Below are 140,786 nucleotides of genomic sequence, written 5' to 3'. Positions count from 1 at the left end.
AAATGAACTACATATGAGGAAGATAAGTGATCTACAGCTTTTACAGGTTTTTATCAGGCTGCAAGACAAGAACATTTTTCTTCTTCTATGCAAATGGAAGCAGCTTCCTATAGCATTTATGGAAACATCTTTTATATGGATACATATATCATCTACATATAACACAATTCCTGGACTCTTAGATATGCTGTAAGAGTCATCATCAGGATTTAAGCGCAGTGAGCCAGAGCAGGTAGAGGGTTCAACAGCTGATTAATCCTTCTTGCTTGACTAGCAAGGTTCTAACCCTGAAGGTTCTAACTCAGACAAGGAGACAAGTACCTTGAGGGTGTCATCCCATAGCATCTCCCCCCAGACATGGATGAGCAGTTCTATGACGCAGTCATAGCTTTGTGTCTGTTCAGCCACTTCTTGCAGAAGACTGTCATCAAAAACAGAGATATTTTTTTCTGCTATTTCTTTTTGGAGATTGTTTGGAATATTGAGCACTCCTGATTTAATGACAGGGCTTTTGCCCTGTGTGGGGCCAGATGTCCCACCTGCCATTACGTCTCTGAAATGTCAAAGTAAAAACAAATGTCTTAAAATCACAAGTTGGTTAAGGAAAAGAAGGGATTTTTCTTTTCCTTAAAAAACATTTGAAGAAAGACTTCATTAGAAATGGAGCCAGGTCAGTCTGACAGTCTATGTCAGTGAAAAACGAATTCAATAATAACCTGTGAAATGATCACTCCTTGGCACAGCTACTCTTCTGCTCCCACCACAGCTAGTGCACTTGCCTATACCACGGCCGGAGGGACCTCCTGAGACCAGTTCTGGCAAAGACAAGCAGACGGGCAAATTGCTGCTCCAGATGGAGGCTGGCTGGATGTCAGAAAGGTTTCATATTGTGGAACATAAAGTGAACTATCCTTATCTTTAGTAGGAGACTTGTTCACTGCTCTGTGTCATGGGGAAATACATATTTGGAGAATTAATGATTGTCTCTATCTATAGCCTCTAAGGCAGATACCTTCATGTTTTAATTGTTGCTACTGAAATCCTCCTGTCTTTGTAGTCTCTCTGCTCTCTCTTGTTAGCAGAACTGGTAATTGTATTTTAAAATAATTATAACATTTCCTCTGTTGAGCTTAGCTCATTTAGCCATTGAGCAAAGGTTAGAGGGGATGTAATATCTTTTAATAAACATGTTGGGTGGTAAATACTGAAGAGAGGAAAGAGCTCTTTGAGTTGAAGGATAATATCTGCTGAGGAGCAAATGGCTACATATTGCTCATGAATAAATTCATATGGTAAATTAGAAGACATTTCTTATTATCTGAAAATGCAAGTTCTGAAAAAACATTTGGTCAGGAAAAGGGGGAACTTGGACTTGTTTCAAGACGGAGTTTCATGTCCCCACATGAGGGGCAGGATAGGTGAAGGAGAAATTGCTGGAGAAAAGGAGTGAGTTTTGTTCTGTGAGACCTGTGAGGGTGCAAGAAATTAAACCCAAAATGTTTTTGAAGAGACACTGGATTCCTCTGCTAACACCGTGCTTCTACTGCCATTGCCTAGTGTTTCAGCTGTCTTGGGTGACAAACACATCTCGGTCCCCCTCAGCACTGGTGACTGGTGACCCAGAGTGGTGATGACACTCATAGTTGCTGCTGGGGCGTTCACTTCAAAAGGAGTCTCAGTGCACATCCCCTTTCCTTCTCTGCTTAAACTCATCACCAGAATTCAGTCTAGACAGAAGGGATAACTGAGGGCTTCTCATGTCTGCTCTGGTGCCATGATCTTCGCCTGCTTTGTTGATCCATCCAGGTGAGGGGTCTTTAGTTATTTTTTTGCAATATCACATCAATCTGCAGTTACAGGAGAGCCATTGGTATGAGCGATGTCCCTGATTTCTCCTGTTCTCTTCCTGTGGGTGGACCTCAGCTTATTACTGTGGGTTTTGAGTTTCTTGCAAGCAAGGGTACTCTGTGACTCGCAGCATATCCTGGCAGATGGGTGGATGTCCAGGCTTCCTCTACACTTGACACTGGCTGCCTGGCACCTTCTGATCACGGCAGTCCCCTAAGCTTTGCATTCCTGTATGTACTGCATACCACTACCCACTGCCCTGCAAATAGTTCTGGAAAACCAGGGATGCTGCTTTGTAAGGTTCTTAGTCCAGGGTGAGTTTTTACAATGTATGTATTATCATATCGTATTATCATAAGGTAATTATTAAAATTACCTTACAGTATCTTCTGTACACTTTTTTTCTTCAATCATACATGAAATCACAAAGTTCTATTTAAATGAAGGTATTTTTGCTTAGAATAAACTGGGTCTATGGTAGCTTGAAATATAATGTTCACAGAGGGGGAACTGTTCGCAAAAAAAAGCTGCTTGTTTGACTGTGCAGTGTCTCTCTGACCATAAGCAGTGTGGTGCCTTTGAGCCACAACTGCAGAGTTGAACCTTCTCCCATAGCAGGTCATATGACCCCCTGAGTGCAGCACTGGTAGCACTAATAGTTGAAGCTCAGTTTTTACGGACAGAAAAAAAACACAGTTTTACCTATCATCTTTTGTTATAGTCTTAAAATGTTGGAAAATGCCTTTGGATGCACAAATCTGGTAAGTTTGAAAGCAAAAAAAATCTGGTAGTTTTGGCAGTACAGTGTGCACACTTAAACAATGTAAGTTTTCTGAGAATTGAGTTTTTCTGTAAGAATGTGGTGTGACATCTCCTCTCTCTGCTCCGTACCTGTAAGACCCCACCTACAGTACTGTGTTCAGCTCTGGGGCCACCAATAGAAGAAGGACATGGAGCGGTTTGAGTAGGTACAGAGGAGGCCATGAAGATACTCAGAGGGCTAAAGCAGCACTGCCATGGAGACAGGCTGAGAGAAATGAGGTTGTTCAGCCTGGAGAGAAAGTTCAGTAGAGGCCTTATAGCAGCTGTTTATATGGAAGTGATAAGACATTGGAACAGGTTGCTCAGAGAAGCTATGAATGCCCCATCCCTAGAAGTGTTCAAAGACAGGTTGAATGGGGCTTTGAATGGAAGTTGTGCATGCCCATGGCAAGGGGGGTTGGAATGAGATGATCTTTAAGGTCCTTTCCAACTCAAATCATACTATGATTCTATGACATAATCTGAGAGTGTGGTTTATCCTAAAAAAGCAAGTTCTTTTCATATCCTTCTGCACTCACTTTTTGGGTTTCTCTTTTGAAAACTTCATAAATGAACTACAATGGATTGAGAGCCCAATCTACCCTAGAATAAAGCACCTACAACTTCTGGGACCATGAAGAAATGTAAATCAGGCAGTATGTCTATTTTCCTAACACTTGTGCTGCTGTTGCATATGTTTTGCCCACTCTGTGTGGAAGACTGTTCCTCTGCATGTAGGAAAGCTGTGAAACTTTCTATGTGGCATCACCAACATGCAGCCACACTTAGCCTGGTAACACTCCCAGTCAATATTTTCTTTTCTTTTTTTTTTTTTTTTTTTCTCTTTTGGGGGGGAGATGTTCTGTTTTGCTTTGTTTTGTTTGCCTGTGTGTGGTTTTTTCTGTTTGATTTGTTTGTTTGTTTGCTAGGTTGGTTGGTTGGCTTTTTTTCTGTTTTTTTTTTTTGTTGTTTGTTTGTTTGTACGTATATTTTCTGTTTGGTGAGTAGGCTCTTATTCCTCCTCTTTCAGAGTAGGGTACAGTAGGAGTATTAAACTCTAGTGGTAAGTTTTGGTTAATAAAAGATGAAAGACCAAGCTAGCTAACCTATAAAGGAGATTTCTTTTGGAAATGCCAGCAAAGAGAAAAAGAGAGTGACTGGTCCAGCAAGGAGACAACTCTGAGGAAGTTGGTCCTTGGGCAATTCCACTATTCCAAAACCTGGAGAAGTACAGATGTGTTTGAGCACATGCATGCGGTGGACGTGTTTCAATGGCAGTATTTGTATTTTTTTTTCTCAGAACAGCATTTTATACTAATATTTTTATCTTTCAGTAGGGAAGAATTTTTTGTTTGGAAAACACAGTCTGGAAATAATTAACCTTACTTAAGGTTATGCTTTTAATTTTAAGCACTTTATCATGGACAAGCTAATGAATTAATCATGGATATCTCAGTAAAGAAATCCAGTAGGTCAATAAATTGTTCATAATCATGACTACTAATTATACAATCATAGAATAGTTAGGGTTGGAAAGGACCTTAAAACCATCTAGTTCCAACCCCCCTGCTGTGAGCAGGGACACCTCACACTAAACCATGCCACCCAAGGCTCTGTCCAACCTGGCCTTGAACACTGCCAGGGATGGAGCATTCACAACTTCCCTGAGCAACCCATTTCAGTGCCTCACCACCCTTACAATTGTCTACAATCATAGATGTGCATAAGTCCGTCTCTAATGCTAGCCATGGGAGCCTGGCACATGGTTTAGGAACTCTTTACAGGTAAGAATCTGCATAGAAATTGTGACCATGGATTGTTAAAAACCACCTGTTTCATAATCTGCTGCCTGTCTAAGAAGCATGCGGGTCTGTTACATCAGTGTCCCCTGTGAGGGCATACAGTCATTTCCAAGTATGCATGGGGCTTTCGTGTCTTAAAATACTAGAACTTGCTGTGCCAGGTAAGGTTTTTCTGGAGAGCTTTGCCATTGTCCATAAACAAAATCAAATCAGTCTGGATTGTTGCGAATATTTTTCTCACTCTTCCCAGTTTTACAGGATCCTGCAAATTCACTCCCTGCACGGAGGGTAACGGCCTTGTCCTTTGAGGATAGCCTTTCACTACATGGGAGCTAAGATGTGCATCCTTGCAACTCTTAAGCCACAACTCGTTTTTTCTACCCAGAACATGTAGGAGTCATACTGTGAAGAATAAGATCAGTGCCATCACTCAAAGACTTTAGAGTCACTAGAGTAGAATGAAGGGTTTTCTCAACTATCCAGGCAGTGCATGCAGTCTGATGTTGCTAGATTATTCTTTGCAAATCACCTAGTGTTCATGGCTGCTTAGTCTCTCATACACAAGTCATGCACAAAGGCACTCAAATACCTGGGGTTTTTGGTCCCATTGAACAGCCTCATTTTTTGTGAACTTAGCAAAAACCACATGGTACCCACTGCCAGGCCAAAGCAGGCTGTGAAGATGGTGCTGTGAGAGGCCTATGGGCTGTCTGAATGATATGGCTGCAAGCATATTTCAAAAAGCCCTTGAGTCTACAGAGTTTATCTGTTTTATGCAAGAAACAGTGGGCTTGTAATTCATTCTTACACAATATTAATGACATTAAACAATCTTTTCCCAGATGATCTGAACAGAGATTGCTATTTGCTTCATTACATTCAGATTTACAACAGAGAATAAACAAGCCACAACATAAAGCAGTTCATAGTGTGCCTCTGCAGAGGTGTTAATTTTACTTCTCCCTTCTGTGTACACATATCTAATCAGGTTTTCACAGATTTTATATAGGTTTTTACACAATCCCTGTGTAGCATCTGAAGGGTTTCCATGCTAGTTCAGCGAGGCATGTGCCATTCTGTAGTACGTCTTCAGAGGGAAACACAGTTGAAGAAGAGCATGTTACTTTATAAATATTTTTATTGAGAATAGAATCTTTCTCAGTTCCAGCTCCTATTAATGTTACACTGCTACTGTTCTGGTGACAATAATAACAAGCTGTGAAACCAAGGCTGGGTCATGCATGACAATGGGAATGAACTTCTTGCAGAGGTATCAAAGTTGAAAGCACTGTTCATAGATGCTATCTGGCATCAGGACTGTGAAAAAAAACGTAAATTTCAGACTGAAATTTTCTGCCTGCAGATATGAAAATAGGATCCAAGCCTTCCTGAGCCATCAAGTCTAGTCTCATAGAATGGTTTTATTTGGAAAGGACTTTAAGATCATCTAGTTCCAACCCCCTGCCATGAGCAGGGATGCCTCACACTAGACCATGTCATCCAAAGCTCTATCCAGCCTGGTCTTGCCAGGGATGGAGCATTTATCACTTTTTGGGTAACCTGTTCCAGTGCCTCACCATCCTCACAGTAAAGAGCGTCTTCCTTATATCTAAACTGAACTTCCCCTCTTTACCTTTAAACCCACTACACCTTCTCCTAACCTTGCAGTCCCTGAGGAAAGTCCTTCTTCAACACCCCTGTAGGTCCCCTTCAGATATTGGAAGGCTGCTATGAGGTCTCCCACTATCCGTGTCTGTCACTTCTTGTTTTCTCAGTCATATGTCTGTCAAGCCCCACTTCAGCACGTCATCTTGCCCACCTTAGAAGCTGAGGTTCTGCTCCAGAGCCTCTAGTGCCTAGGCTAAGGCCTTTTGGCCTTAATAATTCTTCTTTCTGGTATTCACTTTATCCATACTGAGAAAAATCCCACCACTCTTTGCCATGGCTAACTCTTCCAGGATGTTTCATGCCCTTGCAAGGACTGGCCAGCCACTTTTACCATCTCACTATGTGCTTCTCTAGTTCTCATCCATTCATACTACAGATAAATAGTTTTCAACATATGCCATTGTATTTAGAAATCAGATTATGTTAGCAATTCATTTTCTGTATTTTATAATAATATCATTTAATGTTAGTCACTGGGTGAGGTAAGCTTATAGCCTGATGGATGGGAGCTCTGACCACACTTCTGTATACAGTCATGTTCACCCCCTCTCCATCCTCAGGAGAATTCATTATCCCTTGCAAAGTGGTGCTTACAGGGTTTTGCTCCAGGAGAGCCCATAGTTGGTGGTTTGCGCACTCAGGAAGGTGCCTGTGGGCTCAGACCCTTTTTGATGAGGTTTTCTTGTGGAAACCCTTCCTATGGGGATCTGGACACACCCTTTGGGTCCACAGAGTCTTTCCAAGTGACAGGAGGGACACAGGATGCTGATGAACTACTGTGGTAGATAAGTAAGGAGTCACAGGGTCTAAACTGGTGACTCTACATCTTGAAATAGAATGAGCCAGTGATTCAGTGTTACCTGGAATATTTTTGTAGAAACCATGGTAACAGTCTTCCTCAAGATAATAGCGGCTTTGCTGTCTGGGAGCTTATCCTGCACCTGCCTAAGCTGTTACTTGTGGCTAATCCCTTTCCTGTACTAGGGTTTCCTGAGCAGGCGAAGCCAAGCACCTGAGTAATTGCTTGAGAGTTTGGTCATTCAACCATTATGGCTTCAGAGGAACAGCTTGAGAGTAATTTTCTTAGTGAAATCTCTGCACATGCATATGAGTGTGCATGTCTGTGTATAATTTCCACCTAGACAATTTTGATTTATTGATGTATAAAAGATTTTGCTGTTTGCAGTTCACCCTGCATTGCACTTGTAGAGACAAACCACTCTTCAGTGCTGTGTTAGAAAAACATTATTTATGGCCTAAGGAAGGTCTAATTTTTCATTATATTTTATCATTCTGTTTTATACTAATTACAAACTGGAACTCTGTTTATTTACTCAAAACATGGTGATTCAACAGTATTTTTAGGTACCTTGCAAGGCAATGTGAAATGCAGAGAAAAAAGTTGCTCTTCAAAAGGGCTCATTTTCCCCATGCACAGGGATATCAGCATTATGGATGCATGGAGGCACTTGCATTTTGCTCATTCTGCCAACTTATGTGTATTTCTGCTATTTAATGTTCACCGGGAGAAGGGTATTTTGGGGGACCAGTTTGGTCTCTGAGCTGTTTTATTTCCTGAGGTCTGTAAAAAGCATCTTCTCAGCAGCTCTTGCAAGAGCATCTTCTGTTGCACCAAATGGGTCACGCTCTGCCTTGCCGGGGCTGTTTTGTACCTTTGGAGCTATGGCAGAGTGTATGCTTCTGCATGTGGGGAGCTGGTCAGTGCTATGGCAACTCCTGTGTTTGTCACCAAGCTCTTGCAGCAGGACAAAACACAAAGAGAAGCCACTGGGGAATAGCGTATGAGCCCTTGTGCTTCCTTCCTATTTTGCTGCAACCTCTCAGGCAGCTCATCTCTCCTGTTAGCTTCAGTTTGAATAATAGCTAAAGTAATCATATGTTTTTTTCCCCACAGATTTCTGAACTCTACAGCCATATTCAAATGGGAGAATAATTCATAACAATAAATAAAATAAAAATCCAAGTATTACAGGCCTATGTTTCTTGAGGACTTTTTATTAACATGAGTCACTGAACATTGTTATTAAAATGAAAACTATTGTCCTAATTGCTACAATCAGAGCTAATGTTTTGTAGCTGAAGTTCCTTCAGCTGCAGCTGCATAGAGCCTGGTGCTTTTTATTGAGTCCAAGAGAGCCAGGATTTGAACAATATATTAAGGGAAAAGAAAAATCTCATAATTTTGTTGCTTGGTATGATGATCCATCTGTAATTCAATATCATCATTCTTAGTTGGTAATAAAATAATTTTGAGCCAAGGTACAAATCTGATGGTAATTTTTTTTAACTGAATGGAGACCTTTTCAGCTATTTTTAAGGATCTCTCCATGCTAAGAGTACAAAAATTGCTTTTACTTGATCCAATTTCACATTAGGACTAAAAGTAAATTTCATGCTACATTTCATTTTCAGATGTAGGATATAAAATCATGAGCTACAAGAGAAAGTCATGTACTCTTTCTGTCCTTTGTCTCATGAAAAAACAAGAACAATAAAAGCATGGAGGGAACTAGAAATTTTACCCTAGGGAAAAAAGCTCCACCACATAAGGGTGAAATCAAGAAGCTATGCGCCTTCCTATAGAATACGTTGTGGCTTGCTTTAAGGAGAAATTATTTGCCCACTGGAAGGTCAGGAAGTTGTATCTCCTGCCTATCTTAGCTCCTGCCTGTGGTTCTTACTGAATGCACAATCTTTCATCCACTGCTCTGATCACTTGAATAATAGATATTAAGACTGAAAGATATCTCTAGTTATTTCTTCTGACCAACATGCCATGTGCTATAAAGATTCATCCTGGTCCATTGATCTATGATTTATTTTCCAGAAAGATACCCATTTTTGACACGGAGAGACCAAGTGATGGCTGAACATCAGTGTCTCTTGGTGCTTTGTTCCACCTGTCAGCATCCTCACCTGCCAGACTTAGTGTCATCATATCTCTTAGGAGGAGATGTCTGCCATCCATTCTTATTATTCTTAGCTATGACAAAGATGGCTTGTGTTTACTGATGGTTGTATTTCAGCAAGCAGTTCTTTTGTTTCTAAGGAGAAATAAGAGTGATTTTCGCTTAAAGGTAACAAAATGTAAGAAATGGCTTTACTGAAATTTAGACTTGCCCTCTCAAACAGAAACCCAGGAGGCTATTCATGATGTACTGAATCTCAGTTTACCCATAGCAAGAAGGTCATATGGCCGAGGTGACCAAGGCTACCAACACCTCCGTGGAAAGCTGCAACTGGCCCACTGTCTTCAAACCTGTGATTGTCACGGTATACAGCTGCTGCAAATGACCTCCTGCCACTGCCTAGAGCCAGGCTGTCATCCCTGCTGTAGTGACAGCTTGGTCTGCAGGAGTGCTCATCTTTAGGGTCCTCGCCCTGTCTTTGGATGAGGGTTTGCTGGTGTCACAGGCAACTTGCTGCTGGCCTTAAACTGCAGGCATCATAAGCAGATGCTTTGAGAGGCTTCTGGCAGGACTTTGATATCAAGGGTTGTTAAAGACCTTATACAAAGAACTGTAGAACTCTTTGAATATATGTTTTTGGATCTTGGTTAGGCAGATACTTTTGGCTATGTACACCTGTATATTAGTGAGTCACACAACTCTATTTTTTCCCCTTTGTTCCCTTCCTCACATTGTTCGTCCTCAGGGAGCTTGAGAGAAAAGACTTTCATGCCATACTTCTGTAGAGACAGCAATGGTTTTCCTTCCTTTCCTTCTTTTTGCAGAAACTCCAAAACTTGGAAAATCTAAGCTGCCTGGCAGAAAGCAATTGATGGAAGTTTTACCCAGCCAAGAAATACATGAGCTTTAAGAGTTCTGTATCAGTATTAGGAAACATTTCAAAGTTCAACTTCTCTCATCAACACTGAGCACCCTGATGCTATAGCATTGTGCTCACGTTTTGTGTTTTGGTCAAGAAGCTTGTAGGTGGTCCAGTGGTCCAGACACATTTTTTTTTTCTTTTCCCAGCAAGGAGATATCTCTACTGATCCACACTCCTGTAACTTCTACTATAGACTCTCACAACTCCTTTTTTTCCTCTGTCTTAGTATGAGTGCTATAGGAATCCTGAAATTATACAGCATGCAGCTACATGCCTCATAAACAATGACAGCCAATGCAAGCAATTCACGTCTGTGCTTTGCTAACCGTGTTTCATCCTCCTTGGTTTCAAAACAGTTAAAAATCCTCCTCATCATTTTCAAAGTCATTGCTGGCATAATGATGAACACTCTGCTTTAGGGACTTTTTCATCCTCCAGAAAGCTCCATGTTCAAGGGAGAATAATATTTCTGGCACAGTTTTTTGGTTGCAAGGGTCATCTTCAGTTGAGTATCCTTATAGAAAGAGGAGAGTGAGCTGAGCATGAGCCTGACTGTGAAATAAAGAGCACATTCTTCTTTCAGATCAGAGATTGGTACTAAAGCATATACAGTGGCAGGGAGAGTGGTACTAGATGGTCTTTAAGGTCCTTTCCAACCCAAATCATTCTATGATTCTAATGCATGCTAAAAAAAAGAAGAAGAACAAGACACCTATCCTCTTCCAAAATGTATTTATTCACACCCCACAGCAGGGCAAGAGAATGGTCTAAGCAAGCAGGAAGATGGGGTGAGCTGTGATCAAGGTGTTATCCCCAGGCTTTACCTCTAGGCCACTTCTGCCCAATTTTCAAATCTTTCTAGACCTTACTATTTCACCTATAAAATGATGGCTTTAAATACTACTATTGTCTTTTATCCAGATAAAATGAGATTATGTTAATCGTAAGGGACTGGGATAATATGATGATGGCAAAAATACCATTTGCTTTTGAATTTAGGGTCTTACTTCAACAAAATCAAACTTAACATATAAATATAAAAGATTGTTTTCTAAAATTACAAATGGTGGACAAACAAAGAATTAAAGATAAGCTTAATCAAAGCCCTTGGAGCAGGTTGGGTGAAAGTGACCATAAAATTGCTCATTATCGTATTTCTAGTCTGAGGTGAAAAGTTTGAGCTTTCCCTTCTTTTTCAGTCAACCTCACTCTCTTTAGAAGGCATATTTGAGGGTTTGATACTGCTTCTTGCTTAAATAATAAGACCATTTTTTCTACATAATAACACAAGTCCAGAGCGCATGTTCCACTTGTGCTTTTCTGAAAAGTTACCACAGTGGTGTCATGCCATGCTTTACAAATGTGATCAAACCAGCTATGCCAGTAACAGTCCATGTCCTGGTTAAACCTCAAATAGCTAATGCCGAAGAAACTGCTGAGGTGACAAAGCCAGCCCTTCACCCTGTTTATCAGAAAACAAACCAGTTAGATCTAATTTGCAGTTAGATCTAGTGTAGCAGCCCTAGCAGTGTGGCTCAAGTCTGGGGAGATGTTCAGGTCCTTTTATTTTGTCTTATGAGATCATACTGTAAGAAATTACTTAGTCTAGCTGGGATTTAATAAAGCAGTTATATTTTATGTTGTGGAAAATTATGTTGAAGGAAGAACATATTCTATGAGAAATAAGCTGTGCCCTCTCCTAATGGTTGTCTCCCTCAGGAAAGAGGGCTGTTGGCTGTGAGGACTTGCCATTGCACTGCTTTGGGGTCATGGTTCTCACTGCTATTAATTAACAGGAGTCATCAAACCCTGCTTGAAGTGGGAAAAAAATCAACTCACTCCTTTCCTTCCCTTCTGCAAAGCTTTTGTAATTTTGTGAATACTGCAATTACTATTTTGAAATCAGTAACCTCCAAAATTGTCAAATTACATATATACTTATGTTAAAAAAAAAATAAAATTGTGGTAATGTGAATGCGTTGGTACTGGTAGGAAGTACAGTGGTGCGACATGAAATCAGCCACGTTGCTACTGAAAAATCTGTGGTGATTATCAAGCTACTAGAAGGTTCAGGGATTATTCCCAATTAATTTGATATACATGATATTCATTCCCTTTGCTGTACATACTAGCTATTCATATACTAGCCTATAAAATTAAGTTATCCATAAGCCTGAAGGCTCTACTTTCATATGCAGTTTAATATGCCAATAAGGACAATGCAATTTCCTGAGGATGAATAACTAGGGGCTTGCTGGGAGCTAATGTGCCAAGGTGTGCACAGAAACAATCACAACCTTCTGGTCATTAATCCCTGGGATCAGCATGTTCTGTTTATTACTATGTAATTAGTTAATAAAGCTCCTTTCAAAGTGGAAGAGAACTGATTTCTCTGAGAACAATGTGCATTGCATCATCATGGTTTATTCATTCTGGATGAATCTGATTCTTGCTTAAGAGGATGTATTCTGGGAATTTAACATCTTTACTGACATGTTTCTGTTGTTTCCAGCACTGCAAAACAAAACATGGTGATGATTATTGATTATTTTAATCTTAAGCAAATTTCTAAGAAGCAATTTACAGTGGGAACAGTGTTTGGATTGGGTATAAAAAATAGAGATGAATGAGCGAAACTGATATTTCAGAGAAAGACATTTGCATCTGTGACTTGGTGAAGATGACATGTAATGTGAACAACAAATATTTTCACTTTCTGATGTCCAGAAATGGAGTGATATTTGATTTAATATGTACTATTAAATTACTATTTGCAATCAATTTTTTTTTAAATAACTGCTTTGAAGAGTAGCTAGTTTTAAAAAAAACCCGACAAACCCAAACCATCAATATTGGTCTGTTTTTATTTAATGCATATGTTGCATGACATTTAAATGTTAAGTTGCCAAGTCAACGAATTTGGAACTCAATATTAGTGCTTTTCATGTCAGCTCACAGAGTAAATTCATTGAATAGAATAGTCACAGAAGCAAATACAAATGAACCTCATTGTTGTCAGGTTAAATTATTGTAAAATATTAAATGAATACTCACAGATAGGATCTTGGCTTTGTTTTGGTTTGTTTTGGTTTAGTGTTCTGTTTTGTGTTTGGTTTTGGTGTGGTTTGTGTTTTTTTCCCAGCAGTACTTGGCCCAGGTTAACTGATTAACTTCTGAAGCTAGAAAACAGATCCTTTCTATTCCTCTGTGGAAGTTTGATGAGTCCAGAAGAAGCAGTTGAGAACTAAATCCATCCAAAAATTGTCTCAATCCCCAATCAGTAGCAGCCTGATCTTTTTCATCATTAAAGGGTCCTTTTTAAGATACAGGTCACTGAATCACAGAACGGTTGAGTTTGGAAGGGACCTCTGGAGATCTAGTCCAACCACAGTATAAAGCTTGCCACAATGGAGCTGATATGGATTTGTATAAGTAATGAACAAAAATGTATTTCTCCTAATACCATTAAATCAGTAGTTTATTTTAATTACAAATCTCTGCGGAATATTAATGGAAGCACCTTTGTAGGCTTTTATTGTATAGGAAAACCTGAGGAAAAGATTGATTAGGTAGAGGGAGTCCAGCGTAGGGCAGTCAGGGTACTTAGGGGCTGGAGCATCTGCCCTGCAAGGGTAGCGGGGTAGCCTTAGAGACAGGGCTACTTCTGCCTGAAGAAGGGAAAGCTCTGGGAACACCTCAGAGAAGCCTTCTGCCTACAGACAGGTCACTAAGAAGATGAAGCCAGGCTCTCCACAGGAGTGCAAGGCAGCAGACAAGAGACTGAGGATCTAAGATGAAACAGAAGCAGTCCACAATATATATAAAGGGAAACCTTTTTCCATGTGGGAACAGTCCAGGGTGAAGCAGACTGTGAAGAGAAGCATAGGGTCTGTGTTCTCGGAGCTTTTCAAGATGGGGCTGGAGAAAGTGCCAAGCCATGTGGACTAACATTCTTGTAGCTGCTGTTACAAGCAGGTAGTTGCTCTGGGATTTATCTTGGAGAGGATTCTGTTGTGTATATCTGATCTCTACTGACTTCTCAGATTCATTGGCCCTTATTTACAGTCTTCTGCTATTAACATGCACACTTTCTACATAATTGAGTTTTTTTTTCATGTTTTAGCTCATTGCTTAGGTTATAAGCAAGCTGCTGTGCACTGGAGTTCTAGAAACTAGCTGATGATGGTTTTTCATATTTCAAGCAACATTTTCCCCTATTATCTTGTAAGAAACATTCCAACTCATTAGCCAGTTCATGTGCTTTGAAAATATTTTAGAGCACTCATTTTTCAATCATGACTTTGTGAAGAACAATGTCAACACCATTCAAGACTTCAAGTCTGTCACCTTCAACCACTTAATAAATTTTAATCAACAGTCTGGCAAGACTTGTTTTCCATAAAATCACATTGACTCAAGTTGATTATTGTCTTCCTCTAATTCTTTATCAATGAAATCCTATGACAGATTAGATAGGTTCTGCCTAACAGCAGCCAACAAAGGTTTACTGAGTAAGATGTTTCTCCAGCTACAACTAAAGAACATTGAATCAGGAGAAAGGGAGAAGGATAACAAGGATCACAGAAAAGGCAGAAAGCTGGGGATTAGGTCAAAAAGTCCTTAACCTTTGAGATTAGCTGTATCTTCCTGCTTACAGAGCAAAAACCATCAATAAATGTTTGGGCAGAATAAAGAGCAGTGGTGGCAAATGTGTTGCCATGGCAGATGTAGGATGGCTCATTTTCTGTGGGTTGAATCTCCTACAATTGATTGTTTGGTTTCACACTATTTTGTCTGAGATTGCTATCAAATTAAGCCACCATCTGTCATTCTGTTTATTCCTACTGAAGTGTGGACAAAGTTGCAACTCTTCCAACAGGTATTTTCTCTTGCTTCTCCTAAAATTTATTTTAATAGAGGAAATCAGCTGTCTAGACTCCTTAGAAAATTTTCTTCATGACTTGTGACAAAGTTATCTGGCCCTTCTGACTCAAGAGTTTGTCCCCTACCAATAGCTTGGTGTGCTTCTTTGGTTACTGCTGGCCTGGGAATCATTTCACTGTTGTCATGAAAATACTTCATCTAGTACCTCATCTTACCTTTTGCCGGACGTAAAGCAGTAGATGATTATAGAAAAGCTGTTACTAATGAGGTAGAAAGAGTTGTTCAAAAACTGGGTGCCCATCTTTCTTTCCTCTTTTTTTTCTTAAAACACTTAAAAGGAATTTGCTTTGTTCTTTGCCCTGCCTGCCATGGATTTTTATCTAACATCATTAACTTGTCTTATTACACCTTCCTATTACAATCTGAGCTAGACATCATATTCATTTTACCTGTTCCTCCTTGTTTCCTTATTAGATATCTATTGTCCAGCTGGCCTTCGTTTATCCAATAGGAACTTTTGCTCAAAAAAGTTCTCTGCCTTGACTGTAGATTTTTGACCACCTAAAACTTTTCTTAAAGAACTAATTTATTCTTATTCCTTCTCTTTTGTCTGATCTTTTCTCTCAGATGAAGTTGTCTAAAACTTTCCTCACATACAAGAAAAGAACTATCTCCTTTTTATCAGCATTGATGCTAATCCATGAATCTTACAGGACTTAAGAAGAACTGGAGGACGTGGAACATTTAGACCTCAACAGAATACTAAGTGGAAATGTAAATAATGAAATTTTTAGAATAAAATCAACTTGTTCAATTATGTTTTAATGTTAAGTTAAAATTTGTGAATGTTAAAAGAAAGTTTAAAAAGACCCCACAGAAACAGCAGTTAGCAGTCTGAAGGGATGAGCAGGATATGAATTAGCAGTGTGCCAGGCAGCATCCATGTCAAAGATGCAAATTTCAGAGCAGCAGACTGACTCAGACCAGTCTTATTGTCCACATACATAATCTTCTAATTTGTCTGTTGTGTTCAAGATACTTGTATGTGTCAAATATGGAAAAAAGGAGCTAAAAACCAGAAAAGCAAAACCAACTCATAGATGGTATAACCAGCTTTCAAGTTACTGTCCAGTCCAGTTATTATTGCTGTTATTGTTATTATTATTATTACTCTGGACTTCAAGCCCCTAGGTTCAGCAATGTTGCCTGTGATACGTTGTAATTCTCCTACCTACATTATACCTGCTTTATTCCTCTTAACCTGGTTAAAAGCAATGTTTTGAACATTCCAGATACGCAATTCCTCCCACTAGATTTCTGTAATGCCAATTATATTAAATGTCATCTTGTAAATGAGAAATTTCCAATGCTTTTTGCTTCTTATTGCAAGATCTAGCAATTTGGATGATACTTCTTTTCACTTTTTCTGTCATTTTGGGTCAATTTGTTCATGATTTGCTGAGTTAATGTCTGTGTTATATTTATCTCCTTTGCATAATTCCTTGTATTTTTTAAAGTACTACTTTCTTTACTGCTGTGCTTGCCTCCACTCCCAATAATTCTTGCTGTGATACAGAATATACTGGTCACCTCGTCTTTCAAAAAACTCTTCTGTTTAAGAATGTGCAAAAAGAAAACCCATTTCTCTCCACTAATATGAATAATGATGTGTCTCCACTATTTTTACCCTTTTCCCTTCTATTCTTGAGGACAGAAGAAATTGATAAAAGCTTTTTTCTTGCATCTGTCTAGCTTTGTTTGATATGATATTTGTTCCAGGGTGTATCATCATTAGTAGCAGTTTTCTGGATGTCTTCATAATTCTATCTGATTACTGCAGTTCAAGTAAAAAAGTGAGGATTTGTGCTTTTCTCCTCCCAAAAAGATAGCACAAACTATCCTTTTGTTCTTGTGCCACTGAAAGGAATGGGAATGGTGTATACTCATGACATTGACAACTGTTATTTATAATCTTGATATAGGTGAAGAACTTCTCTTGTTGATACTTGCTTCATGCTACAAGGAGGACTATCAGGTTATGTCCTGTTAAGCTGAGTTTAACTTCTTCAAAGATAGATTTCTTGGCATGTGACTTGCCAACAACCCAGTAACCATCTGTTGTCCCCAGCCACATTGAAAAATGTTTCTATTTCTCACCTTTGGAGAGCAGTCTCCAGTCTGCACTGTACATGAGGACAATACCGGGGTTTGTAGGAAGATAGTGGTTTTGTCCAGTCTTGTGGGAAGTCCTGAATATCACCAACAACTTGAAGTGACTTTATTTTGACATTTCAATTACTTGTTTATTGGAAGGGTCATTTGATCTGGACTAACACTGATATCTGCCTAGTTTTGTAAAGGACACTTTCAAACTGATAAAGGCCTTGGCTGAAGTTTCCTCGGTGGTATGGCTGAGAACAACAAGGTCATGTTTTTTTCTTACAGCTTGAGAAACATAAGGTACCAGTGGGGTTACCACAAAACTGCAGAGCATATCATTGTTATCTATGCATAAGCAAACACAGAGATGCTAGCAGAGTTGAAAGTCAAACCATACAAGACTATAGTGATACTTTGTTATTATTTTGCTCTTGCCAGTGGATAAACCAGTCCAATCATAGGGATGAGAAATATTGGAAGTTCCTATATTTGGTCAATGACTGTTAAATACCATCCAGAGAAAATGTTTCCTTCAGAGGGAGGGACTTGAATAACTGCTTCTTTTAAGTAAACACAATACCACTTGCATTGAATTCTGAGCTGCAACTGGGTGTATGAGAAAAGCTTAGACCTGTGGTTACTTTGTAAGCAGTGATATTGCAGCATTAACTGTGAGGCATGGTCTTGACCAGCATAGAAGAGAAAGGGAAAGAATTGTGCATAAATGAGTATAAACTATCAAGGGCCAAAATTACTCTGCAGGAACAAAATTATATTTCAATAATGCAAGACTCTGCTATGTATTTTAAGTGACAGCCTGCATTTCTTTTCATGGAAAGGAATCACATACACCTGACGCTGTTACTCCTCTAAACTCTAGAGCATCTTCCTTCTGAGCCATGCTGCTGTCCTGCCAGCTTCAGACAAAGATATTGAAGAAAAGAAAAAATGAAAGGAAAGAAAAATGAAAAGCTCAGGAACTCTTTAGGAGCTTGAAGTTTATCCCTACATGCTGGTGTGAAGATTTCCTTAGGTGCTTACTTACAAAGGGAGCAAGAGGCAACCTCTGTCCAGTCTAGGGTTCCTCAAGGACTGCGAAACTGATCTGACATCCCTGTGCCCCAGTGCATAAAGGCAACAGTAGATCTCTTTCCTTGATGCCTGAAAATCTCATGCCTCATGTATTCCTTGGGCAAATCAACCATAAAAGCAACTATACCGTGAGCAAAACAATGAAATCAGTGAGTTTCTGACTGTTTTACCAGGACATGGTAAACAGCAAGCCGGAGGCAGCATACTTTGGCTTAGCGATGTGGCTGACTGGATATTGATATGAATGAGAGAAAGGAAAGATTAAGAGAAGTTGCTAAGCAACCAGGGGAAATTATTCTTGGAAATGACATTTGGACTGAAAAGGGCCAATGTCTGACCTAAGTCTTCCTGCTGCAGAGGGCTTAACCTAATAAGAGTGCTATGCACAGTTATCTGCAATGGGCTATTCACTGTCTTAAATGGAAGTTACTTAATAGCAAGAGAACTAATCTGAAGATGGAGGAGCTGTAACTTGCAGAAGTGAAATGGGCTAAGATAAAACTAAAGGGGAAAAGCAGAATAATAACTGCTTGCAGCAAGAGAGCTAAAGTCCTGTCGTTGCTACAGCTGGAGCACAGGCAGCAGTGGTAGAAAGAGCACGTAACTGTTCAGCGCATCAACTCACATTGCTGTATTTGCAATTGGCACGTTCAGTATTTTTTGTTTAAGAATACAACGGAATAACACAGTAATATATTGGGAAACATAACACCATGCAAAAAGGAACAGTCACTTTTGCATTGGCCTCCCAAATTCAAGAATGAATGGCTATTGCTTGTTCACAGTAACAGAATCACAGAATCCCAAGGGTTGCAAGGGACCTCAAAAGATCGTCTAGTCCAACCCCCCTGCAAGAGCAGGGTAACCTAGGGTACATCACACAGGAACTTGTCCAGATGGGCCTTGAATATCTCCAACATAGGAGACTCCACAACCCCCTGGGCAACCTCTGCCAGTGCTCTGTCACTCTCACAGTAAAGTTTTTCCTGATGTTCACATGGAACCTCCTATGCTCCAGTTTACACCCATTGCCCTTTGTCCTATCACTGGATATCACTGAAAAAAAACCTAGCTCCATCATCCTGACACTCACCCTTTACATATTTGTAAACATTGATGAGGTCACCCCTCAGTCTCCTCCAAGATAAAGAGACCCAGCTCCCTCAGCCTCTCCTCATAAGGGAGATGTTCCACTCCCTTAATCATCTTCGTGGCTCTGTGCTGGACTCTTTCAAGCAGTTCCCTGTCCTTTTTAAACTGAGGGGCCCAGAACTGGATGCAATATTCCAGATGCGGCCTCACCAAGGCAGAACAGAGGGGGAGGAGAACCTCTCTTGACCTACTAACCACACCCTTTCTAATACACCCTAGGATGCCATTGGCCTTCTTGGCCACAAAGGCACATTGCTGGCTCGTGGTCATCCTCCTATCCACCAGGACCCCCAGGTCCCTTTCCCTTTCACTACTTTCCAGCAGGTCAGCCCCAACCTGTACTGATACATGGGGTTGTTCTTCCCCAGATGCAAGACTCTACACTTGCCTTTGTTGAATTTCATCAAGTTTCTCCCTGCCCAACTCTCCAGCCTATCCAGGTCTCGCTGAATGGCAGCACAGGCTTCTGGTGTGTCAGCCACTCCTCCCAGTTTAGTATCATCAGCAAACTTGCTGAGGGTACACTGAGTTCCCTTATCCAGGTCGTTGATGAAAATATTAAACAGCGCTGGTCCCAGCACTGACCCCTGAGGTACTCCACTAGTCACAGACCTCTAGCTAGATTCTGCCCCATTGACTACAACCCTCTGCCTTCTTCCCTTCAACCAGCTCTTGATCCACCTCACTACCTGATCATCAAGACCACACTTCTTTAGCTTATCTATGAGGATGCTGTGGGAGACAGTATCAAATGCCCTACTGAAATCAAGAAAAACCACATTTACTGCTCTACCATCATCCATCCACCCAGTTACTTCCTCATACAAGGCTATAAGGTTGGTCAGACATGACTTCCCCTTGGTAAAACCATGTTGGCTGCTCTTAATGACCCCCTCATCCTTGATATGTCTAGAGATTTTGTCAATAATAAGTTGTTCCATCACATTTCCAAGGATGGAGGTAAGGCTGACCGGTCTATAATTACCCTATATTACCTATAACTAGGTTCTGAATGACTTCTTTGCCTCGGTCTTCTCTAGCAAAGGCTTTGACCGCACCACCCAAGTCTTGGAAGGCAGACGCAGGGACTGTGAGAATGGAGACCTTGGGCTCACTGTGGGAGAGGAATTGGTTCGAGACCATCTTAAAAATCTGAACGTGCACAAGTCCATGGGTCCTGATGAAATCCATCCAAGGGTCCTGAAGGAGCTGCCGAATGAAGTTGCTAAGCCACTGCCCATCATATTTGAAAAATCATGGCAGTCTGGTGAAGTTCCCAACGACTGGAAAAGGGGAAATATAACCCCCATTTTCAAGAAGGGAAAAATGGATGACCCGGGCAATCACAGACCAGTCAGTCTCACCTCTGTGCCTGGCAAAATCTTGGAGCAGATTCTCCTGGAAGGCATGCTAAGGCACATGAAAAACAACAAGGTGCTTGGTGACAGCCAGCATGGCTTCACTAAGGGGAAATCCTGCCTGACCAATTTGGTGGCCTTCGATGTTGGGGCTACAGAACTGATGGACAGCGGTAAAGCAGTTGATGTCATCTACCTGGATTTGTGTAAAGCGTTCGACACTGTCCCAGACGACATTCTTGTCTCTAAATTGGAGACACATCAATTTGATGAATGGACCACTTGGTGGATAATGAACTGGCTGGATGGCCGCATACAAAGAGTTGTGGTCAATGGCTCAATGTCCGGATGGAGACCAGTTATGAGTGGTGTCCCTCAGGGATCGGTGTTGGAACTGGTCTTGTTTAACATCTTCGTCGCTGACATGGACAGTGGGATTGAGTGCTCCCTCAGCAAGTTTGCCGATGACACCAAGCTGTGTGATTCGGTTGATACGCTGGAGGGAAGGAATGCCATCCAGAGTGACCTTCACACACTTGTGAGGTGGGCTGATGCCAACCTCATGAAGTTTAACCATGCCAAGTGCAAGGTCCTACACCTGGGTTGGAGCAATCCCAGGCACAGCTACAGGCTGGGCAGAGAAGAGATTCAGAGCAGCCCTGCGGAGAAGGACTTGGGGGTGCTGGTCGATGAGAAAATGGACATGAGCTGGCTTCAGTGTGTGCTTGCAGCCCAGAAAACCAACTGTATCCTGGGCTGCATCAAAAGGAGTGTGACCAGCAGGTCGAAGGAGGTGATCCTGCCCCTGTACTCTGCTCTTGTGAGAGCTCACTTGGAGTATTGTGTACAGTTCTGGTGTCCTCAACATAAAAAGGACATGGATCTGTTGGAACAAGTCCAGAGGAGGGCCACGGGAATGATCAGGGGACTGGAACACCTCCCATATGAAGATCGGCTGAGAAAGTTGGGGTTGTTCAGCCTGGAGAAGAGAAGGCCGCGTGGAGACCTCATAGCAGCCTTCCAGTATCTGAAAGGGGCCTATACGGATGCTGGGGATGGACTCTTCATTAGGGACTGTAGTGGTAGGGAGAGGGGTAATGGGTTAAAACTTAATCAGGGGAAGTTTGGATTGGATATAAGGAGGAAATTCTTTCCTGTTAGGGCGGTGAGGCACTGGAATAAGTTGTCCAGGGAAGTTGTGAATGCTTCATCCCTGGCAGTGTTTAAGGCCAGGTTGGACGAGGCCTTGGGTAATATGGTTTAGAGCGAGGTGTCCCTGCCCATGGCAGGGGGGTTGGAACTTCATGGTCTTAAGGTCCTTTCCAACCCTAACTATTCTATGATTCTATGATTCTACCCGGATCCTCTTTCTTGCCCTTCTTACAGACTGGCGTGACATTTGCCATCCTCCAATCCTCAGGCCCCTCTCCTGTTTCCCACGACTTACCAAAGATGATGGGAGAGTGGCCGAGCAATGACCTCTGCCAGCTCCCTCAGCACCCGTGGGTGTATTCCATCCGGACCCATCGATTTATAGATGTCCAGACTGCTTAACTGGTCCCTAACCCAATCCTCATCTACCAAAGCAAACTCGTCCTTTGTCCTGACTCCTTCTGGGGCTACAGGAATTTTGGGCCTCCGGGGAGAGTCTGCAGAAGTAAAGACAGAGGCAAAGAAGTCATTCAGAACCTCTGCCTTCTTTAAATCCTCTGTCTCCAGAGCACCCACCTCGTTCAGCAGTGGGCCTATATTGCCTCCTGTGTTAGTTTTATCTGCTATGTATTTGAAAAAGCCCTTTCAATTGTCCTTAACCCGACTTGCAAGATTAAGTTCCAAGGAGGCCTTAGCTGTCCTAATTGCCTCCCTACATCCTCTAACAACTGTCCTATATTCCTCCCAAGTGGTCAGCCCCTCATTCCATAATCCATAGATTCTCTTTTTCCACATGAGTTTGCCCAGCAATTCCTTGTTTAACCATGCTGGTCTCCTAGCTCCCTTACTTGATTTCCTACCCATTGGGACACTCTGATCCTGAGCTTGGAAGAAGTGGTCCTTAAATGCTGACCAACTCTCTTGAGCCCCTTTGCCACCTAATGCGCTTTCCCATGAAACTTCCCTTAGCAATTGATTGAAGAGGCCAAAGTTGGCCCTTCGGAAATCCAGAACTATGGCCTTGCTATGTATTTTATTCCTCCCACCATCTCATGGTCACTGCAGCCAAGGCTGCCATTGGCCATCACCATTTCAACCAGACCCTCCTTGTTGGTGAGTACTAGATCTAGCAGCGCTCCTCTCCTAGTTGGTTTGTCCACCGTTTGCATTAAGAAGTTATCATCGATGCACTGGAGGAACCTCCTAGACTGTGAATGATTGGCTGTGTAAGTCTTCCAGCAACTATCAGGGTAGTTAAAATCCCTCATGAGGACCAAGGCATGTAGTCGTGAGGCTCCCTTCAGCTGCCTGTAGAAAGGCTCATCCACTCCTTCGTCCTGTATCACCCGTACCAGCCTGTCCCTTAATTCGTACCCACAGACTTTCCACTTGCTCCTCATCTGCCCCTGGACAGAACTCAACACATTCTGGTCGCTCTGTCACATAAAGAGCAACTCCACCACCTCTCTTTGCTGACCTATCTTTCCTAAAAAGGACATAGCCATCCATGACCACATTCCAGTCATGTGAGCTGTCCCACCATGTCTCTGTAATTGCCACCAGACCATAACCTTTAGATTGCACACAGACTTCTAACTCCTTCTGCTTATTCCCCATGCTGCATGCATTGGTGTACAGGCATTTCAGGGAGTGAGCGGAGCATGCTAGTGGCACCCCTGGGAGGCGGGAGGCCTTCTGGTCTTCATTAATACTAGAACAATGCCCCACTAGTTCAAACCCAGCTACAACCCCTTTGTACTTTGAGTCTAACCTAAAGCTCTGTGAGTGAGCTCTGTTAACTCTCGCCCTGATACCCTTTTTCGCCTGTGGGACAGGGTCTAAACAACTATCCTTTCCCTCAAATGAAGCAATAGATTGAGAGTCCTAACAATAGATTGAGAGTCCTGCAATAGATTGAGAGTCCTGTGGTGAAGAAGAGTGGGATTAATCCCCGGACAGCGCTGCATAGTTAACCTGATAGCACACCCATATACGCTTGTGTGTATGTATGCCACACACAGAAATGTATTATGCAGTGTTTCACTGGCAAGACCAAGATCTTTAAAGGAAGCTGGGGAACAGCTGGGGAACAGATTTGATCAACAGCAGTGGCAAAGCACCTAATCAACCACTAATTTCAGTGGGAAATTGAGTATTTGGTACCTCAGGGATTTGGCCACAGTTCCTACCAAATGACTTAGACTCTCACCTCCAATTCTAGACAAAGTCAAGAGTACAGGAATGGAGCTTTTATTTCAAATAGCTCTAATGATCAAAATGTCTTATGGACAATTGTCTGAGCTGATAAAGTCTTTTATACTACTGTAAATTGCCTTATGGCATTGAGGTGATAGAATTAGTGCATTCTGGTGAAAGAAGTCTGAAAGAGCTGAACCAAGCTCTTGGTTTCACCTGGTCAGAAGGTAGCTGTGAGCAGCCCCACAAAGCAAAGAACAGGATCACACTAAGATGGTGAAAAATCCTTTATGTGGTCCTAACTTTTACATTTCCGGTTTAATCATATTGTCTTGCATGAGTCCTTTAATCTAGCTCCATGTTTTCAGCTAAGTAATGTTAAATTTTTTACTAACTGGAACCAAGAAGCTAATTTTGCACACTTCTCTAGTTTGGACGTTTGCACTTGTATGAAAAGACCATATCATACAGATGTTCTTGTAAAACTCACTGAAAGGGTAACGGTTTTTCTGTTACAAAATCAGCACATCAGCATGAGGAAGGAAAAACAGTTTTAAAAGCAAAGAATATATTTGTGGTTTAACTTCGAGGCTGATCTCATGAAATGTTGAGGTCTAAATGGCCTATCATCATCCTATCCCATTGCTATCCCTGTAGCTTCAGAGATAGACAAAGAGAGATGGCATCTCTTAATCTTGAATCGCTTACCTGTCTTCTACTTTGGCATATATTATATGCTTACATGTCTGCTCCATGAAGAAAAAATAATGCCAAGCTGTGCATACTGTCAACATTTTAAAACACGTCAAAATCCTGAAATGCTATGCACTGACTATGCATCAGAAAAAAATAATGCTTGAAATGATGAACAAACTTTTGACTGAAATATCCTGTTTTGTGTCCACAGAGATCTTGGATAAGAGACTAGTCTATTTTTCTCAAGTAGTTCTACCAAAGATGGTTTCCTTCAAAAATGAAAATCCAGTTGGGAGTAAAAAAGTAACCAAGCTTGTTTTCCATTTCACAAGTAAAAATGATGTCTGGAAATGAAATTTATTTGTTCAAAAATCTTGAAGGGCACGGTCACCAGGAACAATCTCTTCAGTTCATTATATATTTTTTAATAAATAACCTTTTACATTAGAATATGATTTGGTAAGCTAATTTTTTATTACATGTCCAGGAAATTTAAGGCAATTTAACAGATAATACTACTTTTAAATTCTGCTGCATGTAATGTAGCTGACCTCTAATTTTCTTCTAAGTGTTGCTTTGACATATCACAAATGCAAAGTTCTTAGAGAGAGGGCAGTTGCTATTTACATTTATGTAAGCAGCTATTGAAATGTAAATGGTTATATAACCTAACACAATTATTGTCTTACTTAATCTCCTGAAGACACTGTATACATCATGGTTTTATGAAGAGTTATGAAATCTAATGAAAGAACTAGAGAAGCTAAGACAAGTACAGCAATTGAAAATTTGCATATAATTATAGCTTCACAACAGAAATCAACTTTTCTTTAGGAAAATAAAAAGAGAACAAGACTAAAATGCACAACAACAGGAATGAGGACATCTTTTGTGGTGCTGATATGGTATTTTACATCAATTCATCCCCAAAACACAGTGTAGGTCAGGCTTTTGAGTCATGATTTGAGCATTATGAAATGTTAGGTATGCTAAAGCCAGCACAGATGGTTGAAGTTTTGCCTTTGCTAAGTATCAGTGAAATGCACCTATTGCTGCTAAGGAGCCAGAAAAACCAATGCAGCATGAAAAACAGGTGTTGGAAGTTGCTGGAATAAAGGTGCTAGTTGAGCTTGAGCACATGTCCGTTTTCACCTGCACAACCCAGTGCGGGGAGCTGCATTTCCCAGCCCACATCACAGCAAGCACACAGCTTGTGCTGCAGCACATGAGTTGTCTTGCGTTAACGGCTCTGCTGGAAACCATTGCAGGTCTGAGTCTACGATGATACAAGATTGCTAGAAGCAAGTAGTACCACGACTGGAGAACTAACCCTAATCCTTCTCTGACTAAACCAGTTCCGAGAAACTGTGGATATCAAGTACCTCTAGCCTTGAATGGGGCCAATGTCCTTGCAGTCCCAGGCAGTGATGCAGAAGGCAAGCTGGCAGCAATACTGCCTTTGCTTCCCCCTGAGTTTAACACTGAAAAGGGTGATTTGGGCCACGGAGCAGTATTGAGATTGCTTTAATACATACAGCTACCAATTTTTACAACAGTGTGCTCTGACTGCTCCTCTTCTGGACAGGGAGTTGATGTAAGTGGCTTGATTCTGGGGTCATGCAGTCTCTGGCATTAAGGTTGTCTCTCACCCCAGGGAAATCTCCTCCTTCCTGAAGGGTGGCTTTCTGGCCTCTGCTAACATTAAAACAGTGCCCCCACTGTAATGGGACTGACCTAATTTTGATTGGGTGTTGTAGTAATATCTACAGTCATGAAAACAAAATAAAATGTAGGGGAGGAAAGGAAAAGGTAGAAAACTTATCAAAAGTTTCTGCCATACATTTTTTTTCCTATCTCTATCCATTTACAGCACTATGTCTTTTCAGGAAGGTTAGCAGGTGAAAGCAGGAGTTTGGCACTTGGTGTCTTTGCTAACACTAAACGCTGTGCCTAGCAGGCACATGGCTCAACACCATGCAGCCACCTTGTTTACCCCTGCCATGTAGCTCAAGGAACTGGCAGGTCATGGGCCATGTGTAGGGGGTAGTGAATACCTCCACTCAGACTCCCTGTGGCCATGGCAGCAGATACTCACAGGTATAAGGTCACCACTTGAGTCTCTCCATCATTGCAATGTTGTAGCATCAAAATATTAAAAATAATGCACTTCAATCTTAACTCTATAACAAAAATCCTCAGCAAATTAATCTGCTCAGGTTTAAGACAAGCAGAAATGTACAGTGAACAAACAGTGCTTTAAAGAGTTACAGGAAAAATTTTTAAAATATCTTTGCACACATCGGGTTTCCATACTGTTATGGCTTCTAAATAGTCTAGGAAAAATGTTGACAGCAAAATTAGGCTTTCACACACAACAGCATGAAAACTCAGAATACCCTGACTGGTTTCACAGGAGGCTGCAGCCTGTAAGCTATGCTGCTCAGGGACTGCAGCCACCAGCAGCCCAAATTGTTTTTCAACTGCAGTATCTGTCTGTCTTCAGAGACCTGCTGTGATGTTTGTGTCCCAGGGTCACACAAAGATGGAGCCCCCTGAGGAAGGTGAAGGGTGGTAGATGCTGGCCGTGCAGTCTAGTGGCCAGGAAAGAGGACATGCTCAAACAGGTTGTTTGCTTTTGGAGGACCCTGAAGGATGCTCAGGTATGGGCAGAAAAGACTCATTTGAGGGATGCACCAAAATGGGGTAAAGGCTGGGACTCTGGGCAATACCTGGGTGTTAGATGGTAACATCCTGTTGTTTCTTGGAATTTTCCTTTTCATTAGGCAGTTGCTAACCTGGTTCTGACTGCAATTTCAGTGGTTGCTGTAATTTCAGAACGCTTAAAATCTTCTTAAAAATCAGGATCAATGAAAACTTGAAAATTAACATTATATAAGGCTTTGCTAATGTGTCAATAAGGGGAGTTTAAACTTCTTGTCATTGCAGTTGCATTAGAAGATTGTGTGTGACTATTTTGGTCTGATACCACCCATAGGTTCACAAATTGAAAAACATAAAGAAATAAAGTGTGGTTTAGCTTATTTCCTACATACTGTGTCCAGATTTCCAGTGCTACAGCCACAATACTGGGGCCTTTTGAAATAAGGATACTAAACAGATTTAAATCTGGCAATACAAGTAATATTTGCTTCCTCTTATTTATGTTTTCATGCTGGCATAAAATAAACAGCATAACTAGGTACACACAAACACCTGCTGCTTATTTGTTTATGTGTTGGCAATGGCACTCAAGCCTGGTTTTGACTGCTTTTTCCCCCTGTTGAGCAGCCTAAACACTTAGAAAAGCTGGCTGCTGCTGCCCTTCTCCAGCATGCAAGTTTCTGCACCTTTGCTCAAGATGGACCATGGAGCTGCTACTGTTCTGCAGAGACTTTCCTTCTCCATACACATCCTTCAGGGCAGAGATGCTGGAGATCTTGCCTTCCCACTTGCTAACACTTGCCTCGATCTTGTTGAGATTTTAACCATTATATGTGACCATTTTAAATTACCAAACAGGGTAATTTTTACTTAATATTAAAAAGTTTAAATTGCCAACCCAGGGAGTGCCTCTCCCTTGGGATTGATTTTCCCACTTGTGAGGGCTCATGTCTGTGATTCCAAGAGTGAAGTGCTGCCCATGAGCACACAGACACAGCTTGTCCACATTTTCCCCAATTTCTGCTCCTTGTTCAGTGATCTTCTGGTGTGCTTTTTCAGTGCATGTTCTTAGTAGTAAAGTGTAGCTCCAGAGCCACCTGGGAAGTAATTGTGCTCCTCATGAAACATAATAACTCTATGTACCAGGTTGTGAGGCAAATCTTACACTTTTCAGTTCCAACCTCAGAGTGAAAAGAACGTTTTCCCTATATTATGAAAACACAACACCCCCACACTGAGATGCAAACAGTGCTGGGGCACTATTGGATATGGTTACTGTAGTAATGCTTTTGCCTCTGTTTTCAGGAGGAATGCAGAAGAGTTTCTCGAGGCAGGTGTCGAGTGCATGTGTTGGGGCTGGGGGTGAAGTTTGTAGACAGGAAACAGGGACAATGCAAACAGGAACATCTTTAGGTGAGTTTTGCAGAGAACAAAGTCTCTCACTTCCTTTTAGTTTTTGTGACAGAAGCACATAAAGAAGTTTCTTACTTTGTAATATGGGTAGGGGTGAATGTGTCTGAATGTGTGTATATATATATGTTTTTATATATTTTTAAATATATATATATTTAAAAATCTTGAATAATTCTTAAAAGCTCTCCTCATGGAGGAAAGACATATAAAAATAAAGCAGCTGGAAATTAAGAGGAAGGAAAGTAATCCAGGCTGTTTAAAATCCTAAATCTCATTTATGGTCTCTTTTAAAAGAGGACGATTGAATATGTGAATGTTACTTGTAATAAATAGATGTATTTTATTGTGCTGTCAGATTATCTCATGGGAAAGATACCAGCATCTTAAAAGCAATCATAATCTGGTTATCAGTTACAAACTCTATTGATTTATTTTTTAAATGAAAACGAGAAGTACAATATTTGCTTTTAAAAGATGACAATTTTACTGACTTGTGTGGGTTGAGAATAAGAGAAGCAGCTGACGAAAAGTCTGCAGATCTGATTGAAGATCAAAAAAAAAAATAAATATTCCTGCATAAGATGAAGCATAGACAAATAGCCCAGTTTGCTCTGTTTATGATTACTGTTAGAGATTTGGGACCAGAGAGGAGGCAGGGATTAATAATATTTTATTGCTGTTTAGGGAAATTTTAAACAGAGCCATTGTGCTACTTTAGTGGTTAAAGCTTCATCAGGGAATGAGAAATGACTCTCCTATACAGTTCGTAAAGATGCAGGAACTTCTTGCAGATGGGTTTTGCATGTCAATTGGGAATTGGTACTTTTAAGGCTAATGTGTGTGTTTATGATGTGGAGTAGAGGCAAGGAAGACTACTTCATTAGGCATTTTTTCAAGTCACATAGGCCGGAGAAAAATGTTCAGAGAGAATATACAAGTCATTGAGAGAAATTTGCAAATCTGAAACACAGTTCAATGGGAAACAAAACCAAACACCAAACCCAAATCAAAATTAATAAACCCCCAGACACAACTGTTGCTGGAAGAGGTGTAACAGGGCTGAAAATTAATCTCAGAAGTGTCAAGCATAGACATTTCACAGATGATTTTCTTTTTCTATGGAAATAAGGAAGGAAAAGCAGAAAGTCTGGAATTCAAGACATGGGTCAAGCAGCACAGCCTGTTCGCTCTTTCCTTCCTGAGGTGTGGCAAGTCGTTTTGGGAGTGTTAGTCTGCTATCATTCCATCTGACATTTTTGGTTCAACAAAGAGAGGGGACATAGCTATGTGCTTTTCTCTTGGCCTCTTTCCTTGTGACACACTGTTGCTTTGTGGATTTCTGGGGACAGAAGGGTGCCCGGTGGACCTCAGATTTATTTCAGGAGTTTTGAGGAGAGGGGAGGCTACAGAGAACATGCAGCTCTGCAGTGGGCATCCACCCACCTGCAGTCACGGGCTGGTACTCAGATCCCGGGATGCTGCAGTCCAGCCCTTCATGTCCCCATTTCCATAAAGAACCCGTGGCTGTGTCTGGGTTTCTTTGAAGTCATCTTCCTCCCAGGCTTCTCCAATGATGAATTTAGTCACTACTATTTTGCATTCACTTACTCCTAGTACTGGGGTGGTATTGCAGTTATGGATGAAAAAGGGAACAGCAACATGCAGACCCGCTGACAGCCTGGTTTGCCTCTGAATTTAATTAGTTTTACTAGGACTGATGCAAGGCAGTGCCTAAATCAGTCTTCTATTATCCCATAGTCTGTCTGTTTCTCTGTGCAGCACTAAATATACCCTGAGAAACTATGAGCAGCCTCAGTGGGATACTGAGGAAATTGGTATTTGTGACTAACCTAAAGGGTAAAAGATCAAGGCAAAAACTTCTAACAATCACAGGCTGTTTATTTTTATTAAAATAACAAACTGAAATAAAGTTTTGTCTTTTAAAATTAGTTTGCCAGAAGCAAACAAGTACACATAAGGTATAATGGCTAATAAAAAAGATAAGAGTGCTGATGGATAATAAAATTTTTGACACTTCTAACTCATCCTTTAAATACTCATAAGGAAGTGGTATCATGTAAAAAAAAAAAAAGTTCCTTGAACAATTTTTTTACTCTTTCAAGTATAAAACCCCTGCAATCCAGGGAAAGCATAAAATACAGAAGTTTATTTCCATTGTGATCCTTTCAAACTTCATACTATAATGATATAAAAGTTTGTGAAAATACGTATACGAAGAATAAGCATGTGAGCACTAAACCAACTGAAATGGCTTTGTATTTTCCACAGTTTTTTTTTCTCATTTTGCAATGGTTTTATACCAGAAAAGCCATGTCTGCATATTTACATATTCATGAGAGACTTTCGTGTTTTTCATTTTTCCAGAAGGACCTAAAATTCCTTTGGCTGCCCAGATGAGAAGGACCCAGGCAGCCTTTCCTTTTGTTTTGAAGGTTATCTGCTCCTTGATTTTAGAAACTTGTGCTACTTCACAAGGGAAAGCAGAGTGCCTCTGTTTAACTATTTTGTAATGACTGGGGCAGCTAGCATTTCCTGAACCTCTGAGAAATTGCTCTTTAGTGTAATAATCTGTGTTTGGTTATTCTGGGTTAAAAAGGGCAATAGGAGAACAAGCTTGATTTTGGTACTGCATTAGGTCTCAAAGATCAATTTTATTTTCTTTTTAAATACTCAAAATTTCAGTGAGACCTGATCTGAAGAATCAATGTCAACAGGAGTGAGTATCTGCAGCTCAGATAAGAAATCCCAAAATCTTTTTTAACTCAATCCTTAAGTTAAATACGAGCTTATGCTACTGCAAGAATTTACCATTTAAGGGCAAAATGTTATAAAAAAAAATCAACATTATGCCTTACAGTTTTATGCTCTCTCAAAACTGAGGAACAGCTGCCAGCTGATGAGAATTTTAGTAGATTATAAAAATTTTCACGTAAGAGCTTTCCTAGAGAAGCTCCACAAAAAGATAACTTTTAAAATCAGAACAAAAATATGAGGTAAAAGGGGATGTCCTAAGAAGTATGTTGGGGACCCTCAACATAAGAAGGATGTGGGCCTGTTGGAATGAGTCCAGAGGAGGCCATGAAGATGATCGAGGAGCTGGAGCATCTCTCAGATGGAGACAGGCTGAGAGAGTTGGGCTTTTTCAGCCTGGAGAAGCAAAGACTCTGGGAAGACCTAATAGCAGCCTTCCAACACCTACAGGGGGGTTACAGAAAATCTGCATAGGGACTTTATACAAGGACATGTAGGGATAGGGCAAGGAGGAATGGCTTTTAACTGACAAAGAGTAGATTTAGTTCTTTGAGGATGGTGAGGCCCTGGCACAGGTTGTTCAGAGAAGCTGTGGCTGCCCCATCCCTGGCAATGTTCAAGGCCTGGATGGGGTTTTGAGCAGGGGGTTTGAACTTTAAGGTCACTTCCAACCTAAACCATTTATGATTCTATTGTATGAAGTGGGAAATGCTGTGCAGTAAGTGCAAATAACCACGATCAGTTTAGAAACTTTTCCAAGTACAAGGCAAGACAGCTATTACCTAATGTGCTGAAATTAATCAGATTGGTTTCAGAGTACAACCACTCAGGTAGCACACCAAGAAGTGAAAAGTTGAAAGCTTGAAGGACCATGCTGAATTAATTCCTTCCTTGAAAAGGCAGGAACTCTGGCTAACCAGGCTGAAGTATAATGTGACTGGTGTAAGCCTGATCCCAGCCAGCCAGCCCTCTGGACACCAGCAGACAACCCATGTTGTAATTTCAGAGATGATTCCTAAAAGTGAGGGATGCTCTGGTGTTCTTTGTTATGTCTTTCCACTCTGCTTATAGAGTGGCTGTATTACAGAACGGCTGTATTTCCAGGCTGTAGATGCTAGCATTGCACCCAAGACATACAGGTGGCCTTGGGATATTTTCTATGCTGCAAAGCACTGAAAGAAAAAATATTTCATAGGGCAGAAAGGCCAGGGAGAGCCAGAATTTTCTGCCTGCTCTGCCTCTTCATCAAGCCTGGCATGGGCAGCATGTGCTCAGGGATGTGAAACACACTGGAGCATTGCTTCCAGCACCAGTGGGTGGTGACCCCTGGAAAGATCACAGCATTTCCATGCTCCATCCTCACCATGTTTGTTAGCAGGTCTCCCCTGATTACAGCATCCAGCAATTCATACACAATTGCTGAATTTTCAGCAGTAGAATGAACACTGTTATTTCAGAGGTTTTATGGATTTACAGTAAGAGTAAACTAGGGGTAGGAATAAAAAGTTGGCAGGAGGGACTGCAAACTTGCTTGTTTTTTGTAGCCCACGGGTATTAGCTCTATAGCTGAAAAGCACCTAGAAAACATCAGTGCAGGCAGACTGATGCTTGCAAAAGCTCAGCTTCCAGAGAAAATTTCACCTTAACTAAAACAATAATTTTTTCAGGAAAACAGAGCTATCTGTCATGACTGCAGTTGGCAAGCCTCGCTAGCTTTACAGTTGTTATTTAGAAGCACAGTGTTTGCCAACATAATACAATCATAGAGGTAAGTCTCTTCAAAGAGGAAACAGCTTTGAAATGGCAAATGAAGTTGGTCAAATTTTGGCAACTACTTTAAGAGTGAATTATTACTGAAAATATATATTTTTTTGCTACACAAATACTCTTGTTTTCCATCAGAACTGCTCAGGAGCAGCAGACGCAGTGGTACCACTTTCATAAGCTAAGGCAAAGCCTTGGTAAAGTATTAACACACATCTACAGCTGCCACCTAGGCGCTGACTGATTTAAAATAGATTATTCTTTGCATGCTGAGCATTTGGCAGGCTGAACTAAGATGCTTAGATTATTTGATTGATTTCCATTTCTATGATAATCCCATGTTTGTTCAGTCTTCCCTCCTGCTCAATGCCAGGGATAGGTATTTGCACTCTCAGCCCCCTCCGTATACTTTGCGTACAACAGTTGGCATTGCAGTTTGGTTTGTTGCTTGGAGACAGCTGCAGGGACGCGCGGTGGCATAAATCACACCTGACTGTTGCTAAGGAAATAAGACCGTCTCCTGCTTTTCCTTCAGGCTTTGTAATAAGAGAGGCAAACAAGATTCGTATTCAGGATATTTAAAATATTGCTTTAATTTACCAAAAGTGAAAAGGAAACTATGTAACACACATCTGTAACAGCTTTCCTGGAGAACAAATACTGAATTTTCTTTCTTCCGAAGGTGATTACTGCAGGTGCAAGATCCAAACTCATTGTGTGATGGAGGAGAATAACTGGACAAAATCAGGATTTGGGACATAAAAACTCAACAAACTTTCTGGAGGTTTTTTTTTTAAGTTCCAGGGTGGTGCCTGCTGCTCACCCTAATGTGAGCTTCAAATAAAAATTAAAAAAAAAAAAAAAAAAGCAAACCCACCAAAATTTTTCTGCTAAAAGCTTGACCGTAAAAGTGAAAATCTGACTTGAAAAACTAGTTTTTCTTCAGGAAGAACACAAAATAAACAAATTTGTCAAGCTAATAAAGAACCACAGATGTATACTCCAGTTGTCCTTGACAAAATGCTTGATAAAGAGTTAACCAAAACAATTCATTTTGGGAATAACATAGAATCTGTGAGCACATTTCTCAGCCTCTCCCACCTTTCCCTTAGGCTTCTTTCCTTAGAGGAAAGTGGGAAGTGGTGCAAGTACAAAAGCTGGCTGCATGGACCTTTTGCTGCTGTTGATCTCTCAGTGCAACAACAAGGCATTGGACATACCTGGCTCTAAATTATTCTCTGCCCTTGGTGAAAATGGTGTGCAATTAGCTCTCTTTTTATAAACATGACTTCCCAGTGTGTGGTGTGTGTGTGTGGTGTGTGTTATTCTGACTTTTTCCAATACAGACAAACTTTCTCATCTTTTGTCCTTTGCAAAACCTATGTAAGTTCCTTATCATCACAGCATAACAAATTTATATGTTGCATCGTGTTGAAAATAAAATTCTTCACTACAGGGAAACACATCCCTGGAAATTTTACTCTTGAGAGGTATTAAGAGGTTTATACGTACCTGAACACCTAGAGTCTGTTACCATTACCAGCACTGATTTGCAGGTCTCATAATTATTTCTTTGTATCTCATTGTTTATTTTGATTTATACAACCAATAAAGGAAAAACCTGTCCCTGTCCCTAAGCATTCCTCTCAACTTTTGAGATGCATCTGAAACTTCCCAAGCTTTATCAAATGAACCACAAGCAACATTTATTCCCTCTTATGAATCTTTCAAAGACCCCAGATAAAATGCCCACCATTTATCCTCCTGAGAAATTTTGCTTTCAAAATTCAGTAAACAGAGCTGGCTTTGAAGGCTTGGCCGGAATACCTTTCTTTAGGCAAAATAAAAATGTCAAGCAATACAAATCTTTCCCAGTAATACCTCCCCTCTGATGCAGAGTACGGCTGATGACATGAATGTCCCTGGTGATGGACACCAGAGGGTCAGGTGGGTAGTGGGTCCTGCAGCTTCCCTCACCACGGGGAAATTTATAGCTGTGGGAGCCATGGAGGGGAGCTGTGGGAATGACAAAGCAAAAATCCACCCAGGCTTTCACATGCACATTTATCCACTTGAATGCTTGTATGCTACCTAGTCCTGCAGCTTATTAATTTGTATTGCATCAGTGAGTAGAGGTCCCTATTAGCATGCACCTGTGAACAACCCCTGAGCTGAAGAATTTACTGCTACAATAAAGAAAATGAATCACAAGGAGACAGAAAAATGAGGAAATAGTTAGGGTCAGGGTAGCACATATTGCTGCCACAGCTGTCTGCCTAACCATTGCAAGGTGTTCTGTAGGTGTTATGCTGTAAGTGGATTACAAGAAGAATTTTAAAGAAATTACTGTTCTTTCTGCTTTTTCCTGACCTCTTATCTTCCACAGACACAGGCAGTTTCAGCTGGAGATTCATTGCCTTTTCATGCTTACATTTAAAAATATTTTCTTTGTGTGTGTATATAAAATGCCAGAAATTCCTCCTGTATCTAGCAAGACTTCCTTTTTTGCAAGTTCTGGTGGCGCATTAAAATAACATTCAGATTATACCAACGTACTTTCATGAGGACTGTTTTTTTCTGAAGGTATTATTCCTTCATTGGCAAACCATTTATTCCCTGATGGCACACACACAGTGTTTGAAATCCTTTACTCTCATGTTTTTCTTAATTACTCTCCTCCATTGTCCTACAGCTCCTCTCCATGCAGAAGAAAAAAGTGGCACTTCAACCTGAGCTGAACTTCTCTAGCTTCCTGAAAGTTGCTCAGATGGCTTCTAACAATAAAGAGAACTTTTACATTATTTTATAGTAAGAAGTATTAGGGAAGAGAGTTGTAGTGGTGACTAATAGGTATTCTTCTCTCAGAGTGTTGAAATATCTCTAGTGTGGGTGATGAACCATGTCCCAGCCAGACTTCCAACTTCAAGCACGCATGAAGCACGTTTCACAAAACAGCTTTGCTCTTCCAGGAGGCAACAGGGTTTCAAAGTATTTCATTTCCCCTCTGGTATGCCTTGAGGTTGGGTTTTAAGGACATCTGCCTCCAGACAGGTGAAGGGAATTTTCATCCAGTTTCCAGGAAAGTAGAATGATTCAGGGAATCCGTGTGTATTTCTCAGGAATTTGCAATAGAGAAAGTAGTTAATGCTTTTTCAGTCCTTCCACAACACTCTCTCTGTTTAGCCAACTGTAACTTGCAAAGCTCTTGCAACGTCCCAGGGAAAGCCAAAACAGTGCTCCTGAAGGCTGTCTCTCTTCTGTGCCGTGCCAAGCCTAACATTGACTTCAAAGGGGCGTGAATTTTTCTCACTGTGTTTCCCCAGTCTGTGTGTGATTTAAGTTGTTTATCACGCAGACAATTCACTGCTGCCACTTCCCTTTCAGCAGTAGAGAACTAAAAAATGAAATTGTAAAAATGGGACAGTTTTTCTCGCTTTTTCACTTCACATGGTTAGTGGAATCAATGCTGCTGTTTCTCAGGTGGCATATACTTAATTTAATGGTTAGGAGACATTATCAGCTGGTATTTACAATTCAGCTGCTGCTGAATATTGATATCATTTCCACACAGAGATTTTCAACAAAAATACTTATGTGCTAATTAATGTTTATTTTCTTCCATTCAAAAATGCATAATGTCTGCTTCTGATATGCTTACATATGCTTACAGTTGCATAGGTCTGTTGATTTATGTAGAACTGCATTTTACCACACTTCAACTCAGAAAGAATCTTGTTAATAAGGAAGGCTACTTAAAGTTACACTAATTAAGTGTAAGAGTAAATACTTTGTTGTGTACTGCCATTGTGCTCTCCTGAGCAAGGTCTTTTCATTTGTCCAGGGAGTGATGAAACTAATCATCAGGCCTTTTCCTCTCCAGCTTTTTCTCTTCTCCAAGTCTATCAGTGCCTCCTTCATTTCCCAGTGCCTCTGCTAGTGCTGAGGACTGTAGACAGTCTACAGCAGCTGAGCAGCTGTAGACATAACCCAGCCATTCCCTGGCTCTCCAGACCAGGCTCCATGTTAGCCCCAGTACCAGAGGAGCTTTCTCTCCATGACAGCCCACTAATGATGACATTTGCAGCACCCCTCCTGCCAGCCTCGTCCCATGTCTATTTTAGCTTCATCCTCAGGTATGTGGTTTGCAAAGCTGTAATTACCAGAAGGAAAACACCCTCTATATCTCCTTAGGTGAAAGAAAATAGCATGTGTGCTCTCTGGATTAAGTTTCCGTTTTCCACAGCAGCAGGAACTGGAAATCTGTTGCTTTGCACAAACCAAGTTATTTCAGTGAAGGTGGTATATCTGTGTGCAGATTATAGTCATGCTCTAACTTACTTAGCCCTTGCAAAAACACATGTTCAAAGCAGCTGGTTTGCAGAAAGAGAATATTTATTGCTGTGAAGAATTGCTTTTCCCTATTGTCCTCAAAAATTGTAATGAGAAGACCAAGTATCTGAAAAAAAAGCAAAAGAGCTAAAAGATCAGATGTATATTCAGGCAAAGTGATGATATGCTGAATTCAGGCTGCAGGTCAAGGATAAGAGCTGCTCAGTGCTATTGTGGAAAGCACTGGAGCTTTGTTTTGCTGTCCTGGATCTGAAAAGAACACTTTGAATTCAGACTCTACTTTAGATGAGACATCCTTCTCACCTTAAAAAAAAACCCAGCAAAATAGATGACCTCTAGGGCTCTCAGAGGACCTCATGAGGTTAAGGCATGAACAGTGGTGCTCACAGCCCCAACACTGGTCCTGCTGGCAAGGGTGTGAACGCTGCCTTTTCCCCCAGCTGCTCATCCTGAATGGCACATCCCAAATGGCACATCCCTCCCACCACTGTCCTACTTGCATGTGTTTTCCCTGCCCACTGTTTGATTCAGTTGATGGCAAAAGACAACTTTTGAAGGATGATTTTAATTTGGCCAATGTGTATTTTTCAACAGGACTCTGGATATACCTGTAAAACATGATCGCACTTCAAGGTCTTGAATCCAAAATGCAGGTGCTGATACCCTTTTTCGCCAGACTACGATTAGATATAGGTGCTTCAGTGGATCATGGCCTTATTCTGATTTTCAAGCTACTGCCTCCAACGAAAAATAGCTAAAAACGGGTAAAATGGGAAACCACTTCTAAGTACTGGCTCCTACAGTAATGAGCACTGCATTAAAGCTGCAATCTGCACATCCTGCAGTGCTCACAGCACAGTGAAGTTTGCAATTCTTTCTGGTAGACAGCAGTGAGAGGATGCTTGTTGGAGGAAGACGGTACCTTTGTGTTGGATTATGGTGCTTGTGGGTCATATGCAGGAGCCTCTGATGGTCTTTTAAACCCTGGTCTTTCCCAATAGAATTAGTCAAACATTTTAAAGCCATAGGGACTAAAATGTGTGACTTTATGTTAAAAAAAAAAAAAGTTTTTATCTAAAGGGATTGCATTTTTATTAGGAATTCCTCATGATTCATTTGAATGGTGTCATATGGATCATTACATTTTCAAACTTAATTATCTTTCTAATCCAGAGCTGCAGAGCATTTAATAAAACTGTTTGTAACAACTTTTCATTCTGGCAGCAAGTCGTGATGCACAGCAATTAGAGCCCAATCCTGTGTGCAGAAAATTCTTTTGGAAACTGATGCTTGACTTCCAAGCTCTAGCTAGAAATATTTACAGCCTTTTGAAATGGTTCATTAGGTACAGCACTCTCAGACAATTAAGGTGTTAGGTGCATAATTTACTTTGCCATATATGTCAAGACTGAGGCAGCAATTCAAAGCAGAGAGAAACAGAGCTGAATCCACAGGAATCGGGAGGATCTGGATGGGAGAGGGACAGATGCTCTCTGAAGGAAAAGCAAGACCAGCTCTTTCCCCTGTGTTTCCCCAGAGGATGGAGGTCCAGGGGTACAGAAAAGCATCAGAATTTGGTCTCTAATCTTGTGGGGATACCACCACCTTTGGATATCCACTTTCTCCATGCCCTCAGGGTGTTCTTCCCCTTCTCTTTATTACCACCCATGTTTTCCGTTCTCTTGTCATATCCCTCTTTCTCTCACACAGAATTTTCTTGGCTTGGAAGAAGAAATATCCCTGGTTTCAAGTAAGGAGCTTTATGTTGTTGGATAGGATATTACCTTTGAGCAATGACCACATAACAGATGTACACATCTGTCCTGGGTTTAGCAGTGGCAGTCATTTTTGTCTTTCTTGGTAGCTGGTGCAGGGCTGTGTTTTGACTTTCAGCTGGGAACAGAGCTGAAAAACAATGATGTTTTGGTTTGGCCAAGGACTTTGTGGGCCTCATGCTCTGCCAGGGAGGAGGGGAGCCGGGAGGAAGCAGAGACAGGACACCTGACCCAAACTGACCAAAGAGGTATTCCATACCACAGCACGTCATGCCCAGGCTGTAATTGGGAGTTACCCGGAAGGGCGAGTTGGACTGCAGGGTTGGAGGAGGTATGGGTTGGTGCTTGATCGGGCTGGGGGGGGGCAAGTTATCGGTCACCTGGTGATGGGGTGTTGTATTCTCTTCCCTTGTTATTTCCTTTATCATTACTATTATTGGTGGCAGCAGCAGTGATTTGTGTTATACCTTAGTTACTAAACTGTTCTTATCTCAACCCGTGGGAGTTGCATTTCTTTTTGATTCTCCTCTCCGTTCCCCCAGGAGTAGGGGGAGCGCAAGAAGGGGGGGAGTGGGTAACAAGCTGTCTGGCTGTGGGTTAAACCACGACAACATCACAAGTTAGAGTGGGGCACACCATGGAAATACCTTTATCATCTCTGTTTGTCTAGTGTCCATGCTGACCTCCTCCTGCTTTTTCCTCTAGAAAATCCAGATGTACCACCCCTTTCTTTGTGGTTGAGACACTACCCTGCATCACGTACTACCCAACCTGCAAATGCCAAGCTGCAACAACTTCACTGGTCTCACCTATCACAGGCTGTGCATAACTGAAAAGGAATATTACCTCTTATCCCTCCAGCCCGCACTGACTGCAGCCTGTGAAATGTGGCTAGCATACAAATTCGAATAGTGTGCTAAAATCTCATTAGTCCTGATCACCATTTTCAACACCTTTTGGGAGTGCTTCATTACCATGCAAAAAAAACAAGGGCCTGTTTGGAAAACCTCATCCAGGAGGCAGAAATGCAAATTTCATGAAACATGGTTCCAGTTACCAAGAGTGGAACTGATCACTGTTAATACTCTGCAGCTCCTGTTGGAAAGTCTGTGTCATCCATCACCCTTTCTATTTAAAAATAGAAAAGACTTTTCATCTTCAGTGACTTAGGGTATGAGCACAGTAGATGCATCAACTATTAACCAACTGATACTAGTTTTCCATCCAGGGGGTTCAAATCCCACTGAATTCAGTGGAGTATTTTAATTATCTTCATTGATTTTGGACTATTCTCTAGCAAGCACACAAATAAAAATAGTTTATATATTGTTACTAATATTCATTCATTAAGCAGACATTGTGCATTTGTTTTCATAATTTTCCTGTTTAATGCAGTTCTCATTCCTTTTAGCTTCTTTTAAATAACAATTACTGCAGAACATGAATTGTTTGACCTATGTTCACTATTTTTATAAAGCAAAGATATGGGAACTACATAATTGTGCCTCTCAGTCATAGCCAAAATCAATCATAAGATGTCATGTTTAATATCTTGATTGTAAAGAAAGTTGCAAAACCTGAGTCCCTTTATATAGCATTTAATTTTCATGTTTTAACAAATTTAAAAGTACTTCACTACCTACTTAGAAATACTATTTTCCTCTTCTCCTTTGGCTGCTAAATAACCTGCCTAGTAAGTCTGAACTACATCCTAAATTTCTGACACATACAAACTGATTTCATCTTCTGTTTCTGGTGGTCTACTGTAAAATCCTGTAAGCAATATTCACTTCTGATCATCCATTTTATTTCTACTACCTTCATTGATTTTTATGCATATGGGTTCTTTTCTCACCTCTATGTGGTAGCATAATAAATATTGTCAATAAAAATGGCCTTTTTTTCTTTACTTGGTTCTGTCTTGAATTTTTTTGCAGGTTTTACCCTGATTCGAGCATTCACAATTTGTCGATGCTAGCTACAAACCTGAAAGTAAGATCTCAGCGTCTATATGAACATCCATCCATGAACATGAGCTGGCAGTGTGCGTTCGCAGGCCACAAAGCCAACCATATCCTTGGCTGCACCAAAAGGAGCGTGACCAGCAGGTCAAAGGAGGCGATCCTGCCCATCTACTCTGCTCTCATGAGACCTCACTTGGAGCATTGTGTGCAGTTCTGGTGTAGGAGATGGAACTGTTGGAACAAGTCCAAAGGAGGGCTATGAGGGTGATCAGGGGACCTCCTGTATGAAGATAGGCTGAGAAAGTTGAGGCTCTTAAGCCTGGAGAAGAGAAGGCTGTGCTTCCAGTATCTGAAGGATGGATATAGGGATGCTGGGGATGGACTCTTCATTAGGGACTGTAGTGATAGGACAAGGGGTAACAGGTGCAAATTTAAACAGAGGAAGTTTAGATTGGGTATAAGGAAGAAGCTCTTTACTGTAAGGGTGGTGAGGCACTGGAACGGGTTGCCCAGGGAAGCTGTGAATGCTCCATCCCTGGCGGTGTTCAAGGCCAGGTTGGACAGAGCCTTGGGTGATGTGGTTTAGTGTGAGGTTTCCCTGCCCATGGCAAGGGGGCTGGAACTAGATGATCTTAAGGTCCTTTCCAACCCTAACTATTCTATGATTCTATGGTTCTATATAATCCGAATTCTTCTGGAATGTGTTGTATATTATTATATTACTTTTTAGTGAGGACTTTTTGTAGATTGGTCAGAATCTTCTATTTATTCAAAGGGCTCTGTTTTATGACAAAACTGAGTCATGGGGTTATCTGACTGCCTTTAAAACTTTTCATCCTTTTTTGCTGTTGCTGGAAAGCTTAAAAATTAGGACAGAGCTTGGTTTGGGGCATTCAGCTCTGGGTTGGTTGTTTTTTTCTTTTTGGTTTTTTTTTTAAACTAAAGTAGATATATTAATAAAGTCTTTTGTGACCACATCCACAGTGCATTGGCTGGCTACACAGATTATGGTCAGTACTGGAGCTTGCTTTTGAACTGCCTGCAGTAACTTCACCACTAAAGTAACTCATTTAGCTCTTGTTTTTGTTAATTTTTTTTTTCTACCTTGAGAATGTGCTGAAATTTGGATGCTTGAATCAAGCTTTCTCTACAAGTTCTTTTCCAAGCTAAACTTGGGGCCTTCAAGCCACAGAGATGCTTGTTCATGACAAAATTTTCCTGGATTCTACAGAAAATTTTTAAACATTGCCAGGTCTGTTTAGAAATAAAAAGCAATCTCTCATTCTCCCCTGTACCAAAGTTGCATACTTTGCTGTGTTCTTATAGCACTGGCTAGAATATAGGGATTTTCATATTCTGCCATCACTGTTCTCTGTAATGCCCTTAGAGTATCTGCCAACATAATCAAAACTGTCTATTTTTAACGAGGTAAAAAAGTAACCACTTGTTTTTAAGAAATCATCTTAGGTTGTGCATGACTTTGCACAACAAACTTCAAAAATCAGAAGACAAACCAAACCTTCTTCTATAAACAAAACAATACTAACCTTCTTCTAGAAACCTGAAAAACACTCTTCAGAGAGAAGGTGAGATTGATTCCCTCTCACGGACTAGGTACAAATATTATCATTCACATTTTAGCCTCTTTATTTCAAGTTTCCAGAATTTGGTTAACTAAAAGTGTCTTGCCATACACTTTAGTAATTTCATTTTGTTCTAGTAGATGTACTATATGCATTTTGGACTTTTATTTGCATTAAGACACATATGCTCACTTGAGTCCTCTGTATATTATTGTAATGTCTCTGCTTTGGTTATAAAGTATGCAAGCAAAAAAAAAAAAATAATAAAATTAACTCATCATGTTCACAGTCTCTTTAGTTCACAGCAACAAAGAGTAGTGATAACATTAATACCCTGACATTTGTCAGCTGCCTAGAATAAATACAGCTCCTTCTCCATTTCAGTATCAGCACCAGTAAAGGATGCTCAGATTTTCTTAGCAGAGAGTAACAAATCTGAGAGCAGAATAAACAACATTTTCTGTTCCTTGAAAAGCAGAAACAGACATATTCTTTCCCATAAAATGAAGAAAAGACATTTAACTTGTTTCTACATGGCTTTGTTTCTGTCTACTAAATTTATAAGTTGCTTTTGACAGGAAAAATACTGCTCAATAGAGATTGCTTAATAAATGCAAGGTGAGATTGTTAAAGTAACAAGATGAACTGGCAACAAATATACTTGTTACCTCTTCCATTCACCCATAAAATCATTTTAAAAAATTATCTTTTTTTTGTTCCATTAATCTACTTACTTTGACCCTCTAGGGATTAATGTGCTTGTCTTACAGGTAAAAATTACTTTTTACACCTGTTAGCAGTAAGGAGTAATGAAGTTGAGAATACTGTGGATCCACTGCATTCTAAAGTAACAAGAAGATAATTGGAAACTCAGCTGAAAGCAACTGGTAGGGCTTTGCCAGCCAGATGTGACTGATGGAGTCATTTAAAGCTGTGAGAGCTGTGAACATGGGATAGGAGCCAGGATCTGTTCTGAAAAAAATGCTATTAATAGAAGTGGGCAGTAAGAAAGAGGATGAGACCAAACCCCAGAAACAGAATCCACTGAAAACTTCAAATATTTAAACAATAGTAATTCTTCTGTTCAAAGCCTCATTTTGAATTCATTAACAGATTTAGAGTACCTTCTAAATAAATCAGACATAATAGAAAAATTACAGAGAGAGACAATATCCTATTAAGCCATTTTTTCTTTCACCAGAGAGGAAAATGTACTTTATGTAATTTAGAGAAAAAGATCTTGTTACTCTTTTGTTATTCACATGATTAAAATAGATGCCAAGGACATACGAAAAGGCAAAGTGTCTGTTAAAATGATGAAGTGTAACAGTGAATATTTATCATAAAAATGCTAATTTTTAAGAGAACAAAAACTATGGAAAGTCTTTTTTTAACAATGAAATTCATTCTGAGTGCTGAAGCGACAATCCTACTGGTGAAATTAGGCTGTTTTTCTGTTCCATAGAAGCAGAGATGTCACTATTCATCCATGCTGTTATAGCTGCAGACTGGAAAGAATACAATACATGATGAACAGATAGTACGATTTCAATTTTCCTTCTCTTGATGGCTTCTTCAGTGAGTTGAGCATAGCTGTGAATCAAAGCAAAGATGGTCTTTTTCAGTATCTTGGTGCTGCCTTTCATTTTAGATGTACCTGGTCTCTCTTGAGCTTTTAAGGTGTTTGATTCCTGAAATTCACTTTCTTTGACAGCTCAGACTTATGTGTAGGGATTTCAGTAATTTGGCCAAAAATGTTATTTTGCTTTTTATTATTATTATTATTATTATTAAACAGGAACAAAAGGTTGTACAGATACAGAGATTTTGATTTACAAGCTTCCATTGTTTATAAATCAGTTAAAGTTAGTAAAATGGCAGGTTCAAACTAAACCACATTAATCTGCTCTTCAATTCAGATACACAAAGAGTTTTTTATTAAATTCTTCTAAAGCAGATACACAGACAAATGCTGAAGCTTCACACCACTGAAAAGCTCCAAGAAGCTACCTTTTTGTTTTACATCAAATCTTCCTCTTCAATGTTTCTTCAGGTTGCTGTACAAATGTTTCCTATTTTCTATTCCATAAAAGCTTTGTCTCCTATCCCACTTCTCTCCAAATTATTTAAGCCTACATTCCAAAAAGTTCACAGAGACATACTGGCAGCTTTTAAGCCTGATATCTTAGCAATTACGGTGAATTAGAAACAGAGGCAAACCTGTTCAAACAGAATTAGTGTGAGACATATTAGAGGAGACTGTTTTTTTCAAAGGAGAGTAGCCATGGTTTGAAAATCCAGACTATGAAAAACCTTACTTTGGGCATTAAGGAAAAAAAAAAAAAAAAGAAAAAGAAAAGTCAGTTGTGGAAGCAAGTGACAAATCAAAGGCCAAAATAATCAGTTGTGGTAGCAGAGTTTCTAGCCAGTGCAGAAAAAGACGTTTGAATTGTCCAGTAAAGTGGAAAACATTACTGAGAGACCTAGAATGACCAGAGTGTTCAGGGGTTATTATACATAATAATACATTTTAAAATGACATGATTTTGCAGCTATATATTTTGCTCTGAGCTACACCCAAAGCTTTAGAGATTGGAGGAGGTCAACAACAGTATTAACAACATGTTTAATCTGTCAAAAAGCTGTATACTTCAGTTTTATCTCATGAAAGGTAGAGCAAATAGTGGAGCAGGTAAAAGTTCAACAGCAGTTTTCCAGGTAACCAGTGCAATCCATTAATTATTTTGCCACTCAGATGCTGGCAATCATGTTGATAAAAACATTATTTGCTCCTTACTTAAGTGCTCTTTAAAATGTTGACATTTTTTGCTATAATTTCTACCTGTCCTTTGAAGGTGATGTAAAGTAACATCTTTCATCATTCGGTTATTAGTGGGTTTTATGTTTCTGCGTATAACGCATGGGTTAGTCTTTTTTTTTTCTTCCCACATTCACTAGTAGTAGTGATTTTGGAAATGAACAGATGAGCACCCTAATAGCCAGGAAGTAACACTGTAAAAATTAAACTTCTCCAGTGTCTGTCAGCTTAATCCTCCTCCTTTTTAATTTACTACTTGATTCAGATTCAGTAATCCCCCTGAGGCCAACCATCTGTTCATGTTTCCCCACTCAAAAGCCACCCTAAGAGTTATTTCTATAGCAAAAAGTGAGTCAGCAAAATTTCATTTATTCAAATACCTCAGAAATGTTCATTCATTTTCAAAAAAAATATTCCTTTATTTTGTGGCTGAAGGAACAGCTTTTCTTCATGCTTGCTCTGGCAACTTGGACAGAAAGAATAAAGTGGGTTGTTATTAGTTGTTCCGTGTGTTTTTATTCCCAAACCCAGGTGTTAAAGATGATGTTGAGTGAGAACAGAAGCAATAGGACCATAGCTGACCCTTCTGAAGATACAAGATGAGCTGGTAACTGGTCCCAGCTCAGGTGTGGCTCTCTCCAGGTGGTTTTTTTTGTCAGATCTACCAAGTGAACTTCCATGTGTCGCAACTCTGACAAGAAAACAAACAGTTATATCGAAATTAAAAAAAACAAACAAACAAACAGACAAAAAAACAAGCAAACAAAAAAAAAAAAAAAAAAACCCAGGCCATCAAGATGGCTCACAAGGCTTTATCAAGTTCATTCCTTCATTGATCTGGAGGCAGTAACATAAATGTTTTGTTAATGCCAACATTTAAAATGCTTCCCCAAAAACGAGTAGGTGGAATATGAGAATGAAAGATACTAGAATCGTAGAATCCCAGGTTGGAAGGGATCTTAAGGATATCTGGTCCAAACTTTCTTGGCCTAGACTAGCTGTCCCAGCACCCTGTCCAGCTGAATCTTAGAAGTATCCAATGCTGGGAAATCAGCCACTTCCCTGGGGAGATTTTTCCAATGGCTGATTGTTCTCATTGTGAGAAATTTTCCTTGTGTCCGACAGGAATGTCCTCAGGATTAACTTGTGCCTATTGCCCCTGTTTTGTTTTCCAGATGACTCCTCCTGAAAAGGGAGTTGTCACCCTTTGAAAACTGCAACAATACTGTCTGGATTATCCTCAGGAGACAATGAAAAATAATCACCCCAAAATTTACAGACGTCCATGAAGTGTTCAAGTAAGGAACAGTGTTATTTCAATGTGAGTAACGCCACTGTAAAACGAGAGGTTTGTCTTGGAGGGGGCTGGAGGCGTCGGCTGCGAAGCGTACCCATGTCCCAGCGCAGAGGCATTCCACATTCAGTCAACCGCCAAGGGCAGGAAGGGCACTGCGGGGCCTCAGGGCGATAGGGGAGCAAAATTCAGCCAGGGCCCCGCAACGCCGTCCCAGGAGAGGTCGTCTACAGCGCCGTGGCCACAGCAGAGCTCTCAGGCGGGAGCTGCAGCCTCCCCCGGAGCCGGGGTGAGGCGGTGGGGCAGATGCAGAGAGGCCCATGCTGCAGGTACGCGGGGCCGGTGCTAATGCGGAGCTCGCCGAGGGCCTGGGCCGGATCCTGTTCCCTCCCGCAACACGCGGTGTTATCTGAGGCGGGTTCACCCTCCCGAGCACCGGCGCAGTCGGCCCCACTGGCACCCGCCGCTGAGGGGAAACGAGGCGACATCGGCAATTTTGAGGGGGTCTCAAGGGGCCCGGCACCGCAGGCGAGCGGCGGAGGACAGCGGGCGGGCTCGGGGAGGCGGGGAGAGTGGGCGTGGGGCGGTGCAGCGGGGCGGAGCTGAACAGGATTTAATGCTGGGACGGGGACTGGGTCTGGGCGGCTTGAAGCGGGTGGCTGTGACAGCAACAACGGGAGAGAGGTGGGGGTACGGAGGTGGCATGGCTTCGTCACAAGGCAAGTACGATGTGAGGTTTTCCGACTGGATGGCAGCTCTGCCCAGCAGCATCCACCGCATTCCACTCACCAACCTAGCCATCCCTGGTACGTACTCCCAATTCCCCTCCCTGGCTGTGATGCGCCGAGGGGAGGGGAGCGGAGAGGAGTGTTCGACGCGTTTCACTGCCAGTGCTGCTGAAAAGGTAGCGGGCGATCCCCGCGCTGCTTGAGGTGGCTCTGCTCTCCCCTCGAAGTGCCATGTCCCCTGCGCTGTTCCCAGGCCGGGGGGGGAGGGGGGAATGGAGAGGCGCATGGGGTGCCTGGACGCGGTTGTGGCGGCCCCGGGCTGTCACCAGGTCGGAGACGTTGGCGTGCACAATCGACGCTAGCTGCTTCTGAGGGAAGGTAGCGTGTTTCTGTACCGCTTTGCTGGGGTAGCAGTCCTTGTACAGGACCTCACCCACGACCACAACGCCGTGTACTGCCTGTTTCCTCTTAAGCTCGTACGGTGGGGCCGGCGGGGAGCGGGGCTGCCGTGCGATCACACGCGTAGATGCGGTTTCACTACTTACAGCCCTCGGAAAACATTCGGACACGACACTAGTTTAAGTCAGGTGAGAAACAGCAGTTCACGGTACTCTATGAACTCTTTCTTTACCCTGCTGTCTGCATTCTTTTGGAAGGTGTTAACTACACCTGTAGACTTACACAAAATGCAAGTCAGAATCCAAACCAGTGATCGATTCAGATGATCCCTAGTTTGAGGAAGCATCTCATTTTGCAAGACCTCTTTACCAACACCCTGTACCCTCTGAGTAGTCTGACGGCAGTAAAGGAGGTTTCAGAGATGCTTAAACTGCCATGTCTCTTAATAAGCTCCTTTTGAGAAGTGCTCGTTTCTTGCAAGTTGTGTGTAGCAGTTGCTTGTGTAGCAACAGTTCTTATAGCACTAGTTAAAAATAACTTTTTAAGACAATGTAAATGCAGCAGCTGTTTGCTCGAATGTGTTTTCCATAGTTTTGTTTAAAGAAAATGCCCTTTTAAAGTCATGTCTCAGTCTCTTACAATTTACGCAAACTATGTCTAGTATTTCTATTGGGTTTTGATATTGGTTGAATATATTGGGTATAAAATTGCATGCCTCTGAGGCATAGAGTATAACATCCATAACTGTTATGTCAAATTATATTGGAGCTGTAAAAGCTTTTGGTTTGTTAATAACTTTTCATTAACCCAAAAAACTGCAGAATATTCTTGAACACAGGCTACAATGAGAAGTGAGTCAATGATTCACTGGGGCCTTACAAGTTAAATGTATTGTGTTAGATACTTTTTCTTGGTTTTGAGGAGACCATGATCAAACTTACTTACTTTCAGATGCAAAAAATTACCTTTGATATGCATTACCTTTAACTGGCTTCCTTGACTGAAGCATCATAAAGCTGTTATTGGGGCATCTATCTCACCAAGATCTCTTAGTTACTTTCTTATAGACTCTTTGTAAAATATAGGGGAGTTTTTCACAATGGATTTTTTATTTTTATTTTTTTTTTCCCAGAGCTTTGGCAGTAATAATATAAACTTTCATACTTCATTAACATTTTTAAGTAAAAAATCCAAACAACAACAACCAAAAAACCACAAACCAACCAACCAGAAAACAACAAAAAACCACAATACAGCATTAAGCAACAGGCAAGTTCTGCAGCCTGTAAGTGCGAAACCTGACCCCGTATATTGGCAGAAGGGTTTTGTTCAGGTAACAGCCATGCACAGTCTTGCTTTTTGTGAAATTAGCAGCAAAACTTCCATGAGGTGAGTGGCACAGTGTTCAGACCTTTGAAATTTGCTGTTCTACTGGTGTAAATTGACACATACCTCTTATCTGCATTTCTAACTTTTAAAATGCCAGCTTTGGCAAATAGAACCCTATGGGGAAGGAGGCAATATGTTAAGTATGAATTTATCAGTTAAGAGAGCCTGGCACACAGACTGTAGGTCTGTGAAGTTTATATATGTTATATTCTAACAGTAGATTTATTATTATATTCAACATACAATGTGGAAATATACAGTATTAATACTAAGGCAAACATGGGATTGTTTTCTTCTTTTAAGAAGAAAAAAACTTTAATACATTCTTAATGCTTATTTGGAGGCTCCTTCCCATATGACCAGAGCTGAACATATATGTTGTGTGTGTGTGTGTGTGTGTGTGTGTGTGTGTGTGTGTGATAACTGTTAACATACAACTGCTATTCAAGTAGTTAATGAAAGGAATGTGTAGAATCCAAAACCTCATCTGTCAAATCTTCATAGTTTCAACTTGTGTTTTTCTGTTTTGCAAACTAACATATAATTGCTAATGTGTTCATAGAATTACTGATATATCTTGTGAATTGCATTGTGTTTCCATTGCTGTCTTTTTGTGGTTTTTTTTCTTAAGAAAAAAAAAATCCAAAAAACCAGTACATCTTTATATTTTTCCAGCAGGATGTAATCTTCCCTTGCTCTGTAGGAATACCGATTTTGACCTTAATTCAGTAGGATAGAAATCAGTTCTGGAGCCAGAGTAACAGTTCAATGAATAAATTCATTGTTGAATAAAGCAAACTATTAGGTTGAAAACATTAGAATGTATTTTTCCAAATGAATGTATTTTCATTTATCCAATACAGAGAATGCTCCATTGTATTAAGGGGGAAATGTTCTTTTATTAGAAATCATCAGTACATTTCCAATTTTCTAAAAGGTGTGTTGGAACTGAAATTATACATTGTGTCATTTTGCACAGACATGCAGGTAATATTTTAACTGTTGCAATGAGAAGCACAAATCCCATAATATTCTGTCACTATGGTACTTCAGACAATACTGTTGAAGTTATGTTATGCTCCTATTATGTTTAAAAACATGACTGATCACACTTTTTTTTTTTTTTTTTAAGGTCACTTGTTCAGCTCATGCAGACACAGATTCATACTGTTTATCACTGCTTATAATTCCATAGCCAGTACTGGATTTTTTTTTAGTATTTCAGTAAATTTATTTATTTGTTTCATTCTCTGCAGTTCAAGCCATGTTTCCTTGTTTTCATGAGACCAGGAATCCAGTAGATGAGGCAGAGATGCCTAATATAACTTGTGCCAACTTTATCAAACTTTTCCATTTGGATTCCTTCCAAACATGAGGATGATGTGTTATACTATGGTATTTTCTTCTTTCATTGTGCTATTTTGGTTTTCCTGTGAACTGCAAATGGCAGATTTTCCCCAAGTGAAATACCAGTAGCAAATTATAGTATATGCTATTTGAAAATAAAATAATCTCTTTGCTTCCAGAAAATATTATGCATATGTAATTTTCTATTTCTATGAGAATTACAGCAATGAAATGAAATACCATTAGGATTTTGGCTCCAGGTATGTCTCCTAGTGTCTGTACACTGCCTCTTATATTTAAAGGTCTGCCTGCTAAACTCACAACAGTCTGGCTATGAAGAAGAGAACTGTGGGTTTTTTGGTTATTTTTGTTGCTGGGAGAGTGGTCTTTTGGTAGTTGGTAAAGTATGATTTTGTTCAATACCTGCATTCCTTTGACCAGGATAAGAAATAGGGTCTTTTGTACATAATGTATACTTCAATAACTGAAATCTTTGTGCCCCCAAGTTGAGGCTAGAAGGTGAGGTGTAAAAAGCCTGTGTATTCTTCTGTGTTAATGCCCTCCTCAGTCTAGGTTGAGGGTACGAGCTACATGCAATGCTGTACAAGAGACATCAGTAGGCAGTATTTCCTTATGAATTGTCCCATGTACTGATCAATTTACTTTCTTAATAATCCATAAATATGTACCTCATTTTATATCAGTCTGAGTTTTGGGCAGATAATGTGTAATTCATGTTGCCTTTTCCCCTGGTGTAATATTCCAAACCTCTGAGAAGTCTGTACAAATGATTTGTGATGGGGAAAAAAGTGTTTTCAAGAAACTAATCCCCCCACCCTAACTGGTGCTAAGATCTGCCATATGAGTAGTCTTGATGAAGGACATGTTTGTCCTTGATATAGTTCAGATTAAAATCTTCTGAATGAATTTGCCTTGAGAACATAATTTTGAGAGCTGGGACTCTTCAGCTTTAGTTTTACAGGGGAATTTTTCTCTGAGGAGACAAAATGTTTGGCCTCAGTATGTGCTCTTGTTTGCCATGAGCAATACAATTCTCTGTGAAAATTATTTTCACAGTGATGTCATCTTGGCAGATATGTTTCCTTAAGAGGAATAGACACGACCTGACAGGCTTCTTTGTTTCTCAGAAGAAATACTTTTACCTATAAAGTTATTTGTCCATCAGCCAGAAAGCAATTACTAGACACAGCAGAGCTAACAATGGCTCATTTTAAATGATAAGCTGTTGGCAGGTGGAATTTTATAGTACCTGTCCTTAGAAAGAGGCTCTAAGACCTGAAATGTGTGCTTCCCACTGTCCCATGCTTTGAAAAGAAAGAGCAAGATCTCATAGAGAATTAGTTTACAAAAAGGGAGTATGTATGTTAAGGGCAAAGATTTATTAACAGATTGAGGTGGTATGAGGAGACTTGGGGGAAAGCATGCATGCTATTGTAGCTGGAATATTTTGGCCATTTTGTGAATGACAGCACTGCTGAGGTAACATAACAGTGCTGTTTCGAATATTTTCAGTCTTTGTCTTCTGTTGTAATACCTTGTAGATGTTCAGATGGTTACTTCTTGAGTGGACACTTGTCATTCTCACCCTTACAGTGAAATTCTTTCATCTTACAAATGGCTAGTTATAATTCCTTGTTGGTTGTATAGACATGCAACTTTTTCACTGTTTAAATGTTATGAGGCAGCTCTTTAATTTTGATCTTGAGTAGCTCATAAATTGGGTGTTTTTAAAGTGAAAAGTGATTGCCTTTAGGAAGCACTTGAGACTGGTTTCTGTCCATCAGCAATTTACAGAGTAACTCTGCTTCACTTGCTGGGGTCTGATTCAGAAAAACTAGCTCAGCCTAGAATCATAAACTGATGATGCAGGTAAACTTATAAATAAACCTATAATGCAGGTTGACTATTAGCTTTTCAAAATGCATGTGAATATCTGGAAGAATTGCTTCCGTTTCCAGCACACCCTGTACTCTATTTCAGCATTCTTCTACCTGAAATAGATACTTTGTTCTTTATTTTCTGCTCAGGAAATGAGCAAAGATCTGACCCTAACTTTTTAGAATAGCTCTTTTCCTTATTGACGGCTGTCTCATTACATCACTTTTATCCACAAAACAGTGCCTCACTGCCCTTGCACATGCTAACGTGTTCTTTCCAACCCTTCAGAAATATTTGTTTTATACTGTTTTCCATGACATTCATAATTTCTCCTGCTGTGACATGTTTTTAACATGCACAAAATGAAGCTGTTTCGCTCCTCACACTGCTGTAAAGTTCAAACAGTTCAAACTTTTCAGTTACTTGTCCACATGTTATACAGAGTAACTTGAAACTGGTTTTGCTTGGTTTTCCAATAGAAGCTATTTATTTAGTCTAGCAACCTCTGTCCACTCTGTCTCCTGCAGCTCAGCTCCATCAGAGCTGGCTTCTCTGACCTGCCTTGCATCCCACCACCATGGCAGGTGCGGCACAGGGAACCGGTTTATTACCATCTCTAATTATTCCCCTCCACCTCACTGAATTGCTGCTTCACATAATCTCCTGTCTGAAAACTTGTTAACTGTTCTGTGTATCCACCCTGCTCTTACCTTCTGATGGTTTTTAACTTTGTGTCTGAAGTTTGCTTTATGTTTGGTAACTTTCTAGCATTCTTACTAAAGCACAACTTGTACTGTGTCTTTCACACAAGATGATATACTTGCTTTGAAGATGCTCAGACGCACCTGACTGCGTAAGTAATTAAAAATGCAGGTGTAAAGTTAAAGACAAAGTTATGAAGACTATAACTTGTAAGCCCCCTAAGAGGGATATGCAATTTTTTCTACTACTTAGCACAGATATTAAAATTTTAGCTGCTAAATTAGAAATGGATGATATATTTTTTAAAAATACTATTAAGATTTAGGAAACAGATTTGTGTTTAACACAAATGCTCTTTAAAGAGCAGTTAATTTAAGGGAGAATAACCTCCATGCCCATCTTGTCCTTTTTCCAAAGTAGGTACAAATTATAGGTATTTAATTTGTGAATGGATCTGCTTGTGCAGTCCTTGCAGTAAAGCCCATGAGACACTGCAAAGAATATAATTTGCAAGAAAGATGATTTGAAATCTGAAAGTGTTTATTTTAATCTAAACTTTTGCAAAGTTGAATGTTTGGGGGTTTTGTGGGTTTTTGTGGTTTTAGTGTGTTTTTTTTTTTTTTTTTTTTTTTGTTGGTTGGGTTGTTTTTTTTTTTTTGTTTTTTGTTTGACTTACTGGAGCATAGCTTGGTTTCATCTTATCCATTAGTTTCAATAACTGTGTAGTATCAACTAGTAACTGTACAGAAATGCTAGGGTAAATCAGTGTAAACAAACACAGTGAAACACTTATTTTCCCTTCTCTATCAGCCTGCCAGAAATGGAAATCACTAGTGATTTCCTCTGGGGGATGCCCATCTGCAAGAAGGGCCAGAAGGAGGATCTGGGGAACTACAAACCTGTCAGTCTGACCTTTGTGCCATCAAAGGTTATGGAGCAAATCATTCTGAGTGCAATCACTGTCTGCAGATGGTGTCTACCTAGTCTTTACCACAGTGTCCTACAACATTCTCCTGGAGAAACTGGCTGCTCATGTCTTGAAAGTGTGTACAGTTTACTGGGTAAAAGACTGCCTCAATGGCAGGCTCTAAACCGTGGTGATGAATGGAGTTAAATCCAGTTGAAGGCTGGTCACAAGTGTTGCTCACAAGGCTCAGGAATGGGGCCATTTCCGTGTAATATCTTTAGCAATGATCTGGATGAGAGGATCAAGTGCACCCTCAGTAGGTTTGCAGATGACACCAAACTAGGCAGGAGTTGCTCTGATGGAGGGTAGGAAGGCCCTGCAGAGGGATCTGAACAGACTGGATCAATGGGTTGTGGCCAACTATATGAGGTTAAAGGCAAAATGTCAAGTCCTGCATTTGGGCCATAACAACCCCATGCAATATTACAGTCTTGGGGCAGAGTGGCTGGAAAGCTGCTCTGTGGAAAAGGACATGGGAGTGCTGATTGATGGAGCTGAACATGATCCAGATTGTGCTCAGGCAGCCAAGAAGGTCAACAGCATCCTGGCCTGTATCAGCAAGAGTGTAGCCAGCAGGGTCAGGGAAGTGATCATCCCACTGTACTGTTCACTGGTAAGGCTGCACCTCGAATCCTGTGTTCAGTTCTGGGCCTCTCAGTACAAGAGAGACATTGAGGTGCTGGAGCGGGTCCAGAGAAGGGCACTGAAGCTAGTGAAGGGTCTGGAGCACAAGTCTGAGGAGTGGTCAAGGACACTGTGGGGTGTTTAGTCTGGAGAAGAAAGTCTTGGAGGGGATCTTATCACTCTCTACAGCTACCTGTGGGGTGGGGGTCAGTCTCTTCTCCCAAGTAACAAGTGATAGAATGAGAGGAAATAGCCTCAAGTTACACCAGGAGAGGTTTAGATTGGATATTAGGAAAAAATTCTTCACAGAAGGGATTGTCAAGCATTAGAACAGGTTGCCCAGGGACGTGGTGGAGTCACCATCCCTGGAGGTATTTAGAAGACAAGTAGGTGTGGCTTTTAGGGACATGGTTTAGTGGTGAGCTTGGCAGTGTTGGGGAATGGTGGGACTCAATGACCTTAAAGGTGTTTTCCATCCTAAATGATTCTACAATTCTGTGGTTTCAGTGATGAATAGTTTGTGTTCTTATTCTCATGTATTTATGCTTCTGATAAAAAACTGTATGAGTGCCGCATATGTTTGCGCAGCTAGACCACTTGAGGTAGTATTTCACATTTTTTTATAGTAAGGATTCAGTTTCTTTGTTGGATATAGATAGGCAGTAAAGGAATAGTTTGTGCTGAGTTGTTAGTCCCTGCTTCTGGGACTCCTTAGGAGTTGCCTGGAGTACAGTGCTTAGTTCTGGGCTCCCCAGTACAAGAGAGACAAGAAGCTCCTGGAGAAAGTTCGGCAAAGGGCTACTAGAAACAATTTGAGGGTTTTTTAGCTATTTGCTACATGGAAGAACAGATGAATGACAAAAATATAAATTGTAGTTTATAATACCAATAGTAACCTCTCCTTATTGTCATCTGTCTAAGATGCTTCAGGCAGAGCTAAAGATTTTTCTTCCTTTGTAATTTAGTGCTCGGTAGATGGGGACTAAATACAAAAATGTGCTGAGTGCTGCCAGCTCCCTTGGAAGCTTAGGGTTCTCAGCCTTCTGTTAGCTCAGGTCCAAGTATCTAAAGAGAATATTCAATATATTCTATTCACATATTGCTACTGTTTCTACTGTAGCAATATGTCAAAGCCACTTAAAAGAATGGGTTTCTTTTTTGAGGTGAAACGAATATATTTTCTCTGTTTGGAAGTATAAACTTGGGTTTTTTTTTTGTTTTTTTTTTTGTTTTTTTTGTCTATATTAAAACCACTTGGTTTTCACTGATCTAAGTTAAAACAGATCACTAAAAATGTTTTCAGGTGCTTTATCATGTTTCAAAACATCTCTGTTCATATAAAATTAAGCTTAATCTTTGCTTCATTTTGTTTCTTATCTGATTAGGTTGTATACCTCATGCTTAAATACTTCATCTCAATGTTTTAGCTATGAAATAAAATCTTGTAGAACAGCTACGAGAAGGGGGGGGTGGGGGGGGGAGAGTTTTCTCAATTGTGGTCCCAGGCTTCGCTCCCCTTGGTGTGTGACACTTTAGGATGTTTCATACGATTTGAGAGGTGACATATGCTGCTACTATGAAAGTGAAAACCTATCCATGAATTTTATTGGCTTATAAATATTTCTTATAATTTTAAAAGCCAGGATAAAGGCCACTGAACTAACCTGGCCTTTTAATAAATTCTGCAGTTTTTTGTTTTCTTTTGTTTTCTTTTTTTTTTTCCAAAACCCAGTAAGATGGATAGTATACTTTATGCATTACCTTATTTTCATGTTATCATCCACAGTTTATTTGAGTTTTAATAGATTTTTATTCTTTTTTTAATCTTAAATGTTTGGCATGTATTTATAGTTTGGCACCTATGTAACTTGGTTTTATAATTATGAAAGGCTGCTAAACTGGGACTTCAGGGAGAGTAGGAAGGATGTACAATAGATGAGTTATGTGTAGTGCTATGCAATCAAACTGATGGCTTAGGACCTCGAAATATATTAGTTTAAAATAAGTTCTTTTTGCTAAATCCTTCTGTTAAATTTGTATCCTTAAAAATGCGTGCTTCCAACTAGACGGGATGTTCATACCAAAGCCAAATGAGCCAGGATGTGACTGGTCTTATGTCTCACTCAGATGTTTGCTGTTATCTGTGAAGCTGCTGTATGACTATGAGGAATAACCCCTGCCATGTATTCCTCTTTGTAGACTGGGCTTGGTAATCTTAAGAAGACCACTGATACTGAAGCTGGCCTTGTTCTTGGGAGAAGAGCTGCATTAGGAAGCGTGCTGCATGGATTGCGGAATGTTTCATTGACTCCTAGGTGGTAGTTTGGGAGAAAGGCTGCAAAGATCACGTGAGCTTTTGGTGGAGTGCTGCTTTCCAGCCATGTGAATGCTATCCAGAAGTTGCTTTGTCAGCAGAGATGTTTGAGTAGGTACTGATTCTAGTTGCTAGCAGGGGAATCTTAACTGTACTGTCTACACTAAGCTCTTGGTTTCCTTTGAGGTTGTATCTTTAACGAACCCAGGATTATTCTTTGCTATTGTAAAGTGACTTTAGTTTTGTAGCAGAGACCTGTTGGTACATGGACAAATAAACATAGGATTATATGGATCCAGGGTTACACATTGTGTGCGGGGCAATGGTGGAAATTTAAGGATAGGATGAGAAGTGCTGTGCTGAGGGACGTGAAATGTGTAATTTAGTTTTGTGCACTTGGCTCTGCTGTCTACTTTGGCCTGTGTCATGGTAAAGGCTTAAAGATAAAGGAATATTCCCTCCCACAAGTACCCTTTTATTCTGGTCTCTGGATTTCTTGAGCCAAAAGGTTGCATTCAGATTATTACATTGTATAAAACCTGATGGACTGCTTTTCCAGACTCTCATGGGAGAGCTGTGTTCCTTAGTCTGTAAATGAGGCTGGAGTGGGGACTTTCTCTATCCTTCTTGGCTGCTAGAGAATGCCAGGTTTGTGTGGCATGGGGAGAGGGCACAAGAGGGTTTGCTACACTGGCTCAGTAATGGGAGAATGTGACTAAGTTCAGTTTCCTGCTTCTGGGACTGCTTAGGTGTTTGTCACTGACTAGATACTAGTTAGCGCAACAAAATTTGCTCTGTGGGCAATGGGTGCAGCCTGAACACATCCTTCCCAGCCAAGCATGAATGTCTGGGGTGGTTTTTTTTTTTTTTTTTTGTGGCCTTCTGGGGCCTGTGAATCATGCCCACCACTTCAGGGATGTAATAGCATGGCTGGAGGATGTCCTGTTCATTCTCCCAGTGCTTAGTAGTTTCTGTCTGTTTACAATCCATGTAAATAAACTTTTTTTTTTTTTTTTTCTGGAAGAAACGTACATCTTTCTGAATTACATATGTTGTGCCAGCTGCTCTAGAAGAACTAATAATTTGTGGAGGTCACTTTCCAGCCCCTCATGTTTTTTTAAGTAAGTCTTCAGGCAACAATAATCCAGCAGTGTAGTTTTTAGAATTGGAATTCATCTTTCTTTGGCATTGCTTTCCCAGCAGTTTCCAGTGCCGAGAGAGAAGGCTTCTTAACCTTTAAACCACCTTTCTAGGCTGTCAATTTTATCAAAATAGTAGGAGGTTAAACAGGGGAAGTTTAGGTTGGATATAAGCAGGAAATTCTTTCCTGTTAGGGTGGTGAGGCACTGGAATAGGTTGCCCAGGGAGGCTGTGAATGCTCCATCCCTGGCAATGTTCAAGGCCAGGTTGGACGAAGCCTTGGGTGATATGATTTAGTGTGAGGTGTCCCTCCCCATGGCAGGGGTGTTGGAACTATATGATCTTAAGGTCCTTTCCAACCTTAACTGTTCTATAATTTTATGATTCTAGGTGATGGTGTTTTATTGTCATTTTAAGGTTTGTTTTTTTTTTCATATTTAAATGGTATTCAAAAATGCCAATAAATAAACTTAGTGCCTTGAAAGCAATCTCAGCCTGGAGTAGGGTGACTAGTTCTGGGCTCTCCAGTACAAGAGAGACAAGGAGCTCCTGGAGTAAGTCCAGTAGAGAGCTACTACAAATGTTAAGAATCTGGAGCACCTCTCATAGGAGAAAAGGCGGAGGTAGCTAGGCCTCTTCAGCCTATAAAAGAAAAGGCTCAGGTGGGATCTGATCAATTTATATAAGTATCTGAAGCAAGGGCATCAAGAGAATGTAGCAAGTCTCTTCTCAGTGGTGCCATGTGATAGGACAAGATGCAACAGGCATAAACTTAACCGCAGGAAGTTCAACCTGAACCTGAGAAAGAACTTTTTCACTATGAGAGTATCTGCAAATTTGAATAGGATGCCCAGAGAGGCTGTGGAGTCTCCTTCCCTGGAGATGTTCAAGACCTCTCTGGACACAATCTTGAGTAACATGGTCTAAATGACCTTGCTTGAGCAAGGCATTGTTGCTTGCTTGGACTAAATGACCCCTCGTGGTCCCTTCCAGCCTCAACTGTTCTCCAAGTGAAAGATATCACCCTTTTCTTTCAAAATTGCTATTGTCTGCAAGAGCATCCTGCTCCTAGAACACAGAAGACAAGAAGCTGAATGTAATCTCTTCCATCTCTCACTTTCCTTCAGGTGTGATTTCAACTCTGTCTTAAGTGTGAGGTACCAGACAGAAATATAAATAGAGAATATGCAAAGCCAATAGAATATAAAGAAGTATCCTTTTAACGTGGAAATCACATTAAAAAGTGCAGATAGGCTAGTGATCATGTCTTTGATAATAACTTGTGAGCACTGTTTTAATCTAAGAGGCAAAGCTATGTGTTTTAAAAACACCCAGCAACTTCTAGAGAAACCTGGAAAGATCCAAGAGGGAGGAAATATTATGCTTCAAGTAAGCTTTTTGCATGAGTTTAACCCAGTTCACAGTTAAATTTGGGTGGGTTTTTTTATTTGGATTGATTTTAAACAGTTTATTTTTTCACTTTGAAGATATTTTTTTGTTTCACGTAGCTATGTAGTGGAAGCAATGTAAGCTTGCACTCGTCGTTCTGACAAATGGGTTGCATTGGGTATTTTGGAGGGCCACATTTAAGTCCATCATTCTATCATCATTGTTTTCTTCAGCTGATCAGAGCAATTTATTCATCAAGACCTAACCCAAGGCAGACTCAATTCCAAAATCGCAAGATTTACAATTTAGCTTTATCAAAAAAATCCACTGTGTTTGATATAAATTAGGGAAAAACTAGAGAAAAATGTGATTTTGGATTTCACCTATTACAGGTTGAAGTCAGTTGACACTGTGATGACTCATAGTGATGGATCAGGCCTTTAGTTTGTTATTGCAGTGAGCTAAGGAACATACAAAAGAGAAGGAAATAGCATATAATCTTTTTTTGAGGCAGTGCACTACTGAAATACCACTGAGTAATACTTTGATTTTGGGCTGCATTCTAATGATATTGAAGCCAGCTGGCTGTTCACAGACTTGCTCTTTTTTACTGTAAAATTAAGAAAATAGGAGTCTTTCAAATGTGTTAACATCTATTTATAATAATATGGTTTAATATTTAGGCAGAAGTATTTCAAAACCAAGATAGCTTATTTTCAGGGTCTTATATTTAAGATGTTCTGAAGATCTCTTCAGAACAAACTGAAGTCTGGAGAACTCATGGGACAAGTGAAGGTTGTAACTTCTGCTTTTAATCTCCCAGCTCAAATGTAGCAATCTGTTCCTGGAATTACTATGGAATTGAGCTACGCATAGAATCAGAAAACACTCTTAAAGAAAAGGCTTAAACATGTGTGGTTTTTATTTGATGCCATTAATAGTTGTTTCATTACAGCAGTATCAGTCCATTTTCTGAATAACTGTTGAATAGCTTCTCACAGAAGACCAGTCCTCTTGCTTTGGTCTCTGTTCTTGTCTGGATTTTCATGTCATGTTACTAACTGTGGGGTAGTTTGAAAACAAGTAGTTCAAATAATACTGAGGTGAAAGGGGAGAACAGAAAAGCAGCTGTCAGAAACACTGCATGGACTAGTGTATCACATTAAAGGTTAGGATTTATAGAATTTTTTATGCCTGGCCTAGGTGCTGAGAAGAGTAGTACAGCTGGAGATCCTTGAGAGATCATGCAAATAACCAGATAGGGTGACTTTGATATTAGCTCAGACCACATGCAGAAGATACATCTCCTTATCAGTGTGTAAAATGGTCAGTGATATGGATGTTTTATGACAGGCCTCCTGGCTTTTGCTGGTGCTTGCAGAGGGATACGTGACGTCAGATTCAGTAAAGTGAGTTAGAGTCAAAGACATGTACGTAAAGCTTGTCTAAGAGAAGTACTTAGAGTATGGAAAGTAGTGCATCATTTAACCACCTCCATAGCCTCTGTCCTAAACACAAATTGTAAACAAGTCATATTCCTTATTATGACAGGATGCTTTCCATGTTTCATGGACCAGAAAACTAAATAGTTTGCTTAAAATGGGGGAGGCAGAGACAGGAGTAGGAAGTAAACCCATACTTTATAGATCTTAATTTAGTGACAAAGAACCAGACTGTGGGGTTTGTTTCCTGAAGTGAAGATCGTTGAGCCAGTTCCATACCACCATAATCTTTAATATATGCTAGTTGGCAGCAGGGACAAAGTGTGAGACCCAGAAGTCTCCTTTAGCACAGTCTGAAAGCTTGAAGGCGCTGGTAGTTTCATGCAGTGGCCCAAAATCATGCAAGACAGAGAATACAGTAAGTTAAAAGGGGAATAATATATACACTGAAGTATGGAGAGGTGAGTACAAGCCGTTTAGGATACTACCCTAAATTTTTGCCTGTGGAATAGGGTGGTGAGTGTTGCCAGATTTAGCTCCATCTCTTTGCAAAACATTGCTTCAGAAAGCATCTAGAGTGCAGCCCAAGAGTGGTTTTCTGACATATTTCACTTCTAAGGCTTGAGCAAAAGTGAAGGAATATGTGTGTGCAGAAGAAGTGGGCATAAGCATTACACTGCTTTTAGGAAAATAAGTTAAAATAGCAAACCCCACATTTTTCTATTAAATAAGAGGATATATGCACACACTTTACCAGCTGCTAATTTTATCTGTAGGCTCTGAAAAGACTGCTTTACTTCTGTTGTTCTGATGTAAGTTCTGAAAATATGTATCTCTGTGGTACCCCTATCTATTAAATTTTGAACTCAAGACCTCTTGAAGAGGGAAATAACTCCTCAAAGGAAAGAGGAAAGAATTGTCTTCATACCACTGCAGCCCTGGTGTTCTTTAAAAAAATAGTGAAAGTAACAGAATTTGCTGTGGAGAAGTTTAAACAAAAGGGATGATAAATGATGCAGAAAAAAATGTTTCTTTGAGCTCCCAGCAGAATGGGGCTGTGTTGTGACTATTCAGCGCTGAGCTATTTTGCAGTATTGAAATTTTCCATGAGTGCCAAGCTAGAGTATTTAAAGTGAAAACTGTTGATGAAAGACTTTTAGGGTGCCAAATTTAAATCAAGATAAGGAATTGTTGAGGGCCTAAAATGATGTTTGCTGGTAAGCCTGTGCCTGCTGCTGCATGTTTCTTGCTGCTCTCCTTCATGGTGAATTAAAGTAGACTTCAGAGAAATAAGCTGATGAATGACTTTGGCAAAACCACAGGTTAAAATTAGTTTACTATTGTCCTGTTGTGTACGGTACTTGCTAGAAAGAAAATAAGATCTTGGTAGTACTGCTTGCATCCAATCAATCTCAATTGATATCAGGTGAAGACAACATTGAATTGGTAAAACTGGATTCTTGGCAGGGTGTTTTTTCACTTCTGCAGTGTTTGGGTCCTGTTTCAGTTAATGTTTTTCATTAACAACCTAGATGAGAACCAGCTCATTATGGAAATAAGTGAGTAATGACAACTGAAAGAAACACATGAGGAAAACAGCAGCTCATATTGCACCACAGTGAAATGAACTTCATTTGGATAAAAATAAACTGATAGGCTGGGACTGAATTGTAGAAATATTCAACAGGCAGCTGTTTTTTTTAGAAGGAAGGTTTAAAATATGATAATTCAGTAGGAGCCCTGGAGGGTAACAGTGGCTAGAATTTTGACAGATAAGGCAGCTGGGAAGAAAACACCACTGCATGCTTCAGCCACATGCTCTGACGCACAGTGTGTAGCATGGATATGGTAGTCTGATGTGGGTGTAAATGAGGTATGGTATTCATTGTTACTGGAAATATAGGCAAAAATGGAAGCCCTTTGAGGTAATATGTCAGTGTGAGGAGTAGTAAAGCAGGAAATCAGGCTGAGACCAGCACGAGGTGATAGCAACTGGAAAAATGTATTGATCACTTTACATGTGATTCAAAAAAAAAAAAAAAAAAAAAACAGAAAGAAATAAGGTATGATCCCTTTGAGCTCCTTTAATCATGGACTGAAAAGAGTGCCTCAGTGTAAAAAAAAAGCACATTACCAGGTGGGTGTCCTGCCTGACCTCAGAAGCCTTCTCTTTCCATCCTTTACTCATCTTTGGTAAGCCTAAGTTGAAATGTATTTTCAACCAGACTTAGTTGTAGTCATGAGTGATAAATCTCATTAGCTCATGTGTAAAAACTTGACTGCTTCTGGGGGGATGAAGCTTATGCAGTCTTCTTGAAGCTGCAGCTTGGCACATCTTCACCATCACCTATAACTATCTTCTAATCTTCCTTCTCTTCCAGCAGCTTTATCGATCAGGCCTCTTGAAGAAGTTACTCTGCATGTGGATAACATCAGATGGATTACATGGTCATCAGCTGTGTAGGTGACTTTCTGCTTCAGGTTAACAGCATGTCAGTGTTGGCTTACTCATGAGGGAACCTTACATGAACACTTCCAGAAACACAAGAAAATTAAGAGATGAAAAATGTTTATCCATGTCTTGTTGATTTCTCTTCAATTGAGACCACCTTCTATCAAGAAATATTTGGGAGAAGTAGCGTAGAGAGTAACAATTAGGATGCTTTTATAGTTCTTTACTAGACAGCAAATCCAGAGACTTTGCTGCTAGGGCAAACTGTGGGTGAATTACTGGAACAGTTGCTCTGTAAAAATTGACACTGCTAATATCTAGGTAAGGTTGTTTTTGCCATGCTGTATAAAAAGTCTGGGCAAGTACTGGAGGAGTGGATTTTCCTGCATGGCTCAACCTGCTCTCTGAGCTCTTCTCTGCAGGGGCTTCTTAAACTCAGCTGAAATGCAGTGCTCCTTTTCAGTGACTTTTCAGTTTTGTGCTGAGAAGCTCCATCTGAGTAAAGAAATGGAGCTGAGAGCCCCGTCTGTGACCTTGGAGCCTCTCTCTAGACAGTTGTGTGTGGCAGAGCCTAGCCAGTTGAATTATAGCATGGTAATTATGCAGAGATCACTCCTTATAAAGGAGTAAGTTCTGGATAATTTTCTCTTGCCAGTGAGTTGGTTTTTTTTTTTATGTGAACAAACCCACTGGTAGGACTGCTTACACCTTAAGGAACCTTTTACAAGCTGGAGGATGACAACCACAGTTTAGCCTTAACTAGTCATGTGTGTAATTCAGAGGGTAATGAAATTCATGCCTTAATGCTTTGAGTCAAAGCATATTCTGTCTTAGAAGAAAATCTAAAGCAGAAAGCTGTGATAAAATATATTAGCAATTAAATACAATATTACTTTCCAAGGTACAGCAATAGTTTGAAGTTAGCTTTCCCTGAGCCATGGGAACAGACCTGAACAAATACTGTACCAGGGCAGTTCCTTGACAGCAATGTTGCCTTCAGCTTGTTTCCTATCAGTCTTGAGCTAGGTAGACTGAACCATTATTTTTGGCTTGTGCCTACACTGTCCTTACTGCTCTACCAGCATTTCAGCCTTAACCATATGGAAGAATATCTTTAAGATCCAGGCACAGCGAAAAGTTGGCTTCTCCGTGTGTGGTTCTGGGGCACTTGTCATGTCCCATGTTGAAGAAATACTTCCATAAAATGAAGGCAAACTGGACGTTTGGTGATGTGGAAAAAAAATGAGTAGTGTCTCTTTTATGAAGATTATCTTGTAGACATATATACTTCAAAAGAATTCCTGTTAGTTTTAATTTACATAGTTCCTGAATGTATGTGTTCAGATGCTGTGATGCCTAGCAAGGAGCCCACATTATATCAAATTACCTTCTTCTCCTTTAGAGAGTAAAGCTAATTTTCTGAGCTGTCCCTGTATCTGCAAAGGAAAGAAAGAACTAAGCCAAACCCAACTCAATTACTACAGTATCTATTACTCTGTTCATACTATTTGAACAGTCCTTCCTAATACACTTTGAGGTACCCTATGAAGATTCTCTTTTTATCTTCATAAAGACATTATGCCTTTCAAAGAGTATTTGAGGCTCAGGTATGCAGCAGTGTTGTTCTGTATAGAAGTGTGTTTCTGTCTGTGCTGTGCTACATAATCATAATTCTCTGGTTGCCTAAGAAAAGGGTATTGCTATATAATATATTGGAGTGGGAGATAAAAGTCTCAAGAAAAGTACATAGTGAAGAATTCCTTACCTCACCCAAAGTGAGGACAGGGAAGCTGGCGATATCAGGAGAAGAGGCTGAAATCATTGCTGCTTCTGTACATTTCAGTCTCAGTATCCTTGGGGGTCATTTGAAGATGATGTGCCATAGATCATCCCATGAGCTGCCCTTTTAAAGCTTTTAATGATGCATTTTATTCTGACACTAGAAGTTACAAAATCCTGAGGAGACCATTTGCTACATCAACGCCATGAAGAAGGTTGGTGTTAGAGACCTGTGAGATTCATATTTCTGATGGAACTGTCTCTTAATACATGGTATGAAAATGTTTCTGATTAAATGCTTCTGAGTCTGGTTAAAGAATATGAGCAATGTTTTTTCAGGGTGACTGTCTGGTAGCAATATAGCTATCACAGCATGCTCTAGGGGTAGTTGGAAATGTGATATAAGTGTAATTTTTATGCCATGTATATTCAGCTTGGAATTAAACCGTGCATTTTTACCAGAGACTGCTAGCACAACTGATAGATTGAGAACTGGAATCTGTTAAAGTGAGATTAGAGTTCTTTCCAGAAAAAAGCACTCCATCTCAGCAGGAGGTTTCAGGTTTGCTGTAAAGTCTGTCGCATGGAATTATTCTGTGGCTTGAGCTGGTTTCTTCTTCAGTGTTATGCAACAGTCCAGCATAAATAACCATTGCTTATTCTGAACTTTGAGGTCTGTAAAAAGACCATGATCTGAAATTCCACAAGACTGTCATTGCCTATTTTCCAGTAAATTCTATATTATCAGGACAGAAGTTGGAAAGTAACACATGCTTTTCTTCATTAGCAGTTGACAAAAGCCAACAAAACCCCAATACTTTATTTGGGATGGTAAAATAGGCATTTCGTCTTTCAAAATGAAAGTTTTATTTCCGTCATGAGCCAACTTAAATTTATAAACACAGCACTGAAAAGATACCTAAATCCCAAATGATTTATTTCAAACCGAGATATTATTTCTAAAGCACCATATAAATACCTGTACTGAATTCTCCCCATTGTCCTGCTCTCCATCAGTGTCTGTATGCAGAGTTGTAAGGAAGAGCAAGAACAGGGGCAAACAGATCTGATACTTCCTTTGTAAACTTTTGCAGTTTCCAGCTACTAAAAGTGACAAACTTTCATTTCACTGAAATACTTGTGAATCTTCTAAATCTTTTAGTGATGCTGGATGGAGAGGTGCATGCTTTTTCAAGACCATGAAAAATGTTCAGCTAGTTCTGTTCTGAAAGCCTCTAAGGTCAAGGTAGCTTCATATTCTGTGAGGTTTTGAAGATCTTGATGGTTTCCTAACTTGTGTCTGGGTCATTTTACAACTGGGACATTTCTTGTAAAGGATCCATTTGCAGGGAGCTGAATGCCCCTGTACAGAATGCAGTACTTAACCAAAACTGCACATATTAAGTTCCTATTTTAAAGCCATTGTAAGAAATTGAACAGATTTCTTGTTGAAAGCTTCCCTTTCTATAAAATCTGTTATCTAGGTGGTTTGGGGTTTTTTGTTTGTTTGTTTGTTTTGTTTTTGTTTGGTTTTGTTTGTTTGTTTTGTTTTTGTTTGTTTTTTCTGTGTGTGTGGGGGGGGTGGGATGGGGTTTGTTTTTTTTTTGGTGGGTTGTTTTTTTTTTTAAGCCACTTATGTCAGATATTTCAGGTTTTGGTGAGTGTGGACTTAGATCAGAAGTAGGACTTGTAGGATGGAAAAACTTGGCAAAGAGTCAAGATGAGCAGAAACTCAAGAACTAAATAAGTTTCTGCCTCCAGTGTCTTAAATCCACTTCTCTTGTGGAGCTGGCTGTTGTAGGCTGTTTTTTGTTAAACAGCCGATGTCTAGTTCTAGTATGATTTTGGTGTGAATCTGTAGATATTGTCTGTTAATCCCCTTAGGTATTTCTGTTCTGTAAAGCATCTATGTAAGATTACTTTCTTCTAAAACAATACCTTGCAGGCATTTTTGAACAATAAAATGTGTCAGTCTGGATTGATTGGTGATCACACATAAAAGATTAGTGTTATGTCTTATAGATTTAAGTAAGAGGAAATATGAAATTGACGTGTCCATCTAAGTCTAACAGAAATAATTCTTTTCCTATTACTTGCAAGACCTGGGAAATGTGGTCATATTACCACTTTGCACAGTCTTAGAATCACACAATCATAGAATAGTTAGGTTTGGAAAGGACCTTAAGATCATCAAGTTTCAGCCCCCCTGCCATGGGCGGGGACACCTCACTCTGAACGATATCATCCAAGGCCTTGTCCAAGCGAACCTTGAATGCTGCCAGGGGTGGAGCATTCACAACTTCCCTGGGAAACCCATTCCAGTGCCTCACCACCCTAACAGGAAAGAATTTCCTCCTTATATCCAATCTAAACTTTCCCTGTTTAAGTTTTAACCCATTACCCCTTGTACTATCACTACAGTCCCTAATGAAGAGTCCCTCCCCAGCATCCCTATAGGCCCCCTTCAGATGCTGGAAGGCTGCTATGAGGTCTCCATGCAGCCTTCTCTTCTCCAGGCTGAGCAGCCTCAACTTTCTCAGCCTGTCTTCCTACGGGAGGTGCTCCAGTCCCCTGATCATTCTCATGGCCCTCCTCTGGACTTGTTGCAACAGTTCCATGTCCTTTTTATGTTGAGGACACCAGAACTGTACACAATACTCCAAGTGAGCTCTCACAAGAGCAGAGTACAGGGGCAGGATCACCTCCTTCGACCTGCTGGTCACACTCCTTTTGATGCAGCCCAGGATACAGTTGGTTTTCTGGGCTGCAAGCACACACTGAAGCCAGCTCATGTCCATTTTCTCATCGACCAGCACCCCCAAGTCCTTCTCCGCAGGGCTGCTCTGAATCTCTTCTCTGCCCAGCCTGTAGCTGTGCCTGGGATTGCTCCAACCCAGGTGTAGGACCTTGCACTTGGCATGGTTAAACTTCATGAGGTTGGCATCAGCCCACCTCACAAGAGTGTCAAGGTCCCTGTGGATGGCATTTCTTCCCTCCAGCGTATCAACCAAACCACACAGTTTGGTGTCATCAGCAAACTTGCTGAGGGCACACTCAATCCCACTGTCCATGTCAGCGACGAAGATGTTGAACAAGACTGGTCCCAACACCGATCCCTGAGGGACACCACTCGTTACTGGTCTCCAGCTGGGCATTAAGCCATTGACCACAACTCTTTGTGTGCGGCCATCCAGCCAGTTCTTTATCCACCGAGTGGTCCATTCATTGATTGTCTGTCCAATTTAGAGACAAGGATGTCATGTGGGACAGTGTCGAATGTTTTACACAAATCCAGGTAGATGACATCAACTGCTCTACCACTGTCCATGTCTTCTGAGAACTCTGTAAGAAACCAAACCATTATCCACTTAAAAAAAAAAAAAAAACAAAACCCACAATCAATATCAAAAACATTCTAGAGGCAGAGGCTACTTCTGACAAGGTTATGGAACAATATTTCACTGCAACACCAATTTTGCTGTCTGTTTCAGGTGCGAATTTACCTGGATAGCTAAATGACTGATCTACTTGTATCTGCCTTGAAGCAGTCTTTTTTAGTCTTTTAGGAGCAGAAATGTGGGTTTTAAGAGCCAGAAGCAGGCAGCAATATCTGAAAAGACACAGATATGCAGACAATACATGGGCTGACAGAATATTGCTCTCCAGATTGAACAAGGATTGATAATTGTGGTACTGTTAATCAAGGACATTTAATCATGGATACAACAAATTCTTATTACTAGATTTTTTTCTCACTTTAATTCTTTCTTCCTAGTCATAAGTTAATTGACTTAACAGATAGTGCAATACCATTGACTAGTAGGATTATTGTTTTCCTTACCCTTAATGTCTCTTGACATTACACAATTTTATGAAGTGTTTCAACTTCAATCCTTTAAAAATCAAACCATTATTTTGTAGTATTGGAATAAGGTGGTTTCTTTTGTCTTCATCCTTTTTTTTTTTTTTTGCAGAAAAAGCAATGTTTAGAAAGAGTTTTCCTTTGGATGTTTATTTTCCCTGCAGTAGAATAAGATCTCAAGTATGAACAGTTAAGAATGAATTTATAAGCACAGTCTGTCTTGGGGTGGATTGAGGTAGACAGAGCAGGGTGTAGCAATGAAAAACATGTTTTCAGCTATAACTTGTATTTATTCAGCTTTTCTCACTAAAGTATAACCCTATCAGAACAAGATTTGCTTAGGTCGAGCTTTGTACTCAGGATGTTTTACAAAAGCTCATATTCTAATAAAGCCTACTCATATCCTCAAAACAGAATGTGAATAGTCAGAATCTGATCCCGGTTCAGCTGGTTAAAAGCGTTAAGAATATAGTGAATAAAAAGTATGAAAAGGTACTACAGTGGACTTTCCTGAACAACACTCGCATAACCTTTCTTACAAGCAGAAATTATGCCTGGGAAACTAATTTGAGGAAGTTTTCTCAGTGATGAATCTGACTGATAAATAAGCTGCAAAACACAGACACTATTAATAGTTCCAGTTAAACAGATGGTTTCAAAGCGATCTGTGGACTAAGCTACATGATATAAAGAGTGAATCTGTATGCTGGGAATGTGTAAGGACTAGAAGCATGAACAGCTGAGCTACAAGATATTGGGGGGAAAGTCTGTAAGCTACACAAAGGCAGTGAACCTTCTCAACAGGAGATCAACCAAAGGTCGAGGTAATGTGCATGAAAACACTTTTTAATTACTTGGTTTTGACAGAAGCACTGGACTCCCAAGAAGCAAATTATATCTTAAAACATTTTTTAGGCTTCCAGGTATTTAATTCAGGTGGTGATTTACAGAATGCAAATATTTTTCTGTGGTATTTAACTTACTTAACACTGCATACCTGCCAGTTTTGGATTCTTGCTGACACTTGCTAAGGTGACATGCGTGTATGAGTCTACTCTCATGGTAACTGGTAAAAGTTGGACTGTGAATTTTCAAATGCACCTGGAATTTATGAAACCATGCTCTCAAAGTCAGAATTAGGCCAGTGCTAAGGTCCGTATATGTGTTGCCCTAAGATGGCCCATTTGAACCTTTAGTAAATGCATGTGTGTTTCCCTGAGGACAGAAAGGTTTTTTAAACATTTTCAAGGCATTTTGACAGTATCCCTTTTATGTTACCATGTTTCCTAACATTCCCTACTGTCTGTCACTGTCTGGGTGTGCTGTTTTCACCACATGTTCTTGAATTTCTTGGAAAGCACAGTGAGTAGGATTAGGATGTAACAAATGATTGCAAGGATCTACCACAGCCTTTTAAAGGTGGCTGTACATGTAATAACTCTTTAGGCTCTCATTCAAATAATTCATGGACACTTTTATTCATTTGTATGTGTATATAGATATATATGAATAAAAACTTATCTTTGTGTATATGTATGTGTGTATATATATGTATATTTATATATGTGTGTATATATATATATATAGAATTTATCCATTCATGTGTTTTTCAGCTGGTGAGCTAGGCTTTCACCTATAGCGATCTTCTCAATAATCTTCTCTTTCTTCAGGGTAAAGAGCTAAAATCACAGTATGACTTCTCTGCTTAAAATTTATCAGTACTTAATTGGTATGTTAGAGCTGGCAACATTCAGTGTCCTTACCTCTGCGCTAGACACCAGCTGTGCCACTGATTTGAGAGGTGTTTATTAAATGTACATGAAAGACTACCTTCTCTTCATCAGATATTGTAACCAGCTGAACACAGGGCTTTGTAGGTAGATTACCTCATCAAAGCTGAATGAAAGTGGTAGAATCACTTCTATCTGGACTTGAAGACTAAGCTCTAACTTTTCCTCCAGAAACATGCTGTAGTGACAGGGGTTTCTTAGTTTCTGGGAGTTAGCTCTTTGAAACACACTGTTAAAAATGGGCTTCCAGGGGCAGGTGTGACCAACCTGTCCCTCTCCCTGCTGTGCATACTCAAAGGGCTTGAAGAATAAAGAGCCTGGGCTTTCTCTGCGCTGGACTTGGGCACAGGCCTTATAAGCTGAAAAGAATAGTTATGATGCATGTTATTCTAAATCTGTTTGAATTTGTACAGTTATATAGAATCACAGATTAGTTTGAGTTAGAAGGGACCTTTACAGGTCATCTTGTCTAACCCTTCTGCAATGAGTAGGGACAGCTTCATGAGCATACGCTTCCTAGTGACAAGTGCAGTGTTTTGCCTTTGTCAAACATCTGTCTGTGTGTGGATGGCAGCATAGAGTGTACTCCTTCAGGTCTCTAGCTAGTAACAGCAACTTCAGACAGAAGCTTGCCTGAACACTTTTATATGAGGACTGAAGTACAGGGCATCTGAAGCAAAATAACGAATGCTCATACACAAAACCTCCTCTACAGTTCCTTAGCTTTGCTGAAAATCTGTACTGTGGGCAAGGTTATTATGACTCTGTTTCTATTTCTGTTCCATTGCAGTTTTTTCATCTGTTCTTCTCTGTTCTGTTCTGATATAGATGATCCATTGTATTGCATTGTCCTTTCCTGTCTTTTCTTTGAGGTTTTTCCATTTTCTATTTAAGAGTTGTGATTTTTTTCAACATCTTCTTTTACCATCCACCCCTTTCCCTTCCCCCAGCTGCTGAATGTTTGTGTTTGGTACAATGGTTAGGAACCACTAGCAAGGTAGTCATCTTTGGCAAGGAGCTGTCATTGTCAGTGATCAGTATTTACTTTCTCTAGACAGACACAGAGATATTTCAACTTGTCTTAAGGAAAAGAGGCATGGAGTAAAAGTTAAAAGCAATTCAGAGAGCTGCTACAGTGAGATGGAATTTGTAAAATGATGCAGTCAGGTTAACTATGTTCACCTGATGCCAAAGTTTGTTTCCAGTTTTAGTGTTCTGGTGGGTTTAAAGGGCTTCAGAAATGGGATGGTTATGAACAAAGAAGTCACCTCTCCAGGGACAATATCATGAATGATGTGTGCCAGTCAGAAGTCTGCAAAGGATATATGTACCACAATTTCAAGCTGAAATAGATGCTATCTCTGTAACTGCACATGTCATCAGTTGGATTGAAGGAAGAGTCCTAATTAATTTCACTATGATTTTGCTTTTGAAATTAAATTCTTACATCTGTAGACTGAATAAGATGGACACAGGAACCTTGTTTTCTAGGATTCATTAGAGGTAAGGCTGTTTTTCAAACTGTGGAATACAGATGTAGAATCAAACTTGACAGTGAAATGGGCACTGCCTTCATAGGCTTTAGGCAAATTCTGTGTCCTTCTACTTTCTTCAATTAAGTGTTTGTCATCCCCCCCAGCTTTGCTGTGACAGTGGGATGCTGCTACAGACATTCTCTACTGAATGGAATCTAAAATGGCTTTGAAATATTGATGAATAAAAGGTTAATTTTTAATTCTCCGTCAATCTGAACTAATTGAAATTCAGTGTACTTTTGTCCAAGAGACTTTGACATTATGTGGTTTAATACGTCTGCATATTTAAATAAGCATGGAGCTCAAGGATTTTACTTTGCCAAAGGCCAACGTGTTAGGTTTAATAGAAGAAAATCATAGAATCAATTAGGTTGGAAAAGACCTTTAAGGTCATTGAATCCAATAATTAATCTAGCTGCCAAGGTCACCACTAAGCCATGTCCCTAAGTGCCAAATCTACACACCTTTTAAATACACACAGGGACAGTGACTCCACCACTTCCCTGGGAAACCTGTTCTAATGCTTGACTACTTCTGTGAAGGAATCCTAATATTTAATCCAAACCTCTCCTGGTGCAGTTTGAAGCTCTAACCTCTTGTCCTATTGCTTGTTTCTTGGGAGAAAAGACTGATTTCCACTTCACTACAATCTCCTTTCAGGTAGCTGTAAGGAGTCATAAGGTGTCTCCTCAGGCTCCTTTTCTCCAGACTAAACATCCCCAGTTCCCTCAGCCATTCCTCCATAAGACTGTGTTCCAGACCCTTCATCAACTTTGGTGCCCTTCTTTGAAACCACTCCAGCACTTCAATGTCTTTCTTTCTTGTCATGGGCTTCTGTTTATAGTTATGCCAGTGTTCCAAATTTTGCTGTTGCATATTCTTTGACTATGGTCCGATAATGCTGCTTCCATTGAGCTAATCCAGACATAATATCTTATAGAGCTTGTGGCTCAGGCCATATAATATTAATAAATAAATACTGAGTCCATCTGAACAACCACATCCTGTAAACAGAGATGTGAAACTTGTTGGTGTGTATTTGTGTTCCTCTCTTATCCTGGATTACTGATCCGCTATGGCTTCAGCCTTGAACACTTGCTTTTGTGCTTGTGGCTTGGAAGACCTGAGCCAGCTAGAGTGATTGTCATCTCGCTTCTGCTCTCATTTGTCCTTTGATTGTCTGATGGTTTTGCCTAATTAAAATACATGAATTTCTCTTATGTCTGTGTTTGGAAATAAAGAATGATAGTCACAGATCCTGATTGTCTTTAGTGGGATAAAACTTAACAAAGTACAATGGAAAAGAAATGTTAATCCTTGTTTTTTGCAGTCAAACGTTGTTTCATTTCAAATGAGTGAAAACAACTAACATATAACCTCTTTAGGCTACCAGGATAAAGGAGCACAAGAAGTAGTGGCAGAGGACTGAAGGACATACAGAAATATTTCTTTCTGCCTCAGGACAATACATTATTCAGCGATTGCCCTCTGATATGTGCCTGACTGAGCCAAACCCCGACATAGTCAGTGCTCCTCAGATTACATTTCTGCTAGAGTGAGCACCGACTATGTTTGCATAAGCAGCAGCCACCCAATAGGAATGGCTCCAAGGAGAAGCTGCTAATGGTAGGTCACCAAAATATCTGCTTCCCTGGTGGTTGTCCAAAAGATTGGTTCCAACTGTGTATGTGCCATCAAAGCATCTATGTGAGGCTATCTCTGGCACTATGGATTTAGCCATTCCACTGCCAGAGAAGATAAACTTGGACTCTCTTGCTCTTGCCTTCTTAATGTTTTTTTTGCCTGCAAAATTGGGTAGATGATTGCTGGTATGTGCACAGTAATAAAGCTTGTCAGAGACAGCCAGCCAAAATTCTTCTGAATTCACATTTAATTTATTCACAGCACAGCATGCAGCAAAGCTGATGGCTGCAAGTTAATGTGCTGCACTTTAATGAGATAACTGTTTGCCTCCTAGGTTTTGAGGTTTATGCTAGTTTTGTTTGTCAACCTGGCCAAAGCCAGAGCCATAAGGAATCACAGCTCTACACTGAAATATTTTATTTACTTAGCAGATGCTTTTGCCAGAAGAGAAAACAGTGAAGTAATTAAATAGTGCTGCTTCCATTTTAGAACTGGATTTTTTATTTATTTTTTTTTTAAATCCAGTTTATAATATGTCCTTGTCAGTGTTCTGGCTTACAAATATTACCTAGATAAAAATACTCACAATTCCTCTGTACTTGTAGAATTCAATTTCCACCTGTCTTTGAAACGAACCCCTCTTCTTGTTTCCTTTAGAGGTGCGTATTACTGGGGAGGAGGGGCAGGTGAAGAAATGTAAGAACTCTGTAACAGCAAATACAAATGCAGAAATTTCAGTGTGACAAGAGCTGTAAAGTCTCCTGTTAAACAACAGATTATATGGTTCCACTTACATTCATGCCAGTTGAGTTCTTGTGTTACAACTCAGTCTTTTTAACAGTGCCAGTTCTTCCTCATTAACTGATTACTGCATCCATACTGAAAAGATGAGCCTTAGTCAAGAAAAATGAGGTTATGATGCGTCACTAATGAGACCATTTCTGTGCACGGTGGGAAGATGCAGGGGTTGGGAGGCACCTGGGAGCACCCTGACAGACGGCAGTCCAGTGCCAGCCCCTGCAGCTCTGCTGTTTGAGACAGCCTCCTCGGGGCTGGCAGGGAGGAGTCAGTGTGTGGATACGGTGTCTCCTACAACAATCTTGCAGTCAGAACTGCTTCAATGTAAGTGTCCTCCGAGACGCTTGCATTAATTTAAAGCCAGACGGTACTCATGCCAGTCTTTGGTAGACTTGGCAGTGCTAAATTACCAGGTGGGGTTGATAATTTTAAGGGTCTTTTCCAACCTAAATGATTCTATGCAGACACATTGTTTCTTTACAAAAAAGAAAGCAGCATTTGAGATGGAGCTAGCACCTTTTGTGTGTATCAACCTTTAATGTCTAAAACCTGTCAAAGGTTAACATCAGATTGATCTTTCACTTCAGTGTACCCTTCCGCAAAACCAGAGTCGGTTAGACTTGACACCTTTTGCAGGTCTCTCTCATTTTTCTTCACCATTTGTGACACAAGCTCTTCTCTGTTTGGATGCAAACACATGAATAATTGTTAGAAAATAACTGATAGATTCATGGCAAAATGCTATAACAAGCTTCAGTTGAAAAACGCCTAATGTTAGTTATCGTCTCCACTTCTCTTGTTTCTTTGCTGCTAACAGAAGGCTGGGGGAGTGGAGAGGGGTGGCAAGGGAATGTATAGGAAGGGATGTGCCACTGAACATAATTGGCTTTGGGAACAGGGACAACCAAATTTGTGTCCATCACTTCACTGAGAGACTTCAGAAAAAGACATACAGGGGCTATATTTAGAACTATTAAACTGTGTTTGGCAATGGAGTTAGGTAACATAATCTACAGAAAGCAGGATATTAGTTCTGACCTTGTAGGCATTTCTTCAACCAAATAAAAAAATATGCTGATTTCTAATGCTGTGCAGGTGGAAAGGAGCACAATAGACAAATGTGCTGGTATTTTGTCTATGTGTAATGTGTTTTATTTATAGGCATCTCTCTTTTCTCTTAGAAAAGCTGCCTGTTAATGTGTGTCTTCCCTGGATGCCAATAGGGTATGAAAAGTCATGTACGTGTGCAGGGAGGGATTGTGGAGGTGGCTGGGGCAGAGGGGCTTTGCCTTTGAGCAAGTGCCACCTCTGCAACAAGACAGTTCACACAGCTTCTGGGGCTTCTTTTTCATCTTAATGATAGAGCCTTACATACTAGATCAGTCTGAGATTAATAGTTATTTACTTGGCAGAAGAAAAGGTAAATTACTGCCACAGGTTGCCAAATGCTGTTTCCTGTATCAAAAGCTGGCAGCTGTGTTAGTTACCTGTTGATCATGAGCTAGTGGGATTAACTTAATGAAAATCTTAGGGTTCACAAAAATATTGAAAGTTGAAAAGGCCTGAGATTTTATTATCAGCCTACTGTTCAAGAAATGGCCTTTTTATGGACTTTGCTCCAAATTTGTGTCCAATCTGATGCTGCTTTAGTAATGTTTCCAGGTGAATTTGTTGCTGGCAGTAGGTGTTTTTATCATGTTAATTAGACTTTTTTTCCTTGTTTTGTTTGTTATCAGATGATTTTGACAGTGTTTTAGGGTTTTGTGTATAGTGGTTTTTTCTGTATCAGGATTTTTATTTTTTTTTTAGTGTACTGGAGCATATTTCTTGTTTCACTTTAATTCCTGTGAAGTTGAGTAGTGGAGTGAGAGAGATGATTTCTCGGTGTTCAAAATTCTCTACCTAGTTGTATATAGTAGTTAAAATGAGTAATACTTAGAGGTTTGCAGATACAGGTCTTCTGGTTATGATGTGTAAATCTAAGAACTAAATGGTACTGTAGCTTCATTTTTCTTCATTTTGGGCAATCTCAAAATGAAGACACAACATTCAGCATCTTCCCATATTGCGTAGTTTCCTTATGGCTGTAATAGTTCCAGACACTTGGAAACAAATATTTTGTGGACTGGCATCTGTAACTAGAAACAATTAGATAAACTTCTAGGTATATAAACCTTTTTCCTCTCCTGAAGTGGAAGCAGCAGACTTCAAGCTAAGTACAAAAATACAACCTGACAGTAACGCTAGTTCCATCTAAGAATAAACACAGTCTAAGTAGCTCAATCTGTGAAACACGGAAGTGTTCGTGTCTGGATATTGAATGGAGTATAGCCTGGGTTGTGCCAAGCATATCCCAAAAGATGTTTTCCCTCAGACTGCCAAGAACTGATGATCTGTGCACTGTTCTCATGTCATAGAGAGAGAAATATCAAGATGGCTTGTGCAATTTCAGTTTGTCCAACACAGTGTTACGGGGTGATGTGCTGTTACTCCCCATGGGGTGTCTATCTCCTGCCTTACAGAGAGCACTTAGGTAGGATTTTGTGATGGTTCTCTCTTGGCTGTGACCTTCCTCTCTACATTGTTTGTGTGGAGCAAATGCGCAGAGAGAATGGTACGTTTCCCCATGAGTGTTTCCGCATGACCTGTAACAGCGGTTCTGGTGTTGGAGGCTCTCCTTCTTTATGTCCTTGCCCACATCTGCCTATCCATCATCACATCAAACACAGGGTGCTCACGCCTGGTTTCAGATCCCAGCTTGCCTCAGCCTAGCCAGTGAGTCCTGGGAGCTCTAGAGAGCTGGCTCTTGCCTGCCTTCCTGTAGTGATGTCCCCTTCTTTTGATCTTGAGTCAGCATTTCCTACAAGCACCATCACCTTTGCTGTTACGCTTTTCAATGTTATTTCTGCATGGGAGAAACACGCTTTCAGAACGAAACTCTTATTGCATTGTTTCCCTAAGAATGAGCTGTTCTGTGATGTAAAAGCATGAAGCACTTAACAAGTAATTGAAGAGCTGTGATCTTTTTTTTTGCTGTTTGTTACTATCTTAGTGTTTCTTTCAGTTCTTCTCTTTTGATATTTATTTCTACTCTATGCATTTCTTTTTATCCTTAGATGGCCAGATCCTTGTAGAGATACAGGCTGTCTATGATGTTTCTGTAGATGTTACTCTAATTCGTATTACGTGCAAGGCAGTCATGCTCCTTAATGAGGACTTCTGCAAGCTATCCTGATGCAGATGTCACTGCAATAATTGTACCTGATGAGACAGAAATTGAGATATCAATGAATATGGGAGAGTACATTTAAGAATTAAATAAACAAAACTGGACATTTTCGGTGCTCAGTTTGAAATATTGTGGGCCTGTATTTTGCAGACTTCTTGCAATCTCAGCTATTTTTCACCACTCTGCAACACACACCCTTTATCCGTTAACCATACTCCTTCTTCTAGACGATGTGGCATTAAGTCTGGAGATCCTGAGCACCTTCAAGTCTTTCTGATTATTTTTTTTTTTCGTATGTGTGCTCACAGCTTAATTTCTAAATAGGGATTTAGAGCAAGGACGCCTTAGGTTTGTGCATTCAAACAGAGATTATATACTGTTTGGGCACTGAACTGCTCATCCATGAGACTGACTCATTTCTGGACACTTCTCATTGCTGGGGAAATGCTGTGGTAAGAAGTAAGACCTTCTACTCTTTGTGTGTCTGCCACAGAGGTTTTTCAGGGCCATAGTTTTAGTTTAAACTTCTAAATTGCATACAGATAGACTTCAAATTCCTTTAAGGTATAACCTTCGATCTCTTAAGAACCAACCTACTCACCTATTAGTAAAACAGGGATACTATTTCCCTTACCTTAAAGATACATTCATTAATAGCAGAGACATGTATGCTGAGATTTTATCACCTACTTTTAGCTGCCTTAAGTGATTTGTTTGTCTCATTTTAAGAGTAGAGAAAAAGAATTACCTCCACTAGTGAATTATTCTAACTTACATTAGACACTTATACCTGGACAAGGTAAGGACCCATCGGAGGTCCCTCTATTTGTCTCTTATCTCTGCAGGACTTAGATGACCACTACCAATTTAAATGAGAGGCTTAATTTTAAGCAGCTACAACTGGGTGAGGTGGTCAGGGTGATAGACATGGACCAGCTAAGTGGATGTTAGTCTATGTGATGAAATCAAATACCTGACCCATTGCTGCTTCTGCAGACAGCACAGCACATGTTCATCTGAGACAGTTTTGCTGCTATGATTTTGTAGGGATTTCCTACAATTTTTAATGTTTAATTCTGAGGAAATAAATCCACCCATACTGAGTTCCTGGAAATCTCTGTGTTTAGATATCACTGTTGAGTTGCAGGAGCAAAATCATAAAAACAATTCTTTCATTTGGCTTGGTTTCAAAGAGGGTGACATCGTTTTTATCAAACTGCCTCTATTAGTGCTTTAATTCAGCAAACAGAGGTTGCTGAATAATGTTCCTTTTCTTGCCAAAATGCCAATCAGAACTGCATGATACATGGAGTACTGTACAAATTAACTTTTAACATTGCTATTTTAGTAATTATTCTGAGCATCTTTCTTTTATGACACTCACAAGAAAAGGGATGACCTATCACTGAGTTTCCAGACTCTGATTTTTTTCCTTATGTAAGTAACAGTGCACTGGTGACATCTCGTTCCCCGCTGGCTGTGCAGTGTTTCTCTGCTGCTCATACCCAGCTGGGAGCTCTCTGTATTAGTTATTGAGCTACCACAATAGAGGGCAGGAGGAATTCAAACAGCCTTTGTGTCTGTGAACAGGTGCTTTGAATGTGATGAATAGAGAAACATATGATTTGACTGCTAGGGAGATGATTTGATGGCAAACAAAAGGTCGCATACTGGTGAAACTTAACTGGTGGCATGAGGGTGGGGACTGCTTTTCTGCTCACTATTCATTTTCCTCCTACACTGAGGGACACGTTCTGCCTCCATTGCAGCTGCTCTTGCTGCACAGGATGAGCGAGGGTTTTGGGTGCTGTGCCTGTGCACAACCACTAAATAGAGCATGCAGCAGACAGGCATAGAGTTCAGCACAGATCAGTTGCTGTTTGTCTCCCTGTTCCTTCTTATGGGCCTTTTATGTGTGGCATCACACACAAAGCTGTGCCTGGCACCTGCATTTGCACTTGTCATCCTTGAACATGTCAGTTCTTGTCCAGGCTGCAGTGCTCTTGTGTGCATTTTTGTTGATGCTTGACTGGTGAAAATCAATCATTGCCATGAAATCTGGCTTCCTGTAAACAAATAATTGAAATATCTTTTTTATGGAGTTCTTCAAATGAGGCTTACTTGTGGAAGAGGAAACAACTAGGGCATAATGTGGATTTATGCCTCTGCACAAAAAGGCATGTTAGTGAAATAAGGCCAAAGATGGATTATATCTTTTGCTTAGGGATCAAGTGCAATTCTGACTGTTTTATTACCATTATTTTTTTGACAGCTAAGCACCTGGAGTGAGCAGCACCTGTGTTTGAACTGCACTGCAGCAAATAAAGCCGTTGTAGTGTCATTCTGTTCAGACAAAATAGGTTGCGATACAAAAATTTTCTTCTTAAGTTTTTGTGCTGATTATTCCTTTCACTTTCATTCACCTGCACCAGGCTTGCTTTTTATTCTTAGTACTTAAGGGAAATTATGGTTCACCTGTGTCCTGGGTTCAGCAGTAGCAGTCATTTTTCTCCTTCTTAGTAGCTGGTGCAGTGCTGTGTTTTTTGACTGTCAGCCTGGGAACAGCACTGATAACACCGATGTTTTTAGTTGTTGCTAAGTAACGTTTACTCTGACCAAGGACTTTCTGAGTCTCATCCTCTGCCAGGGAGGAGGAGAAGCCAGAAGGAAACAGAGACAGGACCCCTGATCCAAACTAACCAAAGGGGTATTCTGTACCACAGCATGTCATGCCCAATATATAAATGGGGGGAAGTTACCCCGAAGGGTTAGGTCACTGCTCAGATCAGGCTGGGTATCAGTCGGTGGGTGGTGAGCGGCTGTATTCTCTCCCCTTGTTATTTCCCTTATCATTATTATTGGTGGCAGCAGTAGTGGTTTGTGTTATACCTTAGTTACTGACTGTCTTATCTCAACCCATGGGAGTTACATTCTTTCGATTCTCCTCCCATTCCTCTGGGAGTGGGGGAAGGAAGAAGAGGGGTGGAGGTGGGGAGTGAGCAAGCTGCTGTGTGGTTCTGAGTGACAGGCTGGGCTTAAACCACAACAGTACTTTGTGGTGCCCAACATGGGGGTACGGAAGTTGGAGATAACAACAGATCTGGCCAGAGTGTGTCTAATCGTAGCTGTGATAAGCATTCATTGTTTTGGATAATAGTTTCTTGTCATAATGCTGATTTATTGGCTCTCAAAGTTGTTGCTCTTGATCTCAGAGTTTCAGCACGTTGTACCTTACTTACAGTCAGTATTTGTTGTTTTAGTGCATATTGGCTGGGGGGCTTGGGCTAAGGTTCTTATTTCATTGTACTTTATGATAATGACTTGTAATACAACAGTCTCATTGATCATGAAACTGTTCTGGCTTGCATTCCCAGTATGGTCATCACCTCTATACTTTGAGAGGTATATAATGGAATTGTTTAGCAATTACACATCTTCTTTTCTCTCCTTGGATGGTCAACCTATGAAGAAGACATTCCCTTACACTCCCAGATCCCCCACCAGGCTATTTACAGCATCATTTGAGAGTCCTGAAGGTTTTGAATGGCCTTTGGGTACCCTTGAGACCTGCCTGCTGATTGTGATGGGGATCACCATGTTGGCACTCATACGGAGTGTATTTTATCTGTGACCATCTCATCTGATCTTGGAAGTCAAGCAGAGTTGGGTTTGGGTCTTGTGTAGGGTTAGACAACAATATAGGAGGATCAAGAGGCTGGACAGTCATGAGTAGCAGGGTGTGGGGGATAGTATGGGCAAGTATCTAGTCCAGTGGGTCCCTCTAGTGTTTTGGAAGCATCGGAGGTGGAAGGCAGCTGTAAGCAGTCCCCTATGACAGGTTGCAGAATCTGCTGAAGGAGTCAGTTTGCTGAGGTGAAAGCCATCCAGCTGGCCTTGGACGTTGCTGAATGAGAAAAATGGCCAGTAATTTATCTGTATACTGACTCATTTATGGAACAACCTTATAGACACTTGGACCAAAGAATATGGCACCGAGTGGGTATATCACATCCCCTACCATGCACCAGCCTCTGGGAAAATTTAATGGCACAATGGGCTATTAAAAACTACACTGAAAGCAATGGGTGGTGGGGCTTTCAAACATTGGGATACACATTTACCAAAAGCCACCTGGTTGGTCAGTACCAGAGGTTCTACCAACAGGGCTTGCCTAGCCCAGTCAGAACTTTTATGTACTGTAGAAGGGGACAAAGTTCCTGTGGCGTGCATAAAGAATTTGCTGGGGAAGACAGTCTGGGTTATTCCTGCTTCAGGTAAAGGCAAACCCACTTGTGGGATTGCTTTTGCTCAGGGAGCTGAATATGCTTGGTGGATAATGTGGGAAGATGAGGAATTCCAATGTCTACCTCAAAAGGATTTGATTTTAGGAGAAAACAGCCAATGAACCCAATTGTATGCTATTGCCTGCTATGTAGCACTTTCATAGCCCACCAACTAGATGTCTTCAGGTCACCAGTGACTGGCCCTGACTTCCCTCCAATCATCATCCCAAGGAAGAATGAACTTTGATGAAACCAGATGAGCTCAGCAGTAACCAGATGAGTTCTGAGATGTCATCAGCAGGCAATGATCCAACACTGCACACCCTCTCTCTGTGCTCTGAAAGACTGTTGCAAGAGATGGAGCCCAACATCATGGACCAGATGAACTCAGCAGCTTTATAGGGGTTGATCCATGCACTAAGAAATGATATCTCTCTTTATGCGTGTGTGGATGTGTGTGTGTGTGTGTGTGTGTGTATATATATATATACGTATGAGACGAGTGATGGTATATTGAAAAATGTGGGATCTGATCATGACATGAATGGTATGGAATAAGGGGTGGATTTGTCCTGAGTTCAGCAGTAGCAGTCATTTTTCTCCTTAGTAGCTAGCACAGTGCTGTGTTTTTGACTTTCAGCCTGGGAACAACACTGATAACACTGATGTTTTTAGTTGTTGCTAAGTCATGTTTAGTCTGACCAAGGACTTTCTGAGTTTCATGCTCTGCCAGAGAGGAGAAGAAGCCAGAAAGAAGCAGAGACAGGACACCTGACTCAAACTAACCAAAGGGGTATTCTATGCCACAGCATGTCATGCCCAGTATATAAATGGGGGGAAGTTACCTGGAAGGGATAGATTGCTGCTCGGGTCGAGCTGGGTATCGGTCGGTGGGTGGTGAGCAGCTGTATTCTCTTCCCTTGTTATTTCCCTTATTATATCATTATTGGTGGCAGCAGTAGTGGTTTGTGTTATACCTTAGTTACTGGACTGTTCTTATCTCAACTCGTGCAAGTTACATTCTTTCTATTCTCCTCCCCACCCCTCCGGGAGCTGGGGGGAAGAACGGGGTGGGGAGTGAGTGAGCTGCTGTGTGGCTCTGAGTTACCAGCTGGGCTTAAACCACGGCACCTATCAGATGCAACAAATTCATAAAACTCCACGTATTATAACTCGGCTGTAGTAAATCTGCCTGGAACAATGCTAAGAAATCAGCGATGGATGTTGAAAAATGTATAGTAATGAGATCTGAAATTTAATAATACCAATACCTGTGTCACTATTGTAAAGGGTATTAATCTTTAATTTCAATTTTAAATTCCTGTTTCAGAATCAGTGATACTGTGTATTGTAGTTAAGCACTCCCAGGCTGTCTGCCTGATGTGGAAGAGCCTAGATATCACTGACTCCCAGCAACAGACTCCTGCAAGTCAGAGTTTCAAATGTCTTTGGGAACAGAAAGATGGAAGTGTATGCTCAGAGGATTTTTCAAAAGAACTGAGAAGATTAGTTGCTGAGTCCTGTTGAAGTGTATTTTAAAAAAAAAATAAATACCAGTCCTTATAGTAAATGTATTATTTCTTCACTTTTTCTTTATTGTATTCGATGAAGAGAGATTTTAATACTTCAGCTATTGGCTACTAGTTTGCAGGTGGTTTTCAAAAAACCCAAGTGCTCAGCTGGAAGACCGATATGCCATAATTGATGATGTGAGATATTTTTTGTTGTATTAGTGAATTCTGCAAGATTAAAGCAACTGCTTTTTGATAAAGATGCAAAGCTCTGTCATAACAAGTGCATCACAAATTATTTAGACTGTGATTATAATGTGTGAATTAGACCTAATTAAAGTATGTCAGTAACATAATGTATGAAATGGCTGATTGCCAGTTGTGGGAACAGATTTTGGAGCTTCCTGCAAATTTTAATTTTTGATGAATATGTTTAGATTTCAAAACATGCCCTCTAATAGGAGGTTTTTATTCTTTGTTATATATCAGTGTGGTTGCTAATAACAGAAGATTATGGACTAGGTATTTGTCACAGGTGAGAAATAATTTGCCATGCAATTATTTTGATCCTTTCTTTTTAAAATACTGAACATCTTTACTGTGATTGTGAAGCACAGCACAAAATCAAACTTCTGCAAAAAGACCTCTTGTGTTGTACATGGGACCTGTCTGATCAGTGATAAAGTTACTGGGGTGGGAGAGGAGAATGAATTCCTCCTTGCAACACCATCTGGAGCCACCGTCTGCCTGCAAGGCAGTACAGGCTCTGCAGCTGCCATGTGGCTGTGTCCAGCTTGCTGATCTGGCAGTAGTAATGCGGGGCTGCCTGGCTGGACATGGCATGCGGGTTTGTGGGGTGAAGGGTGGCAATGCAGCAAGATGGCTCTAGTGGGGGAGAGATAATCTTCTTTTGTGACAGGCATCAATTAACAAGGATATTGTTAAGCTGTTGGCCTAGTATTTACTTACACCAGATACTACCTCACCTAAAAATTCATAGATGCTTAGATTCTTATGTGTTACTTTTCTACTTGGGGACTTTTAATGGGAGAAAGTGTATTAATATCATCCTTTTTGCAGAATTGATAGTTGAGTGATGAAGTGATTTCCACTAAAGCTTAGCACTCAATTTGTCTTCCACAACACTCTCTGGGTTACAACTGTGTGTTGGAGGGATGGGGGGCCTGAGAACTTTCCCTCCATGTGCTCCACAGCTTCAATGATGTCCTAGGAGGGTGGCAGTTCATCATCTAACAGGGAGGCTAAGGTTGTGAAAAAGCTCTTTAAACAAAGTTAAATATGAAAATCTAGGTCTTTTATCTAATTCAATCTGCTTTGAGATAATTGCAGGCATCTTTCTGGCTTTATATTTTCTTTTTTTTTTTTTTTTTTCCTAGTGCAGCCACTCCTAAAAGAAGTAGCAGGGATTTCATGTTTTGAAAGTTTTCAGTTACGCAAAATTTGACAAATTCTTGAATTAATGTATATGTCTATAACTGTAAGAATGGCAGAAAGGAGAAAAAAAGAAAGACACTGATAAAGGCAGAGCTTTGACAGTCTTCTTGAACAACTGCAATAATAGCAGAATGGAACAGCTTCCATTGTTTGGCTGTGGAGTGAAACTGTTGAACTGAGGTGCTGTCTATCAATGATGTTTTCTCAAAGAATTGCTTAATGGCCTAAAGCAAAGAGTCTCCTTTCATACAAGCCACTCATGTCCTCTCACAGCTGGATCAAAAATGGGCGGTCTTGAGCAAGTCCTTGCAAAAGTCTTGAATTAATAAATGTTCAGGCTAGCATACAGCTAGAGAGTGGAGGGCAAGAGGATGTGAAGGCAATCTGGTCTGCTATATTCCTGCCTAAGTACTTAGGGCAATCTCTACCCAGAACAAAAAGGTGGCATGGAAGTAAAAAGAGAACTCAGAAAAAGCATGACAGGATTTGGGCTGGCAACATCAACGCACTGTGTCAGCTTTACCAATATACACTAGCTTAGTTAGTATCACCAGCTGTGGGATTATGGAGTATAACAGTATTTTAACTGTGGAAGTGTCACTATAAAGCCAAAACACACTCAGTCTAGGTGGACTGCAGTCATTGACATGATGTTCAGAGAGAACACAGCTTTTTTTGGTACATTCAAGATGAAAACACTCCATGTTCGGATCCTTTGAAAAGTCCTTAAAATATATTTACTAATTCGTAAATTTTACTGTATCAAAGTTAACATTGAAGGGGGTGGGGGGTGGGATGAAAACAGTTGAAATGAGTTAGAATCATAGAACAGTTAGGGTTGGAAAGGACCTGATGGTCCTTATCCAGTGTGAGGGACACCTCACACTAAATCATTTCACCCAAGGCTATGTCCAACCAGGCCTTGAACATCGCCAGGGGTAAAGCATTCACAACTTCCCTGGGCAACCCATTCCAGTGCCTCACCACCCTAACAGGAAAGAATTTCCTCCTTATAGCCAATCTAAACTTCCCCTGTTTAAGTTTGAACCCATTACCCCTTGTCCTATCATTACAGTCCCTGTACGAAGAGTCCATCCCCAGCATCCCAGCATACTGGAAGGCTGCTATGAGGTTTCCACGCAGCCTTCTCTTCTCCAGGCTGAACAGCCCCAACTTTCTCAGCCTATCTTAATATGGGAGGTGCTCCAGTCCCCTGATCATTCTTGTGGCCCTCCTCTGGACTTGTTCCAACAGTTCCATGTCCTTTTTATGTTGAAGACACCAGAACTGTACACAATACTCCAAGTGAGGTCTCACAAGAGCAGAGCAGAGGAGCAGGACCACTTCATTCAACCTGCTGGTCATGCTCCTTTTGATACAGCCCAGGATATGGTTGGCTTCTGGGCTGTGAGTGCACACTGCCAGCTCATGTTAAGTTTCTTATCGACCAGTACTCCCAAGTCCTTCTCTGCCCAACCTGTAGCTGTGCCTGGGATTGCTCCGACCCAGGTGTAGGACCTTGCACTTGTGATTCGGAGAAAACTCCAGGAACAAACTTGCCAACAAAGTTTTCAAGCTGACAAGCAGGTATTCTTTATTGCGGCGCCGGGAGACACGGGGGACAAATCCTCCTAACGTGTGTCCCCGTACTGCTATACAAGCCACCCTTATATAGTCACTGGGCATACATACATATTCATGAGGCTACGTATGGATTACATCATTTTCCAGAGAGTTCCCCGCATGCGTACAGAATTGTGGTGGTGGTCTCTGAGGGTCAGTTACTTCTTCCAACAATCTTCATCACTTCTGGCAGCCTTTGAAGCACGCGCAGTAGATGCTCATACCAGTTTAATTGGTTCGTTAGCACCAGAGACATAATAATCCTCCTATCCTCCTACTTATCAGTTAGTTTAACTGTAGCCCATCCTGGACACCTGCCATTCCCAGACACTCCTTATCCCTGTGTCCTGTTCTTCTAGACTGTTTTTCTTAAAACTAGGCCAACTATAACGATTTATCTTGTGAGAATTCTTAGTATGTTCTCTAGTTGTACTCTGTTTTTTTTCTCTATGTATCCTGCACCTCAGTAATTTTCCATTGCTACTGTTACAAAGCCATCAAACTTAACATTACTTAAAACTTCTTATAAAAGTTTCTATACCCCATTTTGTGATTTTGTGCCCCTTTGTCTCAAATTCCCCCCTTTTTCTGTCCTTTTGCAAATTCTTTTGCAACATTTTATATATTACCATTACCACCAAAAGTCTTTTTGAAATAATATCCCGTTTCTACCTGGTGCTTAGTTTCATTCCGTTTCCATTCTTCGTAATTTATCATGGACCGTTTACAACACCAGAGGGAACATTGTATCATACCACAAGTAATCAATATTAAAATAATTAACACCAATATTCCTGCAACCAGTTGCCTCAACCCGGAGAGATTGGGTAACCATGAAGTTAACTTTTTCCATGTTTCTTCAAAGCCCCAGGAGGTGCCATCCATGGCCATTTCACGAAATATCTTAGTTTGTTTCCAAATTTCCTCCAGATCTGTTTCAATTCCACCACTTTAGTCTGTATAGGAACTACAGCTTTCATTGATTATGGAAGAAACCCCTCTTTGTGATGCCAGTAACATGTCTAGAGCCATTCAGTTTTGTAATATCACCTTAGATAGGCTAGTTATCTCTTGTTCTGCCTGGATTATATCGATGTTTTTACTTTCCATTTCCTCTATGGTTGCCGAGATATTTACAATTGCCTTCTCTAATTCACTTACTGCCAAAGATGGAATTAGCCCTTTTACAAAACTGTGAAATGAGTTGTGCTGTTGAATAATAGAGTTAAACCCTCAATTAATTCGTTCAGCAAAACTTCTAATCCAGGTCCTGGAAGGGTACCTGTTGATAATAGTAAAATTGGGTATTACAGCACCTAAGGTGCATGCCCCCTTCCAGTTGGGGGTAGAATCTTATAAGCATTTTTCCACATAACCAATACCATCCTTTCCCTTTGGGAACGGGCCATCACTGAACTACGATACCATCTATGTTAATTGTTAATTGTATGATTGTAATTTGAATGGTGACCTACATCTGTGGCATTTAAACAAGCCTGATCTCCTACTCTGGTTTCTGATGTAATACCCCTTTGTGCACAGGTGTAGTATTTATTACCTGGGTTAGGATTAACTATTTCAAATGTTAACCTTTCCTTCGAATACAGATCGCTAGTGTTCACCCACAAATTTGTCCATGAGACAGTGTTAGGAATTGGAACTCCAATTAATGGGAGATCCAGGCTTTCTCCTGATTTAGGCAACTGTGCACACACCCAACAGTCATTATAATGAAAATATTAGTAACATTCTGCACTAATTTCAGGTATAAATTCTGGTCCCAAGCTTGTGCGCCAGTTATCATATGAGTCCAAATTATGACCGACACAATTTCATACGCAAGGGTACTGAAGGTTCGATCCACCCTGTCTTCTCTGGCTCTGGTGCTTTCTTTATTCTTGAATAATGTGCCCAAGCAGGTTGTTCCTTTATCTTCACTGCTGTAAAGGTGATCAATAATATCTGGTACAGTCCGCTCCACTTCTCCTGTAGAGGATCTCCTGAAAAATTCTTAACATAAACCCAGTCTCCAGATCTGAAAGGGTGAATTGGATAATCCAAACCTCTTGCTCTTTTCCCTATTATCTCCTCCAATTGTTTTTCCAGATTGATCAGAAACTGTTGGAGATAGCCTTCTCCCACTTCCTGAAGACTTTCTCCTTTAAACTGGGACTGATACGGTCTTCCATACAAAATCTCAAATGGGCTAACCTCTTCTTTTGACCGGGGTCTAGTTCGAATTCTTAATAAAGCCAGTGGTAATGCCTGGTACCAATATAAATTTGTTTCCTGACATATTTTACTAATTTGTTGTTTAATCAGATGGTTCATCTTTTCTACTTGCCCACTGGCCTAAGGCCTATATGGAACATGCAGTTGCCAATCAGTTTCTAATTTTTTCCTAATTTCTTGTAACAATTTTGCACTAAAGTGCGAGTCTCGGTCAGAATAAATTGCCTCTGGTACCCCAAAATGATCTTATTATCTTGTTAAATAATATTTTAATCACTTGTTTTGCATTATTTATTCTGTAAGGGAATGCTTCTGGCCAGCCTGAAAAAGTATCCGTTAACACCCATAAATATCGATAACCACCCCTTTTTTTTTTTTTGGTAATTCAGAAAAATCTATTTGCCACTGCTGTCCGGATAACTTCCTCTCCCAATTGTCCCAGTTTGATTTCTATTTTCAGTCTTAGGATTATTCTTAAGACATAGCTGACATTGTTTTGTCACTAATTGAACTGTGGTGTATAGATTTGTTTGTCTAAATATTTATGCAAAGAGTTGCTACCCCAATGAGTTTTATTATGTTCTTCCTGAGCTAACATTCAGAGCTGGTTATAGGGGATTACAATTCGCCCACCAGGTATTTGAGCCCAACCCTCTATTTTCCTGTCCCTTTAGATTCTCAATCAATTTTCTATCCTCTTTTGAATATCTAGGTTTAGATTTTTCAATTGGTATTTTGCCGTCAGGGATTAAGGACATGATTTGAAATTGTTCAGCTGCTCGTTTGGCTTCAAAATTGGCCAAATTATTTCCAATTTCTTGATCAGAGCCACCTTGTTGATGCCCTTTACAGTACATAACAGCTACTTCCTCAGGTAGCTGAACAGCTTCCAGTAATTGTAGAATTTCTGTAGCATGGTTAACCTGTTTCCCTTGTGTGTTCAAAGGTCCACATTCTTTCCAGATAGCACCATGGACATGGACCACACCAAATGCATATTTAGAATCAGTCCTAATATTTATCCTTTTATCTTTAGCCAGTTCCAGGGCTCTTATTAATGCTATTATTTTTGACTTCTGGGCAGAGGTGTTACCAGGTGAAGGTTTAGATTTTATTTTTTTTTTTTTTTTTTTTCCCTGTGAAGTGGTGGTAATGGCATATCCTGCCTTTCATTTACCATTTTTCATGAAGCTACTACCATCAGTAAACCAAGAATCAGCATCTTCCAGAGGTCTTTCTTTCAAGTCTGGTCGGCTCGAATATACAGTCTCAGAACACCATAATCATGGATCCAAAATCTGCACCATCCAGTCACTCCCAGGGATGTCCGGAGCTCCTTGACGGTCGCTGGTCTTGGAGTCTGGCAAATGGCTTCTTTTCTAGCAGTTCCAAGTTCTCTCTGTCCTCCTGTTATTTCATATCCTAGGTAGGAAACTTGGGTTTGGGTTAGTTGCGCCTTTTGTCTGGATACCCGATAACCATTCAGTCCCAGAAAATTTAACAATTCCACTGTCCACTTGATACATTCTTCCTTTGTTTCTGTAGCAATTAACAGGTCATCCACATATTGTAACAGAGTCCCGTTTGAGTAGGTGGCATCCATGATTCTAGTTCTCATGCTAGCTGATTTCCAAAAATTGCTGGACTGTTTGTTTTTTTTAACCCTTTATGTAAACTATCCAAGTTAATTGAGTCTCCCTTCCTCTGTCAGGATTTTCCCATTTAAAAGCCAATAATTGTGGCTTTCTTTGGCCAGTGGTAAGCAAAAGAAAGTGTCTTTTAAATCCAGGATGGCAAACCATTTTTGATTATTATTCAATTAATAATCTATATTTTAAAATTTATCAATTTTTTTTTTTATTCCCTTTGATCTTCTAATTTTAAGGGATACTGTTTTATTCTAATTGGGTAGGCCCCCCCCTTTTTATTTCCACTATAACAGGCAAAGCATTTTTCGCCTTACCTGGAACTTCAGGTGCCCATACTCCCACACACACCTGATTAAGGATTTCTTCTATTTCAGGGAGGTCCTCCTTTTTGCTTTTCTGTTGAATTAAACTCAAAACTGCAATTAATTGTTTTTAACTCTGAAGTCCATTTTGCCTTCTTTAAATGTTGCTTCTCGCCCTAACAAAGATTTTAGAGAATTTGGCATGCATAAAAATTTATGCATTCCGATTTGTTTTCCCAATTTGTACTTTAAAGGTTCCAAAAAGAATGCCTTTTTTTTTTTTTCCTCTTTTCCTTGGTGGCCAGTAGCTCCCACATCTGTAACGAATTCTTTTCTCTCTTATTTAACACCAAATAAGTTACTCCTGTATCCACTAAAATTCCACTTTATTTCCCCTAGTTCATAGTCTTAATGTAACCAGTGGATCTGCTAGGGTAGATTCCCCAGGTCCCCGTCAGTTTAGTTCCAGTTCAGTCACCGGAGCCACTCCATGGCACTGCCCTCCCCAGGCAGTCTCACTTCCAGCGTCCAAAACCCCCCATAGCACACACACCGGTCCGGTCCCACAGAAGAGAAGAGCCCACTCCACCACCTCCTGCAGACATCCCTCCTCCCACGCTCAAACACTGGAGCTGCTCGAGCTCCCCTCCTTTCCCCCTTGGTTTTCCTTTTTTTTTTTTCTTTTTCTCACAGCAGCTCCCCCTGCTCTGCAGGGCCTGCAGATGCCTGCCTCTGCAACAGCACTTCTGGTTTAACCCCTTCTTAACTCTGAATGTGGATGTGCCGCTTGTTGCCAGTGACAGAAATCTCTTCCTCCTTATCAATATCAGATAGGACAGAGGCAGAGGGTGCTCCTCTCGGAGGTACCTGTAGTACGTGATTTTCCACCTTATGTTCCTGATTACTGTTTTTTAATTTTAAACATCTTTCCCCAATATCAGAGGCTGAGCATCTCCAGCGTAACTATCAGTTTTTCCCTGTCCTTTTCCAAAGCCAAAATTAAGGAATCTGGTGGAGCTATATTAATTTTGCATTCAGTCTGTCACTCTGTGTGATTTCTTAAAGTGAAAAACGTATCTGCATACATTACTTCATCCCATTTTCCTTGCCCCCTTAAAACAACATTAATTGTAACAATGTTTTATAGTTCAGAGTTCCATTTTTAGGCCATTTTTCCTGATCTTCCAAAGTATACAAAGTGCCACCATTGGTTACAATATTTTACCAATATTTTCTTATTTACCAAGCCCCCAGGAGACCCTCCAAGTTTTTTCCAGTGTGCCAAAATGCACCCAAAAGGATTCTTTTTCAAGATCTCTTCACTCTGCTGATTTTCCATTATCAATCTCACATTCACACACACACACACACAGATGGGATCCCCAGGCATACTCCACACAATTACAACACTTGAGACAAAGACAGAGACTTAAATTCAACCAAACAAACAACAGTTAATAACACAGTTATAACATCCTGTCACCAGTACCAGAATCGCAAGACCAAAATCATTACTGTAACAAGCCACAAAATAAGCGAATACCAGTAGAATCAAAAGCAGTACTTCCTAACCCTTATAGCTCAGACCATATTGTAACATTAATAGGGGGGTTTCCTTGAACCCTTTATAGTTGACCAGCCTGTCAGTGTCCCAGGAAGGATGAGACCCTTGTGTCCGACCAGCCTGTCTGCGTCCCACTGTGGGAACCATACTGAACAGCCCACTGTATCGGAGGGTGATTCTACTAACCTATTCAGGGACCCCCGCTGACAGCATCACTGAAAAAAATCCCTTATGGGCTGTTGATAGCACACTGGACCCAAAACCATTTCCACAAGACACCCCCCTGTGTCTTGTAGGACCTAAATCACAAGATGATACCCCCTGCTTAGTTATAACAGTCTGTCACTGATACCAAAACCACAAGACCAAAATCCTTAATATAACAAGCCACAAAATAAATCAAATACAAGTAAAATCCAAAACCTTTTTCTGCAAGATACCCCCTGCGTCTTGCAAGACCCAAACCACAAGAAGCCCCCTGCTTCCTTTGGGTGTATACCAGTAAAATCCAAAACCTTTTTCTGCAAGACACCCCCTGCGTCTTGCAGGACCCAAACCACAAGAAGCCCCCTGCTTCTTGTGGGTGTATACCGAACGGACGCTAGCAGCCGGGTATACGCCTTTACCTACGAGATTTCTTATCTCGATTTACGGAAGGCTTCCAAACCATGCGTACGCTTACCAAGCCAATTTACCAAACCAATTTATCAAACCAATTTACCAAACCAATTTACCAAACCAATTTACCAAACCGAGGTGCCCCCTGCACCTTACAAACTATACAAAAAAAAAGAATACCTTTTATGAGATGGTCCTTGTCTGCTCCTGCAGCGATCCGAATGAGTCGAGGGGTCCCTCCGGGAAAAATTCCCGAGGGCCCTAGGGAGCCCTGTCCTCAGCGGGTCCTGCAGCCGAGCAGAGAGGGTCCCACCTGGGGTGCCAAATTGATTCGGAGAAAACTCCAGGAACAAACTTGCCAACAAAGTTTTCAAGCTGACAAGCAGGTATTCTTTATTGCGGCGCCGGGAGACACGGGGGATAAATCCTCCTAACGTGTGTCCCCGTACTGCTATACAAGCCACCCTTATATAGTCCCTGGGCATACATACATATTCATGAGGCTACGTATGGATTACATCATTTTCCAGAGAGTTCCCCGCATGCGTACAGAATTGTGGTGGTGGTCTCTGAGGGTCGGTTACTTCTTCCAACAATCTTCATCACTTCTGGCAGCCTTTGAAGCACGCGCAGTAGATGCTCATACCAGTTTAATTGGTTCGTTAGCAGCAGAGACATAATAATCCTCCTATCCTCCTACTTATCAGTTAGTTTAACTGTAGCCCATCCTGGACACCTGCCATTCCCAGATACTCCTTATCCCTGTGTCCTGTTCTTCTAGACTGTTTTTCTTAAAACTAGGCCAACTATAACGATTTATCTTGTGAGAATTCTTAGTATATTCTCTAGTTGTACTCTGTTTTTTTTCTCTATGTATCCTGCACCTCAGTAATTTTCCATTGCTACTGTTACAAAGCCATCAAACTTAACATTACTTAAAACTTCTTATAAAAGTTTCTATATCCCATTTTGTGATTTTGTGCCCCTTTGTCTCACTTGGCGTGGTTAAACTTCATAAGGCTGGCATCAGCCCACCTCACAAGCATGTCAAGGTCCCTCTGGATGGCATTCCTTCCCTCCAGCATATCAACCAAACCACACAGCTTGGTGTCATCGGCAAACTTGCGGAGGGTGCCCTCAATCCCACTGTTCATGTCAGCGACGAAGATGTTGAACAAGACTGGTCCCAACACCAATCCCTGAGGGACACCACTCGTTACTGGTCTCCAGCTGGGCATTGAGCCATTGACCACAACTCTTTGCCTGCTGCCATCCATCCAGTTCTTTATCCACTGAGTGATCCATCCATCAAATTGATGTCATTCCAATTTAGAGGGAAGGATGTCGTGTGGGACAGTGTCGAACGCTTTACACAATCCAGGTAGATTACATCAACTGCCCTACCGCTGTCCATCAGTTCTGTAGCCCCAACATCGAAGGCCACCAAATTGGTCAGGCAGGATTTCCCCTTAGTGAAGCTATGCTGGCTGTCACCAAGCACCTTGTTGTTTTTCATGTGCCTTAGCATGCCTTCCAGGAGAATCTGCTCCAAGATTTTGCCAGGCACAGAGGTGAGACTGACTGGTCTGTGATTGCCCAGGTCATCCATTTCTCCCTTCTTGAAAATGGGGATTATATTTCCCTTTTTTCAGTCGTCGGGAGTTTCACCTTTCTGCCATGATTTTTCAAATATGATGGGCAGTGGCTTAGCAACTTCATTCGGCAGCTCCTTCAGGACCCATGGATGGATTTCATCAGGTTCCATGGACTAGTGAACATTCAGGTTTTTAAGATGGTCTCAAACCAGATCCTCTTCTACAGTGGGCCCAGGGTCTTCATTCTCACAGTCCCTGCATCTGCCTTCCACAGCTTGGGTGGCACGGTCAGAGCCTTTGCCAGTGAAGACCAAGGCAAAGAAGTTATTCAGAACCTCAGCCTTCTCCAAATCCTGTGTAGCTAGTTCTCCCGAGAGCTTTCAGAGGGGGCCTACATTGTCCCTATTCTGTTTTTTATTCGCTACCTACCTATAGAGTCCCTTCCCATTACCCTTAACATCCCTAGCCAAGTTTAATTCTAACTGGGCCTTAGCATTCCTAACCTGGTCGCTAGCTTCCAGGACAACATCCCCGTACTCTTCCCAGGTGGCCTGTCCTCGCTTCCACTTTTTATAAGCCTCTTTTTTCATTTGAATTTTCCTCAGCAGCTCAAGTTAGGTGGAGATTATGGATATTATCCAATTACATGCTAGGAAATTACTATGAAATGCTGTATTTATGTAGTGTGAGTATGAAATAGCTAATCTAATTATTATTTTTAAAGACACAAGCATATCCAGTGTAAATTAGATGTATCCTGAGCCTGGACAAAGTGCAGATCAGCTGACTGTTCATTCAGTTAATCAATAGTACTGTCTGTGCTTTTTCATTGACTTCTTAATGCTAGATTGTAAACACTAACAGCCAGATCTGCAGCAGTCTAAATTGGCCTAATGGGTCATTAGAGCTATACTGATAAACACCAACTGGGAATCTGGTGTGGACTGTAGACTGGAAATTTAGGAAATGGAATACTGCTATTTTGTAACATGCCTCATTCATTTCTTATAGTCCTCTGTATTGCACAGTGGTTTATTTGATTGCTGTATTGAATCGAGCAGGTATACTGTTAGCAACAAATAATGCAATAACAACTGGATTGAAATTGGATTCCTAGTGTGTTTCACAGGACTCTAGATTAATCTGTGGTATGGGGTTTTAAATTGCCTGTTCAGTGATGGTAGAAGAGATGAGTAAAAGGCAGGCTTTCTATTCAGTGTGTTTTTATTTGTTGCCGTTTTGTTTGCAAAATGAAATTATTAGTCTATTTATGTTCCTGGACCAGGGAGGATGTGCACCAGGTGATGTGGCTGATACATGTAACATACAGTTATATGTATTCTAGCTAATAATCTTCCAACAGTAGCTCTTGTGATGCTTAGTTCTATTACAGTGTGTTAGGGATCTTTTGTTTTTATTGGGTTTTTTTGGTTGGTTGGTTTTGATCTACCAGCTAAAATAGGATACCCAGTAAGTCCTGTTTCCTGCCTACTGGTTGAGATTGAAGCCTTTTTTGCTGTTTTGCTGCTTTCTTTCCTGTTCTTTAGTGATACCTCTTGGGCTTCAAGGTCAATAACTAAACAAGTCACATGTGTGGATAGGAAGACTAATTATAGAGGGGAAGAGTGAATGGTTATAATTAAAAGCATGGAAACTTTGGAAAGAGTGTTATTAAACTTCATATTTTAGGATTTCACCTTATTCAGAACTCAGGTTGTGAACCTGTGGGGAAGAGGGTTAGCAGACTATCCCATACCTCTGTTTGAAGGGCTCTTAAAGCTCTGCTGAGATATAACCCCTGGCAGAAAGGGGATACTGACTCATCACAGCATGACTGGTTTGACAACGCTTTTCTGAACTACAGGGCTGAAAACATATTTGCACCCAGCTTAAATAGGATCTATTTTTAAACCTCCCTGTCTGATTGCAGAGAGGTTCTCCTAACTACACCTCACAGTCAAGGAGTAAAAACCCAGCTCATCTTTGCTTATGTTTCCATTTAGCAGTGGCCAAATAAATAGTTTTATTTAAACTTGTTTTCTGGATTCTTCTTTTCCAGCTGAGTGAATCATTCTACTCTTCCCCTCTATAAAACTACGTAGCTCATAGTCTTCTAGTCTTCATGTCATCTTGCTGCAAGAGGCAATTTTCTGGCATTGATCTGGTGTTCTACAGATGTTGTAGATGCTTTTCTTCACTCAGCAGCAGTCATACACATTCTAGTCTTCTGTATACGCTGGTAAGAAAGCCTTGTTTACAGTGGGTACACATGACTGTGGAGATCTCTTTAAGCAGCAAAGCGTGGTGCAAGAAAGTGATAGAAGACATGAGAGCCATTTTCCTTGGGTGCCAGACAACTTCATGTGCCGTCATCTGATGTTCATGATGCCTTGCAGCCAACAGCTTATGAAACACAACTGTCTTGAGCTGCCACACACCAAATTTTTGAATGAGATTATTTTTCTTGTTCTGCAGTTGGATGTAAAAGTCAAATACCGATTATGTGGAGGACACAGTGACGCCTCCTCAGAAGGTTTATTCGTCTGCAGTACTTTCCCAAGAAGTCATGTTGTAAACCAGTGGTTGTGTGTAGTAAAGCAGAGCTGTATTGTATTTGCAAACCTCAGCTTGAGAAGGCTGGTGACACCATGGTGTAGTAACTTGGTGGAGGGGTTATGTTAATGGCCAGCTGAATAAGCCTATGTGCTTCCTCATGGTGCTGCTGCTCCAGTTGCTTATTCGCTTGCACCCTGTTGAGATAAGCAAAGCAAACTGATTGTGGGCAACCTCTGGGCTGAAGGAATGCTCCATTTGTGCCCATGTAGGTGGCAAGATCCTAAACTTCAGGCTTTGTCATTTAGGGCTGTTTTTCTTGACTTTTACAGAAAAAAAAAAAAAAAAGTGCTTTGGTGAAGGTGAAGTGGTATTTTTCATTTGCATCTTGGGGCCTGAGGGATAATAATTCATTATTTCCTTCTAGTGAATATGAAGTCAAACACTGCAGTGTCTTTGTTTACAGTTGAGACGTTGCATGAGAGAGGCTTATTTTAGAGCACCTTGTCTGGGGAGACTTATCTTTCATTCAGCGCACTGGCTAAGGGTGTTATTTTGTTTGTAGCCATCTGTCAAATATGCCAGACAATACACAAATGTCTAATGTGAAAATTTAAGGCAACCAAAGGATAAGGCAAAGTGCAGAGCATAGGGGATGATCAAAATATAACATCTTACCTGCTTCCCTCTTCCTCCCTTTCCTTTGCAGTATTTTACATCTTTTTTTTTTTTTTTTCCTTATGCATCAGCCTTGGCACAGTCAGTAAGCTAAGTTTATATGGGCAGTTTATTAGAAGTGGACTTTTAAGAGGGTTTGTATGTGAAAGTCTTTGTGAACTGACTCAGAAAAGGGAGTAGTATTTCTTCCATTTGTTTTCCCAGCTTTCTCCCACAAGAATCAGATGAACTGCTCAGTGTTGCCCCAGCTTTTCAAGCTCAGTGACTGAGAAAATGAAAAGGAATCTATCCTGGATTTCTTGCATGGTAATGGAAAACTCTACCAATATCCCTAGGACAGCCCATCCTGGAGTGCTGGTAAACTGGCTGTCAGTGCACTCACTACAGTACAGGAGGAGTCCTTATTCTTTGCATCACAGGTGTCCTTGCAGCAGAGTTTGATGTTTCTACAAACAATTGAAAAATCTTACCTTTAAAAGTTCTTGTTGAGATTTATCTCCGATGGCAGTGGCTTTCTTGTTGTGATCTTTAATGAAAAACCTGTTTCAGGGCATAATTCTTCTACTGCCTTTTTGATGCAACCTCATTTTGTGTAACCACATCTCCTGGTTTTCTTTTTCTTGGCCTTAAAATAATGGGTAAAGATGCAGAAACTGCATGTTCTGGGTGGCTAATTTCTGTCAGCTGCAAGATCAATAGAACTGTTCAGTAGTGATGCTAAGATTTAACAGAGACTACTGCACTGTTTATTGTTTTTATTTTAATAAAAGAAAAAAAGAGAAGGGAGAACACAATTAAATATGAACTATACCAAGGCTAATACACATTAACGCAGCCATGAGTTAGGAAGTGCTATAGTGTATATGCCAGACGAAAAAATGGAGCTCAAAGAAGGGAGAGGCAAGAGATGAGAGAAATGCAAAATCAAGTATCCAAAATGTTCCGTATTGCTGAAATGATACAGTAAGTGGCAAGGGATAGATCCATGTAAATCAGAAGCAATTATTTCAAGGGAAATTTCTCTTGTTGCTGAAAGCATTAAAGGATGTTTTCCATGAGAAGAAATCAAATAAAAGCACAAGAAGCAGAGGTTGTCTGATTCGATCATATTTTAGAGTGTGAACGTTGAATTGCTTGTGGCTATATATAATAAGTAGTGTTTTATGTGTGCATAAGAGGAAGAGATACGAAAAAATCATTGGCCTGCTCTCTCTTTTATAAGCATCTTCAGCTGCACACTGCCCTTCAAAGCTGTCCTGTCAATGGCAGCATTAGGATTATGAACAAGAATTATGACTGGGGGCATTCACCGTGGGGAGATGCTATTTTGCATGCTCAGCAGAGCTGCCTGGGGTCATCACAGCTTTTTGCTAGTCCTGAAGCTGTTGGCCCACAATCCAAGTGCTGCTGATTGCCCTAGGAGGTAAAACTTGCATGCTGATGACATACTCAGACAGACTGAGCTGGTGCTGGAAGAAAATACACCCTGAACTATTCCTGGCATGTTAATTTTATGCTTAGAATCAGATATACCTCTTGCTACTTTTTATCTCTTGTATGTTCATATACCACAATATGTTCACATTCTTGTATGCTAGTCCCCGAATTAAGAAGAAAACTGGCTAATAAGATACTTCTGAGACTAGTCCTAACTAAAAGGTGAGCTCTGATAGAAGTATCTGATGCATCTGAACATGCAGCAGTGAGCTTGCAAAGTATAAAGAGAACAATAGATCTGTTTGCAGTGTTCCACCAAAACCCTGAAAACTTGAAAGAATTGTCATTTGTGGTGTGCTGGTGATAGACAAGAGCTGCAGCTCTGCCCCAAGTGTTTAATTTCCAAGTGATTAGATGACTAATTCATCTTCAGATTATAGCTGTCCTTAAAATACAAGGTTGTGTGTGATGCTCAATAATGTGGTACAGAATATTTTATTAAATCTTCATATATGCAGTGAAATTCATAAATGAGAAGACGATGACAGTATACCTATGACAGCCCCTCACATACATCATGCAAGTCACAGTGTTGTGTCTGGTCTGATACTGAAGTTGTAACCTCTGCTGATCATAAACTGTATATTGTAGGTGCTTGATCAATCGCAATATAAAGATTCTTCTTAAAAAAATGGGTGGTTACTGTTGCTGAAAGAAGAGCTGATTTACTAATTTTTGTAAATTGAAGTTTTTATTCCATGAATCCAATGGGTCTTAGCCTGGTAAGTGAAAGGAGCCTTCTTCTATTCAATAATTTGCTCTTTATGTCTGTTCACACACTGTCAGAATTCATATTTACAGTTTCACTTGACTGAAGAAATAAAAATAACTTCTTTAGTGGCTTATTGTAGGGCAGGTTTTAACAGTTTTAAGGCTATTGCACCTTTTAAAATTTTTAGTGCACTGCACAAATATCCAGTGGGGGTTTTTTTCTGCATTTGGTATACACACATGCAATATAACTTCCCTCATCCTCCACCTTTTCTTCTGTGTAGAGTTGAGAGACTTAGGTCACATTTGAAAAGAATAGTGGGGAAGGTACACCAACTGATTTTCTCAGTCTCCAACATGATCATTTCCACTTCTACGTCTGTAATGCAAAAATATTCATGATGCTGTTTGCATTTAGATGTCTGCAGGAAATCTGGCGGCCTGACTTGCACTTGGCAGAGCAGCTGGGTATGGCTCTAGGGGCTATGGAGTTGTGAGCAGTGCTGCTGCCCAGAGCTTGCCCTGCTGCCGCTGTGTCACTGGGTGCAGTCTCCTCTGAGCTGATTAGATGTGAAAATTAGTGTGCTTTGCTCTGCACCATGGCCTGATTTTACAGACCTTGTCCAGGTTGCTAGTGGTGTTAATCTTACATTTGTCTTAGTAAAGACTGGCTTCTTTCGATGACCTTTCATGAAACTAATAGTTCACTTCTTGACAAGCTTTTAGAGTCCAGTAATTAGGGGCACTTGCAGAGCCCCCACCACTCACATACTGCTCCACTGTGCTGTCAGCACAAAGCCTGCAAGGAACTCTGTCTGGAGGTGATTTGACTGAAAAAAGGTAGGAGGCTGTTTACACTTAGTTATGTCTCAGAAAACTTGATAGCAACTCCTCCTCAACACAAATAATTACAGGACAGTAAAGAAGGGGAAGCATCCTCTCAGGAGGGCAGCATAGACTCACAAAGTCATAAAATAGTTAGGGTTTGGAAAGGACCTTAAGATCATCTAGCACCAGCCCCTCCGCCATGGGCAGGGACACCTCACAGTAAACCATCTCACCCAAGGCTCTGTCCAACCTGGCCTTGAACACCGCCAGGGATGGAGCATGCACAGCTTCCCTGGGCAACCTATTCCAGTGTCTCACCACCCTAACAGTGAATAATTCCTTCCTTATATCCAATCTAAATTTCCCCTGTTTAAGTTTTAATCCACTGCGCCTTGTCCTACCACTACAGTCCCTAATGAACAGTCCCTCCCCAACATCCCTATAGGCCCCCTTCACATACTGGAAGGCTGCTATGAGGTCTCCATGCAGCCTTCTCTTCTCCAGGCTGAACAGCCCCAACTTTCTCAGCCTATCTTCATATGGGAGGTGCTCCAGTTCCCTGATCATCCTTGTGGCCCTCCTCTGTATATAATTAGTACATTAGCATGTACTAGTTTTCTGTTAAATAGTATTTTCTTTAGCAGAATTGGCCTTGTGATGTCTGTCGTTGTGAATGTGCTCACAGTGGAGAGCTAGAAATATAAATACAGCATTCTTTTTCTCTTATTTCTTTACTTTTCAACAGAGTATTGAGAATCTGAAATGTAGAATTAACTGATGTAATGTTCTAAAAGCAACAGGAGCTGGTATTTCTGTTTTCAAAAGGAAACTGTAAGAGATTAAATGTGGGTACTTTCATATATACCAGATGATGAGTATGAATTGAATAATGAGTAACCTAATCAGATTTTTAGCCAACCTTGCCTGTTGTACTGCAGAAACTGCCAGTTATCTTGGGCCTTAAAGCCATGTAGATCTTTCCCCACCTTCCAACCTGTTTGATTTTAGAAGTAAGCTCTGTATAAGAAAGAAGCAATGCTTAGGTGACATACATATCTTAACTCAGTCTAGTAACCAGGAACACTTCCTCAGTGCAGGTACTGCCATGGTCCGCAAGATGTCTCTTAAAAATACTTTAAAGTGGCAACAGCTTTAGCTTGAGTCAAGAGCAGTTTATTCTAGTCTTGGAGGTCACTGGCAATGTCAACAGTCACAGGCTTCCCTTGGAGGCAACTATAGCCCTGTTCAAAAGCACAAACCAAAATGATCCTCAGGCATATTTCATAGGTGCTGCTAGAGGAGGAAGAGTAAGTATTTACTTAAAATCCCTTCTTATGTATGAAAACTGTATTTGTTTATAGAGAGGACAAGAACACAGTGCCATTCCAGATCTGAAAGTTGGTTACTAGGTACAGAATCCTATCTCCAGACCAATAGACTACTTCCATCTCTTACAAACTCAACTATTCTGTGATTCTCTGAGGGATAAACTCTCTGTTCTGTAAAAGGCTGATCAAAGAGCAGTTGCCTTGTGCTGAGTTTTGAATGTGTTGTACTTTGCCACATGCACCTCTAAGCTGCATCCATTGATCAGTAGTTGGTGTGTCTGTTATGGTTGTGCTATGACATTCTGTTTGCACAAAGGTGTTCCAGCTTTGATGTTTTGGCTGAGAAGTGCAGAACTCTACCTATGGCAGAAGTAGTGTTAGAAATCATGTCTAGCAGAAGTGGACAAAATATGACTTCAAAGTGGGTTTTATTATGAAGTGTTTTTTAGTATAACGTGGTTCTGCTCACCTTTTCAAGGAAACCATGTTAAAAGGTTCGCATACTAATTACTGTGCACCTATCTGGTCCCTTGGAGTGTCCCTTTGACACACTTTGCCTGCAATAGCAGCCCTGATAAGACAGAACAAGTGCAAACCTGATGCCATGTCCCTAGGCACAGGACCGAGATTGAAGTTATGGTTATGTGCAATCCTGATGGCTGCTCCAGGACTCACTGGTGGCAGAAGGAAAATGCACCTTTATCTCCTGCAGGAGGGTGGGGAGAGAGGTTGTGAGGGGATGAAATTAAGGGGAAGGCTCCCAGTTCTGGGGAGTAACAGAGCAGGAAGGAATAAAACATTTCCTTTCCTTTTCCCACGTTATCACTGTGCTCTTCAAGATAGAAAGGTATAAAAGCAGAGGAAGAGAAGAGTCTTAGAGGTGATAGAACTGGCACAGAAGATGTGCACAGACTGGGGAGTGAAAGTCTGATGGGGAAATTGTGATTGTGCTATATTTGCAGCTGCATTTAAATTGCTGCAGAGTTAATGTAACAAATGTTGCTTTAACAGCTTCGCTCTCTGTCACTCGTGTCACCTTTTTTGCTAACATTCTCAAACACAACCAGAATACATTTTCTTTTGTCACTGCCTGCCTCTTATTGCTCTCTGGTATTTGATAACTTCAATTTATATGGTGTTGATGTAATTCCGAAGCAATTTGGAATCTTATTCTTCTGAAAGAAGCTGAATCAAAATGGGCCTCTTTACTGCAGACTTTTGTGCACATAATTAAAATAATTCAAACAGTTAAGTGTTCTTAGAATTGGGCTCTGGATTTGTACTTTATTGGTAATCTCCTGTTGAAAACCAAGGTTAATTCATATCTGTAGTTATAGTTTGAAAGCATTAAATGCTTACTTAACAGGTTAAAACTGTTGATATTGGAAGATTTAAGTGTCTGGATATAAAGTTGTTCTTGCTGTATGGCCTTGAAAAAAAATTTTGATATAAAAAGTGTAATGATTTGTGTTCATGTTACCCACAAAAACATTTCTAGTTTGTTTAATGAGTTTGTTTTAAAAATGTCTTCATTTTGGGTTCTGTCTTTTTTTTTTTGAAACTTCAGAGCTTTATCTACAAAAAGTGAAATAGCTCTTCTGTTTTCATCACTTGAGAGGGGGTGATTGAGTTTGATTTCAGTTATGTATGGGCTAGCTCACCACCTATATAATGCAGGCTTATAAAATAATTTGTTCTTACTTTCTGATCAGGCAATTCTCTTGAATAAACCCCAGATATTCTTACATATTAAGAAATATTCCTCTCATGTAAAGAAAAGTCCAACTTTTTATTTTTAATGAAAATCCTTGAGACCAAGTTATAAGAAGGTGTAGGGTTTGGCTGGCTAGGAATCCAGGAAGAGCATCTACTACTCTGATTTTCATTGAAAAGGTTTCCTGAGCCTTTAGAAAGCCAAAAAATTAGCACAATTCTATTGGTGCTACAGGCAGCCTTGCCTGAAAACTTAGCTAATTTATGGGCAGTACAGAGACTTGCAGATAGGGACTTGCAGAAATCCTATGTGACTGTTGGAGTCTAAGATAGCGGGATATACTGCGGAGAAGCTTCCTTGTCAGGTACTTACACAGTTAGTGCAAAACTCTGGCAGTTTGGCTGGCTGTGGTCACGAGTTTGGGTGGGTAACACCTGGGAGGTGACCAGCTCTGTCTTTGCAGGCTTCTTAATTGAGACACAGAACAGAACAAAACTTCAGGGGATTGCAGAGAGAAAGTTCATTGGTCTCTCTGCCGAGGGGCAGTTTTGGGCTTCTCAGTTCCTCTCTGCCAGAAGTAAGCTAACTTGCATAAGGCTGTCTCTCCATTTTTAACTGTTTTACCTAGAAACTGCAGTATGGTGCTTGGGGAACTGAACTGTTTCTCATAAGGTTTTTACAGAGTTTATGAGCCTAGAAAGAGACTTTATGGATAACAGTGTTAGCTGTATGCATTACATCATAACTTATTGTGATCAGATACACAGCTTCTGTAATGGGTCACACGTGCACCCTTGGTCTGACTCCAACTTCTTCATTAGCTGTATTTTTGCATTACCTGTGGCTTGTGGAGCCTGAGGCAGTCTGGCTATCTTTCCATGCCTTTGGATGTTAGAGTGCTGAGTGACTAAGCCCTATGGCCTTTCGTTGGTGTCAGGGGTGCACAAATGGTGATGAACACCGGAAAAACAGCTGGTAAGAGGGGCAGCTACCTGTAAGGAAGCTATGTCTCTGCAAAATTTGTATCTTTTTTCCCCCAGTTGTTTTTGTTTTGCTTTCCTGGATAATCTTTTTGTCAAACAAAGCCTGTATCACCTAAGCAGTTTGAATGCTAAAGGTATCCGGACTGTGAAGTTAGAATTGCATTGCTCATGGCAGCACCTTTCGACTTCCTTGAGATGGGCTGTGGAGCAGTGCTCAGCCATCTTAAAAAGAAGGTGAAACACAATGCTGAAGTGCACCAGCTCTAGTGGTCATGACTAGACTTTGTTATTCCTTGAAATCACAGGCAGCTGGGTAAATATTCGTAGGGCTTTTTTCTGGTTTGATTTTTAAGTCCAAACACGACAGTGAGAACATATCAAATGAGACTGCAAGAACACCTGCATTCTTCTCCCGTGTGCTTGAGGTCATGGAATTTGTCCTAGCTGCTCTACCAGAAGAGGAAATGTGTTGTGATATTCTGTCAGTCACTGTAGAGCCCTAATTGACAAGGTTGTTTTTAAAAAAGCAAGGCTGCACTACATATGACATTTCACCAGTAGTCACCAGCGGATGTTGTCTCCTAAATATAGGAAGACAACAGTGGGTAAAGCCTGTAATGACATCCAAAGTAGTAGTAAAAGAGTCCACTTCTTCCATTTCCACTTCAGACAACTATTGGAAAACTCCCTGCACAGAGATAAGAGGAGCTTGCAGCCTGTGGGAGAAGGGAAAGTGAATAAAATACGCCAAAAGTTGTGAAACTTTGCTTCCATCTATCTGTGTGTTTTCTGTGACATTTGGATCTTCAGGGTGTGATTGCTACTGTCAGGAGCATATTGGGCTGCACTATTTGATTCAGTACCTTTATTTTAGGTGCTGTTTACCAGGCTGTTGTTACAAGGAATGGTCAGATCTGCAATGAGGCAAGGGAAGGGCAGGGAAGGGTGAAGTTCAGGTACGCTTGCCTGCTTTATGAATGATACGTTAAAGCTTAGCCACCAAAAATAGCAGCTTCACCGTGCCTCTGTGTAAATCTCTGTGGGATTGAAGAAACTATTCTGGACTAAAATGCACTCTCCCAGAGGGACTTTTTTCAGCACTGAACCCAATTATTTTTTAAAATATGGGGTTAGCCCCCAGGAAGCCATAAATATGTCCATAGCTAAATGTAGTGGGTTAGGTATTCCCAATTGTCCTATTACAGGATTTCAGTAAAGAAAACAAGAGATTGTTTTCCCTAGCAGAAGTACAAATAGATGTTTTCTTGCAATCTAAGTAATACTGTACATTTTATTCTTGAATATCCAAGTAGTGTTTGGCCACATCTAAGTTCATGAAAATTTAATGTCTCAATGGTTGAAACTGGCCACTTTTGGTTTTTGGACCCTGGCTGCTGCAGATGTTCTAAGTGTCTCTTGATAGCTGATTCTAAATCTTTATCTTCAGGGATGGGCGATAGGGAGCAGACACAGAATAATTTACGTTAGAAAAGATCTCAAGAAGTCAACTGGTCAGTTCCCTGCTCAAAGCAGAGCTAACTCCAAGTTAGATGTGGGAGATGAGGATCATGGGTACAGAGTCCAGCCCTCCTGCACTCCCACTCCAGGCTTAACTGGTCTTGGGGGAAATTATTTTTTACTTATGTCCAAATGAAAAAAAATAATTCTGGAGAGCTGCTGTCTAGCCAGATGATCACCAGCTAGAGACCCTGCTCTCCAGGGACACTGTACCTTGTGTACATTGCTTTTTCAGTTTAAGGTCACTTGGAAGTTATCCATACAGGTAAATTTGCCTCCTGGCTTACTCTTTGTTTTCTTGAACACTGTCCATATGCTTTAGAGACATTGCCTTTCAAGTTCAGTCACTTCTCCTGAGCCGCTTGGCATTCAAAGTAATTCAGCTGCAGGCTTACTAGTTTCCTTACCACATACCAGTTTCCTGAGCAAGCAAAGATGGCTGCTCTGAAATCCAGGATCTTCAACTTGCTATTTGTCTTCCTCACTTTCCTCAGTATTGTAAATTTTTGTATCACCTCATATTCTTCATGTCCATTCTTCCATTTCTTCAAGCCATTTCTTCCTCAGTTTGTACCATATCCAGCAGCATGCTTGTCTGCTTGAAGGAGTACCTGAAGAAACGACAACCTTGTTCCTAAAAATCAACAGGGTGCTTGGTGAGAGCCAGCATGGCTTCACTAAGGGGAAATCCTGCCTGACCAATTTGGTGGCCTTCTATGATCGGGCTTTGGAAATGATGGACAGAGCAGTTGATGTCATCTACCTGGGCTTCTGCAAAGTGTTCGACACTGTCCCACACGACATCCTTGTCTCTAAATTGGAGAGATATCAATTTGATACATGGACCACTCAGTGGATAAAGAACTGGCTGGAGGGCCTCATGCAAAGAGTTGTGGTCAATGGCTGAATGCCCAGCTGGAGACCAGTAATGAGTGGTGTCCCTCAGGGATCGGTGTTGGGACCAGTCTTGTTCAACTTCTTTGTCAGTGACATGGACAGTGGGATTGAGTGCACCCTCAGCAAGTTTGCTGATGACACCAAGCTGTGTGGTTTGGTTGATACGCTGGAGGGAAGGAATGCCATCCAGAGGGACCTTGACACGCTTGTGAAGGTGGGCTGATGCCAACCTTGCGAAGTTTAACCATGCCAAGTGCAAGGTCCTCTACCCGGCTCGGAGCAATCCCAGGCACAGCTACAGGTTGGGCAGAGAAGAGATTCGGAGCAGCCCTGTGGAGAAAGACTGGAGGATGTTGGTCGATGAGAAAACGAACATGAGCCGGAAGTGTGTGCTCGCAGCCCAGAAAGCCAACTGTATCCTGGGCTGCATCAAGAGGAATGTGACCAGCAGGTTGAATGAAGTGATCCTGCTCATTTACTCTGCTCTTATGAGACCTCACGTGGAGTATTGTGTGCAGTTCTGGTGTCCTCAACATAAAAAGGATATGGAACTGTTGGAACAAGTCCAGAGGAGGGCCAGGAGGATGATCAGGGGACTGAAGAACCTCCCGTATAAAGATAGGCTGAGAAAGTTGGGACTGTTCAGCCTGGAGAAGAGAAGGCTGTGTAGAGACCTCATAGCAGCCTTCCAGTATCTGAAGGGGGCCTATAGGGATGCTGGGGAGGGACTCTTCATTAGGGACTGTAGTGATAGGACAAGGGGCAATGGGTTTAATCTTAAACAGGGGAAGTTCAGATTGGATATAAGGAGGAAGTTCTTTACCGTAAGGGTGGTGAGGCACTGGAATAAGTTTTCCAGGGAAGTTGTGAGTGCTCCATCCCTGACAGTGTTCAAGGCCAGGTTGGACAGAGCCTTGGGTGAGATGGTTTAGTGTGAGGTGTCCCTGCCCATGGTGGGGGGATTGGAACTAGATGTTCTTAAGGTCCTTTCCAAACCTAACTATTCCATGATTCTATGATTCTAAACAAAGACATTGCTTTTAAGATTGCCAGCAAATATCTCTTCCCCACAAAAACAAGCCCTGTTAATTATAAGTCTTCTTCCAGTTGTTAAAGAAGGTTTTACCCACTTTGTCTCTTCTTGACTGGGCAGTCTGTACTATGTGCACACCTTATTTACCTTTGTTTGCCGCCCTCGTGATCTCGATCCACAAGCATTTCTGTTTGACTCCTTGGATCAGCACCATGTTGTGTTGTTGAAATAGTGGGAAAACTATGCTGTGTTTCAAGAAAGTGAAGGAAACCTAGTGCACTGCTGAGAAAATATGTTTGCACTTAAGATGAATATCAGTTTACTCCTCCTCCTCCACCCTGGCAAAGGATGAGTAAATCCCCTCCCTTTGCTTCTCCATATCTTGGTCTGTGAAGTCTCTGTGGTTGATTGTCGTATATATCGGGTCAGGGTGTCCTACTGCAATAGATAGTCAGTGTGTAAGTGCTGTTACTTTCTAAAGATTGCAGGAGTCATTAGTATTTCATAGAATCATAAGATGGTTTAGTTTGGAAAGCACCTTAAACGTTATCCAGTTCTAAGCATCCTTCTGTGAGTAGCTTCCAGTAGACCAGGGTGCTCAAAGCCCTACCCAACCTGGCCTTGAGCACTGCCAGGGATAGAACAGCCACAGATTCTCTGGGCAGCCTGTACCAGTGCCTCACCACCCTCACTGTAAAATTCTCCTCCTAATATCTAATCTAAATTTACGTTCTTCCAGTTTAAACTCATTCTTTTTTCCCCTATTGCCACATGCCCTTGTAAAAAGTCCTTCTCCAGATTTCTTGTAGGCCCCTGGAAGGTACTAGAAGGCTTCTATAACGTCTCCCCTGTGCCTTCTCCAGGCTGAACAACATGACTGTATCCTGCATCCTGTCTTCATGACTGCTGAGTTTCTGTGATATACAGAACCTGCAAGTCCACTTCCCAGAGGCAATATAGAATGTGAATATCCCCATGCGCCAAAGAGTTGAAAGGAAACCTGTTTGCTAAAACAAGTGTATGTTCATACAGAATTCTCTCATTACCAGGAACGTAGTGATTTTGAGCATGTTAGTGGAAAATATACTCTAATTTGCTCTGCCAAATGTACAGATTTTGAATGTTCTCAAGTTACATGCGTAAGCTGGTTAGCACAACAGGGCAGGATGAAAACAAACGAAAATGTAGATGAGAGCATCCTGAAAATAAATACTGAGGCAACTATACAGATTACTTGTACATGTGGCAAGACAAAGCATTTTCTGTATTTTTCAGTCTCTTGAAAGCTGACTTCTGCTTCATTCAATGACAACTGAGTTAAATCTTATTTTATTTTTGTAGTATTCTTTGTTTGGATTACAATACATGGTGATACTGAGAGCACTGTGTGCTTTTCTCTATACCTTCTATGAAAGAATCACCATTTTTAGGCTGAAATATGTGCATGAAGACCTTAATTAAAACAAGATGTTTTTCTAAACTATCCTGCATGTAATATTCAGTGTCTGACTGTGGTGTTCTCCACTTCTCTACCTTCTCTTCTCTGTTTTGCATTACCAGTTGCTGACAACTTGTTCCCCTTAGATTTCTGCGTTGAGAACTGTGCTGCCTCCCCTAAGTAATTTTAAGCAATGTTTGGCACTGTTGTATTTTGGCCATGGTGGTTGACATTAGTTACTTCTGCAACTTCAGGTTGTCAGTGGCTGTAGATCAGGCAATAAAGGGTAAATGGCTTAATTAATCTTAACACCATTTTGAACCTGCCTTGCAATCAGTTGATCATGGTTATACCTATACTTTTTCTGACCTAAAATCCTACTGAAATAAAGGGGGCTTCAATGGACAAAGTGAGGGTTTGCAAGACCCATCCCTAGCTAGTATCAGCAGCTATGCCTTGGTTTAAACAAGACTCGATTTACTTTGATTTCTAGATTAGTGAAGGTTACATTAAGCAGAACATTTAATGTATCTCATTGATTTTCCCTGTAATACTGTTGAAACACAAGTCATTGCTCTAATCATTTGTTTTACCATTAAAATTCTCTATGCAGATCTGGTCCCTTGCGATATCAGTGTGTAACCAGATACTCCATGATCTAATCAGCTTCTGCAAGAAATATGCTACCTCTGCAACACTTAGCAGCAGAAAGCTTAATCAAAATGGAAAATTTATCTAATATTTAAAGCAAAAGGCAGTTCAAAGAGACAACCATGAAAAGCAGGGATGTACAAAATCTTAAAACAGTTCTCAGATTAAACGAGGCCAAATCCTAGCCAGAGTCGACCATAATTTTTTGTGACTCCATTTATTGTTAAGGAAGAAAATGTTATAGCTGTGACTTCAGTTTCCAGGGTTTGCTCCAGTTCAGTTAAAATAGCATTGAAACAAGAATGGCTGACTAGCAGGATTTCATTAATGTGGTACTTGCCACAGCATGCATGCTTTGGAAAGTAATTTTTAAAGGCACCTACAAAAGTGTCAGTAGCAGGCAAGACCTGTGCTCTGAACTCATTTTGATGCTAGGATTTGTGTCTCTGAGGCCCTAATGGTACAGCCCATTTCTGAAATAGAGTTCTACTGACACTGAAGGAGTTTTACAAGCAGTGTTACATAGGCTGTGGAGCTTGTTATGGTGAATCTGACCAGAAGCATCTCTTCTGGCCGGGACAGTGGGACTGTGTCTCTGCCTGCAGCCAAACAGTATTTCTGTATAAACTGCCAGATATCACCATCAGTGTTCAGAAGGGTAGTGGTATTCAAGGGTGATAAGCATCTTCTAGTGCCAGCTCACCTCTCCATGAAGACAATGTCCCTTATGGGGGGAATGATCATGTGTTTGGTGATGTCTTTAGCTTTCTCAGCTGCTTTCATGTAAATGTCTAAATGCTGAGCAAGATAAGTTGTTTTGTCGTTGAGGGTTTTCTTAATGGATGCACCTTAGAAACAGTATTTTGCATAGCAAGGTATCTCATACCTTTTTATTCATGTTTGTTAAGTTGTGGAATGTGGTAACTTCTGAACATAGGCATGTTAAATACTACATCTTGTTCAAGAGCATGCATTGGAGTTTCCGTATTGTATCAGTGACGGGCAGTGCTATTCTTGGCTCTATCTGTAGCGAAGGAAAACAGAATTTGAGGTAAATTTGAGAAGGAAAACAGCGTTGTTGATGAGACTTGAAATAAAGAAAAGGTCAGAAAGCTTAAGTGTCCTTTGCATTTTCAACTCATATTTTAGCTGCAATATAAAGCCAGCTATGATGTTGCTGGTTTGTTTTCTGGGTTTTTTTTAGTTGTTTTAATTTTTTTTCTTTGTTTCCGTAATCTACACAATGCATAATTCAGTGTGTAGGGCCAGACTCTCCTGTTTTCGTTGTCTCTAGGGATTTATTATGGGACTATCTTTGCTGGGCTTACACCAGGATTGCTTTGATGTTCAAAGCCCAATGACTTCAGTGACCTTAAAAGCATAATAAGAAAGTGAGGAAATGCCCATACAAGCAATCAAAGCAGTGCCTGTTTATTTCAAGTTCATACAAGAACTTCATGCTGTTGTAGTAAATACTGAGAGACAAATGTAGCATATTGAGAGAAAGGGCAGGGGAGGAGTCTGTTGGTGAATGCTGGTACAGGTCAGAAAATTATCAAGAATCACTAATAACACATTAATACAATATTGATTGTTTTCTTCTATTGTGTTTTTAGGTTCTCATGACTCATTTAGCTTTTACATCGATGAAGCTTCTCCAGTTGGTCCTGAACAGCCAGAGACGGTCCAGAATTTTGTGTCTGTTTTTGGGACTGTGGCTAAAAAGCTGATGAGGAAGTGGCTGGCTACACAGACCATGAACTTCACCAGCCAGCTGGGGGCAGGTATACGGTATTTTGATCTTAGAATTTCTACCAAGCCCAGAGATCCAGACAATGAGCTCTACTTTGCTCATGGTTTATTCAGTGCCAAAGTCAAGGAGGGTCTGGAAGAGATCAATGCGTTTCTTGCTGACCACCCAAAAGAAGTGGTCTTTCTGGATTTCAATCACTTCTACGGGATGCAGAAATACCATCACGAAAAGCTTGTCCAAATGCTCAAAGACACATACGGAAACAAAATGTGTCCTGCTATATTTGCCCATGAAGTAAGTCTCCAATACCTGTGGGAAAAGGAACACCAAGTGCTGGTGTTCTACCACAGTCCAGTGGCTCTTGAGGTAGCATTTCTTTGGCCAGGCCAGATGATGCCAGCTCCCTGGGCAAACACAACAGATCCAGAAAAGCTGATTCAATTCCTCCAGGCATCAGTCACTGAAAGAAGAAAGAAAGGTTCCTTCTTTATATCTCAAGTAGTGCTGACACCAAAGGCTAGTACAGTGGTGAAAGGGGTTACTAGTGGTCTCAGAGAAACAATCACAGAAAGGTAAGTTTCTTTCAGGTAACATGCTGCTGTGCTGAATGTATGTGTTTGGTAATGCTGCTTTTCTAACGCTTTTTAAAGAAACTCCATCCTACTGTGGGTTATTCAGAACTTGTGCATAATCTTAAAATATTTAAAGAGACATACATTGAAAGACAAGTTTTTGTATTTTGAAATAAAAAATTGCACTAAAGCCTAATACGATTATGGGATTGGGATTGTTTTAGCCTTTTCTTATTTCTTTTTTTTTGGGGGGGGGGGTTTGTTTGTTTTTGTTTTCAAACGTGGTTTCTTACCATGAGCACTGAACACCTTGTCTTGTTTTTCCTTACTGATGTGGACAAATCTATCTGAATTATCTAGATCATGTACGTTTCTATTTATGCATCAGGTTTCAGGTATTGGGTAGATATTTTTTTGCTCATGAGCAAAGCCTGAAACTGCAGAATTTGCATCCTTAACTACCTTTACATACTTTAAAGATGTACGGATTTTCTTTCTGCATACCATCACACATTCTATCAAAGATATCAGCACACTGTTACAGTGAGTTTGCCTCCAAAGCAGCCTTCATTTGTCATACAGAAATGAGACTGCAGACCACTGTACAGGTTCTGTATATGGAATATTGTGTTAACAGACCATTAGTTGTTAGATTACAAAAAAAGCAGTCTGCAAGACGTGAGTTATTACACTATTCTGACTTGAATAAATCACAGCAAGTTTTCAGTTTAAAGGCATATATGTATGACAGTTCTTGCCAACATTGTAGGAAATGTGAAATTTAATGCCAAGACAGAAGAGCTATTTTTTCCCCTTAAAAAAAAAAAAAAGAAAAAAAAAAAGAAGGGTTGCAGATTTAAAAAAATTATAATGGGGGTCAATGGCCTTCTAATGTTCTGCTGTCTGCATGGATGTGCCTGTGTCAGGAAGGTCTATTTGGAACACTGTCCCCTTCTGTATCAGATGAACGCCACAGTGCCTGTGACACTACAACCTGCAAAAGAAAACATGCCTCATTTTTGAGAAAGACTGAGCCATTTTTATGGCAGCTTTCCCAGATGACTGTTAACTTGAAAAAACAAGGAAAATCTTTATCTGAAATGGTAAAACACTGACACAGAAGGTTTTATAAACACTGGAATATGATTCAGAAATGCTTGTATGATTGCACTTGCAACTGTTTACATCCTTCACGTGTTTTTATAAGTCCATTGGACTAGGGATCTCTCTTTCTGCAGAGTCTGAAGAGCACTTCTCTCTATTGAAATACTACTTTCTTGATGGATTTCAGTGTTAAACACTCACTTTGATGTTCAGGGATTTGTTTTCTCTCGTAAACATCTTTCTGAGTGTTCTTCAGACCATGAAGTAGCAAGAACAAGAAACTGCCAGGTTCTTTTTAAAATCTGCTGCATCAGTAAAATATCCATTAAAAAAAAAAACTTTTTTCTTCTCTGACTCAGATTGTGCTTCCTCAAAGCTGTTCAGAAAACTAAAAAAGAGTGGATTGTGAATAAGTTTGTCTGAGCTCTGAATGACTTGAGCCTTTGAACTCTTAGTAAGCCTTTCTCTACAGCAAACTTTGAGATTATAACTTGGAATAATGGGGCTGGAATACCTGGGAATGTTGTTTCCAAATTGCAGTTGAGGTTTTTCACATGAGCTCCAAGTGTGTAACCAGCAGCTGCTGCATGAATGTACTTTTTTTCCTTCTTTACCTAACTTTTAACTATTGCAAAAGACAGGGATTTTTAAAATTATCTCCAAAGCTAATATTTAATCTTCCAAGTGTGGCATCTCATTTTACATTTTTATTTGTATTTTTGTTACTAAAATACACTGCAGAAGTACACAGGCTTTGAATGTTGTTAATCAACGTAGGAACTGAGCTTCTATATTAGTAACTGCTCTAGAAGTAGACTCAGAACTGATTCTCATTTGACGATGATCCTGTTAAAAAATCCATAGACAAGCAATTAAAGGATGTGGCACAGTTAATAGAATTTACAGAATTCACTTCAATCTCACTGCATTAATGTTGCAGTAACTTAGGAGCCAAGGCATAAGTTCCAGCTTCACTGTTTGTTACTTTGATCTGTCTCACAGTTATTTATATAAAGATTATTCTGTCCTTTTCAGAATAAAAGACCACATTATTGTGTTTAGATAGATAACATATGTGCTTTTGTTGCCAGTTGCTGCATGGTTTTATATATTTTATACTATTTTCTGCTTATCAATTAATGCTGGGAAGAGCTTTTCATTAAGAATGCAGTATCTTGCTTTTAGCAGCAGTTTTGCAGTCATATTTGGGTTGGGTTTTTCTCTCACACTAAATTTTGACAGATCTGAATGCAAACGTAGAATAAGATTGAACTTTTCAAGTAATTCTGGTGTGTTTCCCCCACCATCCCCCAAATTAAATATTACATTGCAGAAATGGTTCCTTTGGCATTTTTCGACATATCCTGTAGTTGTCTCTATTTCTGCCATCTGTAGAGTAGCCATTTTCATTTACATATTGATTTATTTCTGAAAATAGAGCAAAGCTCGGGTCCTTTTGGATCAGAACCATCATATTAGGTTTTGGTCTCTGAAGCTGTTTGTTAGTCATGAGATTATGTACAATTTGAAAAGCAGTGGCCACCTCAGAGGAGGAGCCTGGTTTCCCAGTTGCAACACACTGCAAAAACTGCAAGCAGACACTGAGCAGCAATCCATGCCCCTTTCTACTGTTTTGTATCTCATGTTGTGAAAGAACTATTCCTCCATAGCCAAGCTGATTGGTTTAACAGCTTTTAATTGCAGCTGCATGTGGTGGTGGACGTCCACATGTTCAAACTACAGTAGAAAATTCTCCTAAGTTGATACATTTCAGAAGGAGACATGACATTTTCTCTCAGCCTGTTCCCCATAGCACAGATATGCAAGAGGGGAGGCCCATGGCAACTTTGATTAAAAAAGAGCTTTTGAGTTCAGTAGAAGATATACCAGGACTGGGTTTTACTGAGAATGCTTGCTCACAGGCTTTGCTGTCATCACAGGTAATGCTCTGTGGGACAATAATTTGAAAAAAGGACAAATGATAAAGTAGTCAAGATTTCTATTCCTGCACAAACACAAGCCATTTGTTGTATGCTCTTCTTAGGACCACAGCTGAAAAAATTTGAGGACTAACAATATGTTTTCAGGCTTAACATTCTGTCAGACACAGCTTACATGCCAAGGCATACTCTTTGATTAGCAAACAGTATGTACCAAATGAATTGCATTCCCACTGCTTATTGAATTAACTTCACAGTGAGGCAGCTGCCTTTAGTACATTTCAAAGGTGGTTGTGAAACAACCTTTTCATGAGTGTAGGGTTGTTCTTCATAATGATCTACTTTGTTTTCTGATTTGCAGTGAAATTGCTAATTTTATCCCTGACACTGGAGACAAGCCTGATACTCTCTTTTTTGTCTCTGAGGTTGAGTAATACAGATCAGGAAAAAATAGAACTCCTTCAGAGGACGCAGAAGTCCTGTGGTACTTTTAAAGCTTTCAAGAAATAGATGTAAACACATACCCTGTCAATTGTCACTTGATTTCCAAAATAATCTCTAGGGATAATGTTCCCTGTATTCCACATGTGACTAAATCCTTGCCTACCATGCTAAAGCTTCCCCCTTAGCAACCAAAGCAAATTTAAAAACAAAACAAAACAAAACAAAACAAAACAAAACCAAACAAAAAAAAAAAAAACAAAAAAAAAAAACAAAAAACAAAAAACAAAACAAAAACCAAACCCAAAGCCAGGAAAATCCCAACCTGCACATGAGAATGAATCTTTGGAGTAGAAGCAACGCAGCCAAACTGTTAAAGGCTGGTAAACAGGCCACAGAAGCTGTCTGCAAAAAAAGCCATTTCTGGGTGCAGTCATAAACCTAAGCAAAGTCAGATTTAGTGAGCACATAGGTGGATATTAAATGAAAAATAATCTAATAATCCCTGAAGTTTCAGGAAGTGGGTTTTTTTGAAACAGTTGCTGAGGGTGCACTCATCCAAGCCATATCTCAGCCAGATGAATTTGTGAGAGTTTCTATGTTGCTGGAAGAGAGGGATTTGATCATGTTTTGATACACACTTAATATTGACTTGATATTCCCTATTTTTTGAAAAAGGAAACAGAAATGTCACCTTGTGGGAGCTGTATTTTTCTGATTGTCTAGGCATCCTTCCTGCTTGTAGCCTTGATATCTGTCTTCATTATGGGCTGCAGGAGGGTGTCAGGCCACAGTGAGCTGATTTGTGTTTAGAACTTAGTGACCCCATAGCAACATAGGTGGTATGTGAGCTCTTTAACTGCCAACAGACAAGCGCAGACTCCATCTCTCACTAATATATGTGGTACAAACTGTCATTCTGGTATCTTACTAGGGAATTCGAAAGTACTCTGGGCACTCCAGCCTAATCCTTAGTATTTCTGTTCATCCTCAGACTACTCTTAATTACTTTTCTAGTCTTTCCACACAAGAGGCAATCTCTGTTTGCATACAGAGCAGTACAGGGAGACCTTGTTTTCATTTGAAGTATCTACCTGCCATGTCAATAGGCCTGCAGACTAAAATTCCAGATAGGCTGTGTATGCTCAGCCTAATTTTGCTGGCAGGCATTTTAGTGGCATTTCACCAGAGGAGAATCTGTCTGCACAAGGATTTTAATAGAGGGTTCCATTGGGAAGCGCTGAGTGTCTGGTGGCTTTGGTCATGAAACTGGAATAGTATTAAAATGTCATAAACTACATGAGCACTGGAGTTTCAATAACTTTATTAGGGAAAAGTATTTATCTACATACAGATTAGTATCCTGTGGGATTTAGTCCAAAAAGGAAGTTGGCATGGTGATCACCAGCTCTGTGACCTTTAGAGCTATCAGTGGCTTAGCTTTGGGATGTGTGTTTGGGGTAGTCGGTGTGGTGTTCTCTTCTGGTAGTTTGGGGTGTCATAGAATCAACTAGGTTGGAAAAGACCTCTAAGATCATCAAGTCCAACCATTACCCCAGGCGTGCCAAGGCCAACATTGAACAGTATCACTGAGGGCCATATTTACACGGGTTTTGAACAGTCTTTTCTTCTATTTGGCCTGCTCATAATTTTTATCATGTTATGCAACAAAAGACCTGCTTGCAGCTCTGCTATATGCTGTGTGACTACCTGTAAAGATATTTTATGTTATCCATCATCACATTCTGAGTGCCATCAGACCCTGCATGTACAGAAGGCAGCAAGTGTTTTTCATCATGAAAGGAAATGTTCATTCCTCCAACCCTGCTGCTGTAACCTGTCACTAATGTCTATTTGTCTCAAAGATTTCATGCTTTAGTCTGCGTGGCTGCTCTAGTGAAATTGCAAATGGATCATTAAATCAGTTGGGTTTTCTTTGATCTTTCTGACATTACTTAGATCACTAAGGAAACTACAGCTAATAGACACTAACAAGCGCTTACCCAGGGGAAAATGCATTAGTCATGCTAACTGCTTTTACCTCATTGTGAAGAGAATGGTTTCTTGGTGGGTTGGTCATTCTCCTTTTCATTTATAAGTTACAAAATGAGTACTGAGGTTTACACAAACAAGACTTTCCAGATTTACTCTCAAGGTGGCTTTCAAGCTGGTAATGAGGTTCTGTAATACAAAAACATATATTAGCAAATATACCTGCTTGGTCTGTAACATTTTTTAATCTATGTTGTATTCACACTTGCATTCTGCAAACAGTCGACTTCAGAACTATTCTGGTAAGTAGATGAGTAGGTACACCCTTGTCAATTTTTAAGCAGAGAACTGGGCAGTTCTAAGAAGCAGTTAATGTGTGTTTGGAAGTCTGAATTTTTAATCTCCTCTAGCTTCTCTGTGGTCCTGGAGCGATAGGATGTAGATAGAATTTCTCAGAAAAATCTTTTCAGCTCTTAAAACCCTCTTGCATATACTGTATCATTCCTCACGTGTTTGGGCAATTCTCGGTATTCTCCAAAACCTTAGAGGGCTTTCTAGACAGACCACACGCATGCTCTCCCTAGAGAAGTCACCTGCATATTCCCAATTTCTGCAGTGGCTATGTTTGCTTTGATGGTAGGCTTAAGGAAGTCTTAGCTACAGAAAGTCTCTGGGACTCATTGATCCCAGAGAAAGTGATCAGAAAGTCTACAGAGAGTCTCTGGGATCAGAGAGTATACCAAGCCTCAATTATTTTATTAGATGATTCCCATGCTTATAAACATATAGCCTTTGTGGAATAAATGAGCAGCTGGGGCATGCAGACTACAGCCAGAGTTTTGTTGGGGCAAAGCCTGCAGAGGACGCAGTAAAGGATTTTGGCATCCTGGTGCCACATTTGTACAGGTGGCTGCAACAGAGTGAGTAGGAAAGAACTTGTAAATAGGAAAGGCAGCCAGACCAAAGTTCTTGGTGATGCATCACCTTCTGTATGATGCAGAATGTGCACAGGGTTATAAAAATGCCCGTATTTTTCCTCTGTTAAAACAGAGATGATAAAGCTTGTTCCCTAGGAATTCAGTAATGTCTGTGTGATGCAATGCAGTTCTTTCTTAGGGAGAAAGCTTTTGTTCTTAAAGCCTGGAAATGTTTAACTTCATTTTCACAGTATCACAGTATCACAGTATGTTAGAGATTGGAAGGGACCTCAAAAGATCATCTAGTCCAATCCCCCTGCCGGAGCAGGAACACCTAGATAAGGTTACACAGGAACGTGTCCAGGCGGGTTTTGAATGTCTCCAAAGAAGGAGATTCCACAACCTCCCTGGGCAGCCTGTTCCAGTGTTCCGTCACCCTCACTGAGAAGAAGTTTCTTCTCAGGTTTAAGTGGAACCTCTTGTGCTCCAATTTGTACCCATTACCCCTTGTCCTTTCATTGTTTGCCACTGAGAAGAGCCTGGCTCCATCCTCGTGACACTCCCCCTTTATATATTTATATACACTAATAAGGTCACCCCTCAATCTCCTCTTCTCCAAACTATAGAGACCCAGCTCCCTCAGTCTTTCCTCATAAGGGAGATGCTCCACTCCCTTAATCATCTTAGTTGCCCTGCGCTGGACTCTCTCCAGCAGGTCCCTGTCCTTCTTAAACTGAGGGGCCCAGAACTGGACACAATATTCCAGATGAGGTCTCACCAGGGCAGAGTAGAGGGGAAGGAGGACCTCTCTCGACCTACTAACCACCCCCCTTCTAATACACCCCAGGATGCCATTGGCCTTCTTGGCCACAAGGGCACAGTGTCGGCTCATGGTCACCCTGTCGTCCACCAGGACCCCCAGGTCCCTCTCCCCTACACTGCTCTCTAACAGGTCGTTCCCCAGCCTATACTGGAACCTGGGGTTGTTCCTGCCCAGATGCAGGACTCTACACTTTCCCTTGTTATATTTCATCAAGTTATTCCCCGCCCAACTCTCCAGCCTGTCCAGGTCTCGCTGGATGGCAGCACAGCCTTCTGGCGTGTCGGCCACTCCTCCCAGCTTAGTGTCATCAGCAAACTTGCTGATAGTACACTCAATTCCCTCATCTAAATCGTTGATGAATATATTAAATAATACTGGTCCCAGTACCGACCCTTGAGGCACTCCACTAGACACAGGCCTCCAACTAGACTCCGCCCCATAGACTACAACTCTCTGGCTTCTCTCCTTCAGCCAGTTCACAGTCCACCTCACTACCCGATCATCCAGACCACACTTCCTCAATTTAGCTGCAAGGATGCTGTGGGAGACTGTGTCAAACGCTTTGCTGAAGTCGAGGTAGACCACATCCACCGCTCTACCATCATCCATCCACCGTGTTATTTCCTCATAAAAGGCTACGAGATTGGTCAAGCACGACTTCCCCTTGGTGAAGCCATGTTGACTGCCCCTCATAATCCTCTTATCCTTGATATGCCTTAAGATGGCACCAAGGACAAGGTGTTCCATCACTTTCCCAGGAACGGAGGTGAGGCTAACCGGTCTATAGTTACCCGGGTCCTCCTTCTTGCCCTTTTTGAAGACAGGAGTGACATTTGCTTTCCTCCAGTCCTCAGGCACCTCTCCCGTTTCCCAAGACTTGGTAAAGATGATGGAGAGCGGTCTAGCAATGACCTCAGCGAGATCCCTCAGCACCCGCGGGTGCATCCCATCTGGACCCATGGATTTATGGATATCCAGATTGCTCAACTGGTCTTTAACCCATTCCTCATCGACTAAGGCAGACCGCTCCGTTGGCCTATCTTCATCCGAGGTCTCAGCGGTACAGGGCTCTTCAGGACTGCCTCCGGCAGAGTAGACAGAGACAAAGAAGTCATTCAGTAACTCTGCCATCTCTGTATCTTCTGTCACCAGGGCACCCGTCCCGTTCATCAGCGGGCCTACATTGCCTCTGGTGTTAGCTTTACCTGCCATGTATTTGAAAAAGCTCTTTCTGCTGTCCTTGACCCCTCTCGCCAGCTTTAATTCCAAGGAGGCCTTAGTCATCCTAGCAGCTTTCCTACATCCTCTAGCAGCAGCCTTATATTCTTCCCAAGTGGCCAGCCCTTCTTTCCATGACCTGTAAACTCTCCTCTTCCACTTGAGCATACCGAGCAATTCCCTATTTAGCCACGCAGGTCTCCTGACCCTCTTCCTTGACTTCTTACGTGTCGGGATGCTCCGATCTTGAGCTCGGAAAAAGCAGTCCTTGAACGTCAACCAACTATCTTGGGCCCCTTTCCCTTCAAGCAGCCTTGCCCACGGGATTTCCCCTAGCAATCGCTTGAAGAGGCCAAAGTTTGCCCTGCTAAAGTCCAGGGTTGCGATTCTACTTGCTATTCTACTGACCCTACCACACAAGATCCTGAATTCTACCATCTCGTGGTCGCTGCAACCAAGGCAGCCCTCAACCTTCACTCCTTCAACCAGACCCTCCTTGTTAGTGAGGATGAGATCCAGCAGCACACCTCTCCTGGTTGGCTCATCCACCATTTGCATGAGGAAGTTATCATCCATACACTGGAGGAACCTCCTAGACTGCGGCTGGGTTGCCGAGTAGTCCTTCCAGCAAACATCAGGGAAGTTAAAATCCCCCACGACGACCACGGCCTGTGATTGTGAGGCCGCTGTCAGCTGCCTGTAGAAGGCCTCGTCAACTTCCTCACCCTGATCCGGTGGCCTGTAACAGACCCCCACAACAGTATCGCCCCTGCCAGCCTGCCCCTTAATTCTCACCCACAGACTCTCGACTCGCTCATCATCTGTCCCCGGACAGAACTCAACGCATTGTAGCTGCTCTCGCCCGTAAAGAGCAACCCCACCACCCCGCCTGGCTGGCCTGTCTTTCCTGAAAAGGACATAGCCCTCCATGACTATATTCCAGGCATGTGAGCTGTCCCACCACGTCTCTGTAATTGCCACCAGATCATAATCTCCTGACTTAACACAGGTTTCTAGCTCCTCCTGCTTATTTCCCATGCTGTGCGCATTGGCGTACAGACATTTCAGGGAGCGAGCCGAGCACACTGATTTCACCCTAGGATTACAGGAGGCCTCCCAATCTTCATCAATTCCGGAGCGCTGTCCCACTGAGGCAAGCCCAGCTACAACCCCATCCCCCTTCAAATCTAGTTTAAAGCTCCCCAAATGAGCCCTGCTAATTCGTGCCCCAGCATCCTTTTACCTCTGCGCGATAAACCTTTCCCATATGCCAATGTCCAGGCCGGTGCCCTATAAAACCAGCCGTTATCAAAGAATCCAAAGCCCTGCCTGGCACACCAGCCTCGAAGCCAATCATTTATGGACTGCATTTTCCCATTCAGTCCCACATCATCAACAGAAGATGGAAGGAGAGAAGAGAAGATCACCTGAGCCCCAGAGTCTTTCACCATCCGCCCCAAGGCCCTATAGTCTTTCTTTATCTCCCTCAGACTGCGGGAAGCAACTTCCCCTTCACCCGTCTGGAAGACCAGCAGCGGGTAGTAGTCTGTCGGGTGCACCAGGTTGGGGAGCACCCTGGTGATATCCCTGATCCGGGCTCCAGGCAGACTACACACTTCCCTATGATGAGGGTCAACTCTGCATATTGGGCCCTCTGTTCCTTTCAGTATGGAATCACCTACTACAATGACCCTTCTTTCTTTCTTACCAGAAGCAGTCTTGAGGTGCGAAGTCGACCGCTTTTTCCTATGTGGCCTTGTAGGCGGGCCTTGCACCACATCCTCACCTACCTCTCCTTCCAGATCCAGAGCCTCAAACCTATTTTATTGATCTTTTTTTTACAACTTTACTTTTGGACAACTGTTTCATAATTCCATTTTCTTCCAAGATTTATTCTTCTGAGGGTGAGGGACGTGGGCTAAGATATAAACTTCATGTATTCAGAGATTATAATAAAAGATTGCCTATAATTATAATGCTAGCATTGCATGTATTGTCCCAGGCTGTGCAATTGCTTCACCAGAGCACAGCCTATTATATAAAACGTCTTTCAGTATTTATCTCAGACACAAAGAAAAATAATAAACCCCGTGTCTTTAAGACACTGAATGATCATAGAGTGGGATTTGACCTTTGGCAATATTTTAATATTGTAGCTGTTGTTCTGAGAGTTTTTGTAACTAAGCAACTGTCATCCAGAATGTATTATATCATAAAATAGTATTAAGATATAAAAGAGAATGAGTGGTTAGAGTGGAGTAGGAGCCATGGTGAGCTGCAGGCGCTTTTCCACTGAAAATTTCTCAGCTATAGCACAAAGGAATCCTACCATCATTTGTTTCATGGTGGGGTATTGAAACCTACTTATCTTTCAAGTGCCGCCATGGCACTCTCAACATGGCAGTTGTGCCAGCAAGCACTTTAAATCAAGAGTGAAATTGGATCTTTGATGATAGCCTCCTTAATTTTGCTGCTGGACAATGAAGTGGGACAGCCATGGATCTTTATTCCCTTCCTACTTGGATTTATATACTCTGAAGTCTGAAACTACCTTCTCTCCTTTTCCAACGAGACCTATTCAAATTGCAGCTGCAAGGCAATGCCATAATCCAAATAATTACTACTGCTGCAGGGCTTGTAATCACTGTGCCTGTGTCAGGAGGAGGATCTGCCTCTGCTCATGACCACTGTTCTTGCATCTGTTCCTTATCCACCTTTCACCATCTCTATTTTTCCCTCACACACTCTTTTAACTTAGTTTTCATTTCTTGCTCTGGACTGTTGCAAGCAATCAGCCCAGCAAGTTTCACTTCTACTTCAGCTGCATGCATGGTGATGGTTAGGGTTTGCACAATTAAGACAAAATAATTAAGTCTGAAACTAGAGTGTAACCATCCGTCTTTAAATTTGCCACTGGGAGGAATTAGGAAAAGCTATTTCATACCCAGAGATGCTGTTTCAAGCTGTCATCGAGTGCTGGTGGGTGGTCCTAAACCTCATTGCTGGAAGGTCATCGAGGTACTTGTGTATTGTCTGAGACCAGTGCTGTTTCTACGAAGAGTATGAGTGCGTGGCATGGTGGGTGTCTGCTCCTACTCTGGTTCATCTGTTAAGCATCCTTCAGCAGAAAGTAAAGGGTAAGGATGAGCCGAGAGAGTTAAGTTCAGCCCTGCAGAACTGGAAATTAGAGGCATGCTCTTGCCCTGTTCTCACACCCTCATGCTATGCATTGTAGGTTCCTCTCAGTCTGTTACTAACCTCAGCGAGTATTTGGCTGACAACGATCTGTCTCACCTCTGCTGCTGCCTCCTTCTCTCCATCAGACAGCATTTCAGTGCTATTACTGCCTGGCTGCACTAGAACAGAAGAGACATACATCCAGCTGAACAGTTTTCTCATGGTAGCAAGCTCTGCCCTCTGAGCTCTGCAGTCTGAAGAGCCTTTGTGGAAATAGTAATCCATGTGTTGAACTTCCGTTTTTTTTTTTTTCTCCTAAGCTATTTCTCATAACAGTTATAAGTAGGCTGTTGCTTGAAAAATATTTTCCAGCTCAGCCAGGACTTCTTTTTGTTCTCTAGTAACTGGAAATAATGCACTGGATGGACTGACCACAAAGCTCAGTTACTGTAATTCCCTGTCACCAACCTTCTGGGCTTCTCTCCTGCTTACAGACATCATCAACTGTACTGGCTGTGCAGCTGTTTGCAGGGTACATCTCTTCTGAGACGCAGACTCACATATGCTTTGTTTCCAAAGTGCCGTATACTTTTCCCTAGGCCCAGCTTGTGAACTCTTGTCATCTCTTAAATAACATGTCTGTTGATGCATAATATGCCAGCATGTTCTGTCACACTGACCAAGGCTCTGCTAACAGGTCTTCCCCCAAGTCACTGCTGGGTGAGGGGTGCTGGGTCTCTCTGGCTGGACTTTGATGCATGATGCGAGGCAAATGCTCAGCTGTCACATCAGCATCTGGTGTGAGAGGTTTGTAGGAAGAAGGGTACCAAAGCAGCTCTATGGTGAATGTGCCAGCCTGGTTTGTATCCTTCAAGGGGAGTGTGAGCCGCTACAGTGATTCTCATGGTTAGTGCATGACTGATGTAAGAAGTATGTTTCCTTGTGGCTATGGAGCAGAGTGGTCCAGAGTAACTCCATGAAGAAGGAGGGAATGACCTCCCTTGGCAACCTATCCTTGAACACCTCTTGAGTGAATGGACCTCAAGGCGGGGGCAGGTGGAGCAAAGTCCCTCCCACTGTAAGAGAACATCAGGTTTGAGAAACCCTGAGGCACATGAACATCCATAAGACTATGGGACCTGATAAGATGTGTCACAGTCCTGAGGGAACTGGCTGCTGCAGTTGCAAAACCACTCTCCATATTTGGAAAGTCATGGTAGTCAGGTGCAGTCCCTGAGATTGGGAAAAGGGAAGGATTGTACCCATTTTTACAAATGGTATAAAGGACGCCAATGGGACCTACCAACTTGTCAGTCTCCTGTCTGTGCCTGGGAAGATCATGGAACAGATTCTCATAGAAGCTATGGTACATGGAGGACAGGGAGGTGGTTTGAGGCAGCCAGCATGGTTTCACCAAGGGCAAGTCTTACCACACCAATGCAGTGGCCTTCTCTGATGCAGTGACTATGTCAGTGGACAGGGGAAGAGCTACAGATGTCATCTATCTTGACTTCTGTAAGTTCGGATAGACACAGTCCCCCACAACATACTTCTCCGAAATTGGAGAGATGTAGAGTTGATGGGTGCACTCTTCAGTCGGTAAGGAACTGATTAGATGGTTTGCACTCAGAGAGTGGTCAATGGCTCAATGTCCAAGTGGAGATCAGTGGTGAGTGGTGTTCCTCAGGGGTCTCAACTGGAACCAGTAAGGTTTAATGCCTTCATCAATGACACAGACAGTGGGATTGAGAGCTCCCTTTGCAAAAAGCTGAGTGGTGCAGTAGATGCCTGAGGGATAAGATTCAAAGGGAGGGATTCAAGCTGGAAAAGTGGGTGCACGTGAACCTCAACAATGTTAAGTACAAGGTCCTGCATAGGGGTTGGGGCAACCCCTGATATCAGAATATCTCAGGGGATGAAGAGATTGAGAATACCCTTGAGGAGGAGGATTTGGCAGTACTGGTGGATGACAAGCTGGACATCACCTAGCAGTGTGCACTAGCCCAGAAAGTCAACTAGATCCTGGGCTGCATCAAAAGCAGTATGGTCAGTAAGTTGAAGGAGGTGATTCTGCCCCCTCTGGTGAGACTCTACCTGCAGTACAGTACTGCATTCAGGTCTGGAGTCCTCAGTGCAGGAATGACATGGACCTTTTGGAGAGGATCCAGAGGAGGGCCACAAAAATCCTCAGGGCACTGGAGCATTTCTCCTCTGAGGACAAGATGAGAGAGCTGGGCTTGCTCAGCATGGAAAAAAGAAGGCTCCGGGGAGACCTTATTGCAGCCTTTCAATACTGAAAGGGGGATTTTAAGAAACATGAGGACAAACCTTTATAGGGCCTGCTATGATAGGACAAGGGGGAATGGTTTTAAACTAGAGGAGGGTGGATTAAGACGAGATATAATGAAGAAATTTATTATGATGAGGGTGATGAGACACTGGAACAAGCTGCCCAGAGAAGCTCTGTATGCTCCATCCCTGAAGTGTTCAAAGTCAGGTTGGACAGGGCTTTGAGAAACCCGGTCTAGTTGAAAATGTCCCTGTTGATAACAAGGTTGGTTGGATTATATGACCTTTAAAGTTCCCTTCCAATCCAAACTATTCTGTTATTCTACCACCTCTTTGTTATGGCATGTCTCAACCAAATATCTCTCCTGACTGCACTCCAGGAGGATTTTAGTCTGTGGCTGATATATCTTCTGGAATGCCTTGCTGTATTTTTACAAGTTATATATGCATTTTTAGTCTACATTTTCTCTGATGGACTGTCATGTGGTTATTTCATTTGTGGTATAGCAACCTTAGTTCATCAGTGTGGAGTTCTCATTAAATAAAATACCAGATCAATTCAGTAATAGCAGTATTACTGGAAACATGAGACTTCTCACAATGTCCGACTATTTTTAGTGCTGATCAGAACCAGTAAGAGCTCTCTGAATCATCAAAACATTTTTTGTTTTTAAAGGTAATTTAAGATCACATCTGTGGTATATTGGTTAATATTTTATTTACCTTTCTAAGAGTTTGGTCTGCAGTTGTTAGTTTTGTCAGATGGGGCAGCAAGTGCATGTTTGTGTAAATTGTTTCCACCCAGTGATTACAAAACTAACTTTTCTTTTTCCCATTGGTGTAGCTTTTTATTGAAAACTGCAGGTATCTTAAAATCTACTCTTTTTTCCAAGAATGCATCATATTTTTCTTTTTTTTTTTTTTTCTCCAGGAGAAGTCTACTTTAACAAAATGTGAAAACATTTCAACTTTCGTATTTCTATTAATTCTGTCTTGTCTTCAGGTTTGTGTTGCACTATTAATTGTATACATAATAATTAATGCTGTTTCTATATTCACAGCTTTCCATTATTGTATTTACAAATAGGTCTTAAATTTTATTCGGTGGGGCACGCCAACATTTTGTATTTGCTTTCAAATTCAAAACAAAATCACACTTTGAAATGCTGGAGTTTCTCACAAAACAGCAGTTCTTGATTTCAGGGCAGATCTATTTAATACCACAACGGATGTCTAACACTAAAGTACACAGTTTTTACTTGCCCCCCTATCGCTGTTGATCAAGCAACAGTCTGCAGAAAATTTTGTACTTTTTTTTTTTTTTCTTATTCCTAATGTCCGTTTTAGTTTTGCTCATGACTGTTGGAAATAACAATTTTACCATTAATGATAGTGTATACCACTGGACAAGCAAAGTAACAGGATTAGTAACAATAATTATTCACTTGTTGTGTATGGTAACAAACACGATAAAAGGACAGAGTTTTTCAAGGATACACTGTCTTCTAGGTAATACTGTGTCATAATTCCAGGACTTTTACTGTTTTTCAGGAAAAAAAAAGTCAGAACGTGTTTTAATTTCTCTCTAAGAAAGTTTAACTTCATTATTTTGTTTAACCTCATTATTTTGGCCAAAAGTGAAGTGGCCCAAATGCTCCCTTTAAAAATTTAAAATTGTTTGAAGTCAAGGCAAACCGCGTGATGGTAGAGATAGCCCAGAGTTAGTGATTCGGGACTATGCAGCGTGGAGGAGTCTGACACAGCTTTATGGCTGATATGAATTTTGCTGCCAGTTGTGTTTTATTGCCATAAGCTTCACCTCCAATACTATTGGTATAAGTTGATTTAAAAGAAAAGGTGACTATTAGCATTTGATTGCAAAATCTGCCAGTAATGAATGTTAAAAAGGATGGCTCAAAGGTAAACATAAATATCTACCAGGGTGAAACAAGCAGATTTAATTCTTTCAGTGAATTCCTTCCACACAGGAGTAAGTAAATTGTGCCATGGTTGCCTTGGGAGCTGGTTAAATAACTGCATTAATTCTGCTTATCCTCTTACGAAGTTCTGCTATATTCAGCATGGATCTTGGATATTTGTTTTTCATCCAGTGTTTGAATTATAAAGATTCCTCTTGAAGCCTTTGTGACTCCTGGTATCACTGGGGAAGATGTTTTATAAAAGCTGTAAGAAGGAAATACATTTAAGAAGAGAGGAAAGTGATCTGCTAATTTCCATAGCAGAATTGGTGAAGGACTAGCATGAGCATTGCCCACAGTGAAGGAGACCTATAAAAAACTGTGCTTTAAAGTAGAAAGCAGCAAACATAACACCTGTATCTAAAAATGGCAGAGGAATGGTCTAAGTCCCCACAAGCTTTCAGAAGAAGGCAAGGAGACCGAAGAGTTTAACTGGAAAGAAATGATAATTAAAGATCCAGAGGTTAATGGAAAGTAGGATGAATATTGATGAAGTTTTGCCAAAGGTGGACAGTGTCGAACAATCTTCATTTGTTTTTGTAATTCTATGGGCATTTTACAGGAAAATTTTGCAATTTCAGTAATGTAGCTGATGAAGTGTTAAGTGGGATATTATCAACCAAAATGGAATTTGGGAATTGGAAATGGAGTTGGGACTGTTTTGAAGAACCAGACTGAAAAGAAGGTAATAGTAGCATTCTTCAAAAAACAGCCTCTTCATCTTTAATATTTCTGTGAAGGACCTTGGATTCAGCTGTAGGTGACTGCTAATGGTATTTGCTGATAACACAAAGTAAGGGGATGTATCTTAATAACAGAAGAAATCTGAGGGATAACATAAGGGAGGAACTGGATGCCTGCAATATTTAGGAATGAGCTGGAATTCAGTGATATAAAATGCAAGGTCGTAACAATGGGAGCAAGCTCTGGTAAGAGACCTCATCAGCTGGGATAGCCAGGCAAGACAGATGCTGCTTAAAACTGGGCCCTCAGTGGAAAGCATCTGGGAAAAAAGAGCAGTATCCTCCTGATATGCACTGAGGCATCTCCAGCATATGCATAAAGGTGGTAATATTTCTGACCAAGGTGTGGGTAAGATATATTTTTGGATATCGTATGCGATTCATGTTCTGTGAATTGCAGAGGAGGACTATTAACTGGGATAACCAAGGAGTCGATTGCTGAAGACATTGAGAGATCTTGTCTTCTTTATCCTAGCACAATGAAGCCTGAGAGGCTATGTGATTACTGTCTATAAATATCAAAGGGGAATAAATACCAGGGAGGGAAACGAACAGTTTAGGCTAAAGGCTAGTGTTCTCACAAGAGCAACACTTCTACACTGACTAAATAAATTCGGGCTGGTAGTGATAGAAGGGCTCCCTCCCATCAGAGCAGTGGTTTTCCATCAGTCTTACAGCTGGAAAAGTGGGCGTGAGAAAGGTGATGAGCTCTATCTGCTTTTGAAAGAGGACAGAGATCATTAGCAGATTCCTGCCAGGCCCCCTTATATGGGAGAATGTTGCAGCTGCTAACCCACTTTTTCAAAGGCAGCTGTGCATGGTCTTGTCTATGTCACTGGCTTTGTCACTGGAGGTGGGAAGAGAGGAATGCAGGGTGCAATATTCCTCTCCCTGCGAAGTTGCCTGAGGGAGTCCCAGGAGGATTCATGTCTTGAGGAATGTGAGAATTTACAGCCTGATGATGAGGAAGCAGGTGCTGTTGTAGTATTTCTTCATGGACCCACAGGCTACCAAGGAGTCAGAGAAATATGTGTTAGGTGGACAAATTCTCCTGGTATTGGACCAACATGGCAGAAAGATAGTCCAAATTTGGCATAAATACAATTGGTGTAATTCAGGGTTTCTCATATGAATGCTTTGGGTTTGTTAAAACTGGCTTGTGAGGAAAGCAATAAGAATGAACAAGGAATAGCTCAGGGAAGGCTGCTCCTGGTAAATGATTCACAGTAATGCCCAGAGTGCTTTTTAGGAGGATATTGCCTCTGGGATCCAGTTGATTAACAAAGCTGGTTTAGTTGTGTTAGGCCAAAGCTAGAAGCCAGAAAATGTATGAAGAATCATAAGCAGCCTAGTCTCCCTCTCTGGTGAGATGAAGCAGTTGTGGAGGAGCTACAGTGTGTGCAATGACACCAGACCTGCATCAGATTGTAGTGCTGGGTGGCACTGACAGTGTAATAAGTATCCTTGGTGCTGTGTAGCTATTCGATACACACCTTGCAAGGGAAATAAGAAAAGTAGTTCTGCACGTGAAGGCTTGGTAGAGAAAGAGGTGCAGGAACTTCAGTCCATGCAAAAAGGCTGAACAATCAAATAAATACAATCAAAGGAAGCAGAAGAGGTGGTGCTGAGATGGAGAGAGGTACAGCAGGGAGCAATTTTGATACTAAACAGAAATTTGCTGGAAATACAGATTTGTGAGCACCACTGATATTGTTTGAAAATTGGGTCAAACTCGATGACTAATTGTAGCTGAGGAAAATTATGTAGGAAAACATCTTATCTTGATATTTTCTAACTTCATATTTCAGAAGCATAGAAGCTTTGCAAGTTTCAAAATAACCTTTGTTTTTAAATGACACCTAATTTAAAATAATTTAAAAGACCAAAAAGTAAGAAAAGAATGTTTAATTGGCTAGGTTGAATATTAACTAGATGTTCAGGTTTTTTAATTAACTGAAAAACTGTATGTTGCTATTTAATTTTGTGCCCCACTATCTCATTTTCTGACTTGCTTTAATCACAACATCATTCAAGTCAGAACCGTAATTATGCTGAATTTCTGTTACTTGGATGTGCAGCCTGAAGCTCTTAGTATGTTCTGTGTTTCTTCATGCTGCCCAGATAGCAGCAGTGATGAAAAATGACTATTTCCTCATACCTTTTTTCAAAAGCAATTATTTTTGTCATAATATTCTATTTAAACTTTATTGGGTGGATTGTGTCATTGTAATCTGATGATGTTCCACAAATGAAGCAGATTCCCACCTTTGAAGAATCAGAAAGTGTTAAATTTCTGGGAATGCTGCAAAACACATTCTTCAGTGCAGCATTCTTTGATTTGAGTATGGTTATTTTCCTTGCATTTTTCAACAATATATGAATTATTCTACACTGTGTCTGAATAATGTATTGTTGAATATACTGAGCAAGGTACTATGGCAAACTGCTGTGTGCAGTATTTTATACTCTGGTTGTCTTTTCTGCTACTGGAGACTGACTTTATATCTCCATTTCATGAAACAAAAATGTCAGAACCACTTGGAGTTGTTTACTGGAAAGAAAATGGAAATTGCTTTTTTCTGAACTCAATAGCAAATGATTCAAACGTAGGTGAGATTTAGTCAAATTTTGAAGCATCAGCAGTAAGGAAACAATTTTGCAGGCTACACCATAAGACTAAAAAAAATCTCCTTATTTTATCTATTTAATTAAGTAACTTGGATTTAATGTTGTATCTATTTCAGTGGAAACTGTGCAATGATGTGTAAAATTCTATTACAGGTCTTACAGTGGAGTGATAGAGCTGGCAGCTAGAAGTTTCTTAAATAAGCTCTGTTTCCCATCTACCTGCTCTGCTTTCCCTGATAGCAATATGTATCTTCTTATTAAATTTTCCTGTTACTCAAAAGTGGGATTTTCAGAATTGCTTTGCTAATTCATCAGTGTTCCAAGGTTCTAGGCAGGGCTAGACACCAGACTGGTAGAAATCACTGCTTGTTCATTCTGGTAGACACTATTTCCTTGTTCTCCACATTAAATTTTAGAGTACCTCCTCATGCACAATCTTTTTTTTTTTTTTGTCTTTTCCTTTTTTAAAAAATTCCTCTTATTCATTTCCTTTTAATCTCTCCTTTCTTACATCAGTCAGGTTTTACGTGTGCAAGAAGGTGAGTTTTGTAACAAGGGGCTGAGGCATCAGCAGGAAGTGAAACTGAACTGGGGAGTAGCTGGGCAGCTGGAGTCCCATACCAAGTTGTTCAGCAGGGGGTTTGAATGGTTTAATACAGTGATTCAAGTGTAATGAATGTATGAACAAAAAGTAACTCTTTTTTAAAGAACTAGAAGATGGGGGGGGGGGGGGGAAGAAGGGGTTCACAAACCTGTAACTATTCCCCTGATTACTGATAGATGTTTTCTTACATGAAGCAGAGGTTTTATCTGTTTCAGATCCTGTTTCCATGCATCCTTATCCACTGAGTGGTCCTGTCACATTTACATCTCTCAATTTTTAGAGATAAGGTTGTCATGTGGGACAGTGTCAATGCTTTGCACAAGTGCAGGTTAGAGGAGCAGTTGATGGGTTTGTCTAACTTAATCTGCTGTATCACTGAGAAAACTAGCCTTTAAACACAGGCAGTAGTTTTCCTGTTAATTTGTATACTATCATATATTTATCCATACTAGCATAATCATATGTGTTACAAAGCCTTCAGTCATGACGTAAAAGCTAAATGCTTCACTTTGTGTGGCAGCAGTTCAAGCTTTTATCTCGGGCAATGCCCACTTCAGTTACATGCTCCATTGACTGAGAGTTGCTTCATTAATGACCTCTTTTATACTACTGAGCTCCTTTCCCAGCTGTCTGCATTCCTTATGCCTTATGTGATTAATTAATGCCAGAGGTGCAATAGCTAAAAACACAGAATTGGGGAAAAATGCTGAAGGATGTTGAACATTAGTAACCTCCAGAACCACCTTTCACTCCTATTAAATATCCTCTGTCATTTTTATACAAGAAGAGAGGGACAGGTTCAATAAATTCAGCTGAAATGTTCTCTGATGGGAAGGCAGGAAAGACTTTTTTGAGCCTGTTTTAGCTTCCTCATAAAATGAGACCTAGAAAGCCAACAACAGCTCAATAGGAAAGCAGAGACATCTGGTCCCTGGTGACTCTGCAGAGTACAGTACTACAATCAATTATGTTAAAATATTAATCGGACCCCAGCATGGTAGCCTGTTGTCTGATTTCCAAACTGTATAAAGCAATTGGAGATGACTGAATTATAGATAAGCATTTCAGAGGAATAAATTCAGGTCTTTTGGGCGTCTTTGTAGGTAGGTCTTGCAACATGACAGGAAAGGAATCCCACCTGTGTGTCTTCAAGACTATTAATAATAAAACGTCACCCAGTATTGTCCAATTTTTCTGTTTCTAGTCAGTCTGGTCTTTGTAATGCCAATTCTATAGCCACACGACTACTGCCTACAGAGAATCTGAGGGGTAAGGAAGTGAATCTAAGGAGTTCCTTCCCAGCCCATTCATACTGAACTCCTGTAAATCTCTGTGCTCCAGTTCATTTATTCTTTGTTTGTGCCAATGCATTAGTTTGGGAGATCGTGTTTGGGAGATCCTGTTATAAATCAAATCTTATCAATAACCTGGGCCATTTGAGAAAGAGAGGTAACAAAAATTTTAAATTTGTTTCTATTAACCCAGACGATTTCCATGTTTTGGTTTTTATTTTGTCCCTAGAGGTCTATTAGCACAACTGAGAGAATTGTAGGTTTTGATCAGGGCATAGAAACAAACAGCTGGCATATAAAAGAGGACTTTAAACTATTTTGCCACAGAGAAAATTATGACAGAATGAGGTACTGTGAAATGGTACCTAAGGTCCACGTTCTACCAGGAAGCTTATTTACTAATGAACATCAAGTCTGCAGCAGGAGTAAAGTCACAGTGAACACTCTTGAGCAGCACACTTTAATGCCATTACTTTTAATGACATCTATTTGTGGGCGCTCCAGTTGAAGGTAATGAAGATGTATAAGAATGTTTATGTAGGGATGCTCTAAATACAAAAGAGGGAGGTTGTGACTTCTCCGTGACTGAGGGCATGTAAGTACTGATTAATTGAACATTTGCTAGGTGTGGTTTGTGTTGTTGAACTTTGTGTAGGTGATCATGCACAGGGTGGGCTGGAGGAACTTGAATGACTTTTCGAGGTTCTTTCCAATTGTGATTTTTATGAGTCAGTGAGACATAAAATCTCTATTGCTCCCACTGAAGCAGTGAATTCTCAGCATCATTGAAACGCCAAAGTCAGCGTATGCTGAATTACAGCTGCAGAATTAATCAATGTTCTTGCAAACCTGGGTAAAACTGTATAGCAGGGAGAAAAGTTAAAGGGATTCAGATTCAGGCTCATGTGCGTACATTCTCCTGCAGAGGAGAGCTGGTTTTCCTTGAACAGTGGCACCTATTTGCAAAAGGCAGCAGGGAGGCAGGGTGTGTGCTTCGCTGGAGAGGGAAGAAATGTTACTTCTGCCCTAAGGAAGTGCACATGCTTCATTTCTCACTGGTCTTACTGGTAATGGGCACTTAATGCTAGGAACCATTGTAAATGAGACCTGTTTCTCATTCTGGATGAGATTGCACTGGCTGCTTGTACTCCAGAAGAAAATCTGCTCTCTGCCTTTAGTAATCAAACTCATTAAAGAGTGAACAGCCCTTTCGTGTTTACGAAGTTCCTTTGCCTTCTCCTTTCCCTTGAAAGCTGTGCAGAGAGGAGTGGCTGTTTTGCCACAGGAAGTCCTGCCTCAGAGCTTTGCTGTTGCAAGTCTTCTGTCACATTGTCAGGCTTTGATGATTCAGGCATTGAAAAAAAAACATAAAAACCAACCACCCCTCTTTCTGAACTAAAATAGCTGAAGAGCAAATTTTTAAAGCAAATTTTAGTACAATTTATTAAGTAGCATTTTATTTCTGAAAGATGTTAATGGGACTCACGGCTTTGCTGCTTGAACTGGAGCTATTTGGATGTTTAATTATTTTTTAAACAAAAATCGATGCTGTTGGAGTCTACTTGAGATCTTTGATAGATTAAAAAGAAAAAAGTCTTGAATATTCAATAGATTTGAAATGAGCTTTACATCTTTTGTAGTTTAGGGTTGTTTAGGGCAGTGTTTCTCAGCTGAGTTCTTTAATGCATCAAAAAAACAGTTCCTGAAAGAAGTGAAAAACTTAAACAGAAATCTGCACACTTTTCTGTTTTATAAGAGGAAGCAAAAAGAACAGAGAAAATAGCGGCAATAAAATACTTGTTAAGGCTGAGCCTAGATTTTACTGGGTTGTAAACGAAAATCACTGAGCCGTGCTATGTGAGAAAGTACATGGCTCCTCAACAATAAAAGGCTGGAAACAGTGATGTATGGCAAGTTTGCGTGTGTGATGCAAGCCATCCTGATACCTAAGGCATGCTCAAATCATTAGTACTTCTGTCTGACCTAGTAAGGGATCACCTAGGGTTAAAAGCTTTGGTCTGAAAAGAAATCTGGTCACATAAAATATCTTTGCATGACACTGCATTGCCGTGCATATGCAGGTGCCTACTGCCCAGATCTCCTCTCTCCTCCCCCTTCTCATGCAGACTTTTTGATGGGTCGGAAAGCTAGGCAGCCTGGGTGGTGGGGTGGATCTGCCCACTGGGACTGAGGTGCACCAGTGGTGGGCTGGGACTGGACTACAGCCGTTTGCTACAGCCCTTTGCACAAAGTTCTGTCACATCGCATCCTGTCACATCACTTCATCCCCATGCTCTCTTGCTCTCCTGGGAGGGAGGAAGAGCAGTCTGGTACTTCCTAGTTCCCAGTCAGTGCAAATAAATAATACCTTTTCGGTATTCCTTCAAGACAGAAAATTTTTCACCAAAATTACTGATCTCAGTACATAATCAAATCCAGGTAACATGCTGTTCCCCTACTTCCCCACCACTCTTTCAAGCCCCCAGTCCTGTGGCTTTCCCCTCCCTGCTCCCTCCTGCATCTAGCCAGCCACTCCTGCTGTGGACGTGAAAACAGGAGTTGACTTCAGATGCAGGTTTGTGGCATAGTTCTGCACTGTCCTGGCAGGGTTGGATCTGGCCAGCCCTGACCCAGGTCAATGGAGCTGCAGCAGGATGAAAACTATACCCCAGATATTGGGACAAGAGGAGGAGACTTCTTGCACAGGTTTTGCTGACAGGCACACCTTGGCTCTAGGCTAAGGCAAGCAGCACCTTTATGTGTGTGAGGCTCAGTGTTATACAGTGTCTTTTGAAGCCCTTAGCAGGTAGAAGTGATACCTTTAAAGACTGTGACTGCGACAGCTGGGCTGCACAGCTGGGGGATGCAGCTGACTCAGTAAGCTGAAGGACTGCAATTCAGCATCTGTCAGATTTTCCAGCTGCCTGGCTCTGAGTTTATAGTATATTAACATAGGAGTTTTCATCCTGTATGCCCTACCATTTAGTCATGGTGCTGAAACCTTTTATATTTTTATATTAATATTTGAGGACAGTAGGACTGCTGATGAACATATCCAGTTTTCACTGCATCATTTACAGCAGGGGCAGCTGAGGCACAGGAAAGCTGGAAAGCTTGATGTTGCCCTCAGGAGAGCTAGAGCCATTCCTACATGCAGATTCAATAGTGGCATTTTTGTCATTACTGCCATCATGACACTGTTTTATTAGGAAGAATCATTACAGTAGCACAGTGAGAGCTGAGGATGTAGTTACTGTATAACTCTGTAATTAGTGGGATAACAGCAGAAATACTAACCTTGAGAATCTACAAGTGTGGTCTGTACTGACATGGCTGGACTGTCCTCACCCCTTAGGATCTGAACCATTGGTGCCAGGTCTCCAATGAGATCCTTAAACACAAACATCAACATCCCCCCTAGCAGAGCCAGGACTTGCCTAACACAAAGGCAGTGATGCTCTCACGATGCGCAGGCTGAGAGGCATGCATATGCTTACACGCAAAAGCATTCCTTATCAACATTACAAGAATATCTATGAGGACCTTCACAACAACTGGGTTGCTGAGAACACAGTCATGTAGATAGCTGCCACACAATGTGGTTTGTTCCTCTGACTAAAACACTTAATGGGAACAATTACTAGTTGAAGGCATGCAGAGACTGGAAATTGTAAGGAAGACTGAGCCAGGTTTGTGCTTCTATCACAAAAGCACCCTGAGGAATGTTAAAGCAGGCTTATTCTAATAATTCTTATGAACATGTGAGGTATTTTCACTGAAACTGAGTAACATGGATTCTTACAGTCATTGATGTAATCCACTTTCAAGATAGCACTATGGGAGGAAGACAATCTGTATGAGGGTTTTTTTCTATGTATTTCTATCACAAGCATAGCCTAGATAAAATCTCTAGGGTCAGTGGAATCTTTTGTTCAGGTATTTTTATTTATTTTTTTCACAGGATTATTTTCTTTGGCATTGCTACACAAATAATCTTTTTGTTGGATAATGTAATTCACTTTTTGACTTTTCTTTAAATGCTCTATAGTCTCATGAACAAAGATTTCTGTGACTTTATATAACAATTTCTGTATTAGCAAAGGGTTGTGCAACTGTGTCCTGTGTGAAATATCAGTAGAATGTAAATTACCCATTTAACTACCAAGCCTAACTGGAGATGAAGTGGCAGGGCAAACTGAGTTAAAGATAACCAAAAGGAGGCATGATTATCTGTTGAAGGCTGGCTTAATAAGAACACAGTAGGAAAAAGAAAACAGGATTTCAGTCTATATGGCTAAGCACATAGAAAGCAAGTTCTATGGTCTGAAGATAGAATTACATCAGAACCAGCTTCAGAACAAATAAAGGACACCAAAAGAAAGTAATTATGCCTCAAGCAGGAGTAAAATATCAAGGGTATCAACTTATGCAGAAGGAAGAAAGAAAAAAGCTGTGCCTGCCTGCAATCAATCAGTTCACCTTTAAAACTTAAATTCTTTGAGTTTAAATAGGATTATACTAAAGACAAAGGCAACATACAGTCATCTTAGAAGTTCAGCCTTGTGTCTTTGTCCGTTGTTCAGCAGTATCTCTTGCATGTGAAGATGCAGTGGAGTTCCCAGCTGCTCTGATGTGCCTTTTATCACCTTGGTGATCCATGCTGTTTTGCTGAGATCTGTCCTGATTCTTGCACTCACAGATCCTTTTAAACAGTCCGGGCATCGCTGGAATTTTAACACCTGCCCTATGCCTGTTATGGTTTCATGGAGTGCAGCTTTTTAAGATAACATAAACTTAAATCTGAAGGTGTTCTTATGTAGCAGAGTGCTTAAGCTCAGTTTTATGCGCAGGTGTGCATACATACGTCTGCTTCGGTCACTGAATCAGTGTGTGAAATAAAATGTGTTGCATGGATCTTGTGGATTTAAGCACATTTTGCTGAAGTGAAGGCTCAGGCTTGTACATCTGTAAAAAAATAGAGGAAGCTAATTATAACTGGTTGGGATTTTTTTTCTGAAAAAATGGCTGATTCTGGTAGCCACTAGCAATTACAGTCTGGTTCTGCTAATAGCTGTTTTCTTTAGATCTGTTTTTTCTAAAGCTTTTGTGATCTGGTTCAGCATGTTCAGCTTCATTTAAACTGCTGTCAGACCAACATTTCATATATAGCTTGCCTCTGTGAAAAAGGCAGTACAAAAAGCTGGCTGTAGGGAATCACAAACTCATGGATTTTAGAGCAAAGGGAGAACATGATGTTCAGCTAAACTGACTGTGGCCTTGCCCAGTCCATAGGTTATTTATTTAACCTAGCAGCATAACAGTGCATATTTGGAACAAAATCTGGGCTTGATTAGAATCACAGAATAGTTAGGGTTGGAAAGGACTTTAAGATCATCTAGTTCCAATCCCCCTGCAGTGGGCAGGGACACCTCTTACTAAACCATGTCACCCAAGGATCTGTCCAACCTGGCCTTGAACACCACCAGGGATGCAGCATTCACATCTTCCCTGGGCAACCCACTCCAGTGCGTCACCACCCTTACAGTAAATAATTTCTTCCTTATACCCAATCTATATTTTAACTTTTTTTAACTTTTTTTTAACTTCTTTTAACTTTTTTTAACTTTTAACCTGTTACCCCTTGTCCTATCACTACAGTCCCTAAAGAAGAGTCCCTTCCCAGCATTCCTATAGGCCCCCTTCAGATACTGGAAGGCTGCTATGAGGTCTCCATGCAGTCTTCTCTTCTCCAGGCTGAGCAGCCCAAACTTTCTCAGCCGATCTTCATATGGGAGTTGCTCCAGTACCCTGACCATTCTCGTGGCCCTCCTCTGGACTTGTTCCAACAGTTCCATGTCCTTTTTATGTTGAGGACACCAGAACTGCACACAATACTCCAAGTGAGGTCTTACAAGAGGAGAGTAGGGGGCAGGATCTCCTCCTTTGACTTGCTGGTCACGCTCCTTTTGATGCAGCCCAGGATGCCTGACCACCACCTGGTTTTCACTCCCAGGTTCTTCTCCACAGGGCTGCTCTGAATCTCTTCTCTGCCCAGCCTGTAGCTGTGCCTGGGATTGCTCCAACTCAGGTGTAGGACCTTGCACTTGGCATGGTTAAACTTCATAAGGTTGGCATCAGCCCACCTCACAAGTATGTCCAGGTCCCTCTG

General features: G+C 40.9%; 1 protein-coding gene across 1 annotated transcript; it reads left to right on the top strand.

The window, feature by feature from the left end:
* The first annotated feature begins 47,642 nt into the window (after window positions 1–47,642).
* PLCXD3 (phosphatidylinositol specific phospholipase C X domain containing 3) lies at window positions 47,643–113,497 on the top strand. The gene is made up of 2 exons (XM_061352165.1): window positions 47,643–47,861; window positions 112,762–113,497. Exons 1-2 carry the CDS (start codon window positions 47,672–47,674, stop codon window positions 113,472–113,474), a joined length of 903 nt encoding a protein of 300 aa, XP_061208149.1. The 5' UTR covers window positions 47,643–47,671; the 3' UTR covers window positions 113,475–113,497.
* Window positions 113,498–140,786: the final 27,289 nt, after the last annotated feature.

This window comes from Neopsephotus bourkii, unplaced genomic scaffold (genome assembly GCF_033783945.1).
Source record: "Neopsephotus bourkii isolate Nb327-2 ecotype Australia unplaced genomic scaffold, CSIRO-AGI_Nbou_v1 NB_631, whole genome shotgun sequence".
Taxonomy (NCBI): domain Eukaryota; kingdom Metazoa; phylum Chordata; class Aves; order Psittaciformes; family Psittacidae; genus Neopsephotus; species Neopsephotus bourkii.
This window is presented reverse-complemented; position numbering and strand designations above follow the sequence as displayed.

Coding starts and splice junctions, on each gene's coding strand:
- PLCXD3 (XM_061352165.1), top strand. CDS start 47,672: ATGCTGGGACGGGGACTGGGTCTGGGCGGCTTGAAGCGGGTGGCTGTG. Junction 47,862..112,761: donor CACCAACCTAGCCATCCCTG/GTACGTACTCCC, acceptor TTGTGTTTTTAG/GTTCTCATGACTCATTTAGC.